This window comes from Anopheles arabiensis, chromosome 3 (assembly GCF_016920715.1).
Source record: "Anopheles arabiensis isolate DONGOLA chromosome 3, AaraD3, whole genome shotgun sequence".
Taxonomy (NCBI): domain Eukaryota; kingdom Metazoa; phylum Arthropoda; class Insecta; order Diptera; family Culicidae; genus Anopheles; species Anopheles arabiensis.
In genome coordinates this window covers 77,281,370-77,425,548 of record NC_053518.1, presented here as the reverse complement: position 1 = coordinate 77,425,548, position 144,179 = coordinate 77,281,370, and the positions used below count along the sequence as shown (strand labels likewise).

The 144,179-nt window shown below is 41.0% G+C and overlaps 9 protein-coding genes and 2 long non-coding RNA genes across 15 annotated transcripts; 9 read left to right on the top strand and 2 right to left on the bottom strand.

Annotated features, from left to right (window-relative positions):
* Positions 1 to 1,251: 1,251 nt before the first annotated feature.
* Positions 1,252 to 5,651, bottom strand: LOC120901196. Its single transcript, XM_040308904.1, has 2 exons — positions 2,205 to 5,651; positions 1,252 to 1,698 (listed from the first exon to the last, which is right to left on the bottom strand). Exons 1-2 carry the CDS (start codon positions 5,649 to 5,651, stop codon positions 1,252 to 1,254), a joined length of 3,894 nt encoding a protein of 1,297 aa, XP_040164838.1.
* Positions 5,652 to 12,512: 6,861 nt separating this feature from the next.
* LOC120901195 lies at positions 12,513 to 21,425 on the top strand. Its single transcript, XM_040308903.1, has 5 exons — positions 12,513 to 12,702; positions 18,806 to 18,937; positions 19,034 to 20,961; positions 21,113 to 21,216; positions 21,364 to 21,425. The coding sequence occupies exons 3-5, from the start codon at positions 19,043 to 19,045 to the stop codon at positions 21,423 to 21,425; spliced, it is 2,085 nt and encodes a 694-aa protein (XP_040164837.1). The 5' UTR covers positions 12,513 to 12,702; positions 18,806 to 18,937; positions 19,034 to 19,042.
* A 10,309-nt stretch (positions 21,426 to 31,734) lies between these two features.
* LOC120904348 (oxidative stress-induced growth inhibitor 2-like) lies at positions 31,735 to 33,059 on the top strand. The gene has a single exon (XM_040314265.1). It carries the CDS (start codon positions 31,767 to 31,769, stop codon positions 32,823 to 32,825), a length of 1,059 nt encoding a protein of 352 aa, XP_040170199.1. The 5' UTR covers positions 31,735 to 31,766; the 3' UTR covers positions 32,826 to 33,059.
* Positions 33,060 to 46,301: 13,242 nt separating this feature from the next.
* On the top strand, positions 46,302 to 47,149 carry LOC120904349. Its single transcript, XM_040314267.1, has 2 exons — positions 46,302 to 46,716; positions 46,794 to 47,149. The coding sequence occupies exons 1-2, from the start codon at positions 46,305 to 46,307 to the stop codon at positions 46,856 to 46,858; spliced, it is 477 nt and encodes a 158-aa protein (XP_040170201.1). The 5' UTR covers positions 46,302 to 46,304; the 3' UTR covers positions 46,859 to 47,149.
* Positions 47,150 to 62,213: 15,064 nt separating this feature from the next.
* Positions 62,214 to 63,703, top strand: LOC120901194 (oxidative stress-induced growth inhibitor 2-like). Its single transcript, XM_040308902.1, has 2 exons — positions 62,214 to 62,494; positions 62,575 to 63,703. The coding sequence occupies exons 1-2, from the start codon at positions 62,214 to 62,216 to the stop codon at positions 63,632 to 63,634; spliced, it is 1,341 nt and encodes a 446-aa protein (XP_040164836.1). The 3' UTR covers positions 63,635 to 63,703.
* Positions 63,704 to 70,407: 6,704 nt separating this feature from the next.
* On the top strand, positions 70,408 to 73,046 carry LOC120901193. The gene is made up of 3 exons (XM_040308901.1): positions 70,408 to 70,558; positions 70,655 to 71,831; positions 72,985 to 73,046. The coding sequence occupies exons 2-3, from the start codon at positions 70,664 to 70,666 to the stop codon at positions 73,044 to 73,046; spliced, it is 1,230 nt and encodes a 409-aa protein (XP_040164835.1). The 5' UTR covers positions 70,408 to 70,558; positions 70,655 to 70,663.
* An 11,408-nt stretch (positions 73,047 to 84,454) lies between these two features.
* On the top strand, positions 84,455 to 87,586 carry LOC120904346 (oxidative stress-induced growth inhibitor 2-like). Its single transcript, XM_040314263.1, has 2 exons — positions 84,455 to 84,849; positions 84,930 to 87,586. The coding sequence occupies exons 1-2, from the start codon at positions 84,470 to 84,472 to the stop codon at positions 85,987 to 85,989; spliced, it is 1,440 nt and encodes a 479-aa protein (XP_040170197.1). The 5' UTR covers positions 84,455 to 84,469; the 3' UTR covers positions 85,990 to 87,586.
* Positions 87,587 to 90,499: 2,913 nt separating this feature from the next.
* LOC120904350 lies at positions 90,500 to 93,145 on the top strand. The gene is made up of 3 exons (XR_005739741.1): positions 90,500 to 90,752; positions 92,246 to 92,377; positions 92,474 to 93,145. It is a non-coding gene; the product is annotated as an uncharacterized LOC120904350 (long non-coding RNA).
* A 15,037-nt stretch (positions 93,146 to 108,182) lies between these two features.
* LOC120901192 lies at positions 108,183 to 126,228 on the top strand. The gene is made up of 4 exons (XM_040308900.1): positions 108,183 to 108,372; positions 115,454 to 115,585; positions 115,682 to 117,775; positions 126,187 to 126,228. The coding sequence occupies exons 3-4, from the start codon at positions 115,691 to 115,693 to the stop codon at positions 126,226 to 126,228; spliced, it is 2,127 nt and encodes a 708-aa protein (XP_040164834.1). The 5' UTR covers positions 108,183 to 108,372; positions 115,454 to 115,585; positions 115,682 to 115,690.
* A 3,330-nt stretch (positions 126,229 to 129,558) lies between these two features.
* Positions 129,559 to 132,344, bottom strand: LOC120904252. The gene is made up of 3 exons (XR_005739728.1): positions 131,876 to 132,344; positions 131,201 to 131,789; positions 129,559 to 131,089 (listed from the first exon to the last, which is right to left on the bottom strand). It is a non-coding gene; the product is annotated as an uncharacterized LOC120904252 (long non-coding RNA).
* Positions 132,345 to 134,809: 2,465 nt separating this feature from the next.
* Positions 134,810 to 141,595, top strand: LOC120904281. Of its 5 annotated transcripts, none has more exons than XR_005739735.1 (9): positions 134,810 to 136,392; positions 136,460 to 136,767; positions 136,832 to 138,159; positions 138,221 to 139,521; positions 139,583 to 139,728; positions 139,877 to 139,982; positions 140,113 to 140,285; positions 140,386 to 140,456; positions 140,614 to 141,595. XR_005739735.1 is itself a non-coding variant. In XM_040314170.1 (3 exons), exons 1-3 carry the CDS (start codon positions 136,232 to 136,234, stop codon positions 138,091 to 138,093), a joined length of 1,731 nt encoding a protein of 576 aa, XP_040170104.1. In that variant the 5' UTR covers positions 134,810 to 136,231; the 3' UTR covers positions 138,094 to 138,208. The 5 variants fall into 5 exon arrangements, 1 of the variants encoding a protein (XP_040170104.1); XR_005739732.1 differs by having other exon boundaries at positions 140,555 to 141,595; XR_005739734.1 differs by having other exon boundaries at positions 140,090 to 140,285; positions 140,555 to 141,595.
* The last annotated feature ends 2,584 nt before the right edge of the window (positions 141,596 to 144,179 follow it).

Below are 144,179 nucleotides of genomic sequence, written 5' to 3'. Positions count from 1 at the left end.
ATGTTTTGAGTCAGATCTAGTTAACTGACTGTAGCTACAGTCAGTCCAAAAAGTATTCGTCTAGCTGAATATTTTAAAGAAAAAGGCGAATTATGGCCGCAATGCGTATGGGGCGATAAAAGTAATGATGAGGTTTGATAAAGAGACCATCAATACACACGTTTTGCTGAAAATGAGCATTAAAATAGTGCAATAACAACTAAATTATTTAAAAAACTAAAAAAAGTCGTTTGATGGGCGCGCTAAAAGTATTCGTCCATCTAGCTTTTTAATTATTTACGCTGGACAAACACTACGTAGACGTGAATTAAATGTATAATTATCAATCTACTGGTGACTTCCTTCTAAAATAATGCATTTCTGTTGTTTCAATTGCACTTCAAGCGGTCAGAGAGGCACTAAAAGCGGGGGAGTTAAATGATTGGAGCATGAAGGCGCAAATCGTATCTTTAACTTATGCATAACCTATCCTACCCATTTTTGAAGGTTACAAAATGTGTGGGAGGCCTCGTTCCTTCATTTGATCGGAGTTTGGCCATTTTTCTGACACCAATTGTGTGACAAACTGTTTACAAGCAGCCATTCTTGACGGTTAATCTAACGAAAGAAGCGGTTTAATGTCCGAAAAATCAAATTTTACGAAAAAATCAGTGCATTTTGTGACGGCCAATAAGGTCAGGAGAATAGATGGGTCACATTTGGTTGATGGGTCATGCTGCATTTCATCGTAGCTGGTCATGTAATAGCTTGAATGAGTGAGTTGTTACAAACATTGTGAAATATATTCACGAAAAGGGGCTGGCTGTGATATTTGGAGGAAATTTGAATAGGAAAGTGTACACCTTTATCGCTGGTCGGTTTGCAACTGTATATTCGTTTGTCCTTTTTTGTATATAATAATTCATGCAGTTCATAGTTCATGCAGATCGAGCAGTTTCTAACGTCGAGTAGTTTATAACCTAATCTTAGTTTCCTAACGCTTTGTTTTATGCAATTCAAATTTATGTTCGAAAATAAATATTCTAATTCCAACATTCCCGGCCACCAAAGAAGAACTTCTTTAAATTTCATGCAAAATATAAATCCAAAAATGAGTTCAAAAAAGAATTCAAAAACAGTTCGACTCTTGAACCTGACGCTTATCTCCTATCATACTGCTCGTGTGTGTAGATGTGTGAATGTGTGTTGCGTGTATCTTGTTCTGCCATGAGTGCGAAATGTAAACAATGTCGCGTGGCTTGCAGCTGCGCGTTACTCAGTGCCAGTGGTTTCCTTCTGCTCTAAGTTGCTAATTACGTCCGGATTAGGCAAAACTGCCAGACGATTAGCTGCGCGGACGATTTGCTTCCCTGAAGCAGTGCGCAGTGTAACGACGCGAACAACATCGTCCTTTCCAGGGTGTACTGCAACGATGCGCCCCATCGGCCACGAGGTAGGATGTACATTGTCTTCCTTAATAATCACCAGTGTATTTTCTTTCAGAACCGCTGATTTCCCGTTGCAATATTTGGCTCGAGCTTGTAACTGCTGCAGGTACTCCGGATACCATCGAGCCCAAATGGTTTGCAGATGTTTTTGTACCAACTGGTATTCCCTCAAATAGTTGCTCGGTGTCTCGGTGTAATCGATGATTGGTACCGCTTGCAGATTGCCACCGACGAGGAAGTGTCCCGGTGTCAATGGTTCCAAGTCCGACGGCTCATCGGATAGAGGTGTAATTGGTCGCGAATTCAAACATTGCTCTACCTGGGCAAGTAGGGTAAGCATGCTCTCCTGTGTGATGCTTGTTGTTCCTATTGTTCTGACTATATGCTTTTTAGCTGCCTTCACCGCCGCCTCCCATAAACCTCCAAAATGTGGTGCTCTTGGTGGGATGAACGACGTTCCGAAGTATATAATGCATCGCCAACCGTTCATGTATGTAAATATGGCGATGTATGCGTATGGTTTGTTTTATATAGAGTCTATTTGGTGGCGTGTGTACTTGTTGGCAAATCGGCGATACTTTGCTTAATAAGTGTGGGTTTGGCCTTAAAACATGCGTGGCAACTGTGGTACACAGACTTGCATAAATTGCGACCGCCAATTATCCAAAAGCTTTGGCGTAGTGTTGTTAAAAGCAGTTGTGGTGCAGCATGCAGCTTACTCAAGTGTATCGAAACAGCTAGTAGTGCGGACAGTGGATGTTTCGATGATAATATTACCGGGTGTTTTTCTGATTCCGACAGATGTGCGTTACTGAGCCGGCCACCAATGCGCAGAATACCTTGCGTATCTATGAAAGGGGAAATCCATTTCAGTTTGGAGTTCTTCGGAATCTCTTTGCCCTTCTGCAGGTGTTGTATCTCCTCGGAAAAGGTGTCTTGTTGCGAAAGATAACACAACTTGAGTTCTGCCGCCTTGAGTTCGTCTACAGTGAGCGGTGGGATATCCTTAGCATGGACCTTGTTTCCTACGCGGCGCTTTGCGTTTTGTATAAAGCGCAAACAATGTGCAACAACTCTTTGAATTGTTTGAAAGATATGAATTTGCAGACTTGTTGCCGTGCATTGCGATATGTACCGTGGGACTGTCAAATTGCGTAGTGAAGATAATGTAGAGTGAAATTTCGACCATTCATGCTGTAAGTGCGATGGTAGCTCGCTGTCCCAGTCATATGCCTTTCCATGAATCTTGAGAGCCCATAGTTGCTGCATGAACATCTTTGCGATGATGATCGTTGGGCCCAGTAGCCCGAGGGGATCAAATATCTTGGCGATATATGACAAAATTAACCTTTTCGTCATGCTGGGTATTGTAGGTGGTATCTCAATACGAAACCGTAGTGTATCAGTTGCCGGTTCCCAAACGATGCCTAGTGTGGATACTTGTTTCGAGCTCTTCCACTCGTGCGAGAGTTGTACCGCCACATCTTCTGAAGGAACGTTCTTCAATGCTTCGGAGCGGTTCGATGCCCATTTCTTCAGCGTGAAACCAGCTGAATTTAGCATGTCTGAGATTTGCCTTTGTATAACGATTGCTTCGGACAAATCATCGGTACCCGTTAGCAAATCATCTACGTAAAAATCGTTCATGACCGCGTTCATTGCCAAAGGATACTCTTCCTTGTGGTCAAGAGCAATCTGTTTGAGGGTCCTGGTTGCCAAAAATGGAGCAGAGGCTGTGCCGTACGTAACCGTCTGTAGCTCAAAGGTCGATATAGGATCTGCAGGATGTTCTCTGTACCGGATGCGTAGATAGTTACGGTCATGAGGGCTATGTAAAATTTGCCGATACATCTTCTCTACGTCTGCAGTGAGAGCAATGGCACGAGAACGAAACCGAAGGATAATCGATAAAAGATCTTCTTGAACGACTGGTCCCACTAAGAGTTTATCGTTCAATGAGTAACCACTCGAAGTCTTACAGGATGCATCGAACACGACACGCACCTTCGTGGTTGTGCTTGACTCTTTAACGACAGCGTGATGTGGGAGGTAGTAATGCTCTACCGAATCGTTTGCAGGACTGGTAAGCCGCTTCATATGCCCCAAATGCTCATATTCTTTCATAAATTTCACATACTCTTCTTTCATTTTAGCATTGGTGTTCAACCGCCGTTCGATAGAACGCAGTCTGCGATCGGCTATTTCCTTCGACTCTCCTAAAACGATATTAGGGTTGGAGTTAAATGGCAAACTAACGACATACCTTCCACTTGAGTTGCGAACAGTTGTTGCTGCGAAATGCTTCTCGCAAGCATTCTCCTCAACCGATAGCACAGGATCCTCGGCTATGGTTTCACTCTCCCAGAACCGCTGCATGGTCTCCTCCAGTGGGGTGTCGTATGCAGATAGATGGCACAGCCGCGGACCGACTGACGAATGATGAGTGTTGCCGGTGACAACCCAACCAAAGTGGGTTTCGACCAGCCACGGTTTGCCTCTACCGATAGAGCACTTGCGACCGGTGTGGAGCTCCCAGAACGTATCGCCTCCGATGACGATGTCGATTTGCCCCGGACTGTTAAAGGTGCTGTCCGCCAATGCCACGTCCGGCATTTTCCATGAAGAGACATCCGTTGGTGATGTAGGGATGTTTGCGGATGGCGTGTCCAGAACCAAGAAAGTCATCTCCGTTGCGAAGGGTTGTGTCTTGGACTGAACGGTAGCGACGATGGAACCCTTGATCTGCTGTACTGCATTGCCGATGCCCGATACAGCGACGTTGACCCTTTTGCGACTCGTCAGCAGTTTCCGTGCGAACTCCTCAGCGATGAAATTCGACATGGATCCCGAATCCAACAACGCCCTTGCTTCATGGGTGTTCCCGTAGTCATCCTTGATCTGGATGTTTGCCGTCGCCAGAAACACATTGTCTTCATTCGACTGAGCTGACAATGTTACCGTTGCGGGTGGAGCATAGGGTGGTGAATGATGTAGAAGTGTGTGATGACGCTCACGACACGTGCGACACGAATAATTCGACTTGCACGCTCTAACCTGATGATTGCTGCTCAAACAGTTCCAGCACAGCCGCTTCGATGCGACGACGTCCCGTCGCTGTTGGACCTCCTTGGCGATGAACACTGGACAGTTGCGCAGTGTGTGGTCTTCGGAACACTCCAATGGACACTTTGGCTGTTGGGTGTGCGCAGTCGATGCAGCAGGAGCCGAGCGAGATGTAGCTGCATTCGCGATGAATCTCCGTTGCCCTGGTTGACGAATGAGACCGGCCACCTTGATACCACTAGCTGCTTGATCCTTCACGAAGTTGTTGGTCGATTTCAAGATTTGGATACGATCTTGCACGAAGTCGATCACATCCTTATATTTGTCCGTCGTGAAGTGCACGGAATGTTTCTCCCAAGCCAACAATGTCTCTCGATCCAACTTCATCAGCAGCATGTTTGAGAGGGGTGTGTCCCACGAGTCAACCGGTTCGTTCAGCTTTTTCAACCCGTTGACGAAGCGGGTGAATTCATCCACCAGGTGCGTGAGCTTGTCAACGCACACCAATTGCACTCCCGGAAGGTAGTGCAATTTGCGATAGTATTCGCGAATCAAAAGACGAGAATAGTCGTACCGTTTAAGAAGCGCCGCCCAGGTAACCGAATAGTTGTCCGCCGTTAAAGGTGTATGCTCGAAGGGTACCGCCGCGTCCCCCTTCAACGATGACAGTAAGTATTGTAGCTTCGCGATAGATGGAAGCTCGGCTGAAGCGTCGATCATTGCGATGAAGCGATCTCGGAAAGAAAGCCATTTTGTGTGATCTCCGTCAAATGTTGGAAGTTCGATTTTGGGCAAACGTAAATTTGGCGCGTGGGGTCGACCGAATGCAAGCGTTGAGGAAGCCAAGCCCGTTGTATCGTTGAGCGAACCTTCTTCCTTTGGCTGTCTTTCCCGTAGAAATGATTTTAGCTTGCGACAGCGTTCTTCAATGTCGATCCGTTCCATTATGCTGGCTTCGACCGCTTCGTCTTTATCTTCAAGCTCTTCCAGTTTCGAAACTGCGGTGAAAAACTCTTCCTTATGTTTCGCCGGATCTTCTAACACCTCCGGAATCTGCTTGGCATCATCACTCGAATATTTCGCCTGGAACCGTTCCAGCGATTTTATGTTCTCCAGGGCGATCCTCTTTTTCAGTTGCACTGCTTTAATTTTCTTATCCATTGCACAAAGAAAATACTGCGATATCACACGAAAATAACGAACAAAGCGATGGCGCGAAATTCAAAATGATGGCGTGTAACCGACCGTTGCCCTTGATGCGGGGCGATATGCGATGGCGGGAATTGTCACGGAATGACTTGCACACTTGACGACGAATACCGAATTCCACTCTTGATGCAGAATGAAACTTATTTCTTCTCCGTATATCACGATCCGGTTCGAAGGACCAAAAATGTGAAATATATTCACGAAAAGGGGCTGGCTGTGATATTTGGAGGAAATTTGAATAGGAAAGTGTACACCTTTATCGCTGGTCGGTTTGCAACTGTATATTCGTTTGTCCTTTTTTGTATATAATAATTCATGCAGTTCATAGTTCATGCAGATCGAGCAGTTTCTAACGTCGAGTAGTTTATAACCTAATCTTAGTTTCCTAACGCTTTGTTTTATGCAATTCAAATTTATGTTCGAAAATAATTATTCTAATTCCAACAAACATGTTTTGTTTGAATAATACCATACCCAGAAAGTGGCCAAATCTGTTAAGGTGCATCAAATAATTCAGGAATTAGTTTCAAATTAGTCTACAGTCTACTAGGATTAGAAAACAGTCTACTAAGATGCAGCAACAAAATTTCGTGTAACGGTAGCACCACGGTGTCATTATACCAGGGCTCATGGAGGAAAGGTGAGCTAGAAAAATGATTCAAATTGATAGGATACGAGATGGAGAAACATATTCTTTCAGTTTTTAAGTACTTTGGGTGCAAGTTCTGAGAAATTGTACTAAAAAAGTACCACATGTTTCAAGAACAGTCAAGCTGGAGAACATACAGAGCATCGTCATTTGCCCCAAACACCAAACCAGCTGAAACCAAACTGATGAAAATGATTTAATAGACTCTCAATATGATATCCGTTGCCATTTTTTCAATGGAACTTGGCCACGTGGCCCGGAAATGCAATCTCTCTACCAGCGAATAATTGGAACAAGTCTTGGAGGATGTGTGGGTCAAAACTACGCCTTTTTAAAGGTTCAAATGAGTTTTTGCGTTGTGCAAGTAGTCACCAATAGTCATAAATGCAATAAGAAACAAGATCAGGACATTTTTTGACTCCATAACTTTTGTTTTCTTACGCATATTACGCCAAAAGTCTGATGGACGATTACTTTTTGCGCGCCCATCAAACGACTTTTTTTTTGTTTTTTATGTATTTTGGTTGATATAGTGCTATTTAAATGCTTATTTTTTAGCAAAACGTGTGTATTGATGGTCCCTTTATCAAACCCCATGATTACTTTTACCACCCCATGCCTATTGCGGCCATAATTCGCCTTTTTCTGCAAAATATTCAGCTAGACGAATACTTTTTGGACTGACTGTAACTGTCCTGAACTTATTTTGATACTAAAAGAAGGTAAATCTTGACTTCAATCGCTGCTCGCAGATTGTGTGATGTTGTGTTGGTGAAACGCTACAGTGTAAAAGCGTCCCTCGACCTGTCAAAACTGTATACCAATATGGCCTGGCGGGAAGAGCTATGAGCCCACCTTTATGTTATACCCACTTTGATATAAACCAAAGTGTATGAATATCAGGTGGTCTCGTCCCATACAAATTGACAACTAATTTCGAAATCAAAAAAATCTCCTTTTGACAGAATGGGTGAAGTGAATTTCCATAGGAACCGTTCGCTTTGTTCTTAGCAACACATACGTAGTACACATTGGTGTCCTCATCGACGGCATTATTTTGATCCAAAAATGGATTTTAATTAGTTCAGATTTGGTTTAGCTTACAGTAACATATATGGCTGAGTGCTTTTTAAGGTATTTCAGTGCAAATAACGAAGATTCTAAGATTGTTTGTGTGTAAGGCAAGTCGTCAGAAAGCTTGTTTGGGGAAATGTTTTCACCCATGCTGTCAAAAAGTGACGTTCAACTTCTCACTATATATAAAATCGAAAATCGCCGCAATGACGTGAGAGTTAACATTCAGCAAGAGAGAAAGAAAGCGGTGAGAGCAGAGCTCGCTTAGCAACGCGCGTTGCTGCGAAAGGACTTGCTCCAAGCACTACCCGACAGACAAAGAGAACGAAATTTTCAGGCGAGGGGTAGGTAGAAACACGCGGTGGGGGTCCGGCCCAAGCACGGATCCGAAGTCCGTTGTTTTGGGCTGAGAATTAAAAATGGCGGATGGAGCGCTACCACGGAGAGAATGCGCTCTCTTGCTTGCCTTTAAAATACACGAGGCGCTCTCGCTGTAAAGAACGCTCGCTCGCGCTGTTTCATAGTATTTTCCTCATACCCCTTCCTTCCCGTTTCTTTCGGCTTGCGCAGCGCTGAACTGGTACCCCCTCCCACTTGATTCCAGCGAATTGCGCTGCGCTGGACTGACACCCCCTCCCGCTCGTTTCTTTCGTAGCGCGCTGTGCGCTTTCCTTCATTCGGACTTGGTACACCCGAATCAAAACAAAAACTTGAACACATCAAACTTGGTTTATATTTTATCACTTTTATTGCAAATAAAGGGGCATTTTCACACATAGCTTCACACAATCTTGCCACAAAATCACACAAATTCTTAATATAAAAAAATCGTCGTATTTCAAAGAGCCGTCTAACTGCGTGGATCCCGTTCGACACAGCAAAAATGGATTCGATGTTCGATACAGCAAAAATAAACATTGAAATAAAGCAGCGCATATCACACATTTAAGATAAATGGTGAAAGAAAAGCGCAGCTTCATTTCAATGTGCACAACACTTCAACACTTAGCGAAACTTCGATCGTCCGGGACTAAAGCTAACACGCGCGCAGCCTTTCACGGCGAACGCTTGAGCTGAACTGACGATTTCGTGTGGCCGCGGGGCCATGGGGATTCTCAACGCTCATTTTCTCAAGCACTCATGAGTGCTTTTGAGAAAACCTCGTTCTCAGCGTTTGTCGAATCGGAACAAAATCGGTTTTGAGAATCTTTGAGAATCTTTGAGAAAGTTGACGATGCAGCGATCGGCTAACTGAAATATGGAGAATTGCGCTATTTGTTTATCGGAAATCACTTTGGAAAATGTATTCAATGTTTATAATTGAAAACGTTAAAAAAATATGCGATTAAAAACTGTTTTTCTATTTAAAGCTCTAAATAAAGCTTGAGTGTCTATATCAGTTTCTCAGAGTGAGAAAAACTGACGACGGCCACGGGCTTGAGTCTGAGAACAAGTTTTGAGTGCTTGAGAAACTTAAATGAGTGCTTGAGAACGTTTTCTCAGCTTGAGAAAGCCCCGTGGCCCCACGGCCTGTGGTGGCAAGAAGGGGAGCGCACAGAGGAACACTCGCTGCACTAGTGCGAGCGAGACACCGATACCCGCATGCCGCTGCGAGAAAACCAAACTGAGCGCGCAGGCTGAAAGTGAACGCACACATTCACACATGTGTAATTGTGTGAGTGCAAAAACTGTGTAGAAACCAAAACACGCTCGCGCCTCCGCGTAATTCCGCGTATTTCCAACCGTCTCCCCATGCTTCTACATGCCCCTCGCCTGAAAGTCACACACTTTTTCATTCTCATTGCTAGTAGGGTATTGCTAGCCCGCGGATGTTGCGGGTAATGGTTACTTAGATTTTTTGTTTGGATAAATCGATTTGAAATCACGTGGTATTGGATATAATGAACATTTCTTAAATAATTAAAGATGCAAATTAGCCACCTGATGATGGCCCATCTCATACCCCTTCCCATTATAAATCAAGATAATCAAGGCTATATTTAAAAAAACATATTTGAAAACTATGCAAAATAGCTTAATTGTGAAATGGTTGATATTCCAATTAATTCAATCATTCATAAAGCCAACTGTTACGACGGCGAACGGATCTGTGGGCCACGCGAAGGATGCGGCCTTGTAAATCAAACCCGCTCGGGTAACAGCGATCTTCTCAACCGTTCAACACCAATAATAAACCTTCCCGCTAGTTGCTCTCTCAAGTAATTTGAGGAGCCTATGCCACAGAAGGGGGTGAAGAGGGATGAGAGATTTCTTTCTTGATCCGAATATGCAAAATCAAAAAAAGACGAGGTTTCTAAGAGTTGCAAAATCCGAATGGTTTGTTTATTAAAAGTTCGGTCCCTTTTATACCCCCGGAAGCCCATACAATTTTTAGGGTGTTAGTTTATCCTTTCCGAGGATAATAGTACATAAGTGTACGTACGCGTGAGTGCCGCATGTTAGTGTATGTGACGCATTTTTATTCCGCTTTTACACGTAGCGTTCCCGGTTTCTAGATTAAGGTGATCGCGCACCACGCGAATTTACAATTTGACACGTCCGTTACGAATTTAATAATTGCGAACGTAACACCAACCATACTCATTATTGGTGCTTAAGCACCTCAAATACTACATACATCGTCGTCATCAGCAGAAAAGTGTGGTATATAATATCCTGTAAAACGGGTTGCTATACCCGGTACGTCGAACATGTACACTCCCTCAAATCTTCTTCTATTTGTCGTAACGTCCTACGCGGACATGCCGGCCTTTACAGGCTTTCGAGACTTAATTCATTACCACGTGGCCGGATATTCAATCCTTGCTGCAGGCGGTCTGTCCATTCTGGGCTTGAACCCATGACGGGCATGTTATTGAGTCGTTCGAGTTGACGACCACGTACCACGGGACCGCCCCAAATCTACTACACCCTCAAATCTGCTACTCCGCATTACAGTCTGAGTCGGGACAAGGAAAACGCATGACAATAAGAAGCAGATGTAAGCGAGAGACCCTAAACGCCCATATGCTAAAAAACCTTGCTGAAATTTTGAGCGAGGAAGCGGCGGGAGTATTGATGGCTTGAAAATTAAAATTGAATTTGTAACGATTTGCTCGCGGGTGGGAAGAACTCCTAATTTCAGGATGTCCTTCTGGAACAAAGCACTAAAGGAAGAGATGGTTCATTGCGCAACATGGCTGCAACATACTGCGCGTTAGGTGAGACAACCGTGCGCACTGCATTTAGCCGGATCAGCATCAACTGCAGAATGATCCACAATGAAACTATGCTTACTGTAGCGTGCACAAGAGGGCTGAAAAGATTCTGACTGTATCTATCAAGAATGATGGCGATATCTACCATGTGATGCTATCACCGTGCTATGGTGCTGATTAAGAACAACCACGTTATAATTAAGGACACGTCAAATTAAAAGCAAAATCTGAAAGATGTGGGGCTTCAAGAGTAATTAAAGTAGTTTGCCAGTAAACGTGAATTTAGTTAATTGATCTGGAAAGGCTATAACAGTGTTGAACCATTCTTTTCTATAACAGTATAGATTGGAATATTAGAACTACACCGTCGAAATAGCAATGTGAGGGAATATGTTCACTGTTGAAATTTGATGTTTTGCACAACAATAACAATTGTCTCATACACAAATACCAATTCCATTCAATACTTCAAAACCAGTTTCAGGATAGTAAAATAAAATTTTGACGGCGTTTTGGAAATGACCTTTTTGAAATTTAATTGGGATTGGATCTAAACATGTTGTATATGTGTTAGCGGCACCCTAATTTTTTAATCCACTGCACATCAATACGTTATTCAATTAACACGTTGTAGAGTTTACTACTTAGCAATTCTTTCCAAAAAATCACGCCGATAACTAAAAAATAATAATCAAAAATTATACATTTGTGTACAGAGGCATGGAACGTATCAGTTCGATTGAAAATAAGTAGGAATGCAGCTACTGAACCTTCTATTTTATCAAAATGGCCATAAAACTCGCCAATCATGATTATCATTGTTATTACTTACAAGTGTTAGTAAATAAGATTCATTGGTACTTTACGTGCGTAACAAATAGCCTTAATTTTTAACACCAGTAAAAATAATTACAAAATTGCGTGACTTGGTTTTCAAAGGTTATTTAAGATTTAAGATTTACATCAGTATGGCTCAAAAGTAGCCTCATCGATATTTTACGGTTCTGCAATGTACAGTAAGAACTGTCCAGGAAGTTATAAGGTTAACACATTTGTAAGAACAAATAAGAACAAATAGGTGTTTGAGTTATGGTTGTTGCCACTGAACGTGTAGAGTTTAAAAATAATTCGAAATTTGAGGACATCCGGTAGATTTTACCGGGCCTTAACTAGTTTGCTATAAAAAACAGGCTATGAGACCACCTGATATTCATACACTTTGAGTGCAATATGTGTGCTAAGATCGTTTTAACAGCACATAGTTGTAGGAAACGCTTCCGCAGACTAACAAGTTTTAAGATTCTACGCGTACAGGCAGCGCCAGAGAAAGGCGCTGGTAGAAAGACGGTCAAATATCAGATATTTAAGGCCAATCGATTTTGTTGGAAGGCAATGGGCTCATTAAATAACCTAGGCCAAACGCTATTCGATCCAATCCGAAAAGCTATAAAACTTTATAATCTTATCTTAGGTGGCTCCCAATATGATTGGTAATGTAGAAGCTTTAGTGTGCACTTTTGTGGACGCATGCTTGGAATTCTGTTGCGTGTCCCTCCATCCGGGCCATCGTTCGGTGTTATCGTTCTTTATACACTTTACTCTATGGCAGGTTTAGAGTATCGGTGTTTATCTCATACATTTGCTAGGCGTGTCTATTTTGTAGGTTGATACGTGCTCGCCTCTGTTTCTTCATTGCAAAGATGATCTTCCAATAATATTTACGAAAACCAGTCGTTGGTATCAATAAATGGTCCAAATTTCAGATAACAATATTAAACAAGTTCCGTTTAAATTTCGTTATCTAATCGTCCAAAACCAGGTGATACAAACCCCACCAATGTTAAATGCCATACAGACCGTTGAAGTGCACGCACCAAGCAATAGGATTTAGCACAGCAATAGGAACTTTGGACCTTCACATAGTTGTGCAATACTTGAAATTTGTAAGCAATAATGCAGTGGTGTGTCAAATAAAAAAAAATACGTGAAGTGAAAGTTCATTACTGTGCATCAGTCAATGTTGATTGACTAACGTTGTTTAAACTATCCGTAACAGTACTGTGTAAGTAAATAATAGTTATTTTCAAGGTCAATATTGTAACATGAGCTATATGACGGTATGCATGATTTGAAATGTTTGCTCATGATATTATAGTTGCTAAAATACGTGTAATATTTTGAGCAGGAATAAGTACCTTGTATCTATGAATCTTGGATGTGCCGCAATTTTGACAACTGTGCAACAAAGGCATAAGCTCTTTTTGATACGACTGGCAAACTCTGCGGTGGCGGCATTGTTTTAGTCCGTTGAATTACTTAATTCAACATTCATCAAGTTATGTGCCCGGTTGTAGCTGAATATTGGTTGTCGCTGACAATGTGCGTTATTATGAGATAGAGTTGCGTAGAAAAAATGGCTGTTGAATGGCTTGTAAAGGTTTGTTTGTTGCATGGCAGTTTCAGGTGCAAACGCTAATAGAGAGAAAAGAAGTATGGGGCACCATCCAAGAAAACGAATCGAAAAGCTCGTACTGCATTTACTATTCTCGTGGACGGTAATCTGTCGTGCTTTATGAAAAAGGCTAAAAACGATAGGGGAACTAACGTGGGATAATATGTGCGCCTATCAGAAAAAGGCAACGTTTAGCAACCAAACTGGGCTTCTTCAGCAGTTGTGTGCGACAAATCGGGCTGAAAATAGAAGCATGAGACAACACAACAGCACAGAACAAACTGCAACAAGAGAGGAGCATGTAAAAAACAAATTAAGTACAGTCAGTCCATAAAGTATTCGTCTAGCTCAGGGGTCTCCAAACTTTTCTGTTTGCGGGCCGCATTACTTCACATATAATGGTGTTGAGGGCCATTGTTCAGTTGCCTGTATCTAATGCAAACGTTTAAATTTTGTCTTTATAAGAAAATACTTTAAAAATATACAAATCTTCTACAGCTTTCTAATATTTAAACTTGAACTACGTCGCTGAAAAGCAACACTTACATTTTCTTTAAATAAGTCACAATAATTAACTAATTATTTTAACCTTCACAAAGATGCCACGGTCCGCATAATAGGCTCTCGAGGGCCGCATGCGGCCCGCGGGCCGTAGTTTGGAGACCCCTGGTCTAGCTGAATATTTTACAGAAAAAAGGTAAATTATGGCTGCAATAGACATGGCCTGGCAAATGTAATTATAAGGTTTGATAAAGGAACCTTCAATACACACGTATTGCTAAAAAATAACCCACGCGTCTTACAAGACTTGTTCCAATTAATCTTTGATAAAAATGTACCATTTTCGGACCACGTGGCTAAGTTCTTTTAGAAAATTGGCAACTGATATTGAGAGTCTAATAAATCGTTTTCATCAGTTTGATTTCAGTTGGTTTGGTGTTTTGGGCAAATGACAATGATCTGTATGTTCTCCCGCTCGACTGACCTTCAGCCATGTGGTACTTTTTAAGTACAATTCAGAACTGGGCCTGAAAGTACTGAAAACATGAAAGAATATATTTCACGATCTCTTTTCCTGTCAATTTGAACCATTTTTCTTGGTCACCTTTCCTCACTGAGCCCTAGTATCATGACACCATGGTGCTACCGTTACACGAGATTTTGCTGCTGAATCTTATTGGACTTTAGACTAGACTTTATAAGACTGTTTTCGCTATAGTAGATGGCGATGATTTAATATGTTACTAGAGCCTAATTTCAAATGAATTCATTAATTATTTTATGCTTCGTACCAGATTTGGCCACATTCGTCGGATAGTATTACCCCAAACAAAACATTTTTTCTAGTAACTCATCCGTTCAAGCCATATAATAACCAGACACAATGAATTGAAACATGACCCACCAACCAAATGTGACTCATCTCTTTTTGTGATCTTATTGGGCATCATAAAATGCACTGATTCCTGTTTTATATTTGATTTTGTGGACATTAAACCGCTTCCTTCGTTAGATAAACGGCAAAGAATGGCTACTTAGTTCATAGTTCGACACAAAATTAATGTCACAAACATGGCGAAACGTTGATCAAATGAAAGAATGAGGCCTCCCACATGTATTGTAACCTTCAAAACTTGGTAGGATAGGTTATGCATAGGATTAAGATATGATCTTCGCCATCATGCTCCTTTCCTTTCCATTCCTCCCTCGCCTTTAGAGTCTCTCTGACCGCTCGAAGTGGAATTGAAACAACAGAAATGCATTAATTTAGAAGGAAGTCACCTGCAAATTGATAATAATAAATTTAATTCGTGTTTTCGTAGTGTTTCGTAGGCCAGCGTAAATGATTAAAAAGCTTGATAGATGAATATTTTTTGCGCGCCAATCGTATGACTGTTTTTTTAGATAATTTGGTTGCTATTGCAACCATAAAAAGTTATTTTTAGCAATACGAGTGTATTGATGATTTCTTTATCAAACCTCATCATTGCTTTTACCGCCCTATGTCTGTAGAGTCCAGCACTTTTTGATGTGTGTACGACGAATAGTTCTGGCATCTGTGGCGGAGCTCTCAATAAGACTACAGTCGATAGCTTTGCGGACAGCTGTATCGAGAGCTCACATTATGAGCCCAAGCGATGCTTTCTCGCTCTTTGAGGTTTCTGGTCTGTTGGCTAGAACGAGGAAGCACGTTAATTTTGTTACTTGCGACAGTTACCGAGAAAGCGAGAAAGCATGTTGGTTTTGTCGCTTCCCGCTGGGCAAAGCGACGGAAGAACTCATTGCCTTTCGCGCATTTTCTCATGCCTTCTTTTTCCTTCCTACGGCAAATTTGTCAAGCTGCTCGTCCCTGGCTCCGCATCATACCCCTCGCCTGAGCGCGCTGTCGAAGGTTTAGTTGTGTTGGTGCGCCAGACGGCCAATCGCTGTCAGCCGTCGTCCGTGCTTTTTCCCTCCATAGCGCTATCTCTTTCTCGCGTATGGCCAATACTCAAGAGTTGCTGTGGCGTTTAAAAAAGCCGTTAACAAACATTGCGGCGATGAAGTTGCATTTTCACAAATAAAACCAAAAAAGCGCAATGAGTTCAAACGCTGCAATGTAAAAATGACTAACGAATCGCTAGCTCACGGTGGAGGGTTTGCTGTGCAACGCGCAGAACCCTGATTCGCATTAACACGTTCAGCTCTGCGCTGATTTTCATCAACTCTCCGTTCCGCCGGCATCTAGAACGCAAGCTGATTGTGAAACCTGTATACTGGAAAGTCCACATTTAAAAAAATATATTTTATTGCCACTATACACTGTGCTACATGATGCTTAGAAGGTCGTTGAAGCATCAAACATGTTCAAATTAAAAAAAAATAGATTAGTGTTAGACGTTCTCCTACGCTTGTTTGAAATTGGCTTCTTCACCCTCGATTGGCACGGGCATTAAATGGCCTCATCAGCAGCGGCACGAAATAAAATAAACCATCAATACACCGATAACACTTTAAATCCCAAACCCAGTTTCTCCCGCATCGTCTCAAGGTCACACACAAATTAATAAATTCCAACATCCACCAATAACAATACACAACCGCAATGCTCACAACTAAACCTTCGACAGGCCGCTCAGGCGAGGAGGGGAATGAGGTGGAGCAAGGGACGGGGTAGCTCGACGAGCTGCTTGACAAATTTACCGTAAGAGGGAAAAAGAAAACATGAGAAAATTCGCGGAAAGCTTGATTTCTTCCGTCGCTAAAAACATACAATTTTTGAAATGCTCACTTCTGCTTCAATCCATTTTGTGTTTTTTAAATGTAAGATTGAACTATAAAAATATGATATCGCACATGGTTCGAAATCCATTTCTACTCTTTTTTTCGACTTATGTTTCATACGTTAGATAATAAGTAATAGATGCTTAGAACATTTTCAATGTAAATTTTCCCGGTCTTAAATTTCATAAAGTTTATTTTCAAAAACACCGTCAAAATTTTATTTTATTATCCTGAAACTGGTTTTGAAGTAAAGAATGCAATTGATATTTGTGTATGACACAAATGTTATTGTTGCGCCAAATATCAAATTTCAACCGTGAACATATATAACATATAACCCTGATATAACCATTCCAAAGGTGTAGTTCTAATATTCCAATCTATACTGTTATAGAAACCGGTCTCGTGCTACAGTCGTCAACTCGTACGACTTAACAACATGCCCGTCATGGGTTCAATCCCCAAATAGACCGCGCCGCCATACGAAGGACTGACTATCCTGCTATGGGGGGGAATCAATTAGTCACTGAAAGCCAAGCCCACAAGTGGGTACTGGCAGGCCTTGACCGACATCGGTTGTTGAGCCAAAGAAGAAGAAGACTGTTATAGAAAAGAATGGTTCAACACTGTTATAGCCTTTCCAGACCAATTAACTACTTTATTTACTCTTGCCGCCCCAAATTTTTCAGATTTTGCTTCTAATTTGACGTGTCCTTAATTATAACGTGGTTGTTCTTGATCAACACCATAGTACGGTGATAGCATCACATGGTAGATATCACTCTTGATCGAACTCGCCATCACTCTTGATAGAAACAGTCAGAATCTTTTCAGCTCTCTTGAGCACGTTACAGTAAGCATAGTTTCATTGTGGATCATTCTGCAGTTGATGCTGATCCGGCTAAATGCAGTGCGCACGGTTGTTTCACCTAACGCGCAGTATGTTGCAGTTATGTTGCGCAATGAACCATCTCTCCCTTTTGTACTTTGTTCCGGAAGGACTTCCTGAAATAGTTAGTTTTCCCGCCCGCGAGCAAATCGTTACATATCCAATTTTAACTTTCAAGCCATCAACATCCGCCGCTTTCTTGCTCGGAATTTCAGCAAGGCTTTTTAGCATATGGCCGCTTAGGGTCTCTCGGCTACAGCTGCCTCTTATTGTCATGCGTTGTCCTTGTCCCGACTCAGCCAATATTGCGGAGTAGTAGATTTGAGGGAGTAGTAGATTTGGGGTGATCCCTTGGTACGTGGTCATCAATTCGAACGACTCAATAACATGCCCGTCATGGGTTCAAACCCAGAATGGACCGTCCGCCCGTAGCAAGAATTGAATATCCGGCTACGTGGTAATGAATTAAGTCTCGAAAGCCTGTATAGGCCGGCATGTCCGCGTAGGACGTTACGACAAAAAAGAAAAAAGATTTGAGGGAGTGTACATGTTCGACGTCCTGGGTATAGCAACCCGTTTTACAGGATATTATGTACCACACTTATCTGCCGATGACGACGGTGTATGTAGTATTCGAAGAGCTTAAGCACCAATAATGAGTATGGTTGGCTTTATTAATGATTCAATGAATTGAAATATCAACCATTTTACAATTAAGCTATTTTGCATAGTTTTCAAACATGTTTTTTTTTTTAATATTGCCTTGAATATCTTGATTTATAATGGGAAGGGGTATGAGATGGGACACTTTATCATCAGGTGGCTAATTTGCAACTTTAATTATTGAAAAAAATCATTATATCCAATACCATGTGTTTTCAAATCGATTTGTGTAAACAAAAAATCTAAGTAACCATTGCCCTCATTACCCGCGGGCTGGCAGTGTGGCATGGAGCAAGTCCTTTCGCAGCAACGCGCGTTGCTAAGAGAGCTCTGCTCTCACCGCTTTCTCTCTCTCACTGAATGGTTACTCTCACGTCATTGTGGCGATTTTCGATTTTATATATAGTAAGATTTTATAGTAATTGAGACATACATAAAATATGCAAAATCATAGAGGGTGATAGCTTTACCATCTGCCCCAGGCTTGTTTAGCTAACATCAGACGAAAGCAACGGAACTTTATGAACAAAAGTACGTGTTTCGTAATTATGTACTACTCCACCACTACAACAACAGGATGAGCATGTGTATAGCAATAGAACTATGAACTACTTTCAATCATTCATCTCATCGTGAGTCGTCCTATCAAGTTAGGAGTTATTCAAGGAACCTACGGGGCTTGAACCCATGGCGGGTACGGTATTAAGTTCTACGAGTAGACGATTGTGCGACGGGATTAATTAATGTATTATTCATGATAATAATTAGTATCTCAATTATAATCATAGCTTTTATAGGTTTAGGATTATCTTTCAACCCGAAGTGTGTTTGAATGTTAATTAAGTGAAAAACGTTTTTCACATAACTTATCATATTTTATTTTATCAAATATCGTAGGATACAGTACAAAACGATCCAATGGAAACATGAGTCAGCTTTCATCACGTTTTTTGAGGGCCAAGTTCTTGCGGAAATCTTACCGAGTCTAACATCTTGATTGTTTTAGGAAGCTACTCATCTTTATCAAAGGTAAAAATACGTTTCCACATAAAACGAAATTAACAGATCTTTTATCATTCAACCTTAAGCTGCAGCCGTAATATGTTTATTTTACATTGCTTTCAGCAACGAAATATGGCCCCTACCAATAACAAAAGATCCCCCTTACAAGGCGCCGTTTACCACATTCGATTGACGATGATCATTCTTTTCCGGGCATTCGCATTGCACCGCCAAGGAAAGTTGCCCCAATTTGAGTTGAAGATGGAGGTTCCAGATGCAGGAAAGTTCGACGACCTGGTGTTTCGCTACACATCGCCAACGATACCGGAAGGTACTGTCTACATACAAGCTAAACATAAATATCCATCCGAAAAGCCAACGAAATCGAAAAAAATACATCCAAACCATCCGTACACACCAACGCGAAAAGAGCGACCAGCCATTACGGAAGGAACGCTGCTCACGAAATGGAACTCCAATGGGCCATTTTCAATTTCAAAGTACTTCATTTCGTACCTGGAAGGATATGAAAGATCGACCACAGGTTCGCATACATACTTGCTGTGCACTAATGCAACGATTGACAACAAATTGAAACCAAAATTAACATTACGGCCACAGGACAGCAGCGAGATACTTTCCTTTTGCGACGCCATAGGAGCAACGTGTTACAGCTTCAGCCCTGAGGAACAATTTCATGCTCTGAGTGATGCATTACGGCAAGCAAGTCTAGAAAAGCTAGGACAGATGCTCGTACTACATGTTCGTTACAACACAGAAATTAAATCGAATTATTCTTCGTTAAACGTATTCGTCGATCTGATTTCTGTGTGTGTCGAGGAACTAGAAGGAGGCACAGGGAAGTTTAAACTAAGCCAACGATTACTAACTGCATGTGAGTCATCACTCTTGGGGAAGTTGCGAGCTGTTCTTAAGAGTGAATATGATAGACTTATAAGAGCGAAGCAGTGTGACGATAGTTGTGTTAGCTGGGAAGAGATGCAATTCATGATCGATAAGTCCTTCTTTCAAACAAAGGCTCCACCGACTTCCACGCACGACGAATCATTTTTCTACGATCAAGTGAATCGTGTTATACAGAGATTTTACAAAGAGTTTATGCTTGTTTGTGGATCCTTGAACGGGGACCAGCTTCACAACAGTGTTCTAGAAATAATGCCACACTGGGTCGACGATAGAAAGACAATGCATAACATTATGTTCATGCGACTGTTTGATTCGATGAGCTTGTCCCAACCTGTTCCTATGGATTTAAACTATTTGAAACAACAGTTTATTAGTATGAAAGTGAATTATAACCTTTCTAGATTCCAAATTGATTCACAGTGTGACCTTAGTCGATGGCAATATATGTATCGATACATTGTGGTTCGATCAGATCGACTTCAACACACTGATCTGTACGAGTTTCTCAGCGATGAGTTCGCTTATGAACGTTACCAATATTATACTACATTGGATATCATAGTGTTTTCCCTTGTTGCATCCCAGACCGTTGCATTGCTTCAATGCAATGCATTATTCATACACTATGCAGCGAGTGATTTTGAGGAAGATATTTGTGATGTACTTCGTGGTTTATTTGAGTTCATTGCAGAAGTAGATCCCATCTCTTACAACATTATAATGACCATTGATCGGTCGAAGAAATCGATATTGCCAGGAATTCAAAGATATACCAAAGAATATAAGATAAAATTTATAGTAATCGAAGAAGTACTTAAAGCACGCCCGGGTGAAGAATGTTTTTACGTACGTGATCTAACCGAAAAGGCAAGACAAAAGCTGTACGCAAAATATTGCAAAACAACATTAAATCTTTTCGGAACCACGATATCGCTGAGAGGAATTGTAAATGATGATGATGGCTTAAGCTTCGTGTGTAAGTTCTTGTACAATTATAATGAACTAGATCACATTAAATATATTGAATCGAAGGAACAGAACTTTGAAGCAATCAAGCCAAGGTATATTTCGCGCATCGTTGAGCCATATGATGGAGAAAATGCAAAAGATTCAGAAGAAGAGGAGTATAATTTTTATTTCACTTATTGGGTCAAATATCAAAAAATATTCCTTGACAATATTCAGTTCCTTAGCGATGAGTTTTCTCAAATGGTCGCATCGGTTTCATCCGCAAATGATGTTGTACAATATGCCATTCCTGATGTTTTCAAGCAGCACGATGACACTAAAGTACATCTTTTACTTGATGAAGCTGGAGCAGGAAAGTCAACATATTTCACATGGCTTACACATGCTTTATCGATCGATGACCCTACACAGTATGTTATTCAAATGAATGCTTCACAGTATTGCACCGATTACAAACGATGGCAAAAATCTGACATTAAGCTGCTTGATGATATCGCCATCGTTCGATTTATTTACCGTTTGATCCATCTTACCCATTTTGTTCCAAACGTTTATAGCTTTTCGATTGAATCAACGGATGTGTTCCGCGACCAAGCTGATCATGCTGCAGAGCTATTGACGTTAGTCAACGGGAAACTTTATGTCAATACATGTAAAACAAAAACATTAGAATTAACATTCGCACAGTTGATCGAGCTGAAGGTTTTCCAGCAGAAGTTCAACCAAAAACAACTGATTATCTTATTCGATGGGCTTGACGAGACTGCTCCTTTCTATAAAGAGTTCGTAGTGCAATTCTTTGGAAGGCTTGCAAGATTGGAAGGTATTCGAGCTCTGTTCATCTCAACTAGACCGTGCGACTACATGGAACAGCTAAAAAGTACATTTTCTAACTGCAGAATGCATTATCTCAAGCTTTTATCGCAGTACGATCAGCTGCAATTTGTTCACAATTATTTGATGCACGAACTAGAAGGTTATAAACAATGCGACGAGAGTAAGCGGGATAAGGTTTTAGGTTACCTTTATCGCCAGATAGTAGAATATTTAGGAAATTTGAAGCGTATACCTTTGTTTCTTAACATGGCATGCATTATAAATCTACCGATAGCACAAAAAAACACGGACTTAAGGCGCCGTACTATTCCAGTAACGATGTTTCATAAAGCAAATGTAGATCTTTCAACACTAATCGAAAATTTCATCAATCAAAAACTAAGAATTTTATGCAGTCACAAAAATGGACTACCAGAATACATCTTAGACTACCCTCACCAAAAGGCAATAAACGATAAGTTTTGGGATAAAATTAAAAAACGGCACATTTTATTAGCCATGGTGGTAATGTTTGACCAAAAGCAAAGAGGGGCACTTTTGACATCAAATGAAACCATCCAAATAAATAAATTCATTAAAGAAGTACGTGAGGGCATTGAAAAAACAGGAATCATTACAAAAATTCATGATGAAACTCCTCAGTTTACTCATCGAATATTTGCTGAGTACTTTGCAGCTTGTTGGATGAACGATAACAAGAACCGCATGAGAAACGAGAGTTTCTTCCATTCGTGGGAATATTGGAATGGTGAATTGTATCCAATGCGTGACTTGTTCAATCGAATCATTCTAAGAGAAAGCAAAGAAAATTATCTTCACATGGCTGTTGTAAATCAATCACTTGATCTAGTTCGCAGGCTACTGAGAAATAATCCATCAGCTGCATTAGTGAAAGATGCTGTGGGTCGATTGCCTCTTCACCTGGCAGTTACGTACCCATCATTCGAAATAGTAAACTTGTTGCTCGATTCCATTCAGTCCATTAACACAACAGACCATCTGTTTGGATGGAGTGCCTTGGATTACGCATTCGCCATGCGATACGAAATTAGAGTCCCAAGAGTATTATCAGCTGGAGCGACAGTCAACGAACAGATACTTCTTCAACAGATACTTTCCAACAACTTGCGTCATATCTTGACTGGCATAGGGTATTATGGAGAATGGCTTCAATCTAATGAAAGCTCCAAGCCATTTTCAAATCGTCTTAACATTCATGTTATCGATTACCTACTCAATGAACAGCGTATTGACATCTTTTCTCGTCTCGAAGAACTAGATTCTAAAACAGTGCTTGAATTTTGCATAGCTGAAGATTTCCTGAAAGTATTCAAACAATTTGTATTGCAAATCAACGATCCTTCCAGGATTTCTGAGCAAGACTTTAATCGCTTTTTCAAGATAGCATTCGAAAACAATGCTCACAAAATAATAGTTCATTTTATCGAAGATCGCGACATTCCTCTATCCCAAATAAACAACATCGCTGCGCTTATTTCTGCTCTCAAATATACCATACAAAACAACACGCTCACCTCATTCAAAGCTATCTTTCAACAACTCTGTATTCAACAAAACATTGCTATGAACGAGGAAACTGATATTCCCGAGGACTATTGTGTTCCAAGCATTCCCCCACTGAACGACAATCTTTCTCCTAAAGTATGTTGTGTACTCTCATCTAGCAACGTTCAATTACCGTTTCCTGAATATGATGCAAAAGATATCCTGCATGATGGATACGTTCTCGAAGCTGCTCTGGCTTATTCAGTTCACGAAGGGAACGTTTCCATGCTCAGATACATTCATCTCAAGGTCAATATGACCATCACCAACAGACTCATCGTAATGATCATGAGATTACTTCCGAAAGGTAGAAACGTTTGCCACAAGAAATCGATGCCTGCATTCAAGTATCTTCTCGATCATACAACAGATCTGGACAGCGTGGATGATGAGGGTCGAAATCTGCTCCACATGACTGCTCAAAATGGATGTTTCTTCATGATGCATTGTTTGATTTCTAAGGGATTTGACCCGACTACAGTAAACGCATCAAATGGCTGGAATGTGTTTCATTACATTGTTTTGAATGAGGAAGAGAATCGTTCGAGTAAAATCTTGGCGTATTTGTTGAAACATTGCAACATGGTTTGGTTTGATTTGTTGGATAACATGCTACACAGGAACGAACGTGAGGTAACTGAGAACTACTCCATTCAAATTGATGGAGTTCAAGACACAACAAATACGATCAGGCTAACCAAAAACCAATACGGTTTGCTGGCATGGATGTTTTTGCTTCACAAACAGAGTAAAGCCAAGGTGTTGAATGACCATGAAAAACAGGAAGCTTTGGAATGTATGAAACTCATGGTTGAGAGCAATGAAAAGACTATGTTCAACAAAGAAGTTCGAAATGACATTCCTCAGTTTACTCATCGATTATTTGCTGAATACTTTACAGCTTGCTGGATGAACGATAACAAGAACCGCATGAGAAACGAGAGCTTCTTCCATTCGAGGTCCTATTGGAATGTTGAATTGTATCCAATGCGTGACTTGTTCAATCGAATCGTTCTAAGAGAAAGCAAAGAACATGATCTTCACATGGCTGTTGTAAATCATTCATCAACTCAAGTTTGCAAGCTACTAACAAATAATCCATCAGCTGCATTGGTGAAAGATGCTGTTGGTCGTTTGCCTCTTCACCTGGCAGTTACGTACCCATGTTTGGGAATAGTAAACTTGTTGCTCGATAAGATGTCCGTTCAGTCCATTAACACAACAGATGATCTTTTTGGATGGAGTGCCTTGGATTACGCATTCGCCGTAAGATCAAAAAAAAAGTTCACAAGAATATTATCAGCTGGAGCGACAGTCAACGAACAGATACTTCTTCAACAGATTCATTCTAACAACTTGCGTTTATTGTTGTATGGGCTACATTATTATGGAGAATATCTTCAATCAACCGAAAGCTCCAAACCAATTGCAAATCGTCTTTACATTCGTGTTGTCGATTATTTACTCAACGAACAGCGTGTTGATGTCTTCTCTCGTCACGAAGAATTAGATTCTAAAACAGTGCTTGAGTTTTGCATCACCAAAGATTTACTGGAAGTATTCAAACAATTTGTATTGCAAATCAACGATCCTTCTAGGATTTCTGAGCAAGAGTTTAAACGCTTCTTGGAGCTAGCATTCGAAAACAATGCTCACAAAATAATAGTTCATTTTATCGAAGATCGCGACATTCCTCTATCCCAAATAAACAACATCGCTGCGCTTATTTCTGCTCTCAAATATACCATACAAAACAACACGCTCACCTCATTCAAAGCTATCTTTCAACAACTCTGTATTCAACAAAACATTGCTATGAACGAGGAAACTGATATTCCCGAGGACTATTGTGTTCCAATCATACCACCACTGGACGAGAATCTTTCTCCTAAAGTATGTTGTGTACTCTCATCTAGCAACGTTCAATTACCGTTTCCTGAATATGATGCAAAAGATATCCTGCATGATGGATACGTTCTCGAAGCTGCTCTGGCTTATTCAGTTCACGAAGGGAACGTTTCCATGCTCAGATACATTCATCTCAAGGTCAATATGACCATCACCAACAGACTCATCGTAATGATCATGAGATTACTTCCGAAAGGTAAAAACGTTTGCCACAAGAAGTCGATGCCTGCATTCATGTATCTTCTCGATCATACAACAGCTCTGGACAGTGTGGATGATGAGGGTCGAAATCTGCTCCACATGACTGCTCAAAATGGATGTTTCTTCATGATGCATTGTTTGATTTCTAAGGGATTTGACCCGACTACAGTAAACGCATCAAATGGCTGGAATGTGTTTCATTACATTGTTTTGAATGAGGAAGAGAATCGTTCGAGTAAAATCTTGGAGTATTTGTTGAAACATTGCAATATGGTTTGGTTTGATTTGTTGGATAACATGATACACAGGAACGAACGTGAGGTAACTGAGAACTACTCCATTCAAATTGATGGAGTTCAAGACACAACAAATACGATCAGGCTAACCAAAAACCAATACGGTTTGCTGGCATGGATGTTTTTGCTTCACAAACAGAGTATAGCCAAGGTGCTGAATGACCATGAAAAACAGGAAGCTTTGGAATGTATGAAACTCATAGCTGAGGGCAATGAAAAGACTATGTTCATCAAAGAAGTTCGAAATGACATTCCTCAGTTTACTCATCGAATACTTGCTGAGTACTTCGCGGCTTGCTGGATGAACGATAACAAGAACCGCATGAGAAACGAGAGTTTCTTCCATTCGTGGGCATATTGGAATGGTGAATTGTATCCAATGCGTGACTTGTTCAATCGAATCATTCTAAGAGAAAGCAAAGAACATGATCTTCACATGGCTGTTGTAAATCAATCCCTTGGTCTAGTTCGCGAGATACTGACAAATAATCCATCAGCTGCATTGGTGAAAGATGCTGTGGGTCGATTGCCTCTTCACCTGGCAGTTACGTACCCATCATTGGAAATAGTAAACTTGTTGCTCGATAAGATGTCCGTTCAGTCCATTAACACAACAGACCATCTGTTTGGATGGAGTGCCTTGGATTACGCAGTCGCCGAACGATACGAAATTAGAGTCCCAAGAGTATTATCAGCTGGAGCGACAGTCAACGAACAGATACTTCTTCAACAGATACTTTCCAACAACTTGCGTCATATCTTGACTGGCATAGGGTATTATGGAGAATGGCTTCAATCTAATGAAAGCTCCAAGCCATTTTCAAATCGTCTTAACAATCATGTTATCGATTACTTACTCAATGAACAGCGTATTGACATCTTCTCTCGTCACAAAGAACTAGATTCTGAAACAGTGCTTGAGTTTTGCATCGCCAAAGATTTACTGGAAGTATTCAAACAATTTGTATTGCAAATCAACGATCCTTCTAAGATTTCTAAGCAAGAGTTTATTCGCTTCTTCAAGCTAGCATTCGAAAACAATGCTCACAAAATAATAGTTCATTTTATCGAAGATCGTGACATTCCTTTACCTCAAATGAACAACATCGCTGGGCTTATTTCTGCTCTCAAATATACCATACAAAACAACAAGCTTACCTCATTCAAAGCTATCTTTCAACAACTCTGTATCCAACAAAACATTCCTATGAACGAGGAAACTGATATTCCCGAGGACTATTCTGTTCCAAGCATTCCACCACTGGACAAGGATCTTTCTCCTGAGGTATGTTGTGTACTCTCATCCAGCAACGTTCGATTACCGTTGCCTGAATATGATGCAAAAGATATCCTGCATGATGGATACGTTCTCGAAGCTCTTCTGGCTTATTCAGTTCACGTAGGAAACGTTTCCATGCTCCGATACATTCATCTCAAGACCAATATGACCATCACCAACAGACTCATCGCAATGATCATGAGATTACTTCCGAAAGGTAAAGACGTTTGTCACAAGAAATCGATGCCTGCATTCATGTATCTTCTCGATCATACAACAGATATGGGCAGTGTGGATGATGAGGGTCGAAATCTGCTCCACATGACTGCTCAAAATGGTTGTTTCTTCATGCGACATTGTTTGATTGCTAGAGGATTTGATATTGGGTCTTTGACCATCCGAATGACCACCATTAAAGATAATTTGCCTGCGAATCAATCTGACGAGTAAAGCGATTACTAATGAGTTTGGCAAATTCTGAAGTGTTATTTTTGTTTTCGAAAACTGGAAAATCTGATTTTATTCATTGATTTCTTGTTACGTTTGGCAGCATAGAGCGGTCTTATCATTTGCGTCTTATTCGTCTTCTTATTGCGTCATAGGAACGTGTCAAGCAGCTTGCTATTCTGTTGGTTTCGTAGAGAATTGAGTTCTCAATCATCAACTGATGATCTTTATCGACCTTTTTATGTTAGTAGTCCGCTTGTAATTTATCCATTAATTGAAACACGAAACAAATGCATTCGAATGGACGTTTAATAATTGTTACCAAATGTATTGCCTTTCTTAAAAATGACATGTTGCTTACTACCAGCAGTTAATTGGTAATAAGTTCTTACACGTGATAGTGAACATAGACCACGAAAGCCCTTAGCTTAACAAAAATAGCTAAAGAATATGTGAAACAGGTGCCGTACTTATATGTGTACAACTTTTCAAATGCAAGGCTATGCAATGTATGCAGATTGTAATGTTGATGGTCGGTCCCGTGGTACAGTCGTCAATTCGAACGACTCAATAACGTGCCCGTCATATGTTCAACCCTATTATGAAGCGTTTCTCCGCAGCAAGGAGTGACTATCCGTCGAAAATGAGTTATTGATCAAGGAGGTCCGTCAAAATTGTATCTGATGCGATGAAAAGATCGAAAAAGATCAGAATGCATAGTTTAAAGTAGATTTTTAGAATTACCATACCTAACCTGTTGTTGGGATGAATTTTCGTTAACCGCCTTTGACACGGTTCTGAAACTATATTTCGAATATTTTATAACATACACGATCACATTTCAATTCACTTTTCACTTACTTTTCTCGTCCCTTCACTACTCTGAATATTTACGCTTACTTATTAGTCTTCGTTACTCTTACGGCTTTGTATCTGCTCCTTACTCCTCGCTGATTGGATTGCTTCTACCGTTTCGCTGCGATTCTCTTGACGTTTGCCCTGTATGACTTTCGTCTCGTCAGGGGTATTCAAACGCCAAGGATGTCGAACGGTTTCGTCGCAACACCTGTAGTGCATGAAACGAAAGCATACATAAACAAATAATAATGGTATTCTTCAACAAAGAGAGAAGTCAAACGCAGAGTAAGGGTATCGAAGTAAAAGTTTGAAAATACTTTTTTTATTGCAATAAACACAAAAAGTATGCCCTAGAAACGTGAGGTTTGTTTCATTGCTCCATTCATTCAAATTTCATTTCGAATGCATCCTGCAAGGCAAAGCATCTTTTGTTTTTTATGCTAATAAAACGTGTTTTAACACTTTTATTTTATTTGTTTTTTATTTCTTATCTAATTTCGTTTGACATGTTAATCAGACATTATCTTACTACACGTATCACCAAACATTGAACCGTTTATATGCAACTTTACACTTATGGTTTCCTAAGCATGATTACTTGGATCATTTCTAGTGCATTGCGCTAGCAACATTTTCACCTTAGCACCAAATCGGAACAGGGGAGAGCATAATCTAGAGCATAAGGTGCCTGTTAGGATTCATTCATAATTTAAATTAACGGAATGAGGAACTACCGTTGTGCGGGTTTTGTTAGTTAGGAACGGATAGGATTGTGTCCGTCAGGAACGACAGGCTCTAGAGAAAGGTATATAAGAAGTCTGAATTTTGTATCGTTCTCTTTTTGCACTGCAATTTCAATCAATAAAACACAACGTAGAAAAAATCAGAAAACAGACCCAATCTTTTGGTCCCAACAGTGCCTTTGAGAGACTTGACGAAAATAATGCTCGCAAAATACGACGATGTGACGAAGATTACATTACCATAGTCAAATGTAAACGACTTCAATAAAAACGTGTAATATCACTAACTAAGCAATAAAAAACAGCTATGAATAGGACTATTACTTTGTCAATAAAACATCCCGAAATATATTCCGAAAGTAAAACCTATCTATTAACGTATTGTCCAATCACGTGTTAATAAGGTGTGGATGCTCCTCTTTTCTTGGGTGTCCCGGGCTCTTTCTCTCGTGTTGACAGTGCGACGTTTTCGACATTGCACTATGAGCATTTGACGGCTGGAAAAAAACAACCGATTACTAAAGATTCAATTTTAGTGAGAAATCGTTATCGTTATCTGATATAAGTTCGATGGATTTTGGAAGTTTGTACACTAGCTAAACGGGGTTCAAATGGTAACAACGAGAAAAAAGCACCTGTAGGCGTGTTGTTGTGATATAATGGGGGTGGTGTAAAAACAGTAACTCGTTCCAAATGGCTAATTCATCATGCCGACCAAGCTATCCAAATCAGTGCTGAAATATACCACTAACACTATCAACAAAACCCATGACTGAAACAAAATCCATGTCTACGTCGCGTGCTCAACTGTGATGATTGGAGCTGATACTCACACAGCTTGTGTGACCGGATTGGTGACCGTTTTTCATCGAGCTTTTGGTAAGTCTCTTTGTCGTGGCATTTTGTCTGGCGGTGAAGATCGCGATGACCATGACATGCTTGCTAGTGGTCCCATGCAACGAAATCAGCATGAGCCTCGGTGTGTCTGCTTTGTTGGGCAAAACGGGAGAGCAAACGGGATGTTTCTGTTATTAGTTGGAATAGTCCCAAGCCCTCTGGAGCTGTCGGGACAGTTGGCTGGTAACAAAATTGGCTGGATCCACCAGCATTATGTACGATTTCTCGATCTCGATTCACTTATCAAATTTCTTCCCGGTCCAACCATCTGTTATCGAGACATTCAACTCGCAAGTTCCTTAACATTGTCCAAAACTTATCAATTTTTTTTGGTAAATTCCTTCATAGTTGAATGACTCAACCATTACCGACCGATTTGAAGTCCGTCCCCTCAAATGAAAGACCATGGGGCCACGGACATTATATTTTTGTGTCCGCCGTACTCCGGACACTACCGGCCTAGGTACTATTTAGATACACACAACTGTACTATTTTAGTGTTTTATCAGAATATACGTAATTTTCGTAGTTTTCATCGTATTTTACACATTATTTGTTGGATTTTGAGTAGGAGAACTAACTTTAACTTTGCCCATTTTTATTCGCACATAGAACAAAAGATAAAAACACTTAAACACATATTATATGGCTGCAATTTCAATCGCCAGACACTATAGTTCTCGTTTGTAAAGGTACAGGATATGTTGAATGTTCAAGGATATTCAAAATCGGACACTATTTAAGGAATGTTTCCTGTTGATAAGAAAGCTGATAGAAGCGATGTTACAAACTAACGAGAAATCTTCATTCTAAGTGCTTGCAGCAAAATTAAAGAGAAATTAACAATGCTTTAGTTCAATGGTTGTCGAGCTGCCTCATCAACAGAACTATGCAGGTTTAAAATAAACTGCTCGTTTTCGGCGCCTTTCACCAACGCTTTGGAAGTACCACAAGGGAGCATTTTTGGACCACTGGTTTTTCTGATATTCTGATATAAACTACATCGTCTACACGCTTCCAAACTGCCAGAAATTATTTCATGCCGACGATTCCAAGAGTTTCACGCCTGTTTCTGAAACTGATGACTGCTTGAGACTTCAGTATTGTCTGCATAGCTTCACTTCTTGGTGCAAACTAAATCGTTTGAGTGTCCTCGTCAACAAATGCTCAGTGATTATGTTCTCGAGAAAAAGATTTCCGTATCCTGCCAGCCTTCGCCACCGTCAGGATCACGATCTTTGAAAGAGAACAGGTCGATGCGTTTAGAGTAAATTGACACAAAACCATGGGACAGAAAGCCATGGGAAAGCACAGTGGGACATGAACGGTGCTGTTTTAAGACTAATAAGCTTTTGGTTCCTCCGGAAAGACCGTTGCAAACGGTGGTGATTCGTGATTACAGAATGGCAAACAATGAAAAAGTCTATCAATGTTTCTGAATACAAAGTGGTCTCACATTACTTCTTCATACGTCTCCATGAGTGTTTGGCCGCAGCAAATTGAATTTTTGGAATATTCTTTATACAAAATTCGTTCGTCTATTACCCGTTTTTTGTAAACACTTTTTCATGAAACTGTCAAAAGCGAGCTGAAAATGACAACCTAGCAACGGGCTTTACATCGACCTGTTCTCTTGCAAATACCTTGGTCAGGATGCACGATTCGCCGGACAGCTCAGCAAGCAATGGATCCGAACCTGCGCCGACTGGATATCACTGCCCGGCTTACCGTTCGCGGACTGAGAATCACGCCATCCACCGGTGGCAGCGGCTGACGGTGACGAACCCGTAACGTCCGAACCGATGCCGTCGGTTTGCGCCCGCTGCAACAGCGAGCAGACGAAGCGTGCCAAACGCACCGGACAGAAAGTGGCCTTAGCTAGTAGCCCCTTTCGCTTCTTTCCCTTTCCACCCGTTAGATTCAACCGAATGACGAACAAACGGTTCGCGATCGTGTGCCAAAACCTCGTCCTGGCAAACGGTGCCTCCGATCTGGCGAACCGGCTCGGCGTGAAGGGTGAGGGGCTGGAGATGCCGTGGGTGAAGTACGAGCTGCCCCATCTCGAGCGGGCGCTGGAGCAGTACGACGAGCCGGGCCGCTCCCAGCTCAAGCCGGTGCTGATCGTGGGGGCGGGGCTGAGTGCGGCCGACGCCGTCACGATCTGCCGCTCGTCCGGCATCCCGGTGGTGCACGTGTACCGCAACCGGACGGCCGGGCTGGCCAAGATGCTGCCGGGCAACGTGTATCCGGAGTACCACGAGGTGCACAAGATGATGAAGGACGCGAACCGCAAGCACGACCTGTACACCCCGCTGCCCGAGCACACGCTAGTGGATCTGGCGGGGGCCGGCCGCGTCACCGTCCAGCACCTGAAGACGGGCGAGCGGCGCGTGCTGGACGTGTCGTACTGTGCGATACTGATCGGGTCCCGGCCCGACCTTCGCTTCATCGCCACGCTGACGAAGCCGGCGGCGGGCGGGGACGGCAACGCCTGCCCCGACTCGGAAACGGAGGACGACTTCGGGCGACCCCCGGTCCAGCCGCTCACGATGTGGACGTTTACCGAGCAGCTGCTGACCTCCTGCCTCGGCCGGAAGCTGTACTGGCTGAAGCACATGTGTGCCAAATGCAAACACATCAACCTCACCGATAAACCGCGCCACCAACATCACAAGCAGCAGCAGCAACAGCAGCAGCACTACAACGCACCGGCGCTCAGTGCGGGCGGCGGTCACTGCCAGCATCAGCTGGGGGAGTCCAATCTAAGCGCCGCCTCGGGGCTGGGCCTCGGCGAAGATCCGACCAAACCGATCGACTGCAAAAACAATCCAATCGAGGTGGATAAGTACACGAACGCGGTACTGCGCACGGCCCATCCCGGCCTGTACGCGATGGGACCGCTGGTGGGCGACAACTTTGTGCGCTTCATACCCGGCGGTGCGCTCTGCATTACCACCGCCCTGCACAAGCACACGGAAAACGATTGATGGGCGCGGGGCAGCTGCTAGAACCGGCCCCGACGACTGGACGTGGGTTTCATTCAATTTGTGTGTGTGTGTTTTTTGACTCCCACTGATCGAATCGGGCCCCTCGCGAGTGGGTTTTTCGATCGTTATGGGTATGGGTTCGCTCCCGCAAAGTGTCTGCAGTGCGTGGCGAAATGCGTCCATTGTGGCCGTGGGAGATGAACGCGGATCCTGCACAAAAATGAAGAAGAAAAAAATGCTTATCGGTTAGCATTTTTAGCATATTGTGTTATTATCATCATTATATCGGCACCAACGTCACCTTCTGCCACACGGGAATGAAGGTTTTCGTTGGACGAATAACGACCCGACTGGTTACGATGGGTGAGGGAGCGTTAAACACGTTGATTGATGATTGGGACGGCGTGGATGATCAGTTCACCGAATACGTCAATTGAAGCTGCCGCTGTTAGTAGCTTATCGTGCGTGTATATAAACATTTTTTAAATCTAACCGACCGAAGTTCTAACCGCGCGTAATGCTAATACTCATGTTTAACGGAGCGGTTCTGTTGCACCGTCGTACGGCACGGCAGCAAGTGTAGTTCAATTTGTTTGTATCAATCAAAGGAAGATTGTAGCTCATTTCGGGTGCAGCAAACCCGACTAGGGGAAGAGGCACTCGAAGAGATTAGTTTTCACGTAGATAAATTGTTTATATTATTTTAAACTTAACGTTTTTTCTCCCTAATGTCCTACAATCCATACCTAGATGCACTTGGTTTTCGCACCCGGGAAGAGGGAAAAACCCCGCACAACAAATTCGCCTTGCATGCCCCAAAAACATTCCCAGCGCGCAATCTACGCCCCACAAATACTCTACTACGGATAGCACTAAGCTGCCGGGCTCGACGAGATACGGCGAAACTGTTAGAGCCGACCGAAGGGCCGACCAATATTCGCCTTTCGTGGTGTTTCGCTTTAATGGTAGCTTCGGTCTAGAGTTTTTCTTTGCCTCTTTCAAAGCTTCACTTCGGTTTGGAGTACACTTATTGCCCGTCTGTGATTTAGTTTCGGCTTTACTTATGTAGAGCATTTTACGTTAGAGATAATTTATTTTTCAGGAAGCAATCCACGCTTGCACACACTACACATCGACCCGGTCTAGTGAGACAGGATCGGTGGTACACGCGATCGAAATGCTTTTGTTTTACATTCAACACGGTTGAGTGTAGTGCGGTGGGCCTCCTTATTTTGTCCGTAGTGTCCTACTGCCATCGTTGTAAAACCCCATTTTAAAGCAACCGAACACTAGCGCGGAACCTAAACCTGCCTTGGCCGCTTGGTACGAGTCCCATCCAACCATCCGATTCCAGTTGCTAGAGACGACTCTCATCATACTTTCCTGTTGATTTGACAGAAACACAAGGGCAGGCAGTTAGATTAGGGAAGCGGGATGTAAGCATATACCCGGTTCTATATAGATACATTTACTTCCTGCTACCGTGCAGGCGACGTACCTCGGTAGTGTAGGAAACGGACCCAACCTGTAATTACCAACGTGTGTAACATTTTGTGCAGATGTGGATGTATGCAAATGTTGGAAATAATGTGTAAGAAAATTCAAACAAACCAACCAACCAACCGCTCTTCAATTTATATCTCTCATGTATCGTTCCCGTGCCGCTGAATGCTGAATGTTGTGCGATTATTGTACACCCGTTTTCCTACGAATGTAACCGAATTCTAAAGTAATTACGTTCATCCTAGCTAATGCACACCCGATTGCAGGGGGATGAGGTGTAAGATCCGTTAGTGGAGATCGAGTAGGAAACCTATATGAACAAACCTAGTAGCAAGAGGCGACAACCTAGAGACTGATCTTTGTACGTTTTAGAACTAGTCCACGAGTACGTTCGGGTGCGATCGAAAGCGATCCGTGGTAATGCGCTCGAACGAACCCGGCATATGTTGTACTTTCCAATCGTTTTCCACCGTCGTGTAAGCGTTGCACTATTTCTTTTTCATTGATTATCCAACCGCTTCGTTTCCATACATCTACAGTTGGAGGAGTGAAATTAAAATTGTCTTTTATTCAATTCAAAGCAGGGTAGACTCAAAGCCAAACGCCGACATTTACAATGTACCCAAACATACACAATTTTACTGATCTACTCTACCGCAGCACCTATCGTTTCACAAGTTGCACATATAAACTGTTACTTAAATTGTATTATCACGATATCATCGTCGTCAATCGTGTTTGTGTGTGTGCATGTGTTGGTTGGAAGGTTTGGAGAATGGAGAGTGTTTTGTTTTATTATTAGCCATTAATAACCCTTTCTTATTGTAGAGAGAAGATTATAGAACTTGTGAGAAAATATAACACATTCTCCCTGCTTGCCATGCACTCACCAACGCACAATCGACACTGTGGAAAACAGTTGGAAAACAAACAAACAAACACCCCGCAAATCAAACGTTGCGAATCAAAACATTACGTCTTTAGCGTAAGCTGTTACGTTTTGCTCTTCTTTTATGGAAAGTTGAAAATATAATACAGAAAAAAAGAAACTCAAATAATCATTAGCTGGTGTAGGTGGTTTTCCACTTAAATATAATTTACATATCCGAAACCCTGTTTGTTTTGATATTATTTCTCAAATGCATGAGAGATGCTTCTGGGCAGTTAGAAGGCTACATGTGGCGAATTCCGCTCCAATGCGGCTTGGCATTTGGTACCCGTATGGTAAGGTACCGTGGTTTGCTGCCATACGTACGGTCTACCATTGGGCAGTTTTGTAATTCAGAGCTTTACTAGAGCCTATGGATGTTTTGGGTAGCAAATGGCATTAAATTTGAGCTCCTAAAAATCGTAAAAATACAAAGTCTTGTGGATTTCTATAGATAGTGAAGCCCACAGAGCAAGCAAGATTCCACTCATAATATATCCTCAGATTTCGCTGCTGATGTCGTTGTCCGCAGTGCTGAAAAATGTCACTGTCAATGTGATACAAAGTTCTGACCGAAACAAAATCCATGACAGCGTCACATAATCAAATGTAATAATCAGTATCAAAAATCCTGACTGAAACGAAATCCTGTCAGCGTCACGAGCTCTACTATGATGAGCAGAAGTGAGACTAAAACAGTTGTTGCGACCATCACACGCTTGGTGACATTTTATGCAACCAGTCATGGGAGATAAGCCGTGCGTTCGTGTGGTCCCAAGCAACAAAATGAGTATTTTGTTGCTTGGAACCACTCGCCAAGAATGGTCCAAGAATGTCGTGATTATCATACAGAGAAAATGTCATGACCAAGTGAGGGACCAAGAGTTGGATGCTACAACAAATGTCACCAAGCATGTGATTGGCCACACCAACTGTTTGAGTCTCACCTCTGATCATCACAGTTGAGAACGTGACGCTGACATTCACTTTGCTTCAGTCGAGATTATTTATAATTAATTTAATGATATTTTGCGGCCCTGGTTGAAGCTATTTTGAGTTGGGACTAAGAAAGACTTAGGGAAGTATCACCATATTAAGAGTACCCCTGACAAACCCAATCATGCAACAAGGAATCTACTCATGTCAAAAGAGAAGTTTTTTTGCGATCATTTAAATGACAGGATGCATAAAAACTTAACTGTACATGAAATCTCATATCTATCCAATCTCATCCAATCATGTTTTGAGTCAGTTCTAGTTAACTGACTGTAGCTATATGTAGCATGTACGTGTTTCAATGGTATATCAATAATGGAGTCAAACTTTGGCCAGTTATGTTACGCTAGTTACGAAGCTTTGTAATGGGTTGGGCGATAGCTATGGTCGCCATGTAATGAGTTCGGAAGATAGCTACGGTCGCCATATGATGAGCGTACAGCTGTACCTCAAGTACCATGGAATAACACTTTGTTCGAAGCGGACTTTTCAACACTTGATTGTCCAGGCGATCATAGAAACCTTACTGGAAACTTTACCTTACTGGAAACGTTGGAGTTTAGAAGCCTTACCTTGGGTAGGGGGACATAACTACACTCTTGAAATAAGTTGGAAGGCGTAGTATTAGGAAGCGTAACGTCCTATCTTGGCAGTCCAAATGAATCTGACTTGCCACGGTCAGAATTGGTTTTATTTATACTCAATGAGTTTCGTACATTTGGTTTTGCAATGTGTTTTTGGCCTAATTCAAGGTTATTGATATGAGGTGCAATTTATACTTCGTATCGGAGTGTCTGTCATTATGCCTATGCCTGCACTTTTAGTGTTTTACGAAGGTTCTGGAAAGTATGAACTGTTCTAGCTAAAGAACGGATGCGTTCTTCGATTTTTGACTACACTGCGCTTTTAGCAATAAGTTGCTATGCGTTCTCTGTTTGCCCACTTTGCTGCAGTAACGCTTAAATTGCTTATGTTGCGCGTTTCGGTTGTTTTCGATAAATGTGTCGCAATGGTTTTTTCTATGGACGGTATGGTCTGGGTGTGTTGTTATGGTGTGGATTGATTTGCTGATGTGTTATAATGAATGTGTTGCAATGGTGTGATTTGGCTTTCCGAAGTGTGTTACAATGTGTCTATAGCTGATAGTGTGTATTATAATAAGTTCAGTATAGCAGATATGCTACAGCTTATTTTATGCGTGCTCGGCACTGCATGATCAGAGGTTCGAGCGTTATCGCTGTTATCCTTTAATGTAGTTTTATAAATTCGCTCGGGTGGGATTATCAGTAATCTATGGTGCAAACACCAGATAACGATATTCTACGAATTTTAGATAAATTTTGTTACCTATGCAGCCAAAGACGGTCGAAAGAAGCGCAAATAGCGATAAGTTTCCTACCAACCGTTGAAGTGTACGCACCCAGTTTGTGAATGTGAATGAGCAATTGCTATTCAAGTGTTACTAAGGACTGAATTCTTGAAATGATTGTCAATTTCTCAATTTCTCGTGTGAGAGTAAAACTGTAGTTCTGTGTAAACATGGAAAAACAATGCGTGATATGAATGATTGACGAATGAGCCAGAATTGATGTGTGAAGAGTGAGTTCTTATTTGTGAGTGAACTTTTCTGAGTTTTTTGATTCGATAACGTCGATAGAACCATCTCAAACAGCACTGTGTAAGTAAATGGCTGAAATTGAGCGTTGACCCTGATGTGAAGTGCTTTTAGATGTGACTTTTTAAACTCGTGTAGTCACTCACCATCAACAGGACACATCGAAAGCTCTTTTGAGACATTACTTCTCTATCCAATTTGAAAAACACCTGTTGCAAGCGAAGTTTTCAAAGATGAATTGCAGTTCTGGGAACTGTATCCAGACATATTTGAATAAATGGCTATGATCGGGACACCCGTGACGCTTGTATTACCGAACATGACCAGCAAGGGAGGAACGGTTGAGGAAAACGACGAGTTGTTTTGTGATGGTTTTTCATTGAAATGGCCCGCGAAACGCTTCACAATAATTTATTGTCCAAATTTCGCGTATGAAGGATGATTATTATGAGAAGGTATGAGGAGATTGAGGTATTGAAAGTAGAATAACATTTGACAATTGTATTCGATATTGCTGCATCATCAAAAGCTATATGCGCTATTCCCAACAATCGGAAGAAGAAAATTAGTTTCATAAACAAAAATTGTGCGAGTTCTTCGGGCCACACATGTGGTTATCGCAAAGAACTAGAAATTATAGCAGCTAAAATATCGGGGTGAATATTTTAACGTTAAACTTGACTGGGAGGTTAAAAGTACATCTAGTGACTAATGAAATATAACAATTTGCCAAGTCCTTTGACGAGCACAATTTTAGATCAGATATCTGTGACTTTTTGAACACAGTAGTAAACAGTGATGTCTTTCTAAGATGAATTCTCAAGGGACCTACAACTCTGACCTCTTTCATGGAGCTGTATCTTACAGAAACAATTCATCTTGAAAAAGACTTCATATATGGAGCACAGGAATGGCCCTAACTCCCAGGAAACGTTCTGTCAAAATATTATATGAGATCCCATATGGAGCACAGACATGACCCTAACGCCCAGGAAAACTAAGAATAATAATCCTCATTAATTTAATATTTGCTTGTATTTCGGAATCCAGCAGATTTTGCCTTTAGAGACCAACAATAAAATACACTAGCATCATAGAGGGTGTAGAATTCTGGTTCGGTGTTATATTTATTCGCCCGTCTTCGGCGGTGATTCAATAACAACTGTCACCTATTCTCCCTAGTTGTACATGCTGTCCCTCTCTGTCACTGCTATTGCACTCTACAGAAGGTAAGAGCTTTTCGATCTGTCCCAGGCTTGTTTAGCTAACATCAGACGAAAGCAACGAAACTTTATGAACAAAAGTACGTGTTTCGTAATTATGTACTACTCCACCACTAGAACAACAGGATGAGCATGTGTACAGCAATAGAATTATGAACTGCTTTCAATCATTCATCTCATGGCCAGTCGTCCGCTCAAGTTATTATCTCTCTCAAGGAGTTATTCAAGGAACCTACGGGGGGACGGTCCATATGAAGCTTGAACCCATGGCGGGTAATGGGTTCTCAAATAGACGATTGTACGACGGGATCGATTTATTTATTTATTTATGATAATTGATCGCGCAAATCCCTACGTTGTGTTATATTTTTAAGAAAACCAGAACACGCTTTCACAATTTTACATACTTTATTTAACGCGCGCTGTCGAGAGCCGTTTCTCCTTCGTGGTCGGTTACAAGAACGAATATCATTATGGCAGCTTATTCCCGCGATCTAATTCCCTACCAATACACACAAAAACAGCACCTGTCAATCGTTTCGTTTATCGGTGAAACGCATATGCAAATAACGCAATTGAAATATTTCACTCGGAACTAAGGGCATTTAAAAACATGAAACGTAAACATACTCCCCGCCTTGATGGGACATCAACAGCAAAACAATAACAAACTTTCACCTGTCAAGGCGGCTCCGCTGCTAATAAACATGTGCTCTCCGCTAAACGTTCTCTAAACTGTGTGATTACTAGTTGGTAAAACGCAAATTTTTGTAATCGGACGCTTAATCGTTCCCTTGGCGGTACGCAACGTTACAACTCGTACAAGTCCGTCCAGTCCGGGGTGAGTATCAGTTATACGCGCTAACGGCCAACGTGTGGTAGGGAGTAGCTCGTCGACCACAATCACCATCCTTCCAGGCTGGATGTCATCAGCTCGTGCGTTCGATCGCGGGACCTTCTGCATTTCCTGGAGATACTCCTTCTGCCAGTGCTTCCAAAACTTCTGCACTAGTAGTTGAAGCTTCTGCAGGTGCTCGTAAGTGTTCATAGGTACGTGTTGGAAATCGGGATCTGGCAAGGCAACCATGGACGTGCCTATTAAAAAATGAGACGGGGTTAGTGCAGCTAAATCATTAGGATCATCAGATACCGGCAATAGAGGACGAGAATTCATGGCAGCCTCGATCTGATGCAGCACCGTATAGTAGCCCTCGAAGGAAAGGCGTGTGCTCCCAAGGTGACGAAACAGATGACGTTTTGCAGTCTTCACGGCAGCCTCCCAGAGACCGCCAAAGTGTGGTGCTCGCGGTGGTATCATGTGCCATCGGATACCTTGCTCAGCACATGATTTTGCGATGGCGCCCATCTCGGCCTCATTGGACAGCCGCTCGAATAACTCCTTCAATTCGTTCCTAGCTCCTTCAAAGTTCTTCCCGTTGTCTGAGTGCAAATGCTCTGGTAAGCCTCTCCTTGCACAGAATCTTCTTAGGGCAGCTAAAAACCCTTGCGTGGACAAATCACCAACAAGTTCCAAATGGACTGCCTTTGTAGCAAAGCAGACAAACACGCACAGGTACGCCTTCAACGATGCGGCACGACGATGTACTGGTTTCAAGTAGAACGGTCCAGCATAATCAACCCCAGTAACTGCAAATGGTCGACTCGGCTGCACTCTTCCGGATGGCAGCTGACCAGTTTGCTGCTCCACAAGTGCAGGTTGGTAACGATTGCATCGATAACAGCTTCTCACAACGCTTTTGACAAGCATTCGTCCATTCATCGGCCAAAACTCCTCACGGATGTGTGAAAGTAATACACGACCTCCACCATGCAGCAATACACGATGCTCATGTTCAGCAATCAAACGAGCCAACGGGTGATGTTTTGGGAGAACCGCAGGATGCTTGGTTTGGAAGGGCAGTTGCGCAAAGTTTAGCCTACCGCCTACTCGGATGATTTCCTTTTCGTCAAGGAACGGGGTAAGTCGATTTAAAACTGAACGTTTTCTCACTTGCTTTCGTTCTTTTAGATCCCGTAATTCTTCGGCGAATACTTCACGCTGCGCAAGACGGACTAAAACGTTGACGGCTTCTACTCGCTCTTGAACGGTGAGCACTTCTGCAGAGATTGCATCCTCATTCACTTCATTCGTCGAAATATCCGCAGAATTGTTGCTCCTTTTTTGCTGAACAAGTTGCCGAAGGTACGTGGCAAATCGTAAACAATATGCAACAACATTTACAAGGCGAGTATACGATGACCAACGCAGGAAAAACCAATTGTAACTCGGCGCCGTATGAATCGATGTCTGCAACACCTTCAGCGCTCTCTCTTCATCATCTCCTTCAGAAGGATCGGATACGGGCCAAAACTTCTCTGAGAGCGCGAGCCACGAAGGCCCATGTTTCCACGATCGACTCTCGTTAAAATCAGCAACTGACATACCACGAGATACTAAATCAGCTGGGTTCTCAATTCCAGCAACGTGTTTCCATTTGCATCCGGCGGTAAAATGCTGTATCTCGGAAACTCTATTGGCAACAAATGTCTTCCATGTATTCGGCGGCATCTTTAACCAATTTAGACAAATTGACGAATCGGTCCAAAACCACGATCCATCTATCCTCATGTCGATAGCACGCTTAATGCGGTTATGTAAGTGCGCAGCAAGGACGCAGGCACACAGCTCAAGTCGAGCGATGGATAACCGCTTTAGTGGCGCTACTTTGCTCTTCGATGCCAGTAGCACAACACGAACAACACCAGCTTCCTCCGACCGCACATAAGTACATGCTCCGTACGCAGCGATGGACGCATCAGCAAACGTGTGCAGTTCCATTTTGGTTACATTAGGAAGCAACACATAGCGATCCATGCTACAATTGGTCAAAGAAGATACCTCGCGTTGAAACTGCTTCCATTTAGCAACAATACAATCAGGCAAAGGATCGTCCCAATCGCACGAAGACACCCACATCTCCTGCATGATGATTTTGGCGCGAATGATTATTGGAGCCATCATTCCTAAAGGGTCATACATTTTAGCTATAGTGGAAAGTACTGACCGTTTTGTTGCGACTGCACTGTCTGGCTGTATCATGCAATCAAATTGCAACACATCTTCTTGAGGCTGCCAGCTGATGCCAAGGGTTTTCACCGTTTCATGGGTAGCGAAACACAACGATGATTTTGTACCGATCTGCGAATCATCCAAACCCTCAAGCACCTCTAGACGATTGGACGTCCATTTTCGCAGCTCGAAACCTCCTTTGCTCAGTAGAACGCTCAACTCTTTCCGCAACTGGATGGCAGCTTCGATGGATTGCGCTCCACCGATAAAATCGTCGACATAAAAATTCTTCTTCAGCGCGGATCCAGCAAGAGCGTAGCCAGCACCTTCATCCTCTGCCAATTGCACTAACGTTCGTGTCGCAAGAAACGAAGAAGGAGCCAGTCCATACGTTACGGTATTCAGCTCATATTCTTGCAAAGGGTGTTGTGGTGAGAATCTATACAAAATGCGTACAAGAGCCCGATCATCAGGGTGCAGTAACACTTGCCTATACATCTTGGCAATGTCTCCAACTAATGCAACACGGTATGTGCGAAAACGCAACAATTGATCCAGCAAATCATCTTGCACCACTGGGCCAACGCAAAGCGATTCATTAAGAGAGAAGCCACTTGTGGTTTTCGCCGAGCCATCAAATACTACCCGTATTTTGGTCGTGGTACTTGTTTCTTTAAATACAGGGTGGTGTGGCAAATAATAACATTCTGTAGGTTCCGGCGTTCCTTTACGTACTGCAGTCATGTGCCCAAGATCCAGATACTCTCTCATGAACGCGTGATACTCCTCCTTCACTTTTGAATCGCGTTCAAACCTTTTCTCCAGAAGGTGAAATCTGCGCTGTGCTCCTGACTTAGATTCGCCAAGCCTCAGTCCAAAGTCAGGATGACGTGGCATGTGTACGATATATCGACCTTCTTCATTTCTCTCCGTCGTCTTCTGGTACAGCTCTTCACACCTCTTTTCTTCGGGAGAGTATCCATCTTTATTTTGCAGCGATTCGATCTTCCAAAACCGCTCCATACTTTCTTCCAGCGATAACATGCACACGGCTGCAGATACTTGTGACACAGTAGAATGAGGAGGAAATTGTGCAGTTGCTGAGCCGGCTACGATCCAACCAAATACACTCTCAATCAGCCACGGAAGTTGATCAGATAACTGCAAACGCGCAGAGGAGGGGAACAAAGAGTAATAGTGTTTAGCCCCTATGATCAAGTCAACTGGCTGCGCTTTATTGAATTGAGGATCTGCTAACACGATTCCTTCTGGTATTTTCCAATCAGCGATAGATACGTCTTGAGCAGGAAGGTTAGCAGTTAACTTGTCCATCAACAAAAACTTCATTGTGCAACTAAATGGTTGCTTCTTCGACACCACTTCAGCTACGACCGCTTCTCGAGCATGAGATGTACAACTGCCAGCACCGTTGATTTTTACATTCGCTCTCTCTCGTGGTAGTTGAAGTAAACATGCGAGCCTTTTGGTCATTAAGTTCGGCTGCGACGCGCTATCCAGCAAAGCGCGAACCGGATGTTCCTGGCCAAATGCGTCAACAATAACTAATCGCACAGTGAGAAGAAAAACATGCTCATTTATCTCGATGTCTCCAGCGGCATTTTGGCTGTGCACGACAGTTTCATTTATGGCTTTGTGAGGACCGGGAGAGGCTGACATCGCCATACTAGATTCCGTTCGGCTTTCTGGTGCGCTATTCGAACCGCGATGCAACAAAGAATGATGCCTCTCTCCACAATGTCTACAATTATGTACCGCAGGGCAGCTACGTACTACATGTCCTACCTTTAAACAATTGTTACATACCCTCTTCGTATGGACTATCTGCATACGTTCAGACAGCGGAAGGCGGATAAACTTGTAACAGTTTCCCAGCAGATGGTCATGTTGGCAGTGTGGGCATTTTCTCGTAGTACTCGCAACAGACGAGCAAGAAGAAAGATGCGTTGGCGTTCGTCTCATCTGTGGGTAGGTAGGCTCTCTGCTCGATTGATGGTTCATGGAGATTGACTCAAGTATTCTCATTTTTCGTTGCAGGAACTCGATCAAAGTATTGTAGTCAGGCGTTTCTAATGTGGAGGCATGATCTTCCCACGTTTTTAGGGTCTCTTCTGGCAGCTTGGTGCACAGCACATACTCTAGCATGGTGCTCCAATGCTCCGTTTTCTCACCGAGTTGCTGCAGCATTTTTACATGACGATCAAAATCGTCCACGAGCTTATGCAGGGCCACATTAGATTCCCTAGTTACACGGGCCATACAAAATATTGACTGCAGGTGTCTTTTCTTTTGCAGATAGTCATTAGCGTAGCGATCCACCAAAGACTTCCAAGCTATCTGATAATTTCCTGCGCATAATGGAACCGATTCAATGAGCTTCGCAGCTTCACCCTTTAATGCAGCGCGAAGATAATGGAATTTTTGAATTTCCATTACTTCGGAATTGTTGTGTATAAGCGCTTCGAACGTGTCACGAAAAGCAGCCCAATGCATGTCGTCTCCACTAAACTCCGGTAGGGCAATGGTAGGCAGTTTTATGCCGGACACTGCCACGCTGCTGGCAGATGAAGTAGCGGAGGACGCGTGCGGCAAAAGCGCACTTAACGATGCTCTCGTGACGTACAGCTTCTCTTCGATGGCAGCACGAACTTGGCCTTCTTCTCCACGTAACTCTGATGTTGCCAAGTTTTCGATATGCTGCTGAACATTGTCGAATTCGGCCGCCAGATTCTCAAGTTCCGCAATTCGAAACGGTACTTGGGAGAAGTCTCTAGCAGGAACGTAGTTCGACACGAAAACAGATGCTCGGTTCAATTTCTCTTCCAGGGTTAAGCGGCGGGAAAGCAGGAGCTCCATGTTGGCCATTTTTGATGCGCTGAGGACGATGAACTAAGATGACGATTTTGCGCGCGAAACCACTCGACACTTTAACCGACGTGTAGAATACGGAAATATCGGACGCGAGACGCGGAACGCGGGACGGGGTTACAACACGAACGCGTAAATGTTCAAAGAATCGTATCCTAACGTAGAAGACGATTTACACGACGAATAAATCAAACACTCACGGAAAACGTAACGCACAAAATCTTAGTCCTGATTTTTGAAAATGGTGTCCAAAAAAGGTGTGGCCGAAAAACTGTCGCAATTGCTACGCAGCAAACGTACAGACGTAGCAGGACAAAACACGGGCGCACAAACACTTTAAACCAAAAAACGCGAATCAGCAACTAGCGAAATAACGATGTGTAAGGTTCACGATTTAACCGAAAAGAATGTTCACAAACCACGAAGGAGAAAGTAGTGTCACAAATGTTCACAGAAAGACGGTACTGTGAAGGGACGGAGCACCAAATAAACGGACAAACAGGCACAAAAGTTATGTAATTAAATTTCCGCAGCAATCCTGGTCACGGCACCAATTTATGATCGCGCAAATCCCTACGTTGTGTTATATTTTTAAGAAAACCAGAACACGCTTTCACAATTTTACATACTTTATTTAACGCGCGCTGTCGAGAGCCGTTTCTCCTTCGTGGTCGGTTACAAGAACGAATATCATTATGGCAGCTTATTCCCGCGATCTAATTCCCTACCAATACACACAAAAACAGCACCTGTCAATCGTTTCGTTTATCGGTGAAACGCATATGCAAATAACGCAATTGAAATATTTCACTCGGAACTAAGGGCATTTAAAAACATGAAACGTAAACAATAATAATTAGTATCTCAATGATAATCATAACTTTTATAGGTTCAGGATTATATTTCAACCCGAAGTGTGTTTGAATGTTAATTAAGTAAAAAACGTTTTGCACATAACTAATTATATTTTATTTTGTCAAATATCGTAGGATAAAGTACAAAACAATCCAATGGAAACATCTGTACAACTGGTTCTACAAAATTTCAACAAATCAGCTTTCATCACGTTTTTTTGAGGACCAAGTTCTCGCGGAATTCTTACCAAGGCTAGCATCTTGATAGTATTAGGAAGCTACTCATCTTTATCAAAGGTAAAAATACGTTTCCACATAAATCGAAATTAGCAGATCTCTTATATCATTTAACCTTAAGCTGCAGCCGTAATATGTTTATTTTACATTGCTTTCAGCAACGAAATATGGCCCCTACCAATAACAAAAGATCCCCCTTACAAGGCGCCGCTTACCACATTCGATTGACGATGATCATTCTTTTCCGGGCATTCGCATTGCACCGCCAAGGAAAGTTGCCCCAATTTGAGTTGAAGATGGAGGTTCCAGATGCAGGAAAGTTCGACGACCTGGTGTTTCGCTACACATCGCCAACGATACCGGAAGGTACTGTCTACATACAAGCTAAACATAAATATCCATCCGAAAAGCCAACGAAATCGAAAAAAATACATCCAAACCATCCGTACACACCAACGCGAAAAGAGCGACCAGCCATTACGGAAGGAACGCTGCTCACGAAATGGAACTCCAATGGGCCATTTTCAATTGCTAAGTACTTCATTTCGTACCTGGAAGGATATGAAAGATCGAGCACAGGTTCGCATACATACCTGCTGTGCACTAATGCAACGATTGACAACAAATTGAAACAAAAATTAACATTACGGCCACAGGACAGCAGCGAGATACTTTCCTTTTGCGACGCCATAGGAGCAACGTGTTACAGCTTCAGCCCTGAGGAACAATTTCATGCTCTAACTGATGCATTACGGCAAGCAAGTCTAGAAAAGCTAGGACAGATGCTCGTACTACATGTTCGTTACAACACAGAAATTAAATCGAATTATTCTTCGTTAAACGTATTCGTCGATCTGATTTCTGTGTCTGTCGAGGAACTAGAAGGAGGCACAGGGAAGTTTAAACTAAGCCAACGATTACTAACTGCATATGAGTCATCAATCTTGGGGAAGTTGCGAGCTGTTCTTAAGAGTGAATATGATAGGCTTATAAGAGCGAAGCAGTGTGACGATAGTTGCGTTAGCTGGGATGAGATGCAATTCATGATCGATAAGTCCTTCTTTCAAACCAAGGGTCCTCCGACTTCCACGCACGACGAATCATTTTTCTACGATCAGGTGAATCGTGTTATACAGAGATTTTACAAAGAGTTTATGCTTGTTTGTGGATCCTTGAACGGGGACCAGCTACACAACAGTGTTCTAGAAATAATGCCACACTGGGTCGACGATAGAAAGACAGCGCATAACATTATGTTCATGCGACTGTTTGATTCGATGAGCTTGCCTCAGCCTATTCCTATGGATTTAAACTATTTGAAACAACAGTTTATCAGTATGAAAGTGTATTATAACTTTTCTAGATTCCAAATTGAATCACAGTGTGACCTTAGTCGATGGCAATATATGTATCGATACATTGTGGTTCGACCAGATCGACTTCAACACACTGAACTGTACAAGTTTCTCAGTGATAAGTCCACTTATGAACGTTACCAATATTATACTACATTGGATATCGTAGTGTATTCCCTTGTTGCATCCCAGACCGTTGCATTGCTTCAATGCAATGCATTATTCATACACTATGCAGCGAGTGATTTTGAGGAAGATATATGTGATGTACTCCGTGGTTTATTTGAGTTCATTGCAGAAGTAGATCCCATCTCTTACACCATTATAATGACCATTGATCGGTCGAAGAAATCGATACTGCCAGAAATTCAAAGATATGCCAAAGAATATAAGATAAAGTTTATAGTAATCGAAGAAGTACTTAAAGCACGCCCGGGTGAAGAATGTTTTTACGTACGTGATCTAACCGAAAAGGCAAGACAAAAGCTGTACGCAAAATATTGCACAACAACATTAAATCTTTTCGGAACCACGATATCGCTGAGTGGTATTGTAAATGATGATGATGGCTTAAGCTTCGTGTGTAAGTTCTTGTACAATTATTATGAACTAGATCGTATTAAATATATCGAAGCGAAGGAACACAACTTTGAAGCAATCAAGCCAAGGTATATTTCGCGCACCGTTGTTCCATATGTTGGAGAAAATGAAAAAGATTCAGAAGTAGAGGAGAATAATTTTTATTTCACTTATTGGGTCGAATATCAAACAATATTCCTTGACAATATTCGGTTCCAAAGCGATGAGTTTTCTCAAATGGTCGCATCGGTTTCATCCGCAAATGATGATGTACAATATGCCATTCCAGATGTTTTCAAGCAGCACGATGAAACGAAAGTACATCTTTTACTTGATGAAGCTGGAGCAGGAAAGTCAACATATTTCACATGGCTTACACATGCTTTATCGATCGATGACCCTACACAGTATGTTATTCAAATGAATGCTTCACAGTATTGCACCGATTACAAACGATGGCAAAAATCTGACATTAAGCTGCTTGATGATATCGCCATCGTTCGATTTCTTTACCGTTTGATCCATCTTACCCATTTTGTTCCAAACGTTTATAGCTTTTCGATTGAATCAACGGATGTGTTCCGCGACCAAGCTGATCATGCTGCAGAGCTATTGACGTTAGTCAGCGGAACACTTTATGTCAATACATGTAAAACAAAAACGTTAGAATTAACATTCGCACAGTTGATCGAGCTGAAGGTTTTCCAGCAGAAGTTCAACCAAAACCAACTGATTATCTTATTCGATGGGCTTGACGAGACTGCTCCTTTCTATAAAGAGTTCGTAGTGCAATTCTTTGGAAGACTTGCTAGTTTGGAAGGTATTCGAGCTCTGTTCATCTCAACTAGACCGTATGACTACATGGAACAGCTAAAAAGTACATTTTCTAACTGCAGAATGCATTATCTCAAGCTTTTATCACAGTACGATCAGCTGCAGTTTGTTCACAATTATTTGATGCAAGAACTAGAAGGTTATAAACAATGCGACGAGAGTAAACGGGATAAGGTTTTAGGTTACCTTTATCGCGTGATAGTACAAGATTTAGGAAATTTGAAGCGTATACCTTTATTTCTTAACATGGCATGCATTATAAATCTACCAATAGTATAAAGATACATGAACTTAAGGTGCCGTACTATTCCAGTAGCGATGTTTTATAAAGCAAATGTAGATCTTTTATCACTTATCGAAAATTTCATCAATCAAAAACTAAAAATTTTATGCAGTCACAAAAATGGACTACCAGAATACATCTTAGACTACCCTCACCAAAAGGCAATAAACGAAAAGTTTTGGGATAAAATTAAAAAACGACACATTTTATTAGCCATGCTGGTAATGTTTGACCAAAAGCAAAGAGAGGTACTTTTGACATCAAATGAAACCATCCAAATAAATAAATTCAAAAAAGAAGTACGTGAGGGCATTGAAAAAACAGGACTCATTACACAAATCCATGATGAAATTCCTCAGTTTACTCATCGAATATTTGCTGAATACTTTGCAGCTTGTTGGATGAACGATAACAAGAATCGTATGAGAAACGAGAGTTTCTTCCATTCGTGGTCATATTGGAATGGTCAACTGCATCAAATGCGTGACTTGTTCAATCGAATCATTCTAAGAGAAAGCAAAGAAAATGATCTTCACATGGCTGTTGTAAATCAATCATATGATCTAGTAGACGAGATACTGACAAATAATCCATCAGCTGCATTGGTGAAAGATGCTGTGGGTCGATTGCCTCTTCACCTGGCAGTTACGTACCCATCATTCGAAATAGTAAACTTGTTGCTCGATACGATGTTTATTAAGTCCATTAACACCAAAGATGATCTGTTGGAATGGAGTGCCTTGGATTACGCATTCGCCATTCGAAACGAAATTAGCGTCCCAAGAGTATTATCAGCTGGAGCGACAGTCAACGAACAGATACTTCTTCAACAGATACTTTCAAACAACTTGTATCAATTGTTGTATGGGCTACATTATTATGGAAAATGGCTTCAGTCAAACGAAAGCTCCAAACCAATTGCAAATCGTCTTAACATTCGTGTTGTCGATTATTTACTCAACGAACAGCACATTGACATCTTTTCTCGTCACGAAGAATTAGATTCTAAAACAGTGCTTGAGTTTTGCATCGCCAAAGATTTACTGGAAGTATTTAAACAATTTGTATTGCAAATCAACGATCCTTCTAGGATTTCTGAGCAAGAGTTTACTCGCTTCTTCAAGCTAGCGTTCGAAAACAATGCTCACAAAATAATAGTTCATTTTATCGAAGATCGTGACATTGCTCTACGTCAAATGAACATCATCGCTGGGCTTATTTCTGCTCTCAAATATACCATACAAAACAATAAGCTTACCACATGCAAAGCTATATTTCAACAACTCTGCATTCAACTAAGCATTCCTATGAACGAGGAAAATGATATTCCTGACGACTATTGTGTTCCAATCATTCCACCACTGAACGACAATATTTCTCCTGAGGTATGTTGTGTACTCTCCTCTAGCAACGTTCGAATACCGTTGCCTGAATATGATGCAAAAGATATCCTGCATGATGGATACGTTCTGGAAGCTCTTCTGGCTTATTCAGTTCACAAAGGAAACGTCCCCATGCTCAGATACATTCATCTCAAGACCAATATGACCATCACCAACAGACTCATTGCAATGATCATGAGATTACTTCCGAAAGGTAAAAACGTTTGTCACAAGAAATCGATGCCTGCATTCATGTATCTTCTCGACCAAACAACAGATTTGAACAGTGTAGATGATGAGGGTCGAAATCTGCTCCACATGACTGCTCAAAATGGTTGTTTCTTCATGATGCATTGTTTGACTTCTAAGGGATTTGACCCGGCTACAGTAAACGCATCAAATGGCTGGAATGTGTTTCATTACATTGTTTTGAATGAGGAAGAGAATCGCTCTGGTAAAATCTTGGAGTATTTGTTGAAACATTGCAACATGGTTTGGTTCGATTTGTTGGATAACATGCTACACAGGAACGAATGTGAGATGACTGAGAACTACTCCATTCAAATTGCTGGAGCTCAAGACACAACAAATACGATCACGCTAACCAAAAACCAATACGGCTTGCTGGCATGGATGTGTTTGCTAGACAAACAGAATGCAGCCAAGGTGTTGAAGGGCCTCAAACAAAAGGAAGCTTTGCAATGTTTGAAACTCATAGCCGAGAGCAATGAAAAGACTATGTTCATCAAAGAAGTTCGAAATAACATTCCCCAGTTTACTCATCTAATATTTGCTGAGTACTTTGCTGCAAGCTGGATGAATGATAACAAGAACCGCATGAGAAACGAGAGTTTCTTCCATTCGTGGGCATATTGGAATGAAGAATTGTATCAAATGCGTGACTTGTTCAATCGAATCATTCTAAGAGTAAGCAAAAAAAAGGATCTTCACATGGCTGTTGTAAATCGATCACTTGTTCGAGTTCGCAAGATACTGACAAATAATCCATCAGCTGCATTGGTGAAAGATGCTGTGGCTCGTTTGCCTCTTCACTTGGCAGTTACGTACCCATCCTTGGGAATAGTAAACTTGTTGCTCTATACGATGTTTATTAAGTCCATTAACACAACAGATGATCTGTTTGGATGGAGTGCCTTGGATTACGTATTCGCCAAACGATACGAAAGTACTGTCCCAAGAGTTTTATCAACTGGAGCGACAGTCAACGAACAGATACTTCTTCAACTGATACTTTCAAACAAATTGTATCAATTGTTGTATGGGCTACATCATTATGGAGAATGGCTTCAATCAACCGAAAGCTCCAAACCAATTGCAAATCGTCTTTACATTCGTGTTGTCGATTATTTACTCAATGAACAGCGTGTTGACATCTTCTCTCGTCACGAAGAACTAGATTCTAAAACAGTGCTTGAGTTTTGCATAGCTGAAGATTTACTGGATGTATTCAAACAATTTGTATTGCAAATCAACGATCCTGCTAAGATTTGTAAGCAAGACTTTACTCGCTTCTTGAAGCTAGCATTCGAAAACAATGCTCACAAAATAATAGTTCATTTTATCGAACATCTCGACATTCCTCTACCTCAAATGAACATCATCGCTGGGCTTATTTCTGCTCTCAAATACACCATACAAAACAACAAGCTTACCACGTTCAAAGCCATCTTTCAACAACTTTGTATTCAACAAAACATTGCTATGAACGAGGAAACTTATATTCCCGAGGACTATTGTGTTCCAAGCATACCACCACTGGACGAGGATCTTTCTCCCGAGGTATGTTGTGTACTCTCATCTAGCAACGTTCGATTACCGTTGCCTGAATATGATGCAAAAGATATCCTGCATGATGGATACGTTCTCGAAGCTGCTCTGGCTTATTCAGTTCACCAAGGAAACGTTCCCATGCTCAGGTACATTCATCTCAAGACCAATATGACCATCACTAACAGACTCATCGCAATGATCATGAGATTACTTCCGAAAGGTAGAAACGTTTGCCACAAGAAATCGATGCCTGCATTCATGTATCTTCTAGACCATACAACAGATCTGGACAGTGTGGATGATGAGGGTCGAAATCTGCTCCACATGACTGCTCAAAATGGTTGTTTCTTCATGATGCATTGTTTGACTTCTAAGGGATTTGACTCGGCTACAGTAAACGCATCAAATGACTGGAATGTGTTTAATTACATTGTTTTGAATGAGGAAGAGAATCGCTCTGGTAAAATCTTGGAGTATTTGTTGAAACATTGCAAAATGGTTTGGTTTGATTTGTTGGATAATATGATACACAGGAACGACCGTGAGATGACTGAGAACTACTCCATTGAAATTGATGGAGCTCACGACACAACAAATACGATCAGGCTAACCAAAAACCAATACGGCTTGCTGGCATGGATGTTTTTGCTCGACAGACAAAATGCAGCCAAGGTGTTGAATGACCATGAAAAACAGGAAGCTTTGGAATGTGTGATTTTCATGGTTGAGAGCAATGAAAAGACTATGTTCATCAAAGAAGTTCGAAATGACATTCCTGAGTTTACTCATCGAATACTTGCTGAGTACTTCGCGGCTTGCTGGATGAACGATAGCAAGAACCGCATGAGAAACGAGAGCTTTTTCCATTCGTGGGCATATTGGAAAGGTGAATTGTATCCAATGCGTGACTTGTTCAATCGAATCATTCTAAGAGAAAGCAAAGAAAATGATCTTCACATGGCTGTTGCAAATCAATCCCTTGGTCTAGTTCGCGAGATACTGATAAATAATCCATCAGCTGCATTGGTGAAAGATGCTGAGGGTCGATTGCCTCTTCACTTGGCAGTTACGTACCGATCATTGGAAATAGTAAACTTGTTGCTCGATAAGATGTCCGTTCAGTCCATTAACACAACAGACCATCTGTTTGGATGGAGTGCCTTGGATTACGCATTCGCCATTCGATACAGAAGTAGAGTCCCAAGAGTATTATCAGCTGGAGCGACAGTCAACGAACAGATACTTCTTCAACAGATTCTTTCTAACAACTTGCGTCAATTGGTGTATGGGCTACATGTTTATGGAGAATATCTTCAATCAACCGAAAGCTCCAATCCAATTGCAAATCGTCTTAACATTCGTGTTGTCGATTACTTACTCAATGAACAGCGTATTGACATCTTTTCTCGTCACGAAGAATTAGATTCTAAAACAGTGCTTGAGTTTTGCATCGCCAAAGATTTACTGGAAGTATTTAAACAATTTGTATTGCAAAGCAACGATCCTTCTAGGATTTCTGAGCAAGAGTTTAATCGCTTCTTCAAGCTAGCATTCGAAAACAATGCTCACAAAATAATAGTTCATTTTATCGAAGATCGTGACATTCCTTTACCTCAAATGAAAAACATCGCTGGGCTTATTTCTGCTCTCAAATATACCATACAAAACAACAAGCTAACCTCATTCAAAACCATCTTTCAACAACTCTGTATTCAACAAAACATTCCTATGAACGAGGAAACTGATATTCCCGACGACTATTGTGATCCAATCATTCCACCGCTGAACGAGGATCTTTCTCCTGAGGTATGTTGTGTACTCTCATCTAGCAACGTTCAATTACCGTTGCCTGAATATGATGCAAAAGATATCCTGCATGATGGATACGTTCTGGAAGCTCTTCTGGCTTATTCAATTCACGAAGGGAACATCCCCATGCTCAGATACATTCATCTCAAGACCAATATGACCATCACCAACAGACTCATTGCAATGATCATGAGATTACTTCCGAAAGGTAAAAACGTTTGTCACAAGAAGTCGATGCCTGCATTCATGTATCTTCTTGACCAAACAACAGATTTGAACAGTGTAGATGATGAGGGTCGAAATCTGTTCCACATGACTGCTCAAAATGGTTGTTTCTTCATGATCCATTGTTTGGCTTTAAGAGATTTGACCCGGCTAATGTAAACCCATCAAATGGATGGAATGTGTTTCATTACATTGTTTTGTATGAGGAACAGAATCGTTCGAGTAAAATCTTGGAGTATTTGTTGAAACATTGCAACATGGTTTGGTTTGATTTGTTGGATAACATGCTACACAGGAACGACCGTGAGATGACTGAGAAATACTCCAATCATATTGCTGGAGCTCAAGACACAACAAATACGATCAGGCTCTTCAAAAATCTGTACGGCTTGCAGGCATGGATGATTTTGCTTGACAGACAGAATGCAGCCAAGGTGTGGAATGACCATGAAAAACAGGAAGCTTTTGAATGTAAGAAACTCATAGTTGAGGGCAATGAAAAAACTATGTTCATCAAAGAAGTTCGAAATGACATTGCTCAGTTTACTCATCGAATACTTGCTGAGTACTTTGCAGCTTGCTGGATGAACGATAGCAAGAACCGCATGAGAAACGAGAGCTTTTTCCATTCGCGGGCATATTGGAATGTTGAATTGTATCCAATGCGTGACTTGTTCAATCGAATCGTTCTTAAAGAAAGCAAAGAAAATGATCTTCATATGGCTGTTGTAAATCAATCATCAACTCAAGTTCGCGAGATACTGATAAATAATCCATCAGCTGCATTGGTGAAAGATGCTGAGGGTCGATTGCCTCTTCACCTGGCAGTTACGTACCCATCATTGGAAATAGTAAACTTGTTGCTCGATAAGATGTCTATGAAGTCCATTAACACAAAAGATGATCTGTTTGGATGGAGTGCCTTGGATTACGGATTCGCCTCTTGTTACGAAACACATGTAACAAGAGTATTATCAGCAGAAACGACAGTCAACGAACAGATACTTCTTCAACAGATTCTTTCTAACAACTTGTATCAATTGTTGTATGGGCTACATCATTACGGAGAATGGCTTCAGTCAAACGAAAGCTCCAAACCAATTGCAAATCGTCTTTACATTCGTGTTATCGATTACTTACTCAATGAACAGCGTGTTGATGTCTTCTCTCGTCACGAAGAACTAGATTCTAAAACAGTGCTTGAGTTTTGCATAACACTTGATTTGCTGGAAGTATTCAAACAATTTGTATTGCAAATCAACGATCCTGCTAGGATTTCTGAGCAAGAGTTTAATCGCTTCTTCAAGCTAGCATTCGAAAACAATGCTCACAAAATAATAGTTCATTTTATCGAAGATCGTGACATTCCTTTACCTCAAATGAACAACATCGCTGGGCTTATTTCTGCTCTCAAATATACCATACAAAACAACAAGCTTACCTCATTCAAAGCCATCTTTCAACAACATTGTATTCAACAAAACATTCCTATGATCGAGGAAACTGATATTCCCGACGACTATTGTGATCCAATCATTTCACCGCTGAACGAGGATCTTTCTCCTGAGGTATGTTGTGTACTCTCATCTAGCAACGTTCGATTACCGTTGCCTGAATATGATGCAAAAGATATCCTGCATGATGGATACGTTCTGGAAGCTCTTCTAGCTTATTCAGTTCACGAAGGAAACATGCCTATGCTCAGATACATTCATCTCAAGACCAATATGACCATCACCAATAGACTCATCGTAATGATCATGAGATTACTTCCGAAAGGTAAAAACGTTTGCCACAAGAAATCGATGCCTGCATTCATGTATCTTCTCGACCATACAACAGATCTGGACAGTGTGGATGATGAGGGTCGAAATCTGCTCCACATGACTGTTCAAAATGGTTGTTTCTTCATGATGCATTGTTTGACTTCTAAGGGATTTTATATTGGGTCTTTGAACATCCGAATGACCGCCATTAAGGATAGTTTGCCTGAGAATCAATCTGACGAGTAAAGCGATTACTTATGAGTTTGGCTAATTCTGAAATGGTATCTTGGGTTTTCGAAAACTAGCAAATTTCATTTTATTCATTGATTTCATTTAACGTTTGGCAGCATAGAGCGGTCGTATAAATTGCATCTTATTCGTCTTCTTATTGCGTCATAAGAACGTGTCAAGCAGCTTGCAATTCTGTTGGTGTCGTAGTTCTCAATCATCAACTGATAATTTTTATCGACCTTTTTATGTTAGTAGTCTGCTTGTATTTTATCCATTAATTGAAACACGAAACAAATGCATCCAAATGGACGTTTATTGTTACCAAATGTATTGCCGTTCTTAAATATGACATTTTGCTTACTACCAGCACTTAATTGGTAATAAGTTCTTACACGCGATAGTGAACATAGACCACGAAAGCACTTAGCTCAACGAAAATAGCTAAAAAATATTTAAAAGGTGCCTTACTCATATAAGTACAACTTTTCAAGTACAAGGCAATGCAATTTATGCAGATTGTAATGTTGATGGTCGGTCCCGTGGTACAGTCGTCCATTCGAACGACTCAATAACATGCCCGTCATAAGTTCAACCCTATTATGAAGCGTTTCTCCGCAGCAAGGAGTGACTATCCGGCGAAAATGAGTTATTGATCAAGGAGGTCCGTCAAAATTGTATCTGATGCGATGAAAAGATCGAAAAAGATCAGAATGCATAGTTTAAAGTAGATTTTTAGAAATACCATACCTAACCTGTTGTTGGGATGAATTTTCGTTAACCGCCTTTGACACGGTTCTGAAACTATATTTCGAATATTTTATAACATACACGATCACATTTCAATTCACTTTTCACTTACTTTTCTCGTCCCTTCACTACTCTGAATATTTACGCTTACTTATTAGTCTTCGTTACTCTTACGGCTTTGTATCTGCTCCTTACTCCTCGCTGATTGGATTGCTTCTACCGTTTGCCCTGTATGACTTTCGCCTCGTCAGGGGTATTCAAACGCCAAGGGTGTCGAACGGTTTCGTCGCAACACCTGTAGTGCATGAAACGAAAGCATAAATAAACAAATAATAATGGTACAGTCGATCTTCGAAATCGAAATCGAAATGAAATGAAATAATGGTATTCTTCAACAAAGAGAGAAGTCGAACGCAGAGTAAGGGTATCGAAGTAAAAGTTTGAAAATACTTTTTTATTGCAATAAACACAAAAAGTATGCCCTAGAAACGTGAGGTTTGTTTCAATGCTCCATTCATTCAAATTTCATTTCAAATGCATCCTGCAAGGCAAAGCATCTTTTGTTTTTTATGCTTAAAAAACGTGTTTTAACACTTTCTTTTATTTTTATAATTTCGTTTGACGTGTATTTCATTTATCGGACGTTATCTTACTACACGTATCACCAGACATTGAATCGTTTATATACATCTTTACACTTATGGTTCCCTAAGCATGATTACTTGGATCATTTCTAGTGCATTACGCTAGCAACATTTTCACCTTAGCACCAAATCGGAACAGGGAAGAGCACAATCTAGAGCATAAGGTGCCTGTTAGGATTCATTCATAATTTAAATTAACGGAATGAGGAACTACCGTTGTGCGGGTTTTGTTAGTTGGGAACGGATATGATTGTGTCCGTCAGGAACGGCAGGCTCTAGAGAAGGGTATATAAGAAGTCTGAATTTTGTATCGTTCTCTTTTTGCACTGCAATTTCAATCAATAAAACACAACGTAGAAAAAATCAGAAAACAGACCCAATCTTTTGGTCCCAACAGTGCCTTTGAGAGACTTGACGAAAATAATGCTCGCAAAATACGACGATGTGACGAAGATTACATTTCCATAGCCAAATGTAAACGACTTCAATAAAAACGTGTAATATCACTAACTAAGCAATAAGAAACAGCTATGAATAGAACTATTACTTTGTCAATAAAACATCCCGAAATATATTCTGAAAGTAAAACCTATCTATTCACGTATTGTCCAATCACGTGTTAATAAGGTGTCCCCTTTTCTTGGGTGTCCCGGGCTCTTTCTCTCGTGTTGACAGTGCGACGTTTTCGACATTGCACTATGAGCATTTGACGGCTGGAAAAAAACAACAGATAACTAAAGATTCAATTTTAGTGAGAAATCGTTATCGTTATCTGATATAAGTTCGATGGATTGTGGAAGTTTGTACCCTAGCTAAACGGGGTTCAAATGATAACAACGAGAAAAAAGTACCAGTAAGTGTGTTGCTGTAATATAATGGGGGTGGTGTAAAAACAGTAACTCGTTCCGCCAAATGAGTAATTCATCACGCCGACCAAGCTATCCAAATCAGTGCTGAAATATATCACTAACACTATCAACAAAACCCATGACTGAAACAAAATCCATGTCTACGCCGCGTGCTCAACTGTGATGATTGGAGCTGATACTCACACAGCTTGTGTGACCGGATTGGTGACCGTTTTTCAACGAGCTTTTGGTAAGTCAATTGTCTGGCGATGAAGATCGCGATGGTCATGACATGCTTGCTAGTCGTCCCATGCAACGAAATCAGCATGAGCCTCGGTGTGTCTGCTTTGTTGGGCAAAACGAGAGAGTATGTTTCTGTTATTAGTTGGAATAGTCCCAAGCCCTCTGGAGTTGTCGGGACAGTCGGCTGGTAACAAAATTGGCTGGATCCACCAGCATTATGTACGATTTCTCGATCTCGATTCACTTATCAAATTTCATCCCGGTCCAACCATCTATTATCGAGACATTCAACTCGAATGTTCCTTAGCATTGTCCAAAACTTATCAGTTTTTTTGGTAAATTCCTTCATAGTAGAATTACTCAACCATTACCGACCGATTTGAAGTCCGTCCCCTCAAATGAAAGACCATGGGGCCACGGACATTATATATTAATATTTAGATACTATTTAGATACACACAACTGTACTATTTTTAGTGTTTTACTAGAATGTACGTAATTTTCGTATTTTTCATCGTATTTTACACATTATTGTTGGATTTTGAGTAGGAACACTAACTTTAACTTTGACCATTTTTATTCACACATAGAACAAAAGATAAAACCACTTAAACACATATTATATGGCTGCAATTTCAATTGCCTGACACTAGTTCTGGTTTATAAAGGTACAGGATATGTTGAATATTCAAGGATATTCAAAATCAGACACTATTTAAGGAATTTTTCCTGTTGATAAGAAGGCTGATAGAAGCGATGTTACAAACTACCGAGAAATCTTCATGCTAAGTGCTTGCAGCAAAATTAGAGAGAAATTAACAATGCTTTAGTTCAATGGTTGTCGAGCTGCCTCATCAACAGAACAATGCAGGTTTAAAATAAACTGCTCGTTTTCGGCGCCTTTCATTAATGATTCGGGAGTACCACAAGGGAGCATTTTTGGACCACTGGTTTTTCTGATATTTACAAACGACATCGTCTACGCGCTTCCAAACTGCCAGAAATTATTTCATGCCGACGATTCCAAGAGTTTCACGCCTGTTTCTGATACTGATGACTGCTTGAGACTTCAGTACTGTCTGCATAGCTTCACTTCTTGGTGCAAACTAAATCGTTTGAGTGTCCTCGTCAACAAATGCTCAGTGATTATGTTTTCGAGAAAAAGATTTCCGATACAGTACGACTGTGAAGTCGCAGCTAAACTAGTTCCTAGACCTAACTCTGTGAAAGCAGATTAACGTTTCAAGATTATTACGAGCTATGCATTTCTAAAGCGAATAGCTTATTGGGTTTCTTTTTGTGGGCTGGTAAAGATTTCAAAGTTTTTTTGGACCCCTACACAGCAGAACATTATAGATAGAATAGAAACAATTCAAAGAAGGTTTTTACGCGCATTGTTCTATCGTTTGCCTTGGTCCAGCAATTGTACTTATCCCAGTTACCGCACTAGGTGCCTCCTTTTCAGACTGGAGTCCCTCCAATATAGACGAATTGTGGCACAGTGTGTATATCTACATAAACTACTTTGCGGTTCTATTGATGCTCCGTCCATTCTTGAACACGTTGACATACGTGCACCTAGTCGAATCCTTAGGTCAAGACCACTATTTTGTACTAATGTTATTTCGGCAGAGTTTGTCTCAATGTCTTTTGTTTTACCACTTAGTTGTATTCTAACGTATAGAAATAAGTTGTGTAGGCCTATAGTGGCTCGATGACAGAAACAAATAAATTAAATTAAGGAACCACATCAAAACCTGGTTGCTCTTTCTGCATTGCTACGCCTATATCAAATTCCTTAATTAATAAAATGTCATAAAAATTAAGCGGTAAGCTTCTTCTATCTCCTTTCCTTTGTTTTCCTTTGTATCTCCTTTCGTTCTCTCTCTTGTTGGCTTGCTCACGATAAAGCACGTTGACCTGACATGGCCCGGTAAACAATCATTCTGCAGGATGGTCCGTCCCTAGCTGCAGCCTTCCATCCATGTAGACACCCGATTTTCGACAGGTCTCGCTTCACCTGGTCCAGCCATCGAGTTCGCTGTGCTCCCCTGCGCCTTATGCCGAACTGGGGATCGCTGTCGAACACCTTCTTGGTGGGCATCCTCATAACATGCCCCAGCCATCGTATCCTGCCAGCCTTCGCCACCGTAAGGATCAAGATCTATGAAAGAGAGCAGGTCGATGCGTTTAGAGTAAATTGACACAAACCCATGGGACAGAAAGCCATGGTAAAGCACAGTGGGACATGTACTGTATCTGTTTTAAGACTAATAAGCTTTTGGTTCCTCCGGAAAGACCGATGCAAACGGTGGTGATTCGTGATTACAGAATGGCAAACAATGAAAAAGTCCATCAATGTTTCTGAATACAAAGTGGACTCAAATTACTTCTTCATATGTCTCCATGAGTGTTTGGCCGCAGCAAATTGAATTTTTGGAATATTCTTTATACAAAATTCGTTCGTCTATTACCCGTTTTTTGTAAACACTTTTTCATGAAACTGTAGCATAGGTTCGACACCCGACACTATTAGACTTAGCAAATTAGAATTAGATTAGAATATCAATGACACATTTATTAGTATAACATCCGCTATAATTATCTGCAGCAATTTCATTACATCCTAGACACAAACCGCACTAAGGCTAGAATGAAACAGCTAATGAAAGAATGAAATAGCATGATAAGTGGCGTGATCGTATTCACCAACACACTCAAAAGAAATAGTTTTTACAAGTATAAAATTTTAGATTAAACATTATCAGAACATAAATTACTGTAATTAGATGCACACAAATATTTGACATAAAAGTGCAATATGTTCTAATCCGAACCAACTAGTTAAATAGCGAAAATTTAATAGAGTTCATCCAATTGCGCAGTAGGATAATACACATGGAAGGACGATACTACCTAATGTACGCAAAAAGTCACGTACGCATAATGCAGGAGATAGAGCAGGATAATTAATTGTAATCATGCATAACGGAGCGGATAAGCTAAATATGCCCATAAGCGCAATGTAATTATTTCGTATAAAAGGAAGCTCGCGCGGAGCTAGAAGGGAGTGAGTTGTTGTATCAGTTAAAATCACGCAGTCCAGTCCGCCGCGCAAAAATAAGTTCGCAAATCAGTAGAAGCCAACCACACTGTTAAGTATAAGTAAAGTGGCAAAATAAAAGTGAGTTTGTACAAAAGTGCAAATACAACGTCTTAAGTCAGGAACGGCACTAAGTGATGACAAGTTAACTACAAAACTGTCAAAAACGAGCTGAAAATGACAATCTAGCAACGGGCTTTGCATCGACCTGTTCTCTTCCAAAGGCCTTGGTCAGGATGCACGGTTCGCCGGACAGCTCAGCAACCGGCAAGGTGAATGTCCAGCTGCTTTGCCCCCCGCGCCGCAACCTTTCGCTCAAGCGGCAGGTGTCCAAGGAGGTGGAAACGCGCGCACTGATTTCGCGCGTCGCCCAGTACTACGCGAGCTACGTCGCGGAGATGGGGCTGGAGCGGTACTTCATGAACGAAACGATCGTGACGACGGTGGTGCCGCTGGACGGGAAGTGCGAGACGGTGCTGCCGGAGCGCTTTCGCAACGGCCGATGGATCGTAGCGGGGTGAGTCCTGTTGGGCAAGGGCCTGAGCGTGAACTTGCTGTACTAAACCCCATTTGCTTCTTTCCCTTTCCACCCGTTAGATTCAACCGAATGACGAACAAACGGTTCGCGATCGTGTGCCAAAACCTCGTCCTGGCAAACGGTGCCTCCGATCTGGCGAACCGGCTCGGCGTGAAGGGCGAGGGGCTGGAGATGCCGTGGGTGAAGTACGAGCTGCCCCATCTCGAGCGGGCGCTGGAGCAGTACGACGAGCCGGGCCGCTCCCAGCTCAAGCCGGTGCTGATCGTGGGGGCGGGGCTGAGTGCGGCCGACGCCGTCACGATCTGCCGCTCGTCCGGCATCCCGGTGGTGCACGTGTACCGCAACCGGACGGCCGGGCTGGACAAGATGCTGCCGGGCAACGTGTACCCGGAGTACCACGAGGTGCACAAGATGATGAAGGACGCGAACCGCAAGCACGACCTGTACACCCCGCTGCCCGAGCACACGCTAGTGGATCTGGCGGGGGCCGGCCGCGTCACCGTCCAGCACCTGAAGACGGGCGAGCGGCGCGTGCTGGACGTGTCGTACTGTGCGATACTGATCGGGTCCCGGCCCGACCTTCGCTTCATCGCCACGCTGACGAAGCCGGCGGCGGGCGGGGACGGCAACGCCTGCCCCGACTCGGAAACGGAGGACGACTTCGGGCGACCCCCGGTCCAGCCGCTCACGATGTGGACGTTTACCGAGCAGCTGCTGAACTCCTGCCTCGGCCGGAAGCTGTACTGGCTGAAGCACATGTGTGCCAAATGCAAACACATCAACCTCACCGATAAACCGCGCCACCAACATCACAAGCAGCAGCAGCAGCACTACAACGCACCGGCGCTCAGTGCGGGCGGCGGTCACTGCCAGCATCAGCTGGGGGCGTCCAATCTAAGCGCCGCCTCGGGGCTGGGCCTCGGCGAAGATCCGACCAAACCGATCGACTGCAAAAACAATCCAATCGAGGTGGATAAGTACACGAACGCGGTACTGCGCACGGCCCATCCCGGCCTGTACGCGATGGGACCGCTGGTGGGCGACAACTTTGTGCGCTTCATACCCGGCGGTGCGCTCTGCATTACCGCCGCCCTGCACAAGCACACGGAAAACGATTGATGGGCGCGGGGCATCTGCTAGAACCGGCCCCGACGACTGGACGTGCGTTTCATTCAATTTGTGTGTGTTTTTTTTTGACTCCCGCTAATCGAATCGGGCCCCTCGCGAGTGGGTTTTTCGATCGTTATGGGTATGTGTTCGCTCCCGCCACGTGTCTGCAGTGCGTGGCGAAATGCGTCCATTGTCCAGATCCTGCACAAAAACGAAGAAAATGCTAACCGATAAATTGTGTTATTATCATCATTATATCGGCACCAGCGTCCCCTTCTGCCACATGGGAATGAGGGTTTTCGTTGGACGAATAACGACCCGACTGGTTACGATGGGTGAGGGAGCGTTAAACACGTTGATTGATGATTGGGACGGCGTGGATGATCAGTTCACCGAATACGTCAATTGAAGCTGCCGCTGTTAGTAGCTTGTCGTGTGTGTATATATACATTTTTTTAATCTAATCGACCGAAGTTCTAATCGCACGTAATGCTAATACTCATGTTTAACGGAGCGGTTCTGTAGCACCGTCGTCCGGCACGGCAGCAAGTGTAGTTCAATTTGTTTGTATCAATCAAAGGAAGATTGTTGCTCGTTTCGGGTGCAGCAAACCCGACTAGGGGAAGAGGCAGTTGAAGAGAGTAGTTTTCACGTAGATAAATTGTTTATATTATTTTAAACTTAACGTTTTTTCTCCCTAATGTCCTTCAATCCATACCTAGACGCACTTGCTTTTCGCACCCGGGAAGAGGGAAAATCCCCCCGCACAACAAATCCGCCTTGCATGCTCCAAAAACATTCCCAGCGCGCAATCTACGCCCCACAAATACTCTACTAGGGATAGCACTAAGCTTCCGGGCTCCGGACGAGAAACGGCGAAACTGTTAGAGCCGCCCGAAGGGCCGACACAATATCCGCCTTGCGCGGTGTTTCGCTTTAATGGTAGCTTCGGTCTAGAGTTTTTCTTTGCCTCTTTCAAAGCTTCACTTCGGTTTGGAGTACACTTATTGCCCGTCTGTGATTTAGTTTCGGCTTTACTTATGTAGAGCATTTTGCGTTAGAGATAATTTATTTTTCACCAAAAAACAACAGAAAGCAATCTACGCTCGCACACACTACACATCGACCCGGTCTAGTGGGACAGGATCGGTGGTACACGCGATCGAAATGCTTTTGTTTTACATTCAACACGGTTGAGTGTAGTGCGGTGGGCCTCCTTATTTCGTCCGTAGTGTCCTACTGCCATCGTTGTAGAATCCCATTTTGTAGCAAGCGAACACTAGCGCGGAACCTAAACCTGCCTTAGCCGCTTGGTACGAGTCCCATCCAACCATCCGATTGCAGTTGCTAGAGACGACTCTCATCATACTTTCCTGTTGATTTGACAGAAACACAAGGGCAGGCAGTTAGATTAGGAAAGCTGGATGTAAGCATATACCCGGTTCTATATACATACATTTACTTCCTGCTACCGTTGCAGGCGACGTACCTCGGTAGTGTAGGAAACGGACCCAACCTGTAATTACCAACGTGTGTAACATTTTGTGCAGATGTGGATGTATGCAAATGTTGGAAATAATGTGTAAGAAAATTCAAACAAACCAACCAACCAACCGCTCTTCAATTTAACTCTCTCATGTATCGTTCCCGTGCCGCTGAATGCGGTTGCACGTTGTGCGATTATTGTACACCCGTTTTCTTAGGAATATAACCGAATTCTAAAGTAATTACGTTCATCCTAGCTAATGCACACCCGATTGCAGGTGGATGAGGTGTAAGAGCCGTTAGTGGAGATCGAGTAGGAAACCTATATGAACAAACCTAGTAGCAAGAGGCGACAACCTAGAGACTGATCTTTGTACGTTTTAGAACTAGTCCACGAGTACGTTCGGGTGCGATCGAAAGCGATCCGTGGTAATGCGCTCGAACGAACCCGGCATATGTTGTACTTTCCAATCGTTTTCCACCGTCGTGTAAGCGTTGCACTATTTCTTTTTCATTGATTATCCAACCGCTTCGTTTCCAAAAATCTACAGTCAGAGTAGTGAAATTAAAATTGTCTTTTATTCAATTCAAAGCAGGGTAGACTCAAAGCCAAACGCCAACATATACAATGCACCCAAACATACACACTTTTACTGATCTTCTCTACTACAGCACCTATCGTTTCACAAGTTGCACATATAAACTGTTACTTAAATTGTATTGTCACGATATCATCGTCGTCAATCGTGTTTGTGTGTGTGCATGTGTTGGTTGAAAGGTTTGGAGAATGGAGCGTGTTTTGTTTTATTATTAGCCATTAATATCTCTTATTGTAGAGAGAAGATTATAGAACTTGTGAGAAAATATAACACATTCTCCCTGCTTGCCATGCCATCACCAACACGCAACCGACACTATGGAAAACAGTTGGAAAACAAACAAACAAACACCCCGCAAATCAAACGTTGCGAATCAAAACATTACGTCTTTAGCGTAAGCTGTTACGTTTTGCTCTTCTTTTATGGAAAGTTGAAAATATAATACAGAAAAAAAGAAACTCAAATAATCATTCCAGCTAATGGTGGTTTTCCACTTAAATATAATTTAAATATCCGAAACCCTGTTTGTTTTGATATTAATTCTCAAAGGCATGAGAGATGCTTCTGGGCAGTTAGAAGGCTACATGTGGCGAATTCCGCTCTAATGCGGCTTGGCATTTGGTACCCGTATGGTAAGGTACCGTGGTTTGCGTCCATACGTACGGTCTACCATTGGGCAGTTTTGTAATTCAGAGCTTTACTAGAGCCTATGGATGTGTTGGGTAGCATTAAATTTTTGATCCAATAAAATTTGGCATACCATGTGGGTGGCATTAAATTTGAGCTCCTAAAAATCGTAAAAATACAAAGTCTTGTGGATTTCTATAGATAGTGAAGCCCACAGAGCAAGCAAGATTCCACGCATATTATATACTCAGATTTCGCTGCTGATGTCGTTGTCCGCAGTGCTGCAAAATGTCACTGTCAATGTGATACAAAGTTCTGACCGAAACAAAATCCATGACAGCGTCACATAATCAAATGTAATAATCAGTATCAAAAATCCTGACTGAAACGAAATCCTGTCAGCGTCACGAGCTCTACTATGATGAGCAGAAGTGAGACTAAAACAGTTGTTGCGACCATCACACGCTTGGTGACATTTTATGCAACCAGTCATGGGAGATAAGCCGTGCGTTCGTGTGGTCCCAAGCAACAAAATGAGTATTTTGTTGCTTGGAACCACTCGCCAAGAATGGTCCAAGAATGTCGTGATTATCATAGAGAGAAAATGTCATGACCAAGTGAGGGACCAACAGTTGAATGCTACAACAATTGTCACCAAGCATGTGATTGGCCACACCAACTGTTTGAGTCTCACCTCTGATCATCACAGTTGAGCACGTGACGCTGACATTCACTTTGCTTCAGTCGAGATTATTTATAATTAATTTAATGATATTTTGCGGCCCTGGTTGAAGCTATTTTGAGTTGGGACTAAGAAAGACTTAGGGAAGTATCACCATATTAAGAGTACCCCTGACAAACCCAATCATGCAACAAGGAATCTACTCATGTCAAAAGAGAAGTTTTTTTGCGATCATTTAAATGACAGGATGCATAATAACTTAACTGTACATGAAATCTCATATCTATCCAATCTCATCCAATCATGTTTTGAGTCAGTTCTAGTTAACTGACTGTAGCTATATGTAGCATGTACGTGTTTCAATGGTATATCAATAATGGAGTCAAACTTTGGCCAGTTATGTTACGCTAGTTACGAAGCTTTGTAATGGGTTGGGCGATAGCTATGGTCGCCATGTAATGAGTTCGGAAGATAGCTACGGTCGCCATATGATGAGCGTACAGCTGTACCTCAAGTACCATGGAATAACACTTTGTTCGAAGCGGACTTTTCAACACTTGATCGTCCAGGCGATCATAGAAACCTTACTGGAAACTTTACCTTACTGGAAACGTTGGAGTTTAGAAGCCTTACCTTGGGTAGGGGGACATAACTACACTCTTGAAATAAGTTGGAAGGCGTAGTATTAGGAAGCGTAACGTCCTATCTTGGCAGTCCAAATGAATCTGACTTGCCACGGTCAGAATTGGTTTTATTTATACTCAATGAGTTTCGTACATTTGGTTTTGCAATGTGTTTTTGGCCTAATTCAAGGTTATTGATATGAGGTGCAATTTATACTTCGTATCGGAGTGTCTGTCATTATGCCTATGCCTGCACTTTTAGTGTTTTACGAAGGTTCTGGAAAGTATGAACTGTTCTAGCTAAAGAACGGGTGCGTTCTTCGATTTTTGACTACACTGCGCTTTTAGCAATAAGTTGCTATGCGTTCTCTGTTTGCCCACTTTGCTGCAGTAACGCTTACCCGGCGCTCTAGCACCAATCGAACACGACATCGAACATGAAAAATGTATGGGATTTGACATGTTTGTCTTGTTTGTTTGTTTGTGTCTGACAGTGCACCTCCATATGATTATATGGGTTTGTTCGTGTCGGATGTCGTGTTCGATTGCTGCTAGAGCGCCGCCTTAAATTGCTTATGTTGCGCGTTTCGGTTGTTTTCGATAAATGTGTCGCAATGGTTTTTTCTATGGACGGTATGGTCTGGGTGTGTTGTTATGGTGTGGATTGATTTGCTGATGTGTTATAATGAATGTGTTGCAATGGTGTGATTTGGCTTTCCGAAGTGTGTTACAATGTGTCTATAGCTGATAGTGTGTATTATAATAAGTTCTGTATAGCAGATATGCTACAGCTTATTTTATGCGTGCTCGGCACTGCATGATCAGAGGTTCGAGCGTTATCGCTGTTATCCTTTAATGTAGTTTTATAAATTCGCTCGGGTGGGATTATCAGTAATCTATGGTGCAAACACCAGATAACGATATTCTACGAATTTTAGATAAATTTTGTTACCTAAGCAGCCAAAGACGGTCGAAAGAAGCGCAAATAGCGATAAGTTTCCTACCAACCGTTGAAGTGTACGCACCCAGTTTGTGAATGTGAATGAGCAATTGCTATTCAAGTGTTACTAAGGACTGAATTCTTGAAATGATTGTCAATTTCTCAATTTCTCGTGTGAGAGTAAAACTGTAGTTCTGTGTAAACATGGAAAAACAATGCGTGATATGAATGATTGACGAATGAGCCAGAATTGATGTGTGAAGAGTGAGTTCTTATTTGTGAGTGAACTTTTCTGAGTTTTTTGATTCGATAACGTCGATAGAACCATCTCAAACAGCACTGTGTAAGTAAATGGCTGAAATTGAGCGTTGACCCTGATGTGAAGTGCTTTTAGATGTGACTTTTTAAACTCGTGTAGTCACTCACCATCAACAGGACACATCGAAAGCTCTTTTGAGACATTACTTCTCTATCCAATTTGAAAAACACCTGTTGCAGGCGAAGTTTTCAAAGATGAATTACAGTTCTGGGAACTGTATTCAGACATATTTGAATAAATGGCTATGATCGGGACACCCGTGACGCTTGTATTACCTAACATGACCAGCAAGGGAGGAACGGTTGAGGAAAACGACGAGTTGTTTTGTGATGGTTTTTCATTGAAATGGCCTGTGAAACGCTTCAGAATATTTTCTTGTCCAAATGTCGCTCATATGAGGGAGGATTGGTATGAATAGGAATGAGGAGATTGAGATATTGAAAGTAGAATAACATTTGATAATTGTATTCGATATTGCTGCATCATCAAAAGCTATCTGCGCCATTCCCAACAATCGGAAGAAGAAAATTAGTTTCACAAACAAAAATTGTGCCAGTTCTTTGGGCCACACATGTGGTTATCGCAAAGAACTAGAAATTATAGCAGCTAAAATATCGGGGTGAATATTTTAACGGATGAAACTTGACTGGATGATCAAAAACACATACAGCCTAAAGTCGGACACCTCATATTTTCACCTATTATCTGACTTTGCGGCACCTTGGACAGATATCTTTTAAAATCTCGGAACACCATGCATAAATGTGATAAAAGGCATGAAATGTACGCGGTCCATTGAAAAGCGGATGTCATTTTAAAGCAATATGACCACGTAACTTGCCAATATTAGCTTATATGAAGCTAAAATCATTTGATACAAGATATTATTGGCCCATCGACTATTTTGGGTGGTTATCTGCGTATTACATAACCTAGGCCAAGCGCTCTACGGTCCGGATTAACCTATTCAAATATCAGAATAATTTTGCAGAGAGTATTATTGGTTTCTCATAATTTTATAGTAATTGAGACATACATAAAATATGCAACATCATAGAGGGCAAGAGCTTTTCAATCTGTCCCAGGCTTGTTTAGCTAACATCAGACGAAAGCAACGGAACTTTATGAACAAAAGTACGTGTTTCGTAATTATGTACCACTCCACCACTAGAACAACAGCATGAGCATGTGTACAGCAATAGAATTATGAACTACTTTCAATCATTCATCTCATGGTCAGTCGTCCTCTTAAATTAGGAGTTATTCAAGGAACCTACGGGGGGACGGTACATATGAAGCTTTAACCCATGGCGGGTACGGTATTAAGTTCTACGAGTAGACGATTGTACGACGGGATCGATTCATTTATTATTTATGATAAAAATTAGTATCTTTTAGGACTAGGATTAAATTTCAACCCTTAATTTGTGTCAATGTTAATCAAGTAAAAAACGTTTTGCACATAACTTATTGTATTTTATATTGTCAAATATCGTAGGCTAAAGAACAAAATAATCCAATGGAAATATCTATACAACTGGTTCTACAAAATTCAACAAATCAGCTTTCTTCACGTTTTTTGAGGACCAAGGTCTCGCGGAAATTTTACCGAGGCTAACATCTTGATAGTTTTAGGAAGCTACTCATCTTTATCAAAGGTAAAAATACGTTTCCACATAAAACGAAATTAACAGATATTTTATCATTCAACCTTAAGCTGCAGCCGTAATATGTTTATTTTACATTGCTTTCAGCAACGAAATATGGCCCCTACCAATAACAAAAGATCCCCCTTACAAGGCGCCGTTTACCACATTCGATTGACGATGATCATTCTTTTCCGGGCATTCGCATTGCACCGCCAAGGAAAGTTGCCCCAATTTGAGTTGAAGATGGAGGTTCCAGATGCAGGAAAGTTCGACGACCTGGTGTTTCGCTACACATCGCCATCGATACCGGAAGGTACTGTCTACATACAAGCTAAACATAAATATCCATCCGAAAAGCCAACGAAATCGAAAAAAATTCATCCAAACCATCCGTACACACCAACGCGAAAAGAGCGACCAGCCATTACGGAAGGAACGCTGCTCACGAAATGGAACTCCAATGGGCCATTTTCAATTTCAAAGTACTTCATTTCGTACCTGGAAGGATATGAAAGATCGAGCACAGGTTCGCATACATACCTGCTGTGCACTAATGCAACGATTGACAACAAATTGAAACAAAAATTAACATTACGGTCACAGGACAGCAGCGAGATTCTTTCCTTTTGCGACGCCATAGGAGCAACGTGTTACAGCTTCAGCTCTGAGGAACAATTTCATGCTCTAACTGATGCATTACGGCAAGCAAGTCTAGAAAAGCTAGGACAGATGCTCGTACTACATGTTCGTTACAACACAGAAATTAAATCGAATTATTCTTCGTTAAACGTATTCGTCGATCTGATTTCTGTGTGTGTCGAGGAACTAGAAGGAGGCACAGGGAAGTTTAAACTTAGCCAACGATTACTAACTGCATGTGAGTCATCAATCTTGGGGAAGTTGCGAGCTGTTCTTAAGAGTGAATATGATAGGCTTATAAGAGCGAAGCAGTGTGACGATAGTTGCGTTAGCTGGGAAGAGATGCAATTCATGATCGATAAGTCCTTCTTTCAAACCAAGGGTCCACCGACTTCAACACACGACGAATCATTTTTCTACGATCAGGTGAATCGGGTTATACAGCAATTTTACAAAGAGTTTCTGCTTGTTTGTGGATCCTTGAACGGGGACCAGCTTCACAACAGTGTTCTAGAAATAATGCCACACTGGGTCGACGATAGAAGGACAATGCATAACATTATGTTCATGCGACTGTTTGATTCGATGAGCTTGTCCCAACCTATTCCTATGGATTTAAACTATTTGAAACAACAGTTTGTCAGTATGAAAGTGAATTATAACTTTTCTAGATTCCAAATTGAATCACAGTGTGACCTTAGTCGATGGCAATATATGTATCGATACATTGTGGTTCGACCAGATCGACTTCAACACACTGATCTGTACGAGTTTCTCAGCGATGAGTCCATTTATGAACGTTACCAATATTATACCACATTGGATACCATAGTGTATTCCCTTGTTGCATCCCAGACCGTTGCATTGCTTCAATGCAAAGCATTATTCATACACTATGCAGCGAGTGATTTTGAGGAAGATATACGTGATGTACTCCGTGGTTTATTTGAGTTCATTGCAGAAGTAGATCCCATCTCTTACACCATTATAATGACCATTGATCGGTCGAAGAAATCGATATTGCCAGAAATTCAAAGATATGCCAAAGAATATAAGATAAAGTTTATAGTAATCGAAGAAGTACTTAAAGCACGCCCGGATGAAGAATGTTTTTACGTACGTGATCTAACCGAAAAGGCAAGACAAAAGCTGTACGCAAAATATTGCACAACAACATTGAATCTTTTCGGAACAACGATATCGCTGAGTGGTATTGTAAATGATGATGATGGCTTAAGCTTCGTGTGTAAGTTCTTGGACAATTATTATGAACTAGATCGTATTAAATATATTGAATCGAAGGAACAGAACTTTGAAGCAATCAAGCCAAGGTATATTTCGCGCACCGTTGTTCCATATGTTGGAGAAAATGCAAAAGATTCAGAAGTAGAGGAGAATAATTTGTATTTCACTTATTCGGTCGAATATCAAACAATATTCCTTGACAATATCCGGTTCACGAGTGATGAGTTTTCTCAAATGGTCGCATCGGTTTCATTCGCAAATGATGATGTACAATATGCCATTCCAGATGTTTTCAAGCAGCACGATGAAACGAAAGTACATCTTTTACTTGATGAAGCTGGAGCAGGAAAGTCAACATATTTCACATGGCTTACACATGCTTTATCGATCGATGACCCTACACAGTATGTTATTCAAATGAATGCTTCACAGTATTGCACCGATTACAAACGATGGCAAAAATCTGACATTAAGCTGCTTGATGATATCGCCATCGTTCGATTTCTTTACCGTTTGATCCATCTTACCCATTTTGTTCCAAACGTTTATAGCTTTTCGATTGAATCAACGGATGTGTTCCGCGACCAAGCTGATCATGCTGCAGAGCTATTGACGTTAGTCAACGGAACACTTTATGTCAATACATGTAAAACAAAAACATTAGAATTAACATTCGCACAGTTGATCGAGCTGAAGGTTTTCCAGCAGAAGTTCAACCAAAAACAACTGATTATCTTATTCGATGGGCTTGACGAGACTGCTCCTTTCTATAAAGAGTTCGTAGTGCAATTCTTTGGAAGACTTGCAAGATTGGAAGGTATTCGAACTCTGTTCATCTCAACTAGACCGTACGACTACATGGAACAGCTAAAAAGTACATTTTCTAACTGCAGAATGCATTATCTCAAGCTTTTATCACAGTACGATCAGCTGCAGTTTGTTCACAATTATTTGATGCAAGAACTAGAAGGTTATAAACAATGCGACGCGAGTAAGCGGGATAAGGTTTTAGGTTACCTTTATCGCCAGATAGTAAAATATTTAGGAAATTTAAAGCGTATACCTTTATTTCTTAACATGGCATGCATTTTAAATCTACCAATAGCACAAAAAACCATGGACTTAAGACGCTTTACTATTCCAAAAGCGATGTTTTATAAAGCAAATGTAGATCTTTTATCACTTATCGAAAATTTCATCAATCAAAAACTAAAAATTTTATGCAGTCACAAAAATGGACTACCAGAATACATCTTAGACTACCCTCACCAAAAGGCAATAAACGAAAAGTTTTGGGATAAAATTAAAAAACGACACATTTTATTAGCCATGCTGGTAATGTTTGACCAAAAGCAAAGAGAGGTACTTTTGACATCAAATGAAACCATCCAAATAAATAACTTCATGCAAGAAGTACGTGAGGGCATTGAAAAAACAGGACTCATTACACAAATCCATGATGAAATTCCTCAGTTTACTCATCGAATATTTGCTGAATACTTTGCAGCTTGTTGGATGAACGATAACAAGAACCGCATGAGAAACGAGAGTTTCTTCCATTCGTGGGCATATTGGAAAGGTGAATTGTATCCAATGCGTGACTTGTTCAATCGAATCATTCTAAGAGAAAGCAAAGAAAATGATCTTCACATGGCTGTTGTAAATCAATCCCTTGGTCTAGTTGACGAGATACTGACAAATAATCCATCAACTGCATTGGTGAAAGATGCTGTGGGTCGATTGCCTCTTCACCTGGCAGTTACGTACCCATCATTGAAAATAGAAAACTTGTTGCTCGATACGATGTTTATTAAGTCCATTAACACCAAAGATGATCTGTTTGGATGGAGTGCCTTGGATTACGCATTCGCCGAACGATACGAATATAAAGTTCCACGAGTATTATCAGCTGGAGCGACAGTCAACGAACAGATACTTCTTCAACAGATTCTTTCTAACAACTTGCATCATATCTTGACTGGCATTGGGTATTATGGAGAATGGCTTCAGTCAAACGAAAGCTCCAAACCAATTGCAAATCGTCTTATCATTCGTGTTGTCGATTATTTACTCAACGAACAGCGTGTTGATGTCTTCTCTCGTCACGAAGAATTAGATTCTAAAACAGTGCTTGAGTTTTGCATAGCTGAAGATTTACTGGATGTATTCAAACAATTTGTATTGCAAATCAACGATCCTGCTAAGATTTCTGAGCAAGACTTTACTCGCTTCTTGAAGCTAGCATTCGAAAACAATGCTCACAAAATAATATTTCATTTTATCGAACATCTCGACATTCCTCTACCTCAAATGAACAACATCGCTGGGCTTATTTCTGCTCTCAAATATACCATACAAAACAACAAGCTTACTTCATTCAAAGCTATCTTTCAACAACTCTGTATTCAACAAAACATTCCTATGAACGAGGAAAACGATATTCCTGGCGACTATTGTGTTCCAATCATTCCACCACTGAACGACACTCTTTCTCCTGAGGTATGTTGTGTACTCTCATCTAGCAACGTTCGATTACCGTTGCCAGAATATGATGCAAAAGATATCCTGCATGATGGATACGTTCTCGAAGCTCTTCTGGCTTATTCAGTTCACGAAGGAAACGTCTCTATGCTCAGATACATTCATGCCAAGGCCAATATGACCATCACCAATAAACTCATCACAATGATCATGAGATTACTTCCGAAAGGTAGAAATGATCGCCATAAGAAATCGATGCCTGCATTCATGTATCTTCTCGATCATACAACAGATCTGAACAGCGTAGATGATGAGGGTCGAAATCTGCTCCACATGACTGCTCAAAATGGTTGTTTCTTCATGATGCATTGTTTGACTTCTAAGGGATTTGACCCGGCTACAGTAAACGCATCAAATGATTGGAATGTGTTTCATTACATTGTTTTGAATGAGGAAGACAATCGTTCAGGTAAAATCTTGGAGTATTTGTTGAAACATTGCAACATGGTTTGGTTTGATTTGTTGGATAACATGCTACACAGGAACGAATGTGAGATGACTGAGAACTACTCCATTCAAATTGCTGGAGCTCAAGACACAACAAATACGATCACGCTAACCAAAAACCAATACGGCTTGCTGGCATGGATGTGTTTGCTAGACAAACAGAATGCAGCCAAGGTGTTGAATGACCATGAAAAACAGGAAGCTTTGGAATGTATGAAACTCATGGTTGAGAGCAATGATAAGACTATGTTCATCAAAGAAGTTCGAAATGACATTCCCCAGTTTACTCATCTAATATTTGCTGAGTACTTTGCTGCAAGCTGGATGAATGATAACAAGAACCGCATGAGAAACGAGAGTTTCTTCCATTCGTGGGCATATTGGAATGAAGAATTGTATCAAATGCGTGACTTGTTCAATCGAATCATTCTAAGAGTAAGCAAAAAAAAGGATCTTCACATGGCTGTTGTAAATCGATCACTTGTTCGAGTTCGCGAGATACTGACAAATAATCCATCAACTGCATTGGTGAAAGATGCTGAGGGTCGATTGCCTCTTCACTTGGCAGTTTCGTACCCATCATTGAAAATAGTAAACGTGTTGCTCGATAAGATGTCCGTTCAGTCCATTAACACAACAGACCATCTGTTTGGATGGAGTGCCTTGGATTACGCATTCGCCAAACGAAATAGAAGTAAAGTTCCAAGAGTATTATCAGCTGGAGCGACAGTCAACGAACAGATACTTCTTCAACAGATTATTTCTAACAACTTGTATCAATTGTTGTATGGGCTACATTATTATGGAGAATATCTTCAATCAACCGAAAGCTCCAAACCAATTGCAAACCGTCTTGACATTCGAGTTGTCGATTTTTTACTCAACGAGCAGCGTATTGACAGCTTCTCTCGTCTCGAAGAACTACATTCTAAAACAGTGCTTGAGTTTTGCATAGCTAAAGATTTACTGGAAGTATTCAAACAATTTGTATTGCAAATCAACGATCCTGCTAAGATTTCTGAGCAAGAGTTTAATCACTTCTTCAAGCTAGCATTCGAAAACAATGCTCACAAAATAATAGTTCATTTTATCGAACATCTCGACATTCCTCTAACCCAAATAAACAACATCGCTGGGCTTATTTCTGCTCTCAAATATACCATACAAAACAACAAGCTTACCTCATTCAAAGCTATCTTTCAACATCTCTGTATCCAACAAAACATTGCTACGAACAAGGAAGCTGATATTCCCGAGGACTATTGTGTTCCAATCATTCCACCTCTTGACGAAGATCTTTCTCCCGAAGTATGCTGTGTACTGTCCTCTAGCAACGTTCGATTACCGTTGCCTGAATATGATGCAAAAGATATCCTGCATGATGAATACGTCCTCAAAGCTGCTCTGGCTTATTCAGTTCACGAAGGAAACGTCTTCATGCTCAGATACATTCATCTCAAGACCAATATGACCATCACCAACAGACTCATAGCAATGATCATGAGATTACTTCCGAAAGGTAAAGACGTTTGTCACAAGAAATCGATGCCTGCATTCATGTATCTTCTCGACCATACAATAGATCTGGACGGAGTGGATAATGAGGGTCGAAATCTGCTCCACATGACTGCTCAAAATGGATGTTTCTTCATGATGCATTGTTTGACTTCTAAGGGATTTGACCCGGCTACAGTAAACGCATCAAATGACTGGAATGTGTTTCATTACATTGTTTTAAATGAGGAAGAGAATCGTTCAGGTGAAATCTTGAAGTATTTGTTGAAACATTGCAATATGGTTTGGTTTGATTTGTTGGATAACATGCTACACAGAAACGACCGTGAGATGACTAAGAACTACTCCATTCAAATTGCTGGAGCTCAAGACACAACAAATGCGATCACGCTAACCAAAAACCAATACGGTTTGCTCGCATGGATGTTTTTGCTTGAGAAACAGAATGCAGCCAAGGTGTTGAATGACCATGAAAAACAGGAAGCTTTGGAATGTATGAAACTCATGGTTGAGAGCAATGATAAGACTATGTTCATCAAAGAAGTTCGAAATGACATTCCTCAGTTTACTTATGGAATACTTGCTGAGTACTTTGCCGCTTGTTGGATGAACGATAACAAGAACCGCATGAGAAACGAGAGTTTCTTCCATTCGTGGGCATATTGGAATGGTAAATTGTATCCAATGCGTGACTTGTTCAATCGAATCGTTCTAAGAGAAAGCAAAGAATATGATCTTCACATGGCTGTTGTAAATCAACCAGATGATCTAGTAAACGAAATACTGACAAATAATCCATCAGCTGCATTGGTGAAAGATGCAGTTGGTCGATTGCCGCTTCATTTGGCAGTTACGTACCCATCATTGGAAATAGTAAACTTGTTGCTCGATAAGATGTCTATTAAGTCCATTAACACAAAAGATGATCTGTTTGGATGGAGTGCCTTGGATTACGCATTCGCCAAACTATACGAAACACATGTAACAAGAGTATTATCAACTGGAGCGACAGTCAACGAACAGATACTTCTTAAACTGATACATTCTAACAACTTGCGTCACTTGTTGGTTAGGCTACATCATTACGGAAAATATCTTCAGTCAAACGAAAGCTCCAAACCAATTGCAAATCGTCTTGACATTCGAGTTGTCGATTTTTTACGCAACGAGCAGCGTATTGACAGCTTCTCTCGTCTCGAAGAACTACATTCTAAAACAGTGCTTGAGTTTTGCATTGCTGAAGATTTCCTGGAAGTATTCAAACAATTTGTATTGCAAATCAACGATCCTGCTAAGATTTCTGAGCAAGAGTTTAATCACTTCTTCAAGCTAGCATTCGAAAACAATGCTCACAAAATAATAGTTCATTTTATCGAAGATCTCGACATTCCTCTAACCCAAATAAACAACATCGCTGGGCTTATTTCTGCTCTCAAATACACCATACAAAACAACAAGCTTACCTCATTCAAAGCCATCTTTCAACAACTTTGTATTCAACAAAACATTGCTATGAACGAGGAAACTGATATTCCTGACGATTATTGTGTTCCAATCATTCCCCCACTGAACGACACTCTTTCTCCTGAGGTATGTTGTGTACTCTCATCTAGCAACGTTCGATTACCGTTGCCAGAATATGATGCAAAAGATATCCTGCATGATGGATACGTTCTCGAAGCTCTTCTGGCTTATTCAGTTCACGAAGGAAACATGCCTATGCTCCGGTACATTCATCACAAGACCAATATGACCATCACCAACAGACTCATCGCAATGATCATGAGATTACTTCCAAAAGATGAAGATGTTTGCCATAAGAAATCGATGCCTGCATTCATGTATCTTCTCGACCATACAACAGATCTGGGCAGTGTAGATGATGAGGGTCGAAATCTGCTCCACATGACTGCTCAAAAGGGTTGTTTCTTCATGCGGCATTGTTTGATTACTATTGGATTTGATATTGGGTCTTTGACCATCCGAATGACCACCATTAAAGATAAGTTGCCTGAGAATCAATCTGACGAGTAAAGCGATTACTAAAGAGTTTGGCAAATTCTGAAATGATATTTTGGGTTTTCGAAAACTGGAAAATCTGATTTTATTCATTGATTTCTTTTAACGTTTGGCAGCATAGAGCGGTCTTATAAATTGCGTCTTATTCGTCTTCTTATTGCGTCATAAGAACGTGTCAAGCAGCTTTCAATTCTGTTGGTGTCGTAGTTCTCAATCATCAACTGATGATCTTTATCGACCTTTTTATGGTAGTAGTCCGCTTGTATTATATCCCTTAATTGAAACACGAAACAAATGCATCCAAATGGACGTTTATTGTAACCAAATTTATTGCCGTTCTTGATGACATTTTGCTTACTACCAGCACTTAATTGGTAATAAGTTCTTACACGCTATAGTGAACATAGACCACGAAAGCACTTAGCTCAACGAAAATAGCTAAAAAATATTTAAAACAGGTGCCTTACTCATATGAGTACAATTTTTCAAGTACAAGGCAATGCAATTTATGCAGATTGTAATGTTGATGGCCGATCCCGTGGTACAGTCGTCGATTCGAACGACTCAATAACATGCCCGTCATAAGTTCAACCCTATTATGAAGCGTTTCTCCGCAGCAAGGAGTGGCTATCCGGCTAAAATGAGTTATTGATCAAGGAGGTCCGTCAAAATTGTATCTGATGCGATGAAAAGATCGAAAAAGATCAGAATGCATAGTTTAAAGCAGATTTTTAGAAATATCATACCTAACCTGTAGTGCATTAAACGAAAGCCTAAAGAAACAAATAATAGTGTTATTCTTCAGTAAAGAGAGAAGTGAAACGCAGAGTAAGGGTATCACAGTAGAAGTTTGAAAATACGTTGTTTTTTTTTTGCAATAAACACAAAAAGTATGCCCTAGAAACGTGAGGTTTGTTTCATTGCTCCATTCATTCAAATTTCATTTCGAATGCATCTTGCAAGGCAATGTATCTTTTGTTTTTCATGTATTATAAAACGTGTTTTAACACTTTCTTTTATTTTTATAATTTCGTTTGACATGTATTTCATTTATCAGACGTTATCTTACTACACGTATCACCAGACATTGAATCGTTTATATACACCTTTACACTTATGGTTCCCTAAGCATGATTACTTGGATCATTTTTAGTGCATTGCGCTAGCAACATTTTCACCTTAGCACCAAATCGAAACAGGCGAGAGCACAATATAGAGCATAAGGTGCCTGTTAGGATTCATTCATAATTTAAATTAACGGAATGAGGAACTACCGTTGTGCGGGTTTTGTTAGTTGGGAACGGATAGGATTGTGTCCGTCAGGAACGACAGGCTCTAGAGAAAGGTATATAAGAAGCAAGGATAATGTATTTAGAAGGTTGATTTTTATCGCTTTTGCTGGGCGACATTGTGGGGGACATCTGTCACTCTCTGCATACAAATTTCATTACCCCGCACCACCTCCCGATTTTTTATACCGGAGCCCCGGAAGAGAAATGTCAAGTCGAGAAATGTCATTTTGCTCTGAACAACTTCACCTTGTCATTTATAACACCTTGATAAGAAGTTTGAATTTTGTATCGTTCTCTTTTTGCACTGCAATTTCAATCAATAAAACACAACGTAGAAAAAAGCAGAAAACAGACCCAATCTTTTGGTCCCAACAGTGCCTTTGAGAGACTTGACGAAAATAATGCTCGCAAAATACGACGATGTGACGAAGATTACATTTCCATAGCCAAATGTAAACGACTTCAATAAAAACGTGTAATATCACTAACTAAGCAATAAGAAACAGCTATGAATACAACTATTACTTTGTCAATAAAACATCCCGAAATATATTCTGAAAGTAAAACCTATCTATTCACGTATTGTCCAATCACGTGTTAATAAGGTGTCCCCTTTTCTTGGGTGTCCCGGGCTCTTTCTCTCGTGTTGACAGTGCGACGTTTTCGACATTGCACTATGAGCATTTGACGGCTGGAAAAAAACAACAGATAACTAAAGATTCAATTTTAGTGAGAAATCGTTATCGTTATCTGATATAAGTTCGATGGATTGTGGAAGTTTGTACCCTAGCTAAACGGGGTTCAAATGATAACAACGAGAAAAAAGTACCAGTAAGTGTGTTGCTGTAATATAATGGGGGTGGTGTAAAAACAGTAACTCGTTCCAAATGGGTAATTCATCACGCCGACCAAGCTATTCAAACCAGTGCTGAAATATATCACTAACACTATCAACAAAACCCATGACTGAAACAAAATCCATGTCTGCGTCGCGTGCTCAACTGTGATGATTGGAGCTGATACTCACACAGCTTGTGTGACCGGATTGGTGACCGTTTTTCAACGAGCTTTTGGTAAGTCAATTGTCTGGCGATGAAGATCGCGATGGCCATGACATGCTTGCTAGTCGTCCCATGCAACGAAATCAGCATGAGCCTCGGTGTGTCTGCTTTGTTGGGCAAAACGAGAGAGCATGTTTCTCTTATTAGTTGGAATAGTCCCAAGCCCTCTGGAGTTGTCGGGACAGTCGGCTGGTAACAAAATTGGCTGGATCCACCAGCATTATGTACGATTTCTCGATCCCGATTCACTTATCAAATTTCATTCTGGTCCAACCATCTGTTATCGAGACATTCAACTCGAATGTTCCTTAGCATTGTCCAAAGCTTATCAATTTTTTTGGTAAATTCCTTCATAGTTGAATTACTCAACCATTACCGACCGATTTGAAGTCCGTCCCCTCAAATGAAAGACCATGGGGCCACGGACATTATATTTACTTTTTGGATACTATTTAGATACACAAAACTGTACTATTTTTAGTGTTTTATCAGAATATACGTAATTTTCGTATTTTTCATCGTATTTTACACATTATTGTTGGATTTTGAGTAGGAGAACTAGGTTTAATTTTGACCATTTTTATTCACACATAGAACAAAAGATAAAAACACTTTAACACATATTATATGGCTGCAATTTCAATCGCCAGACACTATAGTTCTCGTTTGTAAAGGTACAGTGGTGGATATTCAAAATCGAACACTATTTAAGGAATGTTTCCTGTTGATAAGAAAGCTGATAGAAGCGATGTTACAAACTAACGAGAAATCTTCATGCTAAGTGCTTGCAGCAAAATTAGAGAGAAATTAACAATGCTTCAGTTCAATGGTTGTCGAGCTGCCTCATCAACAGAACTATGCAGGTTTAAAATAAACTGCTCGTTTTCGGCGCCTTTCACCAACGCTTTGGAAGTACCACAAGGGAGCATTTTTGGACCACTGGTTTTTCTGATATTTATAAACGACATCGTCTACGCGCTTCCAAACTGCAAGAAATTACTTCATGCCGACGATTCCAAGAGTTTCACGCCTGTTTCTGATACTGACGACTGCTTGAGACTTCAGTACTGTCTGCATAGCTTCACTTCTTGGTGCAAACTAAATCGTTTGAGTGTCCTCGTCAACAAATGCTCAGTGATTACATTCTCGAGAACGTATACAGTACAGAACAATACAGTACAACTATAGTCACAGCCAAACTAGTACAATATAGCTAGAATAGAAACAATTCAAAGAAGGTTTTTACGCGCATTGTTCTATCGTTTGCCTTGGGCCCGCGATTGTACTTATCCCAGTTACCGCACTAGGTGTCTCCTTTTTAGACTGGATTCCCTCCAATATAGTCCATTCTTGAACATGTTGACATACGTGCACCTAGTCGAATCCTTAGGTCAAGACCACTATTTTGTACTAATGTTATTTCGGCAGAGTTTGTCTCAAATGACCCGGTTTCAAAAATGATGATTTCCTATATACAAATTGCACTGACGATTAAATGTTTGTGTAAACAAACTCAAGTCACTCTTGCGCAGCGTATTTTAAGGAGATTTTTTTGTAAATGCTTATTTTATGCCTTTTGTTTTACCACTTAGTTGTATTGTAACGTATAGAAATAAGATGTGTATGCCAATAGTGGCTCGATGACTGAAACAAATAAATTAAATTAAGGAACCACATCAAAACCTGGTTGCACTTTCTGCATTGCTACGCCTATATCAAATTCCTTAAATAATAAAATGTCATAAAAATTAAGCGGTAAGCTTCTTCTAGCTCCTTTCCTTTGTTTTCCTTCATATCCCCTTTCGTTCTCTCTCTTGTTGGCTTGCTCACGATAAAGCACGTTGACGTGACATGACCCGGTAAACAATCATTCTGCACGATGGTCCGTCCCTAGCTGCAGCCTCCCATCCATGTGGACACCCGATTTCCGACAGATCTCGCTTCACCTGGTCCAGCCATCGCTGTGCTCCCCTGCGCCTTATGCCGAACTGGGGATCGCTGTCGAACACCTTCTTGTTGGGCATCCTCATAACATGCCCCAGCCATCGTATCCTGTCAGCCTTCGCCACCGTCAGGATCAAGATCTTTGAAAGAGAACAGGTCGATGCGTTTAGAGTAAATTGACACAAAGCCATGGGACAAAAAGCCATGGTAAAGCACAGTGGGACATGTACGGTGCCGTTTTAAGACTAATAAGCTTTTGTTTCCTCCGGAAAGACCGATGCAAACGGTGGTGATTCGTGATTACAGAATGGCAAACAATGAAAAAGTCTATCAATGTTTCTGAATACAAAGTGGACTCAAATTACTTCTTCATATGTCTCCATGAGTGTTTGGCCGCAGCAAATTGAATTTTTGGAATATTCTTTATACAAAATTCGTTCGTCTATTACCCGTTTTTTGTAAACACTTTTTCATGAAACTGCAGCATAGGTTCGACACCCGACACTATTAGACTTAGCAAATTAGAATTAGATTAGAATATCAATGACACAATTATTAGTATAACATCCACTATAATTATCTGCAGCAATTTCATTACATCCTAGACACAAACCGCACTAAGGCTAGAATGAAACAGCTAATGATAGAATGAAATAGCATGATAAGTGGCGTGATCGTATTCACCAACACACTCAAAAGAAATAGTTTTTACAAGTATAAAATTTTAGATTAAACATTATCAGAACATAAATTACTGTAATTAGATGCACACAAATATTTGACATAAAAGTGCAATATGTTCTAATCCGAACCAACTAGTTAAATAGGGAAAATTTAATAGAGTTCATCCAATTGCGCAGTAGGATAATACACATGGAAGGACGATACTACCTAATGTACGCAAAAAGTCACGTACGCATAATGCAGGAGATAGAGCAGGATAATTAATTGTAATCATGCATAACGGAGCGGATAAGCTAAATATGCCCATAAGCGTAATGTAATTATTTCGTATAAAAGGAAGCTCGCGCGGAGCTAGAACGGAGTTAGTTGTTGTATCAGTTAAAATCACGCAGTCCAGTCCGCCGCGCAAAAATAAGTTCGCAAATCAGTAGAAGCCAACCACGCTGTTAAGTATAAGTAAAGTGGCAAAATAAAAGTGAGTTTGTACAAAAGTGCAAATACAACCCGTCTTAAGTCAGGAACGGCACTAAGTGATGACAAGTTCACTACAAAACTGTCAAAAGCGAGCTGAAAATGACAACCTAGCAACGGGCTTTGCATGGACCTGTTGTCTTCCTAAGACCTTGGCCAGGCTGCACGGTTCGCCGGACAGCTCAGCAACCGGCAAGGTGAATGTCCAGCTGCTTTGCCCCCCGCGCCGCAACCTTTCGCTCAAGCGGCAGGTGTCCAAGGAGGTGGAAACGCGCGCACTGATTTCGCGCGTCGCCCAGTACTACGCGAGCTACGTCGCGGAGATGGGGCTGGAGCGGTACTTCATGAACGAAACGATCGTGACGACGGTGGTGCCGCTGGATGGGAAGTGCGAGACGGTGCTGCCGGAGCGTTTCCGCAACGGCCGGTGGATCGTAGCGGGGTGAGTCCTGTCGGGCAAGGGCCTGGGCGTGAACTTGCTGTACTAAACCCCATTTGCTTCTTTCCCTTTCCACCCGTTAGATTCAACCGAATGACGAACAAACGGTTCGCGATCGTGTGCCAAAACCTCGTCCTGGCAAACGGTGCCTCCGATCTGGCGAACCGGCTCTGCGTGAAGGGCGAGGGGCTGGAGATGCCGTGGGTGAAGTACGAGCTGCCCCATCTCGAGCGGGCGCTGGAGCAGTACGACGAGCCGGGCCGCTCCCAGCTCAAGCCGGTGCTGATCGTGGGGGCGGGGCTGAGTGCGGCCGACGCCGTCACGATCTGCCGCTCGTCCGGCATCCCGGTGGTGCACGTGTACCGCAACCGGACGGCCGGGCTGGACAAGATGCTGCCGGGCAACGTGTACCCGGAGTACCACGAGGTGCACAAGATGATGAAGGACGCGAACCGCAAGCACGACCTGTACACCCCGCTGCCCGAGCACACGCTAGTGGATCTGGCGGGGGCCGGCCGCGTCACCGTCCAGCACCTGAAGACGGGCGAGCGGCGCGTGCTGGACGTGTCGTACTGTGCGATACTGATCGGGTCCCGGCCCGACCTTCGCTTCATCGCCACGCTGACGAAGCCGGCAGCGGGCGGGGACGGCAACGCCTGCCCCGACTCGGAAACGGAGGACGACTTCGGGCGGCCCCCGGTCCAGCCCCTCACGATGTGGACGTTTACCGAGCAGCTGCTGACCTCCTGCCTCGGCCGGAAGCTGTACTGGCTGAAGCACATGTGTGCCAAATGCAAACACATCAACCTCACCGATAAACCGCGCCACCAACATCACAAGCAGCAGCAGCAGCACTACAACGCACCGGCGCTCAGTGCGGGCGGCGGTCACTGCCAGCATCAGCTGGGGGCGTCCAATCTAAGCGCCGCCTCGGGGCTGGGCCTCGGCGAAGATCCGACCAAACCGATCGACTGCAAAAACAATCCAATCGAGGTGGATAAGTACACGAACGCGGTACTGCGCACGGCCCATCCCGGCCTGTACGCGATGGGACCGCTGGTGGGCGACAACTTTGTGCGCTTCATACCCGGCGGTGCGCTCTGCATTACCGCCGCCCTGCACAAGCACACGGAAAACGATTGATGGGCGCGGGGCAGCTGCTAGAACCGGCCCCGACGACTGGACGTGGGTTTCATTCAATTTGTGTGTGGTTTTTTTTTGACTCCCGCTGATCGAATCGGGCCCCTCGCGAGTGGGTTTTTCGATCGTTATGGGTATGGGTTCGCTCCCGCAAAGTGTCTGCAGTGCGTGGCGAAATGCGTCCATTGTTGCCGTGGGAGATGAACGCGGATCCAGCACAAAAAAGAAGAAAATGCTAACCGATAAATTGTGTTATTAGCATCATTATATCGGCACCAGCGTCACCTTCTGCCACACGGGAATGAGGGTTTTCGTTGGACGAATAACGACCCGACTGGTTACGATGGGTGAGGGAGCGTTAAACACGTTGATTGATGATTGGGACGGCGTGGATGATCAGTTCACCGAATACGTCAATTGAAGCTGCCGCTGTTAGTAGCTTGTCGTGTGTGTATATATACATTTTTTTAATCTAATCGACCGAAGTTCTAATCGCACGTAATGCTAATACTCATGTTTTACGGAGCGGTTCTGTTGCACCGTCGTACGGCACGGCAGCAAGTGTAGTTCAATTTGTTTGTATCAATCAAAGGAAGATTGTAGCTCGTTTCGGGTGCAGCAAACCCGACTAGGGGAAGAGGCAGTTGAAGAGAGTAGTTTTCACGTAGATAAATTGTTTATATTATTTTAAACTTAACGTTTTTTCTCCCTAATGTCCTTCAATCCATACCGAGATGCACTTGGTTTTCGCACCCGGGAAGAGGGAAAAACCCCGCACAACAAATCCACCTTGCATGCCCCAAAAACATTCCCAGCGCACAATCTACGCCCCACAAATACTCTACTAGGGATAGCACTAAGCTTCCGGGCTCGACGAGATACGGCGAAACTGTTAGAGCCGACCGAAGGGCCGACACAATATCCGCCTTGCGCGGTGTTCCGCTTTAATGGTAGCTTCGGTCTAGAGTTTTTCTTTGCCTCTTTCAAAGCTTCACTTCGGTTTGGAGTACACTTATTGCCCGTCTGTGATTTAGTTTCGGCTTTACTTATGTAGAGCATTTTGCGTTAGAGATAATTTATTTTTCATGAAGCAATCCACGCTAGCACACACTACACATCGACCCGGTCTAGTGAGACAGGATCGGTGGTACACGCGATCGAAATGCTTTTGTTTTACATTTAACACGGTTGAGTGTAGTGCGGTGGGCCTCCTTATTTCGTCCGTAGTGTCCTACTGCCATCGTTGTAGAATCCCATTTTGTAGCAAGCGAACACTAGCGCGGAACCTAAACCTGCCTTAGCCGCTTGGTACGAGTCCCATCCAACCACCCGATTGCAGTTGCTAGAGACGACTCTCATCATACTTTCCTGTTGATTTGACAGAAACACAAGGGCAGGCAGTTAGATTAGGAAAGCGGGATGTAAGCATATACCCGGTTCTATATACATACATTTACTTCCTGCTACCGTTGCAGGCGACGTACCTCGGTAGTGTAGGAAACGGACCCAACCTGTAATTACCAACGTGTGTAACATTTTGTGCAGATGTGGATGTATGCAAATGTTGGAAATAATGTGTAAGAAAATTCAAACAAACCAACCAACCAACCGCTCTTCAATTTAACTCTCTCATGTATCGTTCCCGTGCCGCTGAATGCAGTTTCCCGTTGTGCGAATATTGTACACTCGTTTTCTTACGAATGTAACCGAATTCTAAAGTAATTACGTTCATCCTAGGTAATGCACACCCGATTGCAGGTGGATGAGGTGTAAGAGCCGTTAGTGTGAGATCGAGTAGGAAACCTATATGAACAAACCTAGTAGCAAGAGGCGACAACCTAGAGACTGATCTTTGTACGTTTTAGAACTAGTCCACGAGTACGTTCGGGTGCGATCGAAAGCGATCCGTGGTAATGCGCTCGAACGAACCCGGCATATGTTGTACTTTCCAATCGTTTTCCACCGTCGTGTAAGCGTTGCACTATTTCTTTTTCATTGATTATCCAACCGCTTCGTTTCCATACATCTACAGTTGGAGGAGTGAAATTAAAATTGTCTTTTATGCAATTCAAAACAGGGTAGACTCAAAGCCAAACGCCAACATATACAATGCACCCAAACATACACACTTTTACTGATCTACTCTACCGAAGCACCTATCGTTTCACATGTTGCACATATAAACTGTTACTTAAATTGTATCATCACGATATCATCGTCGTCAATCGTGTTAGTGTGTGTGCATGTGTTGGTTGGAAGGTTTGGAGAATGGAGAGTGTTTTGCTTTTGTTAGCCATCAATAACCCTTTCTTATCGTAGAGAGAAGATTATAGAACTTGTAAGAAATTATAACACATTCTCCCTGCTTGCCATGCACTCACCAACGCGCAATCGACACTATGGAAAACAGTTGGAAAACAAATCAACAAACACCCCGCAAATCAAACGTTGCGAATCAAAACATTACGTCTTTAGCGTAAGCTGTTACGTTTTGCTCTTCTTTTATGGAAATTTGAAAATATAATACAGAAAAAAAGAAACTCAAATAATCGTTAGCTGGTGCTGGTGGTTTTCCACTTAAATATAATTTAAATGTCCGAAACCCTTTTATTTTGATATTATTTCTCAAATGCATGAGAGATGCTTCTGGGCAGTTAGGAGGCTACATGTGGTGAATTCCGCTCCAATGGGGCTTGGCATTTGGTAGCCATATGGTAAGGTGGTTTGCTGCCATACATACGGTCTACCATTGGCCAGTTATGCAATTCAGAGCTTTACTAAAGCCTATGGATGTTTTGGGTATCTTCATCTTCTTCTTATTTGGCTCAACAACCGTTGTCGGTCAAGGCCTGCCTGTACCACTTGTGGGCTTGGCTTTCATTGACTAATTGATTCCCCCCATAGCAGGATAGTCAGTCCTACTATGGCGGAGCGGTCTATTTGGGGATTGAACCCATGACGGGCATGTTGTTAAGTCGTACGAGTTGACGACTGTACTACGAGACCGGCTAACCGTTTGGGTAGCTAATGGCATTAAATTTGAGCTCCTAAAAATCGTAAAATTATAAAGCCTTGTGGATTTCTATAGATAGTGAAGTCCATAGAGCAAGCAAGATTTCACGCATAATACCTCCTCAGATTTCGCTGCTGATGACGTTGTCCGCAGTGCTGCAAAATGTCACTGTCAATGTCATACAAAGTTCTGACTGAAACAAAATCCATGACAGCGTCATGTACTCAATTGTGATAATCAGTATCAAAAATCCTGACTGAAACGAAATCCTGTCAGTGTCACGAGCTCTACTGTGATGAGCAGAAGTGAGACTAAAACAGTTGTTGCGACCATCACACGCTTGGTGACATTTTGTGCAACCAGTCATGGGAGATAAGCCGCGCGTTCGTGTGGTCCCAAGCAACAAAATGGGTATTTTGTTGCTTAGAACCACTCGCCAAGAATGTTCCAAGAATGTCGTGATTATGGTAGGGAGAAAATGTCATGACCAAGTGAGGGATCAACAGTTGAATGCTGCAACAAATGTCACCAACCATGTGATTGGCCACACCAACTGTTTGAGTCTCACCTCTGATCATCAGAGTTGAGAACGTGACGCTGACATTCAGTTTGCTTCAGTCGAGATTTTGTATAATTAATTTAATGATATTTTGCGGCAGTGCTTTAAGTAATTTTGAGATGCGACTAACAAAGAGTCAGGAAAGTATCGCCATCAAGGTGGAATGTATAATGAGGTGTAGTTATAGCGCTTTTGGCGATCCCCCCCCTGGGCTCCGACTTTGACAGATGGTTTTCCGCTTGTATATGTATTGATGGATTGTTTACGTTTTGCATGGTCAATATTTGGTGGAAATCAATTTGGGTGAATATTTTAGTTTATTAGAACACAGCCCGTGATTTAAAATGGAAATTTTAATTCCAGAACTTGAAGCGTTCGCCAAACGCGGAAAACTAACTGTCAGTTTTCTTCGTCGATTCTTCTTCCACCTAGCTGTCAAAACGGGCTTATAACTTGACCTGATATCTTTACGGTCCTTGATCGCCATATTAAGAGTACCCCTGACAAACCCTATCATGCAACAAGGAATCTACTCATGTCAAAAGAGAAGTTTTTTTGCGATCATTTAAATGACAGGATGCATAATAACTTAACTGTACATGAAATCTCATATCTATCCAATCTCATTCAATCATGTTTTGGGCTAGATATAGATAAGTGACTGTAGTTATATGTAGCACGTACGTGTTTCAATGGTACATTGATAATGGAGTCAAACTTTGGCCAGTTATGTTACGCTAGGTACGAAGCTTATTTTATGCGTACTGGTCACTGTGTGAACAGAGGTTCGAGCGTTATCGCTCAGGTGGGATTACCAGTAAGCAATGGTGCAAACACCAGATAACGATATTCTACGAATTTTAGATACATTTTGTAACCTAATCAGCTAAAGACGGTCGAAAGAAGCGATAAGTTTCATACCAACTGTTGAAGTGTACACACCTAGTTGGTGAACGTGAATGAGCAATTGCTATTCAAGTGTAACTAAGGACTGAATTCTTGAAATGATTGTCAATTTCTCACATGTGAGAATAAAACTGTTGTTCTGTGTAAACATGGAAAAACAATGCGTGGTATGAATGATTGACGAATGAGCCAGAATTGATCTGTGAAGAGTGAGTTCTTATTAGTGAGTGAACTTTACTGAGGTTTTTGATTCGATAACGTTGATAGAACCATCCCAAACAGTGCTGTGTAAGTAAATGGCTGTGGGATTGAAATCGAGCGTTGAACCACGAGCTTTTCGATGTGAAGTGCTTTTAGATGTGTCTTTTTAAACTCGTGTAGTCACTCACCATCCAAAGGACACATCGAAAGCTCTTTTGAGACATTACTTCTCTATTCAATTTGAAAAACACCTGTTGCAGGCGAAGTTTTCAAAGATGAATTACAGTTCTGGGAACTGTACTCAAACATATTTGAATAAATGACTATGATCGGGACACCCGTGACGCTTTTATTACCTAACATGACCAGCAAGGGAGGAACGGTTGAGGAAAACGACGAGTTGTTTGTGATGGTTTTTCATTGAAATGGCCTGTGAAACGCTTCACAATAATTTTTTGTCCAAATGTCGCTCAAATGAGGGAGAATTGGTATAAATAGGAATGAGGAGATTGAGATATTGAAAGTAGAATAACATTTGATAATTGTATTCGATATTGCTGCATCATCAAAAGCTATCTGCGCCATTCCCATTTCGTTTCACAGTTTCACAAACAAAAATTGTGCGAGTTCTTTGGGCCACACATGTGGTTCTCGCAAAGAACTAGAAATTGTAGTTGCTAAAACATACGGATGAATATTTTAACGGATGAAACTTGACTGGATGATCAAAAACACATACAGTAGCGGCAACCTAGTGTCGGACACCTCATATTTTCACCTATTATCTGACTTTGCGGCACCTTGGACAGATATCTTTTAAAATCTCGGAACACCATGCATAAATGTGATAAAAGGTATGAAATGTATGCGGTCCATTGAAAAGCGGATGTCAATTTAAAGCAAAATGGCCACGTAGCTTGCCAATATTAGCTTATATGAAGCTAAAATCATTTAATACAAGATATTATTGGCCCATCGACTATTTTGGGTGGTCATCTGCGTATTACATAACCTAGCCCAAGCGCTCTACGGTCCGGATTAACATATTCAAATATCAGAATAATTTTGCAGAAAGTATTATTGGGTTTTCATAATTTTATAGTAATTGAGACATACATAAAATATGCAACATCATAGAGGGCAAGAGCTTTTCAATCTGTCCCAGGCTTGTTTAGCTAACATCAGACGAAAGCAACGGAACTTTATGAACAAAAGTACGTGTTTCGTAATTATGTGCTACTCCACCACTAGAACAACTGCATGAGCATGTGTATAGCAATAGAACTATGAACTACTTTCAATCATTCATCTCATCGTGAGTCGTCCTCTCAAGTTAGGAGTTATTCAAGGAGCCTACGGGGCTTGAACCCATGGCGGGTACGGTATTAAGTTCTACGAGTAGACGATTGTGCGACGGGATTAATTAATGTATTATTCATGATAATAATTAGTATCTCAATTATAATCATAGCTTTTATAGGTTCAGGATTATCTTTCAACCCGAAGTGTGTTTGAATGTTAATTAAGTGAAAAACGTTTTTCACATAACTTATCATATTTTATTTTATCAAATATCGTAGGATACAGTACAAAACGATCCAATGGAAACATGAGTCAGCTTTCATCACGTTTTTTGAGGACCAAGTTCTTGCGGAAATCTTACCGAGTCTAACATCTTGATTGTTTTAGGAAGCTACTCATCTTTATCAAAGGTAAAAATACGTTTCCACATAAAACGAAATTAATAGATCTTATATCATTCAACCTTAAGCTGCAGCCGTAATATGTTTATTTTACATTGCTTTCAGCAACGAAATATGGCCCCTACCAATAACAAAAGATCCCCCTTACAAGGCGCCGCTTACCACATTCGATTGACGATGATCATTCTTTTCCGGGCATTCGCATTGCACCGCCAAGGAAAGTTGCCCCAATTTGAGTTGAAGATGGAGGTTCCAGATGCAGGAAAGTTCGACGACCTGGTGTTTCGCTACACATCGCCATCGATACCGGAAGGTACTGTCTACATACAAGCTAAACATAAATATCCATCCGAAAAGCCAAGGAAATCGAAAAAAATACATCCAAACCATCCGTACACACCAACGCGAAAAGAGCGACCAGCCATTACGGAAGGAACGCTGCTCACGAAATGGAACTCCAATGGGCCATTTTCAATTTCTAAGTACTTCATTTCGTACCTGGAAGGATATGAAAGATCGACCACAGGTTCGCATACATACCTGCTGTGCACTAATGCAACGATTGACAACAAATTGAAACAAAAATTAACATTACGGCCACAGGACAGCAGCGAGATACTTTCCTTTTGCGACGCCATAGGAGCAACGTGTTACAGATTCAGCCCTGAGGAACAATTTCATGCTCTGACTGATGCATTACGGCAAGCAAGTATAGAAAAGCTAGGACAGATGCTCGTACTACATGTTCGTTACAACACAGAAATTAAATCCAATTATTCTTCGTTAAACGTATTCGTCGATCTGATTTCTGTGTGTGTCGAGGAACTAGAAGAAGGCAAAGGGAAGTTTAAACTAAGCCAACGATTACTAACTGCATATGAGTCATCAATCTTGGGGAAGTTGCGAGCTGTTCTTAAGAGTGAATATGATAGGCTTATAAAAGCGAAGCAGTGTGACAATAGTTGTGTTAGCTGGGAAGAGATGCAATTCATGATCGATAAGTCCTTCTTTCAAACCAAGGGTCCTCCGACTTCCACGCACGACGAATCATTTTTCTACGATCAGGTGAATCGGGTTATACAGAAATTTTACAAAGAGTTTATGCTTGTTTGTGGATCCTTGAACGGGAACCAGCTACACAACAGTGTTCTAGAAATAATGCCACACTGGGTCGACGATAGAAAGACAGCGCATAACATTATGTTCATGCGACTGTTTGATTCGATGAGCTTGTCCCAGCCTATTTCTATGGATTTGAACTATTTGAAACAACAATTTATCAGTATGAAAGTGAATTATAACTTTTCTAGATTCCAAATTGAATCACAGTGTGACCTTAGTCAATGGCAATATATGTATCGATACATTGTGGTTCGACCAGATCGACTTCAACACACTGAACTGTACAAGTTTCTCAGCGATGAGTCCGCTTATGAACGTTACCAATATTATACCACATTGGATATCGTAGTGTATTCCCTTATTGCATCTCAGACCGTTGCATTGCTTCAATGCAATGCACTATTCATACACTATGCAGCGAGTGATTTTGAGGAAGATATACGTGATGTACTCCGTGGATTATTTGAGTTCTTTGCAGAAGTAGATAAAATCTCTTACACCATTATAATGACTATTGATCGGTCGAAGAAATCGATATTGCCAGAAGTTCAAAGATATGCCAAAGAATATAAGATAAAGTTTATAGTAATCGAAGAAGTACTAAAAGCACGCCCGGATGAAGAATGTTTTTTCGTACGTGATCTAACCGAAAAGGCAAGACAAAAGCTGTACGCAAAATATTGCAAAACAACATTAAATCTTTTTGGAACCACGATATCACTGAGTGGAATTGTAAATGATGATGATGGCTTAAGCTTCGTGTGTAAGTTCTTGTACAATTATTATGAACTAGATCACATTGAATATATCGAATCGAAGGAACAGAACTTTGTAGCAATCAAGCCAAGGTATATTTCACGAACCATAGTTCCATATGTTGGAGAAAATGCAAAAGATTCAGAAGTAGAGGAGAATAATTTGTATTTCACTTATTCGGTCGAATATCAAACAATATTCCTTGACAATATCCGGTTCAGGAGCTATAAGTTTTCTCAAATGATCGCATCGGTTTCATCCGCAAATGATGATGTACAATATGCCATTCCTGATGTTTTCAAGCAGCACGATGAAACGAAAGTACATTTGTTACTTGATGAAGCAGGTGCAGGAAAGTCAACATATTTCACATGGCTTACACATGCTTTATCGATCGATGATCCTTCACTGTATGTTATTCGAATGAATGCTTCACAGTATTGCACCGATTACAAACGATGGCAAAAATCTGACATTAAGCTGCTTGATGATATCGCCATCGTTCGATTTATTTACCGTTTGATCCACCTTACCCATTTTGTTCCTAACGTTTATAGCTTTTCGATTGAATCAACGGATGTGTTCCGCGACCAAGCTGATCATGCTGCAGAGCTATTGACGATAGTCAACGGAAAACTTTATGTCAATACATGTAAAACAAAAACGTTAGAATTAACATTTGCACAGTTGATCGAGCTGAAGGTTTTCCAGCAGAAGTTCAACCAAAAACAACTGATTATCTTATTCGATGGGCTTGACGAGACTGCTCCTTTCTATAAAGAGTTCGTAGTGCAATTCTTTGGAAGGCTAGCAAGATTGGAAGGTATTCGAACTCTGTTCATCTCAACTAGACCCTATGATTACATGGAACAGTTAAAAGAACATTTTCTAACTGCAGAATGCATTATCTCAAGCTTTTATCACAGCACGATCAGCTGCAATTTGTTCACAATTATTTGATGCACAAACTAGAAGGTTATAAACAATGCGACGTGAGTAAGCGGGATAAGGTTTTAGGTTATCTTTATTACGTGATAGTAGAATATTTAGGAAATTTGAAGCGTATACCTTTATTTCTTAATATGGCATGCATTATAAATCTACCAATAGCACAAAAAAACATGGACTTAAGGCGCCGTACTATTCCAAAAGCGATGTTTTATAAAGCAAATGTAGATCTTTCAACACTAATCGAAAATTTCATCAATCAAAAACTAAAAATTTTATGCAGTCACAAAAATGGATTACCGGAATTCATCTTAGACAACCCTCACCAAAAGGCAATAAACGATAAGTTTTGGGATAAAATTAAAAAACGACACATTTTATTAGCAATGGTGGTAATGTTTGACCAAAAGCAAAGAGGGGTACTTTTGACATCAAATGAAACCATCAACATGAATAACTTCATAAAAGAAGTACGTGAGGGCATTGAAAAAACAGGAATCGTTACACAAATTCATGATGAAATTCCTCAGTTTACTCATCGAATATTTGCTGAATACTTTGCAGCTTGTTGGATGAACGATAACAAGAACCGCATGAGAAACGAGAGTTTCTTCCATTCGTGGTCATATTGGAATCCTCAACTGCATCAAATGCGTGACTTGTTCAACCGAATCATTCTAAGAGTAAGCAAAGATAATTATCTTCACATGGCTGTTGTAAATCAATCCCTTGGTCTAGTTCGCGAGATACTGACAAATAATCCATCAACTGCATTGGTGAAAGATGCTGTGGGTCGATTGCCTCTACACTTGGCAGTTACGTACCCATCATTGGAAATAGTAAACTTGTTGCTCGATACGATGTCTATTAAGGCCATTAACACAACAGACCATCTGTTTGGATGGAGTGCCTTGGATTACGCATTCGCCAAACTATACGAAACACATGTAACAAGAGTATTATCAACTGGAGCGACAGTCAACGAACAGATACTTCTTAAACTGATACTTTCTAACAACTTGTATCAATTGTTGTATTGGCTACATCATTATGGAGAATGGCTTCAGTCAAATGAAAGTTCCAAACCAATTGCAAATCGTCTTTACATTCGTGTTGTCGATTACTTACTCAATGAACAGCGTATTGACATCTTTTCTCGTCTCGAAGAACTATATTCTAAAACAGTGCTTGAGTTTTGCATAGCCAAAGAATTCCTGGAAGTATTCAAACAATTTGTATTGCAAATCAACGATCCTGCTAAGATTTCTGAGCAAGAGTTTACTCGCTTCTTCAAGCTAGCATTCGAAAACAATGCTCACAAAATAATAGTTCATTTTATCGAAGATTGTGACATTCCTCTACCTCAAAGGAACAACATCGCTGGGCTTATTTCTGCTCTCAAATATACCATACAAAACAACAAGCTTACCTCATTCAAAGCTATCTTTCAACAACTCTGTATTCAACAAAACATTCCTATGAACGAGGAAAAATATATTCCTGACTACTATTTTGCTCCAATCATTCCACCACTGAACGACAATCTTTCTCCTGAGGTATGTTGTGTACTCTCATCTAGCAACGTTCGATTACCGTTGCCTGAATATCACGCAAAAGATATCCTGCATGATGGATACGTTCTCGAAGCTCTTCTGGCTTATTCAGTCCACGAGGGAAACATGCCTATGCTCCGATACATTCATCTCAAGACCAATATGACCATCACGAACAGACTCATCGCAATGATCATGAGATTACTTCCGAAAGGTAGAAACGTTTGTCACAAGAAATCGATGCCTGCATTCAAGTATCTTTTAGATCATACAACAGATCTCGAGAGTGTGGATGATGAGGGTCGAAATCTGATCCACATGACTGCTCAAAATGGATGTTTCTTCATGATGCATTGTTTGATTTCTAAGGGATTTGACCCGGCTACAGTAAACGCATCAAATGGCTGGAATGTGTTTCATTACATTGTTTGGTATGACAAACAGAATCGTTCGAGTAAAACCTTGAAGTATTTGTTGAAACATTGCAACATGGTTTGGTTCGATTTGTTGGATAACATGCTACACAGGAACGACCGTGAGATGACTGAGAACTACTCCATTCAAATTGCTGGAGCTCAATACACAACAAATACGATCCGGTTAACCAAAAACCAATACGGCTTGCTGGCATGGATGTTTTTGACTGACAAACATTATGCAGCCAAGGTGTTGAATGACCATGAAAATCAGGAAGCTTTGAAATGTATGAAACTCATATTTGAGAGCAATGAAAAGACTATGTTCATCAAAGAAGTTCGAAATAATATTCCTCAGTTTACTCATCGAATATTTGCTGAATACTTTGCGGCTTGTTGGATGAACGATAACAAGAACCGCATGAGAAACGAGAGTTTCTTCCATTCGTGGTCATATTGGAATCCTCAACTGCATCAAATGCGTGACTTGTTCAATCGAATCATTATAAGAGAAAGCAAAGAAAATGATCTTCACATGGCTGTTGTGAATCAATCACTTGTTCGAGTTCGCGAGCTAATAATAAGTAATCCATCAGCTGCATTGGTGAAAGATGCTGTTGGTCGATTGCCTCTTCATTTGGCAGTTACGTACAGATCATTGAAAATAGTAAACTTGTTGCTCGATACGATGTCTATTAAGGCCATTAACACAACAGACCATCTGTTTGGATGGAGTGCCTTGGATTACGCATTCACCAAACGATACAGAAGTAGAGTCCCAAGAGTATTATCAGCTGGAGCGACAGTTAACGAACAGATACTTCTTCAACAGATTCTTTCTAACAACTTGTATCAATTGTTGTATTGGCTACATCATTATGGAGAATGGCTTCAGTCAAATGAAAGTTCCAAACCAATTGCAAATCGTCTTTACATTCGAGTTGTCGATTATTTACTCAACGAGCAGCGTTTGGACATCTTTTCTCGTCTCGAAGAACTATATTCTACAACAGTGCTTGAGTTTTGCATAGCTGAAGATTTCCTGGAAGTATTCAAACAATTTGTATTGCAAATCAGTGATCCTGCTAAGATTTCTGAGCAAGAGTTTACTCGCTTCTTCAAGCTAGCAATTAAAAACAATGCTCACAAAATAATAGTTCATTTTATCGAAGATTGTGACATTCCTCTTCCTCAAAGGAACAACATCGCTGGGCTTATTTCTGCTCTCAAATATACCATACAAAACAACAAGCTTACCTCATTCAAAGCTATCTTTCAACAACTCTGTATTCAACAAAACATTCCTATGAACGAGGAAACTGATATTCCCGAGGACTATTGTGTTCCAATCATTCCACCACTGGACGAGGATCTTTCTCCTGAGGTATGTTGTGTACTGTCCTCTAGCAACGTTCGATTACCGTTGCCCGTTGGACTATGACCGTTGGAATATGATGCAAAAGATATCCTGCATGATGGATACGTTCTCGAAGCTGCTCTGGCTTATTCAGTTCACGAAGGAAACGTCTCCACGCTCAGATACATTCATCTCAAGACCAATATGACCATCACCAACAGACTCATTGCAATGATCATGAGATTACTTCCGAAAGGTAAAAACGTTTGCCACAAGAAATCGATGCCTGCATTCATGTATCTTCTCGACCATACAACAGATCTGGACAGTATGGATGATGAGGGTCGAAATCTGCTTCACATGACTACTCAAAATGGTTGTTTCTTCATGATCCATTGTTTGACTTCTAAGGGATTTTATATTGGGTCTTCGACCATCCGAATGACCGCCATTAAAGATAATATGCCTGAGAATCAATCTGACGAGTAAAGCGATTACTTATGAGTTTGGCAAATTCGGTACTGGTATTTTGGGTTTTCAAAAACTGGAAAAATATATTTTATTAATTGAATATGTTTTACGTTTTGCCACCACAGAACGGTCTTTTAAATTGCGTCTTATGTTTCCAGCTTGCGTCATAAGAACGTGTCAAGTAGCTTGCAATTCTTTTGGTGTCGTAGAAAATTGGGTTCTCAATCATAAACTGGTGATCTTTATCCACGGTTTTGTATCAAGGATCCGCATGTTTTATATCCATTAATTTAAACACGAAACAAATGCATTCGAATGGACGTTTTATAATTGTTACCAAATGTATTGCCGTTCTTAAATATGACATTTTGCTTACTACCAGCAGTTAATTGGTAATATGTTCTTACACTTGATAGTGAACATAGACCACGAAAGCCCTTAACTTAACAAAAATAGCTAAAAAATATGTAAAACCAGGTGCCGTACTTATATGTGTACAACTTTTCAAATGCAAGGCTATGCAATGTATGCAGATTGTAATGTTGATGGCCGGTCTCGTGGTACAGTCGTCAATTTGAACTACTCAATAACGTGTCCGCCATAAGTTGAAACCTATAATGAAGAGTTCCTGTGCAGTAAGAACTGACTATCCGGCTACGAGGTACTGAATAAGTCTCGAATTCCTGTACCGGTCTGCATGTCCACGTAATACGTTATGCCAAATAGAAGAAGAAGAAGAAGAAGAATACTGATGCGGTTGGCATAATTGATAATTCGTATAAAAGCAGCATTGAAGACTGAACGAAGCAATGATATGAATTTTACTGTGTCATGAATTAAAAAAAACCACCAATTTTGTGAAATAAAAAAAACTTCTAAAGCCTCAACTAAAAAAATAATATGAAATATGTATCAATGCAATATGCATCAATTTTTTTTCTGATGCGATGAAAACATCAAAACAGATCAGAATGCATAGTTTAAAGTAGATTTTTTGAAATACCATTTCACTTAACCTGTAGTGCATGGAACGAAAGCCTAAATAAACAAATGGTAATCTATTGAACCGTTTATTTTTAACTCTACACTTATGATTTCCCTTACATGGTTACTTGGATCATGCATTGCGCCAACTCCAAAGTTGAGAGAGAAAGATAAACAGTAATAGAGAAAGTAGGCAAAATTCCCTTTAGCAGCGAATAGAAACAGGGTAGAGAGTGTAATTTTAATTTTCTGGCGGCGGCTGGTGGAGGTTTTTTTGGTCATTGAGGGAATGGTAGTGGTGGATCTCAAATTGAAGTAGTTTTTTCACCGTTTTTCGATGCGAAAATGGATTCAATGCGTGCAGAACTTGTGTATCTACATCTTTAATACATCTTTTATCGTCCGTTTAAAGTAAAAAACATGGAAAAATAACATGTTTTCTGAGACGGCTGCAATTTGTTAGGAAAAATGCTTCGGTCAGCTGCTGCCAAGTACGCTAGTGAAAATCGAAACTACACCAGCGAGCATGATCAATGTAGCCTGGCCTTAAGGTGCATTTGAGAAAGTTAATGAGAATAATACCCTCAAAATACAGCGATGTGACGAGCATTACATGTCCACAGCCAAAAAAGTACGTGATTTAAACAAAAAATGTGTAAAAATAATTATAATATAACCAACCAAGGAATAAGAAACAGTTTGCTATGAATAGAATTTATACTGTGTCAATAAAACATTTCGAAATATATTCCGAAAGTAAAGTCACTGAGTTGCTGCCGCTGCGTTCGCCGGTGAGGGGTTGAGATGCCATTCCTCACTGCAGCCGTCGTAGACCTGTGAGAGGGGGTGAGGTCTAATCCCAAGGAACATTTTAAATTTTATCTTAAATAGTTTTAACTGTGTTGCTACGGTTATTCCATTAAGTCTTCCTTTTTTCATTTAAATGTCATGTATGACCTTATAAGGCTGGAAATAGACGAACCGAGATCATCGCGGTACCGCGAAAATCGCGTATGACTTGAGCTGTCAATTGTGTTATGTTATAATCACACCATCCATTCACTTGCAAGGCTCAACGAGAAGTGCCGGGTTTTATTCCTCATTTCTCTCCGTACAGTTACATGCTATAATATGCTATAATCTAGTCTAATCTAATCTAATCTATAATCTAATCTTAAATCTACAATAATGGATATAACAACTCTCCTCCCCTAAGGAAATTATAGATTTAGCCTTTGAGGCGCTTTCCTTAATCTTGTTGATGTACGTAAATATTCTGTGCTATCTGTTGGAGTCTCGTTTAGGGGTGTGTCTCTTGTTCGTTGGTTCGTTGTGCTGATGTTTTGGGGTATATTGTTTTCTGTTATTGGAGGGTACATATCGAAAGGTATTCTTTGCTGTGAGTCAAGATTACTCTCCTCCCACTGCATTCCTGGTCCGGGGCTCAACTGATCTATATGTCGTTTCCATACCCTTCCGTCGTCTAATTGTACTTTGTAATGGAGTGTGCCTATTTTCTCTAATATTTTTCCAAACCTCCACTTCTCATTATTGGACATAAAATCACGGGCTGATACCCTATCACCCACATCAAATGATCTAACTGTTCTTTCTCTCTCTTTATCTGATGTATGTTGTTCGGATCCGGGAATCATTGGGTCCAATTTTGATTTTAATTGCCTTCCAAAAACGGCCATAGCAGGGCTTTTCCCAGTACTGGGATGTGCCGTCCTACGATATGCCCATAAAATATTTTGTAAATGTAGGTGTACATCGGGTCTAGAGCATGATAGCGCTTTCAACTTCTGTTTAAATGTTTGAACAAACCTCTCTGCCTGACCGTTTGTTGCCGGATGGTATGGAGCACCCATTCTGTGTAAAATTCCGTTTTTCTTTAGGAACGTTTGAAAACTTTCTGATGTAAATTGTGTACCTCTGTCTGACACTAGCATGGCTGGTAACCCAAATGTAGCAAAGAATTCTCTTAATTTTTCTATCGTGGTTTCTGTTGTCGTGTCTGATATTATTTTTACTTCCGGCCACTTTGTTCCTGCATCTATAATTATAAGGAAATTAAGTCCCAAAAATGGCCCTGCAAAGTCTATGTGTATGCGTTGAAACGGTTCCACTGGTTGTTCCCAGCTATATCCTTGCACCTTTTGTGGGTTTTTTCTAACTTTCGCACAGTGCATACAGTCACGCGCTGTTTCTTCTATGTCACGATCTATAGAGTCCCACCAACAGTATGTCCTAGCTAAGGATTTCATTCGTGAGATTCCGAAATGACCCATGTGTAGCTCCTTTAATATTGTTTTACGCAAAGGTATTGGGATGTAAACTCTAATTCCGCGCATTAAACAATCGTTTTGCAAGCTGAATTCGGTTTGATCTATTCCGAATCTAAATCGACCCTCTACTGTCCGGCCTGTCCTCAATGCCCGTACTAGTTCTTGCACTGTAGTGTCTTTCAATGTATATTTTGCAACTTCTTTTGCCTGTACTGGTAGTGATTCAGTCTGATTGATTTGTAAGACATCGATCTCGTCTGCCTCGCATATGGGTTCGCCCTTTAACGGCAAGCGAGATATGCCATCCGCATTTCCGTGGTCTTTTGAGTTTCTATATCGGATTTCAAAGTTAAATGATTCTAAAAATACTGCGTAGTGTTGCATGCGCATAGCTGAGAGTGTCGGAAGCCCTTTTGTGGGGACCAAATCTGTGTCAATGGCTTGTAATCTGTTACTAGTATGAATTTTCGACCGTATAGATATTTGAAAAACTTTTTTATGCCAAAAATTACGGCGTACGCTTCTTTGTCAATCTGTGTATATCTTTGCTGAGTCTTTGTAAGGGTTTGCGACGCATATTGTATTGGTTTTTCGCTTCCATCTGCGTAAACGTGACTTAATACTGCCCCCACGCCGTAAGGCGATGCATCCGTGGCTAATATTAATGGTAGTTTTGTATCGTAATGTGTAAGCGCTTGTTTCGATTGCATTTCTGCTTTCATCCAAGCGAAAGCTTTCTCACAGTCCACAGTCCATTAAAAAACGAATCGATAATGGCTACATTTAATATCGAGCCGTTTGTGCACGAGAAGTCCACTTGGCAAAGATGGGTGAAGCGGTTTGCTGGTGCTGCTAAAGTGTTCAAAGTGGATCCAGTGGACGATATTAAATGTAGCCATTATCGATTCGTTTTTTAATGTATTGCCCGCCTCGTCGCCAACTGTTATAATCACACCATCCATTCACTTGCAAGGCTCAACGAGAAGTGCCGGGTTTTATTCCTCATTTCTCTCCGTACAGTTACATGCTATAATATGCTATAATCTAGTCTAATCTAATCTAATCTATAATCTAATCTTAAATCTACAATAATGGATATAACATGTTATAAAATCTGACAGATAGGCGAGATAATCGCGGTTCGTGTATGGAACCATCCGAGGTCTGGTGACGATTGAATGTGCCAAGAAGAAATATTTTTCTATCAATTTGCGAATCAAATTATTTATTTCACATAGTTTGTGCAAAATAAAATACAAAACTCATTTCTCAACACGAGTTTTCACACAAATCTGCCAGAAAAAGTAAAAATAATCGGTTCGCGCTACCGCGAAAATCTCAGCAATACCGAAGTTGGGTATCTCTGCGAAACAGCAGGCGCGATTGGTGGCGCGGAAGATTTGACAGCTCTACTGTTCTACAACTGTTATAAACAAAGCGCGAATTTCGCGGTACCGCGACGATCTCGGTTCGTCTATTTCCAGCCTACGACTATAAAAAAAACTCACTTAAGACTGAAAGGGCCCATCTACAGAACTCTGTTAAGACTACTTGTTAAAACCATTGCTAGTCCTTTAAGATAAGAGGCGCAAATAATTTATAAAAATTACAGCATATTGCTTTAGATTTGTCATTTAGAAGGCAATGAAACATTGAATATGAAGTCATAATAATGGTTAAGAATTACAGTGAACCCTCTCTTATTTGAGAGGCGATGGGACTGTCCAATACATAAGAGGGGTTTTCAAATTAGAGAGGTTGAAAGTGAATGAAAGGTCCATACAAACAAGAAAGATACAGAACATTTAGTATGCAGCCTTAACTGTTGCTATAGGAAACTGTGCATACGATTGCCAATTTGAGCATACATCATTCAATAACCATGGCAACACCATACACAAATAAGAGGGACACAGATTTCAGAGGTTTTCCAAATTAGAAAAACAAAAATGTACTGTAAATCAAGGGACTGTGCAAAATGTTAAAAAAAGAGAGGTTTTTCAAATTAGAGAGGTGTCAAATAAGAGAGGGTTCACTGTATTTGAGCATTATTATGTTGGCTTGATATTTTACTGTTGAAATCGCTCGCGTATGAGCAGAAATCTATGCCATGAAAATTTCACTGTTGAAATATATTAAAATATTCTAAAAAATATCAAGAATCTTGAAAATATCTTTATGATAGAACGATCTAGAAAATATCATAAAAAATAGCGCCTCACTAATCCGCATATTTTTAGTCAAAAAATACATTACTTAAAAAATACGATTTTTTAAACGTCCTCAATTTACTTCAAAATCTCATAATAAAAATGACGTAAAAAGTGGTTTGGAAATTGCCATTTTCCTATTTGTCATATAAATAAGTGGGTATATTATGCAGGTGGACTTATCCCGAACGATTTAACAACTACAACTATAGAAATGGTTTACCACATGGAGGGACGGTCGCTTGATGGTGTGGGTGAGTATGTTATTGAAATTTGTTGAGTAGCGTGCATTTGTACTGCTGCTTTGTGTCGTCGTAAACTTCTGAATCTCGTGTAATATAACTGTTCTGAGCTTATTTTGATGCTAAAACTTCAATCGCTGCTCGCAGATTGTGTGATGTTGAAACGCTACAGTGTAAAAACGTCCCTCGAGCTGTCAAAGCTGTATACCAATATGGCCTGGCGGGAAGAGCTATGAGCCCACCTCTATGTTATACCCACTTTGATATAAACTAGTTAAAATGGCCCGGTTACAGGGCTACGCAACGTTAATCGGAGGGCATATAAAAATTGCACTTCAATTAACCATTTTGTTTTTGGATCCTTTGTGAAAGATTTTTTTCTGTGTGCTTATATTATTTATATAGCCGGTCTCGTAGTGCAGTCGTTCACTCGCACGACTTAACAACATGCCCGTCATGGGTTCAATCCCCAAATAGACCGCGCCGCCATACGTAGGACTGACTATCCTGCTATGGGGGGGAATCAATTAGTCACTGAAAGCCAAGCCCGCGAGTGGGTACAGGAAGGCCTTGACCGACATCGGTTGTTGAGCCAAAGAAGAAGAAGAAGATATTATTTATAACATATATTGCAGTATATTGATTTATGATTTCTTAATTTTCTTTTACTTAATATTTTATTAACTAAATTGTGGATCGTGTACCCCTTGAAATACATAATTTATGTATCAAAATTCACATTGTTTGCGATAAATTTACGTAACCTTTCGGATCAGATGTTCCAGGTAATATAAAGTCCCGTGGTATCTTGGCATATGCCTTACCGAACCCCGGGAATATCTCATGCCGTATGTCGTATGACTCGCCGATGCAGAGCAGAAATTCTACGAACTCTTTCCGTTCTTCACCAAGGTCTGGGCTGTCTGTACACGCATGTTTTCCCGCAAATGCAATACCCTAAATTTGCCCCAAATCATGCTCCGCCGAATACACTGCTTCAGACCTTTACTGTACACGGATATTATAGGAACTTTGAGCGTCCAGGATGAGCGATAGCTTGAATGTAGAGTGTAGCGTGCTTTCCAAGGCCAGCAGCAGAGTAGCAATTCCATTCGAAGCCACTGCGATTGCAATTTTCGATTAAATGCAAGAATAGTTTCGGGCATAAACGGATTTCCGATGCCACCAGGTCAATCAAGGAAAAAACCTGTCCATTGTGTGTCTCCTCTGGATTGTTCTGTCAAATCGTAGCTGTCCACTGCTGCGGTAATTTCATCGCACCCCGTTCATTGTTCGTTGTTCAATCGGTTCACGTTTACAAATATGTTGTCCAGCTCATCGATAGCATAAGAGTGTTCCGCATCCACCAGGGAAAATATTTCGGCTGCGGATAAGGCGCATTGTAGAAAGTCTGGCAGTATCTGCACAAAGTCGTCTAAATGCAGCATGGTCGGAAATATCGTTAGCGCCTTCCGCGGCGTCATTTCTCACAGATACTAATCAATGATTCCCAGCGCTTTGAGGTTCTCGAAAGCTCGCAGTATCGGATTCTGTTCGGAGTCTTCGACGGTGTACTGACCTGGATTTTGCGAGTGTTAATCTTCACAAAAGTGGTTCACGTTTCACGATCACAATAAGAGAGGATAATGCGACATTTTCATCACCAATATGAGGGCAAACAGGTGACGCAGATGATTGAACATTTGAAATGAGATTGCTGCCTGTAGAGTCCTGGATATTTTGGTGTCGTCCTGCAGCAATCCAGACATCAACAGCTCACTATGCGGCCAATAACGATCAGCCAATCAGTCTGGCGGTGGCCCGCGATCCACTGGTTACCCGTACCAACATACCACGGAAGCTGCTGCAATTAATTTTAAGCTTAACTGTACTTTTTGAATCTTTATGCTGTTTAGATCACTTCATAAATATTACACAATTTCACATACGTGAGGGCGATATTCTGTCTGTTCGTTTGACGAAAACATCCTTGTCGTCTTTCGTCCAACGCCTACATCGATGAATCGCTATGTCGGTGCAAAGTGTGCAAGAAAACAAACACGGTACAAAAACCATCCAAGTTATCCGCACCTAACATCAACTCACTAACCAATTTCGTCTCACTATAGAGTGAAAAAGTAACGCTCTATAGTGAGAGATTGAAAATGAGAACCTTTTGTAAAATTTGTTATAGGATTATCGGCCTCAGCACCATTTTTCGATCGAAAAAATTCGATAGGCGCTCACGTAAAACTGACAGTATAACTATTTCTTTCATTCTCCTGCATGAAGTCGATTCCCATCGAGTTCAGTACTTAGTGTAGGCAAACCATTTTCTAAAATATTTAATAAAAAAATTTTATCACCCAAAATATTGAAAAAGAACCAGAACAATTACCAACTTGCTTTTTACATAACGTTTTTAAAAACCATTAACCTTGATTTATGGCATTTTTCTGATATTCGAAAATTTCCGCAGCTCAATGAGTTGCGGATTTTTCGCCATACAAAGCGGAACGATCGAATTTTTGGAGCATAATTCATTTTGCTCGTGAGTGTCATGGTATAACAGTTTTCAAAAAGACCAGTAAAATGAACACCTTGGCGGCGAAATGAATGTCAAATGACACCAAAATGACAGCCGGATCGATCGAATTTTTACGATCGAAAAATTGTGCTGAGGCCGTATGCATTAGTTTGAATGAAAATATCAAAATGGCTGACACATATTAGACACACAAATCAACAATCATATCAATAAAAATGGATTGCATTGGCTTAAGATCAGCAGGACTTTCCTGATCACAAGTTCAGACGATTTGTAGTGCAATATGTGTGCTAAGATCGTTTTAACAGCACATAGTTTTAGGAAACGCTTGCGCAGACTAACAAGTTTTAAGATTCTACGCGTACAGGCAGCGCCAGAGAAAGGCGCTGGTAGAAAGACGGTCTAATATCAGATATTAAAGGCCATTCGATTGTGATGGAAGGTAATGGGCTCATGAAATAACCTAGGCCAAACGCTGTTCGATCCGATCCGAAAAGCTATAAAACTTTATAATATTATCTTAGGTGGCTTCCAATATGATTGGCAATGTAGAAGCTTTAGTGTGCACTTTTGTGGACGCATGCTTGGAATTCTGTTGCGTGTCCCTCCATCCGGGCCATCGTTCGGTGTTATCGTTCTTTATACACTTTACTTTATGGCGGGTTTAAAGTATCGGCGTTTATCTCATACATTTGCCAGGCATTTTATAGGTTGATACGTGCTCGCCTCTGTTTCTTCATAGTAAAGATGTTCTTCCAATATTATTTACGAAAACCAGTCGTTGGTATCAATAAATGGTCCAAATATCAGATAACAATATTATACGAATTCCGTTTAAATTTCGTTATCTAATCGTCCAAAACCAGGTGATACAAGCCCCACCAGCGTTAAATGCCATACAAACCGTTGAAGAGCACGCACCAAGCAATAGGATTTAGCACAGCAATAGGAACTTTGGACCTTCACATAGTTGTGCAATACTTGAAATTTGTAAGCAATAATGCAGTGGTGTGTCAAATAAAAAAAAATACGTGAAGTGAAAGTTCATTACTGTGCATCAGTCAATGTTGATTGACTAACGTTGTTTAAACTATCCGTAACAGTACTGTGTAAGTAAATAATAGTTATTTTCAAGGTCAATATTGTAACATGAGCTATATGACGGTATGCATGATTTGAAATGTTTGCTCATGATATTATAGTTGCTAAAAAACGTGTAATATTTTGAGCAGGAATAAGTACCTTGTATCTATGAATCTTGGATGTGCCGCAATTTTGACAACTGTGCAACAAAGGCATAAGCTCTTTTTGATACGACTGGCAAACTCTGCGGTGGCGGCATTGTTTTAGTCCGTTGAATTACTTAATTCGACATTCATCAAGTTATGTGCCCGGTTGTAGCTGAATATTGGTTGTCGCTGACAATGTGCGTTATTATGAGATAGAGTTGCGTAGAAAAAATGGCTGTTGAATGGCATGTAAAGGTTTGTTTGTTGCATGGCAGTTTCAGGTGCAAACGCTAATAGAGAGAAAAGAAGTATGGGGCACCATCCAAGAAAACGAATCGAAAAGCTCGTACTGCATTTACTATTCTCGTGGACGGTAATCTGTCGTGCTTTATGAAAAAGGCTAAAAACGATAGGGGAACTAACGTGGGATAATATGTGCGCCTATCAGAAAAAGGCAACGTTTAGCAACCAAACTGGGCTTCTTCAGCAGTTGTGTGCGACAAATCGGGCTGAAAATAGAAGCATGAGACAACACAGCAGCACAGAACAAACTGCAACAAGAGAGGAGCATGTAAAAAACAAATTAAGTACAGTCAGTCCATAAAGTATTCGTCTAGCTCAGGGGTCTCCAAACTTTTCTGTTTGCGGGCCGCATTACTTCACATATAATGGTGTTGAGGGCCATTGTTCAGTTGCCTGTATCTAATGCAAACGTTTAAATTTTGTCTTTATAAGAAAATACTTTAAAAATATACAAATCTTCTACAGCTTTCTAATATTTAAACTTGAACTACGTCGCTGAAAAGCAACACTTACATTTTCTTTAAATAAGTCACAATAATTAACTAATTATTTTAACCTTCACAAAGATGCCACGGTCCGCATAATAGGCTCTCGAGGGCCGCATGCGGCCCATAGCCGTAGTTTGGAGACCCCTGGTCTAGCTGAATATTTTACAGAAAAAAGGTAAATTATGGCTGCAATAGACATGGCCTGGCAAATGTAATTATAAGGTTTGATAAAGGAACCTTCAATACACACGTATTGCTAAAAAATAACCCACGCGTCTTACAAGACTTGTTCCAATTAATCTTTGATAAAAATGTACCATTTTCGGACCACGTGGCTAAGTTCTTTTAGAAAATTGGCAACTGATATTGAGAGTCTAATAAATCGTTTTCATCAGTTTGATTTCAGTTGGTTTGGTGTTTTGGGCAAATGACAATGATCTGTATGTTCTCCCGCTCGACTGACCTTCAGCCATGTGGTACTTTTTAAGTACAATTCAGAACTGGGCCTGAAAGTACTTAAAAACTGAAAGAATATATTTCACGATCTCTTTTCCTGTCAATTTGAACCATTTTTCTTGGTCACCTTTCCTCACTGAGCCCTAGTATCATGACACCATGGTGCTACCGTTACACGAGATTTTGCTGCTGAATCTTATTGGACTTTAGACTAGACTTTATAAGACTGTTTTCGCTATAGTAGATGGCGATGATTTAATATGTTACTAGAGCCTAATTTCAAATGAATTCATTAATTATTTTATGCTTCGTACCAGATTTGGCCACATTCGTCGGATAGTATTACCCCAAACAAAACATTTTTTCTAGTAACTCATCCGTTCAAGCCATATAATAACCAGACACAATGAATTGAAACATGACCCACCAACCAAATGTGACTCATCTCTTTTTGTGATCTTATTGGGCATCATAAAATGCACTAATTCCTGTTTTATATTTGATTTTGTGGACATTAAACCGCTTCCTTCGTTAGATAAACGGCAAAGAATGGCTACTTAGTTCATAGTTTGACACAAAATTAATGTCACAAACATGGCGAAACGTTGATCAAATGAAAGAATGAGGCCTCCCACATGTATTGTAACCTTCAAAACTTGGTAGGATAGGTTATGCATAGGATTAAGATATGATCTTTGCCATCATGCTCCTTTCCTTTCCATTCCTCCCCCGCCTTTAGTGTCTCTCTGACCGCTCGAAGTAGAATTGAAACAACAGAAATGCATTAATTTAGAAGGAAGTCACCTGCAAATTGATAATAATAAATTGAATTCGTGTTTTCGTAGTGTTTCGTAGGCCAGCGTAAATGATTAAAAAGCTTGATAGATGAATATTTTTTGCGCGCCAATCGTATGACTGTTTTTTTAGATAATTTGGTTGCTATTGCAACCATAAAAAGTTATTTTTAGCAATACGAGTGTATTGATGATTTCTTTATCAAACCTCATCATTGCTTTTACCGCCCTATGTCTGTAGAGTCCAGCACTTTTTGATGTGTGTACGACGAATAGTTCTGGCATCTGTGGCGGAGCTCTCAATAAGACTACAGTCGATAGCTTTGCGGACAGCTGTATCGAGAGCTCATATTATGAGCCCAAGCGATGCTTTCTCGCTCTTTGAGGTTTCTGGTCTGTTGGCTAGAACGAGGAAGCACGTTGATTTTGTTACTTGCGACAGTTACCGAGAAAGCGAGAAAGCATGTTGGTTTTGTCGCTTCCCGCTGGGCAAAGCGACGGAAGAACTCATTGCCTTTCGCGCATTTTCTCATGCCTTCTTTTTCCTTCCTACGGCAAATTTGTCAAGCTGCTCGTCCCTGGCTCCGCATCATACCCCTCGCCTGAGCGCGCTGTCGAAGGTTTAGTTGTGTTGGTGCGCCAGACGGCCAATCGCTGTCATCCGTCGTCCGTGCTTTTTCCCTCCATAGCGCTATCTCTTTCTCGCGTATGGCCAATACTCAAGAGTTGCTGTGGCGTTTAAAAAAGCCGTTAACAAACATTGCGGCGATGAAGTTGCATTTTCACAAATAAAACCAAAAAAACGCAATGAGTTCAAACGCTGCAATGTAAAAATGACTAACGAATCGCTAGCTCACGGTGGAGGGTTTGCTGTGCAACGCGCAGAACCCTGATTCGCATTAACACGTTCAGCTCTGCGCTGATTTTCATCAACTCTCCGTTCCGCCGGCATCTAGAACGCAAGCTGATTGTGAAACCTGTATAGTGGAAAGTCCACATTAAAAAAAATATATTTTATTGCCGCTATACACTGTGCATCATGTAGCATGTTAGAAGGTCGTTGAAGCATCAAACATGTTCAAATTAAAAAAAAAATAGATTAGTGTTAGACGTTCTCCAACGCTTGTTTGAAATAGGCTTCTTCACCCTCAACTGGCAGGGGCATCGAATGGTCTCATCAGCAGCGGCACGAAATAAAATAAACCATCAATACACCGATAACACTTCAAATCCCAAACCCAGCTTCTCCCGCATCGTCTCAAGGTCACACACAAATTAATAAATGCTAACACCCACCCACCAATAACAAAACACAACCGCAATGCACACAACTAAAGCTTCGACAGGCCGCTCAGGCGAGGAGGGGAATGAGGTGGAGCAAGGGACGGGGGTAGCTCGACGAGAGCTGCTTGACAAATTTACCGTAAGAGGGAAAAAGAAAACATGAGAAAATTCGCGGAAAGCCTGTTTATTTCCGTCGCTTTGCCCAGCGGAATGGCTTTCTAAGCTCGTGTAGTCACTCACCATCAACATAACACATCGAAAGCTCTTTTGAGACATTATTTCTCTATCCAATTCGAAAAACAGCTGTAGCAGGCGAAGTTTTCAAAGATGAATTACAGTTCTGGGAACTGTACTCAAAAGCATTTGAATAAATGCCTATGATCGGGACACCCGTGACGCTTGTATTACCTACCATGACCAGCAAGGGAGGAACGATTGAGAAAATCCCGGAGCACCATGCATAAATGTGATAAAAGGTATACAATGAATGCGGTCCATTGAAAGGTGGACTTCATTTTAAAGAAAAATGACCAATTTACTAGCCAATATTAGCTTATATGATGCTAAAATCATTTGATTTAAGTTATCACAGGTCCATCGACTATTTTGAAAGATCATCTGCTTAATACATAACCAAGGCAATGCGCTCTACGGTCCGGGATTAACCAATTTAAATATCAGAGTAATGTTGCAGAGGGCATTATTGTTTTTTTTCATAACTAGTTAAGGCCCGGTAAAATCTACCGGATGTCCTCAAATTTAGAATTATTTTCAAACTCTACACGTTCAGTGACAACAACCATAACTCAAACACCTATTTGTTCTTATGCGTTACACCACAAATGCGTTAACCTTGTAACTTCCTGGACAGTTCTTACTGTACTTTGCAGAAACGTTAAATATCGATGAGGCTACTTTCGAGCCAAGCCATGCAATTTTGTAATTTTCGAACTGATACATTCCATGCCTCTGTTGACACAAATGTATAATTTTTTGATTATTATTTTTTAGTTATCGGCGTGATTTTTTGGAAAGTATAGCTAAGTAGTAACCTCAACAACGTGTGCATTGAAAAACGTATTGATGTGCAGTGGATTAAAAAATAGGGTGCCGCTAATACATATACAACATGTTTGGATCCAATCCCAATTGTGTACTTAAAAACATACAATTTTTGAAATGCTCACTTCTGCTTCAATCCATTTTGTGTTTTTTGTGCCCATAAATGTAAGATTGAACTATCAAAATATCATATAGCACATGGTTCGAATTCCATTTCTACTCTTTTTTTCGACTTATGTTTCATACGTTAGATAATAAGTAATAGATGCTTAGAAAATTTTCAATGTTAATTTTCCCGGTCTTTAATTTCATAAAGTTCGTTTTCAAAATCACCGTCAAAATTTTATTTTATTATCCTGAAACTGGTTTTGAAGTAAAGAATGCAATTGGTATTTGTGTATGAAACAAATGTTATTGTTGCGCCAAATATCAAATTTCAACCGTGAACATATATAACATATAACCCTGATATAACCATTCCAAAGGTGTAGTTCTAATATTCCAATCTATACTGTTATAGAAACCGGTCTCGTGCTACAGTCGTCAACTCGTACGACTTAACAACATGCCCGTCATGGGTTCAATCCCCAAATAGACCGCGCCGCCATACGAAGGACTGACTATCCTGCTATGGGGGGGAATCAATTAGTCACTGAAAGCCAAGCCCACAAGTGGGTACTGGCAGGCCTCGACCGACATCGGTTGTTGAGCCAAAGAAGAAGAAGACTGTTATAGAAAAGAATGGTTCAACACTGTTATAGCCTTTCCAGACCAATTAACTACTTTATTTACTCTTGCCGCCCCAAATTTTTCATATTTTGCTTCTAATTTGACGTGTCCTTAATTATAACGTGGTTGTTCTTGATCAACACCATAGTACGGTGATAGCATCACATGGTAGATATCACTCTTGATCGAACTCGCCATCACTCTTGATAGAAACAGTCAGAATCTTTTCAGCTCTCTTGAGCACGTTACAGTAAGCATAGTTTCATTGTGGATCATTCTGCAGTTGATGCTGATCCGGCTGAATGCAGTGCGCACGGTTGTTTCACCTAACGCGCAGTATGTTGCAGTTATGTTGCACAATGAACCATCTCTCCCTTTTGTACTTTGTTCCGGAAGGACTTCCTGAAATAGTTAGTTTTCCCGCCCGTGAGCAAATCGTTACATATCCAATTTTAACTTTCAAGCCATCAACATCCGCCGCTTTCTTGCTCGCAATTTCAGCAAGGCTTTTTAGCATATGGCCGCTTAGGGTCTCTCGGCTACAGCTGCCTCTTATTGTCATGCGTTGTCCTTGTCCCGACTCAGCCAATATTGCGGAGTAGTAGATTTGAGGGAGTAGTAGATTTGGGGTGATCCCTTGGTACGTGGTCATCAACTCGAACGACTCAATAACATGCCCGTCATGGGTTCAAACCCAGAATGGACCGTCCGCCCGTAGCAAGAATTGAATATCCGGCTACGTGGTAATGAATTAAGTCTCGAAAGCCTGTATAGGCCGGCATGTCCGCGTAGGACGTTACGACAAAAAGAAAAAAGATTTGAGGGAGTGTACATGTTCGACGTCCTGGGTATAGCAACCCGTTTTACAGGATATTATGTACCACACTTATCTGCCGATGACGACGGTGTATGTAGTATTCGAAGAGCTTAAGCACCAATAATGAGTATGGTTGGCTTTATTAATGATTCAATGAATTGAAATATCAACCATTTTACAATTAAGCTATTTTGCATAGTTTTCAAACATGTTTTTTTTTTTAATATTGCCTTGAATATCTTGATTTATAATGGGAAGGGGTATGAGATGGGACACTTTATCATCAGGTGGCTAATTTGCAACTTTAATTATTGAAAAAAATCATTATATCCAATACCATGTGTTTTCAAATCGATTTGTGTAAACAAAAAATCTAAGTAACCATTGCCCTCATTACCCGCGGGCTGGCAGTGTGGCATGGAGCAAGTCCTCTCGCAGCAACGCGCGTTGCTAAGAGAGCTCTGCTCTCACCGCTTTCTCTCTCTCACTGAATGGTTACTCTCACGTCATTGTGGCGATTTTCGATTTTATATATAGTAAGATTTTATAGTAATTGAGACATACATAAAATATGCAAAATCATAGAGGGTGATAGCTTTACCATCTGCCCCAGGCTTGTTTAGCTAACATCAGACGAAAGCAACGGAACTTTATGAACAAAAGTACGTGTTTCGTAATTATGTACTACTCCACCACTACAACAACAGGATGAGCATGTGTATAGCAATAGAACTATGAACTACTTTCAATCATTCATCTCATCGTGAGTCGTCCTATCAAGTTAGGAGTTATTCAAGGAACCTACGGGGCTTGAACCCATGGCGGGTACGGTATTAAGTTCTACGAGTAGACGATTGTGCGACGGGATTAATTAATGTATTATTCATGATAATAATTAGTATCTCAATTATAATCATAGCTTTTATAGGTTTAGGATTATCTTTCAACCCGAAGTGTGTTTGAATGTTAATTAAGTGAAAAACGTTTTTCACATAACTTATCATATTTTATTTTATCAAATATCGTAGGATACAGTACAAAACGATCCAATGGAAACATGAGTCAGCTTTCATCACGTTTTTTGAGGGCCAAGTTCTTGCGGAAATCTTACCGAGTCTAACATCTTGATTGTTTTAGGAAGCTACTCATCTTTATCAAAGGTAAAAATACGTTTCCACATAAAACGAAATTAACAGATCTTTTATCATTCAACCTTAAGCTGCAGCCGTAATATGTTTATTTTACATTGCTTTCAGCAACGAAATATGGCCCCTACCAATAACAAAAGATCCCCCTTACAAGGCGCCGTTTACCACATTCGATTGACGATGATCATTCTTTTCCGGGCATTCGCATTGCACCGCCAAGGAAAGTTGCCCCAATTTGAGTTGAAGATGGAGGTTCCAGATGCAGGAAAGTTCGACGACCTGGTGTTTCGCTACACATCGCCAACGATACCGGAAGGTACTGTCTACATACAAGCTAAACATAAATATCCATCCGAAAAGCCAACGAAATCGAAAAAAATACATCCAAACCATCCGTACACACCAACGCGAAAAGAGCGACCAGCCATTACGGAAGGAACGCTGCTCACGAAATGGAACTCCAATGGGCCATTTTCAATTTCAAAGTACTTCATTTCGTACCTGGAAGGATATGAAAGATCGACCACAGGTTCGCATACATACTTGCTGTGCACTAATGCAACGATTGACAACAAATTGAAACCAAAATTAACATTACGGCCACAGGACAGCAGCGAGATACTTTCCTTTTGCGACGCCATAGGAGCAACGTGTTACAGCTTCAGCCTTGAGGAACAATTTCATGCTCTGAGTGATGCATTACGGCAAGCAAGCTTAGAAAAGCTAGGACAGATGCTCGTACTACATGTTCGTTACGACAAAGAAATCAAATCGAATTATTCTTCGTTAAACGTATTCGTCGATCTGATTTCTGTGTGTGTCGAGGAACTAGAAGGAGGCACAGGGAAGTTTAAACTAAGCCAACGATTACTAACTGCATGTGAGTCATCACTCTTGGGGAAGTTGCGAGCTGTTCTTAAGAGTCAATATGATAGGCTTATAAGAGCGAAGCAGTGTGACGATAGTTGCGTGAACTGGGAAGAGATGCAATTCATGATCGATAAGTCCTTCTTTCAAACCAAGGGTCCTCCGACTTCCACGCACGACGAATCATTTTTCTACGATCAGGTGAATCGGGTTATACAGAAATTTTACAAAGAGTTTATGCTTGTTTGTGGATCCTTGAACGGGGACCAGCTACACAACAGTGTTCTAGAAATAATGCCACACTGGGTCGACGATAGAAAGACAGCGCATAACATTATGTTCATGCGACTGTTTGATTCGATGAGCTTGTCCCAGCCTATTTCTATGGATTTAAACTATTTGAAACAACAGTTTATCAGTATGAAAGTGAATTATAACTTTTCTAGATTCCAAATTGAATCACAGTGTGACCTTAGTCGATGGCAATATATGTATCGATACATTGTGGTTCGATCAGATCGACTTCAACACACTGAACTGTACGAGTTTCTCAGCGATGAGTCCGCTTATGAACGTTACCAATATTATACCACATTGGATATCATAGTGTACTCCCTTGTTGCATCCCAGACCGTTGCATTGCTTCAATGCAATGCATTATTCATACACTATGCAGCGAGTGATTTTGAGGAAGATATACGTGATGTACTCCGTGGTTTATTTGAGTTCATTGCAGAAGTAGATCCAATCTCTTACACCATTATAATAACCATTGATCGGTCGAAGAAATCGATATTGCCAGAAATTCAAAGATATGCCAAAGAATATAAGATAAAGTTTATAGTAATCGAAGAAGTACTTGAACCACGCCCGGATGAAGATTGTTTTTACGTACGTGATCTAACCGAAGAGGCAAGACAAAAGCTGTACGCAAAATATTGCACAACAACATTAAATCTTTTCGGAACCACGATATCGCTGAGTGGTATTGTAAATGATGATGATGGCTTAAGCTTCGTGTGTAAGTTCTTGTACAATTATGATGAACTAGATTACATTAAATATATTGAATCGAAAGAACAGAACTTTGAAGCAATCAAGCCAAGGTATATTTCGCGCACCGTTGTGCCATATGATGGAGAAAATGAAAAACAAGTAGAAGAACAGGAGAATAATTTTTATTTCACTTTTTGGGTCGAATATCAAACAATACTCTTGGACAATACTCTGTTCCATAGCGATAAGTTTTCTCAAATGGTCGCATCGGTTTCATCCGCAAATGATGATGTACAATATACCATTCCTGATGTTTTCAAGCAGCACGATGAAACGAAAGTACATCTATTACTTGATGAAGCTGGAGCAGGAAAGTCAACATATTTCACATGGCTTACACATGCTTTATCGATCGATGATCCATCACAGTATGTTATTCAAATGAATGCTTCACAGTATTGCACCGATTACAAAAGATGGCAAAAATCTGACATCAAGCTGCTTGATGATACCGCCATCGTTCGATTTATTTACCGTTTGATCCATCTTACCCATTTTGTTCCAAACGTTTATAACTTTTCGATTGAATCAACTGATGTGTTCCGAAACCAAGCTGATCATGCTGCAGAGCTATTGACGTTAGTCAACAGAACACTTTATGTCAATACATGTAAAACAAAAACGTTAGAATTAACATTTGCACAGTTGATCGAGCTGAAGGTTTTCCAGCAAAAGTTCAACCAAAAACAACTGATTATCTTATTCGATGGGCTTGACGAGACTGCTCCTTTCTATAAAGAGTTCGTAGTGCAATTCTTTGGAAGGCTTGCAAGTTTGGAAGGTATTCGAGCTCTGTTCATCTCAACTAGACCGTATGACTACATGGAACAGCTAAAAAGTACATTTTCTAACTGCAGAATGCATTATCTCAAGCTTTTATCACAGCACGATCAGCTGCAATTTGTTCACAATTATTTGATGCACGAACTAGAAGGTTATAAACAATGCGACGAGAGTAAGCGGGATAAGGTTTTAGCTTGCCTTTATTGCGTGATAGTACAAGATTTAGGAAATTTAAAGCGTATACCTTTATTTCTTAACATGGCATGCATTATAAATCTACCAATAGTACAAAAAAACATGAACTTAACGCGCCGTACTATTCCAAAAGCGATGTTTTATAAAACAAAAGTAGATCTTTTATCACTTATCGAAAATTTCATCAATCAAAAACTAAAAATTTTATGCAGTCACAAAAATGGACTACCAGAATACATCTTAGACTACCCTCACCAAAAGGCAATAAACGATAAGTTTTGGGATAAAATTAAAAAACGACACATTTTATTAGCCATGCTGGTAATGTTTGACCAAAAGCAAAGAGAGGTACTTTTGACATCAAATGAAACCATCCAAATAAATAACTTCATAAAAGAAGTACGTGAGGGCATTGAAAAAACAGGACTCATTACACAAATCCATGATGAAATTCCTCAGTTTACTCATCGAATATTTGCTGAGTACTTTGCGGCTTGTTGGATGAACGATAACAAGAACCGCATGAGAAACGAGAGTTTCTTCCATTCGTGGGCATATTGGAATCCTCAACTGGATCAAATGCGTGACTTGTTCAATCGAATCATTCTAAGAGAAAGCAAAGAACATGATCTTCACATGGCTGTTGTTAATCAATCATATGATCTAGTTGACGAGATACTGACAAATAATCCATCAGCTGCATTGGTGAAAGATGCTGTTGGCCGATTGCCTCTTCACCTGGCAGTTACGTACCCATCATTGAGAATAGTAAACTTGTTGCTCGATAAGATGTCTATTCAGTCCATTAACACAACAGACCATCTGTTTGGATGGAGTGCCTTGGATTACGCATTCGCCGCACGATACAATATTACAGTACCAAGAGTATTTTCAGCTGGAGCGACAGTCAACGAACAGATACTTCTTCAACAGATACTTTCTAACAACTTGCGTCATATCTTGATTGGCATTGGGTATTATGGAGAATGGCTTCAGTTAAACGAAAGCTCCAAACCAATTGCAAATCGTCTTAACATTCGTGTTGTCGAATATTTACTCCACGAAAAGCGTGTTGCCATCTTCTCTTGTCTCAAAGAACAAGATTCAAAAAAAGTGCTTGAGTTTTGCATAACTAAAGATTTCCTGGAAGTATTCAAACAATTTGTATTGCAAATCAACGATCCTGCTAGGATTTCTGAGCAAGAGTTTAATCGCTTCTTCAAGCTAGCAATTAAAAACAATGCTCACAAAATAATAGTTCATTTTATCGAAGATTGTGACATTCCTCTACCTCAAAGGAACAACATCGCTGGGCTTATTTCTGCTCTCAAATATACCATACAAAACAACAAGCTTACCTCATTCAAAGCTATCTTTCAACAACTCTGTATTCAACAAAACATTCCTATGAACGAGGAAACTGATATTCCCGAGGACTATTTTGCTCCAATCATTCCACCACTGAACGACAATCTTTCTCCTGAGGTATGTTGTGTACTCTCATCTAGCAACGTTCGACTACCGTTGCCTGAATATGATGCAAAAGATATCCTGCATGATGGATACGTTCTCGAAGCTCTTCTGGCTTATTCAGTTCACGAAGGAAACGTCCCCATGCTCAGATACATTCATCTCAAGACCAATATGACCATCACCAACAGACTCATCGCAATGATCATGAGATTACTTCCAAAAGATGAAGATGATTGCCACAAGAAATCGATGCCTGCATTCATGTATCTTCTCGATCATACAACAGATCTGGACATTGTAGATGACGAGGGTCGAAATCTGCTCCACATGACTGCTCAAAATGGTTGTTTCTTCATGATGCATTGTTTGACTTCTAAGGGATTTGACCCGGCTACAGTAAACGCATCAAATGACTGGAATGTGTTTCATTACATTGTTTTGAATGAGGAAGAGAATCGCTCTGTTAAAATCTTGGAGTATTTGTTGAAACATTGCAGAATGGTTTGGTTTGATTTGTTGGATAACATGATACACAGGAACGACCGTGAGGTAACTGAGAACTACTCCATTCAAATTGATGGAGCTCAAGACACAACAAATACGATCAGGCTAACCAAAAACCAATACGGTTTGCTGGCATGGATGTTTTTGATTGACGAACAAGCTATAGCGAAGCTGTTGGATAACCTTGAAAAACAGGAAGCTTTGGAATGTATGAAACTCATAGCTGAGAGCAATGAAAAGACTTTGTTCATCAAAGAAGTTCGAAATGACATTCCCCAGTTTACTCATCGAATACTTGCTGAGTACTTCGTGGCTTGCTGGATGAACGATAACAAGAACCGCATGAGAAACGAGAGTTTCTTCCATTCGTGGGCATATTGGAATCCTCAACTGGATCAAATGCGTGACTTGTTCAATCGAATCATTCTAAGAGAAAGCAAAGAACATGATCTTCACATGGCTGTTGTTAATCAATCATATGATCTAGTTGACGAGATACTGACAAATAATCCATCAGCTGCATTGGTGAAAGATGCTGTTGGCCGATTGCCTCTTCACCTGGCAGTTACGTACCCATCATTGAGAATAGTAAACTTGTTGCTCGATAAGATGTCTATTCAGTCCATTAACACAACAGACCATCTGTTTGGATGGAGTGCCTTGGATTACGCATTCGCCGCACGATACAATATTACAGTACCAAGAGTATTTTCAGCTGGAGCGACAGTCAACGAACAGATACTTCTTCAACAGATACTTTCTAACAACTTGCGTCATATCTTGATTGGCATTGGGTATTATGGAGAATGGCTTCAGTTAAACGAAAGCTCCAAACCAATTGCAAATCGTCTTAACATTCGTGTTGTCGAATATTTACTCCACGAAAAGCGTGTTGCCATCTTCTCTTGTCTCAAAGAACAAGATTCAAAAAAAGTGCTTGAGTTTTGCATAACTAAAGATTTCCTGGAAGTATTCAAACAATTTGTATTGCAAATCAACGATCCTGCTAGGATTTCTGAGCAAGAGTTTAATCGCTTCTTCAAGCTAGCAATTAAAAACAATGCTCACAAAATAATAGTTCATTTTATCGAAGATTGTGACATTCCTCTACCTCAAAGGAACAACATCGCTGGGCTTATTTCTGCTCTCAAATATACCATACAAAACAACAAGCTTACCTCATTCAAAGCTATCTTTCAACAACTCTGTATTCAACAAAACATTCCTATGAACGAGGAAACTGATATTCCCGAGGACTATTTTGCTCCAATCATTCCACCACTGAACGACAATCTTTCTCCTGAGGTATGTTGTGTACTCTCATCTAGCAACGTTCGACTACCGTTGCCTGAATATGATGCAAAAGATATCCTGCATGATGGATACGTTCTCGAAGCTCTTCTGGCTTATTCAGTTCACGAAGGAAACGTCCCCATGCTCAGATACATTCATCTCAAGACCAATATGACCATCACCAACAGACTCATCGCAATGATCATGAGATTACTTCCAAAAGATGAAGATGATTGCCACAAGAAATCGATGCCTGCATTCATGTATCTTCTCGATCATACAACAGATCTGGACATTGTAGATGACGAGGGTCGAAATCTGCTCCACATGACTGCTCAAAATGGTTGTTTCTTCATGATGCATTGTTTGACTTCTAAGGGATTTGACCCGGCTACAGTAAACGCATCAAATGACTGGAATGTGTTTCATTACATTGTTTTGAATGAGGAAGAGAATCGCTCTGTTAAAATCTTGGAGTATTTGTTGAAACATTGCAGAATGGTTTGGTTTGATTTGTTGGATAACATGATACACAGGAACGACCGTGAGGTAACTGAGAACTACTCCATTCAAATTGATGGAGCTCAAGACACAACAAATACGATCAGGCTAACCAAAAACCAATACGGTTTGCTGGCATGGATGTTTTTGATTGACGAACAAGCTATAGCGAAGCTGTTGGATAACCTTGAAAAACAGGAAGCTTTGGAATGTATGAAACTCATAGCTGAGAGCAATGAAAAGACTTTGTTCATCAAAGAAGTTCGAAATGACATTCCCCAGTTTACTCATCGAATACTTGCTGAGTACTTCGTGGCTTGCTGGATGAACGATAACAAGAACCGCATGAGAAACGAGAGTTTCTTCCATTCTTGGTCATATTGGAATGTTGAATTGTATCAAATGTGTAACTTGTTCAATCAAATCGTTCTTAGAGAAAGCAAAGAAAATAATCTTCATATGGCTGTTGTAAATCAATCATCAACTCGAGTTCGCGAGATACTGACAAATAATCCATCAACTGCATTGGTGAAAGATGCTGTTGGTCGATTGCCTCTTCATTTGGCAGGTGCGAACCCATCATTGGGAATAGTAAACTTGTTGCTCGATAAGATGTCTATTCAGTCCATTAACACAACAGACCATCTGTTTGGATGGAGTGCCTTGGATTACGCATTCGCCATACGAGCCAAAGAGTATATCGAAAAACTATTATCAACGGGAGCGTCAGTAAACGAACAAATACTTCTTCAACAAATACTTTCAAACAACTTGTATCAATTGTTGTATGGGCTACATTATTATGGAAAATGGCTTCAGTCAAACGAAAGCTCCAAACCAATTGCAAATCGTCTATACATTCGTGTTGTCGATTATTTACTCAACGAACAGCGTGTTGATATCTTCTCTCGTCTCGAAGAACTAGATTCTAAAACAGTGCTTGAGTTTTGCATAGCTAAAGATTTGCTGGAAGTATTCAAACAATTTGTATTGCAAATCAACGATTCTGCTAGGATTTCTGAGCAAGAATTTAATCGCTTCTTGAAGCTAGCATTCGAAAACAATGCTCACAAAATAATAGTTCATTTTATCGAAGATCGTGACATTGCTCTACCTCAAATGAACAACATCGCTGGACTTATTTCTGCTCTCAAATATACCATACAAAACAACAAGCTTACCTCATTCAAAGCCATCTTTCAACAACTCTGTATTCAACAAAACATTCCTATGAACGAGGAAACTGATATTCCCGAGGACTATTGTGTTCCAATCATTCCACCACTGAACGACAATATTTCTCCTGAGGTATGTTGTGTACTCTCATCTAGCAACGTTCGATTACCGTTGCCTGAATATGATGCAAAAGATATCCTGCATGATGGATACGTTCTCGAAGGTCTTCTGGCTTATTCAGTTCACGAAGGAAACGTCCCCATGCTCAGATACATTCATCTCAAGACCAATATGACCATCACCAACAGACTCATCGCAATGATCTTGAGATTACTTCCGAAAGGTAAAAACGTATGCCACAAGAAATCGATGCCTGCATTCATGTATCTTCTTGATCAAACAACAAATCTGGGCAGTGTAGATGATGAGGGTCGAAATATGCTCCACATGACTGCTCAAAATGGTTGTTTCTTCATGATGCATTGTATGATGTCTAAGGGATTCAACTTGGCTAATGTAAACGCATCAAATGACTGGAACGTGTTTCATTACATTGTTTTGTATGAGGAACATAATCGCTCGAGTAAAATCTTGGCGTATTTGTTGAAACATTGCAAAATGGTTTGGTTTGATTTGTTGGATAACATGCTACACAGGAACGACCGTGAGGTAACTGAGAACTACGCCATTCAAGTTGATGGAGCTCAAGACACAACAAATACGATCAGGCTAACCAAAAACCAATACGGCTTGCTGGCATGGATGTTTTTGCTTGACAAACAGGATGTAGCGAAGTTGTTGAATGACCATGAAAAACAGGAAGCTTTGGAATGTATGAAACTCATAGCTGAGAGCAATGAAAAGACTTTGTTCATCAAAGAAGTTCGAAATGACATTCCCCAGTTTACTCATCGAATACTTGCTGAGTACTTCGTGGCTTGCTGGATGAACGATAACAAGAACCGCATGAGAAACGAGAGTTTCTTCCATTCGTGGTTATATTGGTATGCTCAACTGCATCAAATGCATGACTTGTTCAATCGAATCATTTTAAGAGAAAGCAAAGAAAATAATCTTCACATGGCTGTTGTGAATCAATCACTTGTTCGAGTTCGCGAGGTACTGACAAATAATCCATCAGCTGCATTGGTGAAAGATGCAGTTGGTCGATTGCCGCTTCATTTGGCAGTTACGCACCCATCATTGGAAATAGTAAACTTGTTGCTCGATACGATGTCTATTCAGTCCATTAACACAACAGACCATCTGTTTGGATGGAGTGCCTTGGATTACGCATTCGCCATACGAGCCAAAGAGTATATCGAAAAACTATTATCAACGGGAGCGTCAGTAAACGAACAAATACTTCTTCAACAAATACTTTCAAACAACTTGTATCAATTGTTGTATGGGCTACATTATTATGGAAAATGGCTTCAGTCAAACGAAAGCTCCAAACCAATTGCAAATCGTCTTTGCATTCGTGTTGTCGATTATTTACTCAACGAACAGCGTGTTGATGTCTTCTCTCGTCACGAAGAATTAGATTCTAAAACAGTGCTTGAGTTTTGCATAGCTGAAGATTTGCTGGAAGTATTCAAACAATTTGTATTGCAAATCAACGATCCTTCTAGGATTTCTGAGCAAGAGTTTACTCGCTTCTTCAAGCTAGCATTCGAAAACAATGCTCACAAAATAATAGTTCATTTTATCGAAGATCGTGACATTGCTCTACGTCAAATGAACATCATCGCTGGGCTTATTTCTGCGCTCAAATACACCATACAAAACAACAAGCTTACCTCATTCAAAGCTATATTTCAACAGATCTGCATTCAACTAAGTATTCCTTTGAACGAGAAAGCTGATATTCCTGACGACTATTGTGATTCAATCATTCCACCACTGAACGACAATCTTTCTCCTAAGAAATGCTGTGTACTCTCATCTAGCAACGTTCGACTACCGTTGCCTGAATATGATGAAAAAGATATCCTGCATGATGGATACGTTCTGGAAGCTCTTCTGGCTTATGCAGTTCACGAAGGAAACGTCTTCATGCTCAGGTACATTCATCACAAGACCAATATGACCATCACCAACAGACTCATCGCAATGATCTTGAGATTACTTCCGAAAGGTAAAAACGTTTGTCACAAGAAGTCGATACCTGCTTTCATGTATCTTCTTGACCATACAACAGATCTGGATAGCGTGGATGATGAGGGTCGAAGTCTACTCCTCATGACTGCTCAAAATGGTTGTTTCTTCATGACGTATTGTTTGGTTTTAAGAGGATGCGGCCCGATTTTGCAAAACATATTGAATGTGTTTCCTCGCAGGGTTTCATATCTTATAATGTCCTTGTTGATCTCTTGGGTGAAAGCTAGCAAAGTGATGGAGTATGAATGGAATGTTTTTATGTTTTGTATGATTTACTTGTATTTCGTCTTATTAGTCAATGCAGCAATTTTCCTCTTACGCTAAGGGGAATTTAAATAGTGTCTATCATAGTCGTACCTCGTGATTATCTAATTGCATGACAAACATTTTCCACTTAGCGGATCGCATTGTATCACGAACACTGTCCATTGGGCTAGCGGAGCACAACTGGACACTTGAACGAACTTTGAATACCCGCGAATTGGTACGGTAGCTGATAAGGTTGATACGATCGACCAGCGGATCGATCACTCTCTTTTTACGGCGACCTTCAAAGGATAAGGTATTAATAAACCATTTACTATTATCCCCCTGTTTCTCAGTTTGTGATAACGAAAGGAACGGCTTCGTGCGAAAACACCTAGTGGTCATTTGATGCGTATAGCAAATAATGTTGCATCAGATAGGACGTAGATAACAATTGCATACAGAATAGTTATTATAGAATAAATATGATTGCGGGCTAACTACTATATCCTGCTAGCAATCCTAACACATATGTTTAATGATCAATTATGTTTGAGAAGCTCCAGAGTGAGCTTTAAAAAAGATATGTGTTGCTTCGTGAGTAGCACTCGGTTCGTTGAGTCGCAAACGGTAAAGATAATTTTACCAACTGTCGTTTATTTGAGCAGTTTGAAAATTTGTGTTCTTTTCTGTGTTTCCGCGTTCTAATTTGCAACTATTTTTCGGTTAGCGATGACGCTGTTCTGTTCTCGATCAGCTGTGCGAACTTGACCCTGGTTGAACCGCTTCCTGATTGGTCCTATTCTGGGAGAACTAATTGTCGCACAAACAATCCTGTCGTCCCTTTCTATGTACATAGTACGCCATATGTCGGGTAAAGTGGGAGTTAGGTCGATCTGCTCTTGACAGATTGATGTTTACAAATATTACTTTCTGTCTACATCCACACGGTCGATATTGTGTCAACAAGATGTTTATTGTTCAAATACAAAACTAATTTGCTGGATTTTAAGTTTCGGTGCTGCTTGGGGTTCTCCGTCTGCCGGTCACGTTGTCTACCACCTAACGTGATCATGTTCGTTCCTTCTGTATGGTGTCGTCTGCATACCGGATGGTCCATCCGATCAATACGACATTGCACGTGGAGGTTCCGTTCGCGATGTACGCCGGTTGTCGTGAAAACCCACTTCCAATATGGTTCCCACTGGAACACGACACCGTTTGTGTATATATAAAACCCCATGCACTGAAATCATCACGTTGTAATTTAAAATAATCCAATTCTCATTTCTACAGCGCTAGAAAACAGCACTAAATGGATGCAAAACGAAAGTTTCTTCCATTCTTGATCGTATTGGAAACCTCAACTGTATCAAATACGTGACTTGTTCAATCGAATCATTCTAAGAGAAAGCAAAGAACATGATCTTCACATGGCTGTTGTAAATCAATCACTTGGTCTAGTTCGCGAGATCCTGACAAATAATCCATCAGCTGCATTGGTGAAAGATGCTGTGGGTCGATTGCCGCTGCACTTGGCAGTTATTTACCCATCTTTCGAAATAGAAAACTTGTTGCTCGATAATAAGTCCGTTCAGTCCATTAACGCAATAGACAATCTGTTTGGATTAGGCATGCGCTAAACGATACCAAGATACAACCGAAAAACTTTTATCAGCTGGAGCGACAGTCAACGAACAGATACTTCTTCAACAGATACTTTCTAACAACTTGCGTTCGATCGTGACTGGCATAGGGTATTATGGAAAACATCTTAAGTTTAATGAAAGTTCCAAACCAATTGCAAATCGTGTTAACATACGAGTGGTCGATTATTTACTCAACGAACAGCGTGTTGACATCTTCTCTCGTCTCGAAGAACTTGTTTGTAAAACTGTGCTTGAGTTTTGCATAACACTTGATTTGCTGGAAGTTTTCAAACAATTTGTATTGCAAATCAACGATGATTCTAGGATTTTTAAGCAAGAGTTTAACCGCTTCTTCAAGCTAGCATTCGAAAACAATGCTCACAAAATAATAGTTCATTTTATCGAAGATCGTGACATTCCTCTATCCCAAATAAACAACATCGCTGGGCTTATTTCTGCTCTCAAATATACCATACAAAACAATAAGCTTACCACATGCAAAGCTATATTTCAACAGATCTGCATTCAACTAAGCATTCCTATGAACGAGGGAAACGATATTCCAGACGACTATTGTGTTCCAATCATTCCACTATTGAACGAGAATATTTTTCCTGAGGTATGTTGTATACTCTCCTCTAGCAACGTTCGATTACCGTTGCCAGAATATGATGCAAAAGATATCCTGCATGATGGATACGTTCTCGAAGCTCTTCTGGCTTATTCAGTTCACGAAGGGAACGTTTCCATGCTCAGATACATTCATCTCAAGGCCAATATGACCATCACCAACAGACTCATCGCAATGATCATGAGATTACTTCCGAAAGATGAAGACGTTGGTCACAAGAAATCGATGCCTGCATTCATGTATCTTCTCGACCATACAACAGATCTGGACAATGTAGATGATGAGGGTCGAAATCTGCTCCACATGACTGCTCAAAACGGTTGTTTTGACAAACGGTACATTGTTTGACCTCTAAGGGATTTGATATTGGGTCATTGACCATCCGAATGACCGCCATTAAGGATAGTTTGCCTGAGAATCAATCTGACGAGTAAAGCGATTACTAATGAGTTTGGCAAATTCTGAAATGGTATCTTGGGTTTTCGAAAACTGGAAAATCTGATTTTAATCATTGATTTCTTTTAACGTTTGGCAGCATAGAGCGGTCTTATAAATCGCTTCTTATTCGTCTTCTTATTGCGTTATAAGAATGTGTCAAGCAGCTTTCAATTCTGTTGGTGTCGTAGTTCTCAATCATCAACTGATGATCTTTATCGACCTTTTTATGTTAGGAGTCCGCTTGTATTATATCCATTAATTGAAACACCAAACAAATGCATCCAAATGGACGTTTATTGTTACCAAATGTATTGCCGTTCTTAAATATGACATTTTGCTTACTACCAGCACTTAATTGGTAATAATTTCTTACACTTGAGAGTGAACATAGACCACGAAAGCCCTTAGCTTAACAAAAATAGCTAAAGAATATGTGAAACCAGGTGCTGTACTAATACATATGTGTACAACTTTTCAAATGCAAAGCTATGCAATTTATGCAGATTGTAATGTTGATGGCCGGTCCCGTGGTACAGTCGTCAATTCGAACGACTCAATAACATTCCCGTCATAAGTTCAACCCTATTATGAAGCGTTTCTCCACAGCAAGGAGTTACTATCCGGCTAAAATGAGTTATTGATCAAGGAGGTCCGTCAAAATTGTATCTGATGCGGTGAAAAGATCGAAAAAGATCAGAATGCATAGTTTAAAGTAGATTTTTAGAAATACCATACCTAACCGGTAGTGCATGGAACAAACAAATAATAATGTTATTCTTCAAAGAGAGAAGGGAAACGCAGAGTAAGGGCATCACAGCAAAGGTTGGAAATACGTTGTATTTTTGCAATAAACACAAAAAGTATGCCCTAGAAACGTGAGGTTTGTTTCATTGCTCCATTCATTCAAATTTCATTTCGAATGCATCCTGCAAGGCAAAGCATCTTTTATTTTTCATGCTTTAAAAACGTGTTTTAACACTTTCTTTTATTTTATTTGTTTTTTATTTCTTATCTAATTTCGTATGATATGTATTTTGTTAATCAGTCGTTATCTTACTACACGTATCACCAAACATTGAACCGTTTATATACAACTTTACACTTATGGTTTCCTAAGCATGATTACTTGGATCATTTCTAGTGCATTACGCTAGCAACATTTTCACCTTAGGACCGAATCGGAACAGGGGAGAGCACAATCTAGAGCATAAGGTGCCTGTTACCGTGCGGCTACATGAGGAAAAATATACAGCGAAATGAACTATTCTGACAGGTGAAATATCTGACAGATTCAGCTAAAGGGTTGGGGGAGACACAACATCCGCTTTCGAAATTCACTTAAAAATATTATCTTCTTGAGCAGAACATTCACTAATTATTATCTGTTGGTTCAAAATTGACGAAGTACTGGATAGCTTCATAGGATAATAAATTCAATAGTTATTCAATGGATTTAGTTACGATTTTGTGCACGTTATTGGTTTACATTGCACATCAGCTGGTTGCTGAGATGCTTTATCCGCCAGATATTTCGCCTGTCAAATAGTTCATTTCGCTGTATATTTCACCTCACGTAGCCTCGCGGTTAGGATTCATTCATAATTTAAATTAACGGAATGAGGAACTACCGTTTTGCGGGTTTTGTTAGTTGGTAACGGATAGGATTGTGTCCGTCAGGAACGACAGGCTCTAGAGAAAGGTATATAAGAAGTCTGAATTTTGTTTCGTTCTCTTTTTGCACTGCAATTTCAATCGATAAAACACAACGTAGAAAAAAGCAGAAAACAGACCCAATCTTTTGGTCCCAACAGTGCCTTTGAGAGACTTGACGAAAATAATGCTCGCAAAATACGACGATGTGACGAGCATTACATTTCCATAGCCAAATGTAAACGATTTTGATAAAAACGTGTAATATCACTAACTAAGCAATAAGAAACAGCTATGAATAGAACTATTACAATGTCAATAATACATCCCGAAATATATTCCGAAAGTAAAACCTATCTATTAACGTATTGTCCAATCACGTGTTAATAAGGTGTGGATGCTCCCCTTTTCTTGGGTGTCCTGGGCTCTTTCTCTCGTGTTGACAGTGCGACGTTTTCGACATTGCACTATGAGCATTTGACGGCATGGAAAAAAATCAGATTACTAAAGTTTAAATTTTAGTGAGAAATCGTTATCGTTATCTGATATAAGTTCGATGGATTTTGGAAGTTCGTTCACTAGCTAAACGGGGTTCAAATGGTAACAACGAGAAAAAAGTACCAGTAAGTGTGTTGTTGACAGTTGACAGTTGACAGCTGAGAGCTAAGTTGACAGTTGACAGCTGACGACTGAGTGTGTTTTCTCACTGTGCTCCGCGTAAATTCGTGAATTATTTCGTTGTTTCGGCCTAATTTTCGTCAAACTGCCGCTTAGCTGTGACATAAGCTGTCTCTGGTAGTCCTGCCTTCAATTGTTCGCCACAACCTTTCCTGACTTTGCTGTATTCCTGCGTTTGTTCCTGAGTCCTGTGGCATCTATCTGCAACGGCAACTAAAATGGAGGGAGTTTGTTGTGACTGCTCTGTGCCACTTTAATCGCTTGAATGTGGTATTATGTGCTCGTTCTGTGATGCTGTATATCACTCAGCGTGCACTAAATTACCTTCCACTGTGATCGAAGAGGTAAAACGGACGGCATCTCTTCATTGGAGCTGTGTAGGGTGTTCGAATGCTCTTGGCATCCCACATAGTAAAGCAGTCAAAACAACGGGTATGCAGGTCGGCTTCCAGGCGGCTCTTACTGCCGCTGTCGAGGTGATGAAAGCTGCTTTAGTCCCGCCTGTGATGCACGAAATCCGTGAGGGCTTTGCCAGTTTTGCCGCGGCTCACCAAGCTCCTAGCGAACGCTTCAACGTACTGCCCCCGGATGCCCTCCCGAGTGGAAAGCGTAGAAGGTTGTTCCGTGACGTTGTTGCATCCACGGAAACCATTGTTGTTGACAATGCTCCACTATACCCTGTAAATACAGACACCGACAATACTCACCAAAGAAATCGCCCTTCACTACCACCACCACCACCATAACAGGAACCGATACCAACACCACGTCGATCCCAACCGTGTCACAACTACCAAGAACAAACTATAGGTGGCTACATCTGTCTAAGTTGGCTAATACCGTCACCGTTGACCAGGTAGTGTCGATGGTAAAATCACAGTTGGACACCACGGACGTCATCGCTTTTAGTTTGCTGAAAGCGGGAACAACCATTAGCTCGGTTAGTTCACTAACTTTTAAAGTTAGATTTATCGCGGCTCTTCGAGATAAAGCACTTACCGCAGGATCTTGGCCGGTCGGGCTTGGTGTGCGTGAGTTTATCTCACTCCCGCAAAGGCCGTCTCACCATCGCCCTGAATTCACCAACACAAACATACCTATACCTGTTCGACATAGCCCGATGCACCCTGTACAATTATCACCCGATATGAATTGTACCTTAATATCGCCTGCTCCACCAAAAACAACTACAGCTACACCAAACACCGTTAAAATGCACCAAACCACTATTCAACACTTTTTTCTTAAGTAACTATCACACAACTGTTTCCTCGAAAGGCACTGTGCCACTGAATCTGACTAGTCACTTGTTTACACGAAATAACAACACGTCAACAACACGATCTCTCACCGATGACCATGCACCAACCTACACACACTTACCACTCAATGTCCGTTCCACGTATATAACTGTATACTATCAGAACGTGCGAGGTTTCCCGTCCGGCAAAATGAGTGTATTTTTTGAGTGATTTGAGTGACGCTGTCGAAATACAGTGTCTCTTCGACGAATGAGTTACACCCTCGCGCGAGCCCTCCCCCACCCCACCCGTAACGCACGGTGCGCTCTGCAGTTCTCAATGTGTTTGTGTTCTTTCGAGCCATGCTACGAACACATGTAAAGATAGTTCCCAACGGTCAAAAGCCGAAGATTTTATATTGACCTTTCACTTTTTCTATCTGTCTCTCGCTCTAATTTGAGCGATTTTCCCCTGATGAGTGTCCCCGAGCCTCCTCGTGTGGTTCCCAACGGTCAAAAGCCGAAGATTTTATATTGGCCTTTCACTTTTTCTATCTGTCTCTCGCTCTAATTTGAGCGATTTTCCCCTGATGAGTGACCCCGAGCCTCCTCGTGTGGTTGTTGTTGTAGGAAGTTGAAGCCGAAACCCCCTCGTGCGCTGCCAAAATCAGCGAAGAACGAAATCGAGTGGCTCAAGCGAAAAAACGAAAAAAAAAATGATGAACGAGTGTGCTGTGACAATAACACACACGCACGCACAAGGCGACACCCGAAATCTGGTGCGATACCGGCTTTCAGTGGAGCAAGTACACACATGCACACATTTGGCCACACCAGCGCTCTGTTCTAGTGCATGTAGTTTTCTGCAGTCCACGGTGATACTACACACAGCCACGCACTTGGAGATACACGCTGTGTGGTGGACGTTCAGAATTCAGTGGTGCAAATACACACATGCATACACTTGGCGACACACGCTCTGCTGTGCGGTGAGATTTGTGTTCTGTGTCCAGTGGTGCAAATATACACACACACGAACTTGGCTACACACGCAGTACAGCGCGGTTGGCTTGGCAGAAGCGCATACACACATTCACGCAGTAGGCTTTACTTTCAGTCCAGTGAGGTTGGTGCTTGTGTGGTGTTGCAGCTCTTGGTGGTCAGCGGATAAACCCCGTAAAAATGGAGATCATTCTAATTTGAGGTAAGTAAAAGAGATTAAAATTATCAACCAACATCCCCCCTTCTAATTAATATAATTTTTCTTCCATTTCATGTGTGTTTCACGGCGAACGGAGACAACAAAACCTGTGTTTGTGATGTGCAAATGTTGGTGCAAATGACGGGTACAGTGGAAAGATGACAACCATGATCAACAGCGGTGGAGTGCAGAAAGTACGGTGAAAATGTTGCGTTTTATTTACGGAACAGTTGATAAAAGTGTTTTTAATATAATGTGCCATAATTTGTGTAATTTGCGAAGTGTTGACCGTGTGTGAAATAGTTGTTAGTGCGTCTCATTAAACCGATTTATTTGCTTAAATAAATCAAATTGTTCTACTACATGTGTGTGACACTGTTTCATTTTGGAAAGAAATCCTGGCAAAAAGGGGGAGGGGGCTATTTTAACGAAGGGTCGTGCCGAACCCCGTTCGGGTTTTGCTTCGGCTTCGGGTTTGCTTCGGCTTCGGGACCCGACGGATCACTTGAATAATTTCGCCAACTCAAGTTCTTTTTCAAGCGCGTATTCAAGCGATCTCTGAGTGCTGGTGCCCGGTGGGGGATCACTTGAATAATTTCGCCAACTCAAGTTCTTTTTCAAGCGCGTATTCAAGCGATCTCTGAGTGCTGGTGCCCGGTGGGTTGTTGTTGTTGGAAGTTGAAGCCGAAACCCCCTCGTGCGCTCTCCAAATCAGACGAGGAGCAAAATCGAGTTTTTTTTGCTTGGCCGAAGCGAACGAGAGAAACAGCGAAGATGAAAAAAGAGTGCTATGAAAAAAAATCTCATCCAAACGAGCACGCGCCAACGTTTTAGCCATGAGAATGTATGTGTGAGGTAGGTATATTTTGGATTGTAGTGGTGCTACGTTTCTGCTGTAAAGTTTTTTGTCATTCTGTGTGGTGTACCAAGTGCCAAGTGCAAGTTTTTTCAAGTGTTTAAGACAAGTGTGTTAAAATGTCGCAAAATTGCAGCAAAAATGGGCATTTTTATGCAAAGTGCCGTAAAATGATGGACGAGATTGAACTCTCGTACCAGGAAGCTCTCCAAGAGGCAAACGATGGGTTTGTCCCTTTACGCCAAACATGGGTAAGTAAAAAAGCAAGTGAGTGGTTATTTGTCATAACATGATATGCTTATAATATTGAACATTATATAAAAAGTGCAGTATAATTCGGTGAACAAAATTTCGATACAAAAGCGGTCGAGCCGGTCTGGTGGTACAGTCGTCAACTCATACAACTTAACAACATGCCCGTGATGGGTTCAAGCCCCGAATAGACCGTGCCCCCATACGTAGGACTGACTATCCTGCTATGGTAACAATAAGTCACTGAAAGCCAAGCTCACTTCACTAAGTGGGTACAGCTAGGCCTTGACCGGCAGCGGTTGTTGTGTCTAAAGAAGAAGAAGAAGAATAATGTTCATCGATTTAAGGGCACTAAAATAAAAATATCTATGTGCGAAACGGTGCAAGAAAAAAAACGTATTATCATACTCGGGATCTATGTGCGTGTGTCAAAAAGCCGCGGTGTGAAAAACGGAATGAGAAAAAAGCGAATCAATTACATTATATTTTGTATTTATAATCGTCATACAATTGCCTTCAATGTCGGTGTTCAGTGTGGTAAATGTGTTAAGTGTTCAGTGAATGTGTAAAAATGTGTTTCAAAAGGGCGGTCCAGTGGTACAGTCGTCAATTCGCTCGACTTAACAACATGCCCCTCATGGGTTCAAGCCACGTATGGACCGTCCTTCCGTAGCCGGACTGACCATCCGGCTGCGTGGTACTAATTATGTATCAACAGCTTAAATAGTCCAGCATGACCGCGCAGGTCGCATGCGTCAAGTAAAATATGAAGAAGTGTTTCAAAACAAAAATTAGTTTTGAAAAAACATTATTCATTTAATGTTTTCCGCTAGTCGTCAAGAGCACGACCTATGAACATGCCTGTCATGGGTTTAAGGACCATATGAGCCGAGCATCCTATAAGCAGGGCAGGGCTAATTGTGTTGCACAAAAAAAAAAGATAAAAAAGGCTTAGATAAGTGACTAAGAGCAGTAGCGCAGGGTAAGAAAAGTGGTTCAGACTGGCAAAACGGATAGGGTTTCCACAGGTTCACCATGGCAAATGCCACAAGACCGGACGTGAATCGATTCTTGACTATCCGTACGAAACCAGAACTGACTATCCTGCTTCTCATACCATAAATTCTAAAAAGCCTTTAACAAATCATTGCGGTTGACAACCATCCAAGTGTAAATTAAAAACCGTGCGATCATGATCAAATACATTATTTGTTGCACTGGTCAATCGGGCAAAAATTGGTCCGTTCCTATTATTGCAGGTAGCCATTGTAGTGTGGCGACGGGAAACACCTAATCAACAATTCAAATGTCGGATCGGAAAGCAGAAAACAAATATTCGATAATACAGCGTTCATCATATAAACTATATTCGTACTATAATTCGAATAAATAAATTTTTAAAAAATATGTACACACAGCAAGTGATTTGTTTCCTTATTAACAAAATCCGAATTTAACAAGTTCGAAAGAAACGTTGTAATTGTTTTACATGCCTTTTATTTAATTATACTGTTGATTATAAATTATCTTCCCAATAAAGACTTTTCGGATGACGAAACGGTCCCGGAAGTGCCGCAAGGCCAAGCTACGACATCAAGCACTGCCGGAACAAGTGCTGAAAACGTCGCGGATGATGCTGATGATTTCGACCACGGGGAACATTATCCGAACGGGGAGGACAGCGACGATTTTTATCACGGCGCTTCCGATGAGAATGACTCTTATGAGATCTTTGACCATCTAAGTTTGTTGGATTGTCTTAGATTCTTTGCAATTAAGAGTCAGCTCCCCCGTTCGGTGGTCAATATGCTACTGGCGATCCTACGGAAGAAGGTAGATGCCACTCTTCCAAAAGATAGCCGGACTTTGGTGCGAACACCTCCCCGTGCTGCTGGCAGCATTTATAAAATCGGGGGAGGTGACTTTTGGTACGGAGGATTATCGCCAGTCCTGACCAAGTATTTTCAGTAAGTATGTTATGTTTTTAGTTATGTTTCAATTGCTACAAAAAATCCTTTATATTATTATTTATAGAAACATCGAACCCCGAGACGATCCTTTCAAGTTAGACGTATCGGTCGACGGGCTACCGCTACATAAGGGTGGGCCGACCCAGGTTTGGCCTATTCTGGTGAAAGCGGTAGACTTGCCTAAGCTTCCACTCATGTTGGTGGCCGCATATAGTGGCCATACAAAGCCGGCAAGTGTGGAAGAATTTTTGCGGCCGCTAGTGAATGATTTTAATATCATTCAGCGAGGAGGCTTGACCATCGGCGATAAAACGTTGCAGTTTCGGGTACGCAATTTTATCGCTGATACACCGGCTCGAGCGTTCATATTAGGTAAGGAAGTAAATAACATTATCGTAAACAATTTAGCTAAATACAATATATATTTTATTTTTAGCAACGACGAACCACAACGGATACGACAGTTGTTTAAAGTGCACTTGCCATGGCGAGTGGTGTGAAGAGGGAAAAAAAATTATTTTTGATTCCGTCGATGCTCCCCTTCGTACGGACGAAGGGTTTCGTGGTAGAGTAATATTGAACCATCATCAGGAGTGGCGTACACCTTTGGAAGAATTAGATAATTTTGATTTAGTCGATAACGCTCCCACGTCGGAGCGTGAACACCTGTGTGACGAGGGGTGTACACGTTTTATGCAACGGGGATTTATGTTCGGTAAATTTCCCCGTAATAAAAAGTGGACACCTCTCCAAATGGAAGCTGCGTCTAAATTTTTAATGCAGACAAAGCTTCCTACTGAGATCCATCGATCATTTCGGCTTCTCAGATATCACGCCTTTTGGAAAGCTACCGAGTGGCGTAGCTATCTACATTATGCATCAGTTGTGGTTCTGAAGGACCTGGTTGATCCAATCGCCTATGGTCACTTCCTGCTCTACTTTAGTGCTGTGACAATTTTTTCGACCAAATTTCATCAGCACTTGTGGCTCCGTGCTCGAGACTACCTTCGCATATTTGTGAAGAATTTCGGCCAAGTCTACGGTCGAAAATATTTAACAAGCAACATCCACCTTCTCGTTCACATTTATAAAGATGTTGAAAAATTTGGAGCGCTCGACGATTTTTCGGCCTACGCAACAGAAAACTTTTTGCAAAATTTTCCACGCTGGGTCCGAGCGGGCACGAAATGTGTGGAGCAAATTGCAAACAGATCAAGCGATCTAATGAGCCTTGATCTGGTTGCTACCCCGCCAGCTCCACAGTATCCGATGTTGAAGGCAAATGGTGTCGGTCTACATGTGACCGCCGATTTTGTCTTGCTGCCAAAATTTCAAGACCAATGGTTTTTGACCAAGGACAATGGCATAGTTAAATTTTTGAGTGCGAAAACATCAAGCTCGCACGATATCACCGTAGTTGGGATCCGGTTTTTAACCATGGCCACGCTTTACGAGATCTCAGCAGAAGGCGGTGTTATTGCACCAATGTCTTCTGCTGAGATCCACGTTTACCAAACGATGGAAAACGCGCCGGCTGTGGTGGTGGAGGTTCCATGGACTGCAATCAGATGCAAAATGGTTGCAGTGAAGCAACCCACTCGTCCTCTTAATCTCCCTCCCATTGATCCTTCACCAAACTCAACAACTCCTTCCGCCATAGCCTTTTTTCCTCTTCTCCACACCTTTATTCCTGATTAATTTCCTCCCTTCAATAGAAAAAATTTCCTCCACGACTCCCTCGAAGACGACGTGTGGTTGCACATGGTAAGTAAAAAATTAATGAAATTGCATAAAGTAGTTGGTCTAATTTTTCCTCTTGTTACAGGTAAACTTTCACCGAAACTCCGGATAATTCGTGCCCATCCATCTGTGACATGGACGAGAAGGTGGACAAAGCTAATATTAAGGGGGGGGGGACGACCTTTTTAACAGCACTACGGGCAATGTTGGGACATGTTTGCCGTGCTGGACACTGCGTATCCGTTTCAGGCCTCCTCCAGGCGAGCTGCCTTTTCCCCGTGGTTAATGGAACAAAGCGGGTTGGGGTTTTGTTTTGTGTGTTTGTTTTTTTTGCACAATCAATTATAAATTGTGCTTTTTTCTGTTGGCCTGTTATATAAAAGGCAGGCAATGGTGCCTGCGGCTGACATGGCACCTAGTTTTTTTTTCCTTTTTTTTTTTAACTATATAGATTTTTTTATAGGTTAGTTTAAGTTTAGGTTGAATTTTCTTTTCTTTAGGTTGAGTAAGTAGGTTTAAGATGTAATTTTACGTTTACATTTAAGCTTACTTCGAACTTTTTAGTAGTAGTAGTAGTCTTAGCGATACTATTGTAGTGTGAATTTAGATTAGATTGATTGAACTATTTGTATACCTCTAGTACCATAGTTGGTTGCCAGTGAAAAGGATTTTTTTTCTTCTATTTGGCACGTTCCATTTATTGTATATGGCAAAGCTACGGCTTACGAGGCTTATAAAGTACCACGCAGCATGATAGTCAGTCTTTGCTACGAGTAGGTCAGCCCATACGGGGCTTGAACCATAGAATGATGTGTTGTAAAATATTGCCAATGAATTCGTTTTGCTATTTACTTCAGCACCATGTTTTTTTTGGTAAACATACCTTTCCACGTCATCTAAATTCGTTCATTTTTACTTAGCCATGACAAAGAACCATAGTTTAGTCGAAGTAAGGTTTTAACCTTACTCAATTGGCATAATATGTATAACATAAAATATAAAATAATACACACAAAACTTAGGAATTCTCTTGCGTAGATCACACTAGAGAGCATTTAGTTATGTAATGTTGATTACTACACACGGATGGCTGATGATAAAGCTTTTCATAGGAAGTATATGTTGTGCAATTTGAGCACAAAATATAACCAATTGCATTTTATATAATGTGCATATTACTTAAATGGCTAATTGCCCTGAGGCCAGGATATGTTACATGACAAAGCCTCAGTTATGTTACTATGTACCCAACATCAACTTTTTCATTAAACCGTGTCATCAACATAACGATAGTAAAAATAGCAACGTAGATTATAAAAAACTTTTTTGAGCATCACATCCGCAAACGACGTTAGCAAACAGGCAAGGCAAACACTTCACAAAAAGGTAAGTTAATTGGAAAGATATTATTGTTACCATTTCTAACGTTATTATTTGAAATTTACAGAACACAAAATGCACAGGCACAATGCTACCGTCAGACACACTAAACGGTTTACATAAATTCAACAACAAGATGGCATACTATTTAGTGGAACCAAACAAGCAGGACTTCCGCTTCGTTAAAAATTTGTGTCACGCGAACTCATCAAGGTAAGAATACTTTATATATATTGGATTAAGACACTGCATTAGTGTACCATTCTATGGTAATCGTTTTAGTACAGTGTTGCTATTGGGTATGAAGTCATATTACGTTAACATATTTTTACATTATTTTTTATTTGCATGTGTAAGCCAGAGCCGGACGAAAGCAATTATGATGCAAAGACAAAAAGAGGAAGGCGAAGAAACACAACATTGAATAACGTACATCACACAGGTTGACGTAAGGAAAAAGAATGGTGGTATGTATTTATTTATTCTTTTTATTTCGCTTACGAACAACGCTCTTTCGTATATTCTTGCATGCGAGACGGCTCTTTGCATTCCATACTTTTGATTTCAAAAACAGTTTTGCTTTTTCCAACGTTACAGTTACATCAGAAGTTCTACCAATGACCATTAGAAGGCGATGCACGTGTTTGTACTGGCCCATTGGGATCTTGGCACTACTTTTACCTCCGCCCAGCCAGCTGCACTTACATAAGAAAGTGGCACTAAATAGTTTGATTACTGCATCGTTCATTCGATTTTCTGGAGTAACAGAAGTAAGGGAATTAGATATTCTTTTAGCAGTAGCGATGAAATTACTTTTATCGCTCAACAATCGTTCAAAATTGTCTAACGCTTCTTTGTTTTCAATTTCAGCCGGTCTTGGCGATTCATCGACAGTCTCTTTCGAAGAACAACTAGCACTACTAGCAGAGCAATTTGGACAGGTAAAGGACATATTTTTAACATTATTGTGGATAACAGCTTTCGTTAGCTTATACAAATGCATGTTATGTTCTTTTAACTGTTTCGACAATGTGTCCAGCTGTGCGCAGCATGTGATGCAAATTTCTCTCTCCACATTATTGTTATTTTCGCTTGAAGCTCCACGGTTCAACTCTATTGAGGATGTTGCTGGCGATAATAGCTGCGGTGCTTCAACCGAATGACTATCCTGAATGGCATCAAGACGCGGATTATGCGAGGATAGTTCAACAGTGGCCAGTGGAAATGACCGACGGTCAGCAGCGATGGATGCAATCCTTTCCACTGCCGAGCGGTTCCTTTCCACTGCTGCTTGTACAGAGAGACCATCGAAAAAGGCCAACGGAGGAGGTTCATCGACGTCAACGTTGCCAAATGTCTCCGTAGGATGGTTTTCCACAGCTCTCTCGACAATTTTATCTTTCAAAATTGCCGGAGATGGTTCACGGACGTCAACGCAGGATAATGATGACGTGCTGTCGTTTATCGCCGCAGATTGATTATAAACACCGTCAAAAAAGGCCAACACAGGTGGTTCATACACAACATTACTGGACACTCGTTGTAAGTTAAGATTTTCCACTGCACATTGCGATGTTTCACCGCCAAAAAAGGCCAAGGGGGGCGGCTCAGTAACGCCACGGGACACCTTCGCCTGCTGATTTTTCGATGAAGCATCCAATGTATGGAAATGCGCGGAGGAGGGTGAATTGTTAGTCACCGTTAAAACTTTGCACGGTACATCGCAGACCTGCCGTTGTGATGATACCTCATTAAAATATTTTAACGGTGGCGGGTTTCCTTTGAAACTACGTTGCATTTTTATTTTTCAAATGTATCTGAAAAACATACGCGTTCGATTGAGCTTCTTGAACACAAATGGTGCTTGCATGTGCCAATACTAATTCAATAATATTCACATAGTTGTGCAGTACAGTGTGTTCCCGAATTACGCGGTTTCTGCGTTCCCGGCGAATTCGCGTATCTTGAATATCCGCGTAAGTCAAATTTCACATTTGTTGAACAATATATTATTCATTGTTAAGAGTTTTTGATTTTATTTAGTACTTTTATACACTTTATCATTTTTTATATGATTTGTGCGAAAAATTCTAATATTTCTGGCTTTTAAGCGGTTTCAATTTGTTAGCAAAAATGAAATTTTTACCGAACTTGAAGCAAATTGTACTGATTTGACATATGGTATGTTAAATTTTGAAAACCGCGTATCTCCGAATCCGCGTAAGTCGAGAACCGCGTAACTAGGGAACAGACTGTATAGCTATCAATACTAATGACATCTCATCATAGCTCATCAATACTAATTACCCTTGTGCTGTTAACAATAAAAGCACGTGTAATGTATACTTGTATGTGTGTGATTTTATTTCAGATCGAAAGAGCGCGAGATCACAAACAACTCTACATGAGAGTTTTTTTTTATTTGCTCTCTTAAAACAGATTGAGAAAAAACCTAGGAGACAAAACCAACACGCTTTCTCGTTCTGTCAACCTGATAGAGCGAGCTCGCTATATTACGTTTGCAGAACGAGAGAACGTGTTGGTTTAGTTCCATAGGGAGAGAAAAAACTACTGAGAGAAAAATCGTACAAACTCCCCTCCCCATTCGGGTTTTGCTTCGGCTTCGGGTTTACTTCGGCTTCGGGACCCGACGGATCACTTGAATAATTTCGCCAACTCAAGTTCTTTTTCAAGCGCGTACTCAAGGGATCTCTGAGTGCTGGTGCCTGGTGGGTTGTTTCTTTCGTTTCTCGTTTTCTTTCATGAACAGACACGATCGCAAATGCGCACTTATTCTAAAAGCAAACACAAACACGGTCATTTTTGGTTACATTAAACACTTTATTGAAACATAAAGTACACTTTCACAACACATTCAGAATCCTTCATACTCACGAATGACGTCATACTGCAAAGTACCGGGTCGAGCCAGGCTGCGGGAAATCTGCGTTGACTCTGTTCAGCAAATTCTTACCTGTCGATCCACGCACTGCATGTGCGTCTGTGCACACTGTTTATTCACTGCACACTTCACCAAAACACACCGGCGCACGAGACTTAAACGAAATGCGCATCAACGCACAAACACTGCGCGCGGGACTTAGAACAAAACGCGCACAAGCATCTCCGTCAAAGCGTCGCGCTGTACTGGTGGTTTTGTACGCGTAGGAGGGGGGGACATACGGAGCGATGGTTCGATGCTGTAGTGTAAGCGAGACAACACGATGTGACGAGCAGATCCAAGTTGAGCTCGCTGAAAGAAGACACACACACATTCACAGACGGCTCGTCAAAGCACGGTATTTGTATTGGTGTTAGTGAAGCGCGCGTGTAAAACAGAATGCGAACTCTCATCGCAGCGCGTTTCTCCTTGCTTCCTCAAGCTTCCTCATACCCCTCGGCCTGAATCACTCAAAATTTGGGGTCTCATTGTTTGCGTGGCTTGCTTCCTCAAGCTTCCTCATACCCCTCGGCCTGAATCACTCAAAATTTGGGGTCTCATTGTTTGCGTGGTTACGATCCAAAGCTGATGAGTTCCGTTTAACTGTATTAGAAGCGGACTATGATGTTGTGGTACTCACTGAGACTTGGCTCGATCCCAGCCTTCCCACAGCTCTCCTATTTGGCGATACGTACTGTCAGTGGCGGATCAAGGGTATCGGGGGCCCTAGGCGGAACGACGAGTTGAGGCCCTCTGTAAATAGTAAAAGTTTGTGGGGGAGGGGGGGGGGTAGCGGCACTAAAGTTGCTGTTGGGAGATTGAACAGTAAACTTGAAATGCCGTCGGGGCCCCCTTCGATCAGTCGCAAACTCTTCAATTTTTGCTGACGGAGGGGGGAGGGGGGGGTGCAAATATTTCAGCGGGGCCCCCTTCATCAGTCGCAAACTCTCAAATTTTCATCAGACGGGGGGGGGGGGCAAATGATTCGCCAACCTCGGGGCCCCATCGGCCATCCTTCCGGGGGCCCTTGTCGCTAGTACTCTGTCCATACGGCATACTATAGAATGGCGATCTACGGGGCCCCTAAATCGGCGGGGCCCCAGGCGACCGCCTAGTCCGCCTACCGTTAGATCCGCCGCTGCGTACTGTCCCTACTAGCAATGAGAATGAAAAAGTGTGCGACTTTCAGGCGAGGGGCATGTAGAAGCATGGGGAGACGGTTGGAAATACGCGGAATTACGCGGAGGCGCGAGCGTGTTTTGGTTTCTACACGGTTTTTGCACTCACACAATTACACATGTGTGAATGTGTGCGTTCACTTTCAGCCTGCGCGCTCAGTTTGGTTTTCTGGCAGCGGCATGCGGGTGTCTCGCTCGCACTAGTGCAGCGAGTGTTCCTCTGTGCGCTCCCCTTCTTGCCACCACACGAAATCGTCAGTTCAGCTCAAGCGTTCGCCGTGAAAAGCTGCGCGCGTGTTAGCCTAAGTCCCGGGCTATCGAAGTTTCGCTAAGTGTTGAAGTGTTGTGCACATTGAAATGAAGCTGCGCTTTTCTTTCACCATTTATCTTAAATGTGTGATTTGCGTTGCTTTATTTCAATGTTTATTTTTGCTGTATCGAACATCAACAACGGGATCCACGCGGTTAGACGGCTCTTTGAAATACGACGATTTTTTTTTATATTAAGAATTTGTGTGATTTTGTGGCAAGATTGTGTGAAGCTA

Bases quoted from the DNA above. Each gene is read 5' to 3' on its own strand.
- LOC120904348 (XM_040314265.1), top strand. From the start codon at position 31,767: ATGACGAACAAACGGTTCGCGATCGTGTGCCAAAACCTCGTCCTGGCA.
- LOC120904346 (XM_040314263.1), top strand. From the start codon at position 84,470: ATGACAAGTTCACTACAAAACTGTCAAAAGCGAGCTGAAAATGACAAC. The intron at 84,850-84,929 runs GTGAGTCCTGTC...TCCACCCGTTAG, and splicing joins GGCCGGTGGATCGTAGCGGG to ATTCAACCGAATGACGAACA.
- LOC120901195 (XM_040308903.1), top strand. From the start codon at position 19,043: ATGGCCCCTACCAATAACAAAAGATCCCCCTTACAAGGCGCCGTTTAC. The intron at 20,962-21,112 runs GTATAATTTTTA...GTTTTCAAGCAG, and splicing joins AAAGATTCAGAAGAAGAGGA to CACGATGACACTAAAGTACA. The intron at 21,217-21,363 runs GTATGTTATTCA...AAACGTTTATAG, and splicing joins TCGATCGATGACCCTACACA to CTTTTCGATTGAATCAACGG.
- LOC120901192 (XM_040308900.1), top strand. From the start codon at position 115,691: ATGGCCCCTACCAATAACAAAAGATCCCCCTTACAAGGCGCCGTTTAC. The intron at 117,776-126,186 runs GTACATCTATTA...CCTGTTTCTCAG, and splicing joins AGCAGCACGATGAAACGAAA to TTTGTGATAACGAAAGGAAC.
- LOC120904281 (XM_040314170.1), top strand. From the start codon at position 136,232: ATGCTACTGGCGATCCTACGGAAGAAGGTAGATGCCACTCTTCCAAAA. The intron at 136,393-136,459 runs GTAAGTATGTTA...TATTATTTATAG, and splicing joins GTCCTGACCAAGTATTTTCA to AAACATCGAACCCCGAGACG. The intron at 136,768-136,831 runs GTAAGGAAGTAA...TTTTATTTTTAG, and splicing joins GGCTCGAGCGTTCATATTAG to CAACGACGAACCACAACGGA.
- LOC120901193 (XM_040308901.1), top strand. From the start codon at position 70,664: ATGGCCCCTACCAATAACAAAAGATCCCCCTTACAAGGCGCCGTTTAC. The intron at 71,832-72,984 runs GTATGAAAGTGA...AAACGTTTATAG, and splicing joins TTTGAAACAACAGTTTGTCA to CTTTTCGATTGAATCAACGG.
- LOC120901194 (XM_040308902.1), top strand. From the start codon at position 62,214: ATGCACGGTTCGCCGGACAGCTCAGCAACCGGCAAGGTGAATGTCCAG. The intron at 62,495-62,574 runs GTGAGTCCTGTT...TCCACCCGTTAG, and splicing joins GGCCGATGGATCGTAGCGGG to ATTCAACCGAATGACGAACA.
- LOC120901196 (XM_040308904.1), bottom strand. From the start codon at position 5,651: ATGGATAAGAAAATTAAAGCAGTGCAACTGAAAAAGAGGATCGCCCTG. The intron at 1,699-2,204 runs GTAATATTATCA...CTATCCGATGAG, and splicing joins CGGAATCAGAAAAACACCCG to CCGTCGGACTTGGAACCATT.
- LOC120904349 (XM_040314267.1), top strand. From the start codon at position 46,305: ATGGCCCCTACCAATAACAAAAGATCCCCCTTACAAGGCGCCGCTTAC. The intron at 46,717-46,793 runs GTTCGCATACAT...TTACGGCCACAG, and splicing joins ATATGAAAGATCGAGCACAG to GACAGCAGCGAGATACTTTC.